Source organism: Tachypleus tridentatus, chromosome 10, assembly GCF_004210375.1.
Source record: "Tachypleus tridentatus isolate NWPU-2018 chromosome 10, ASM421037v1, whole genome shotgun sequence".
In the NCBI taxonomy this organism is placed as follows: Eukaryota; Metazoa; Arthropoda; class Merostomata; order Xiphosura; family Limulidae; genus Tachypleus; species Tachypleus tridentatus.
The window spans coordinates 134987128-135123498 of NC_134834.1; the positions used below are offsets into that span (position 1 = coordinate 134987128).

At 32.7% G+C, this 136371-nt stretch overlaps 2 protein-coding genes and 1 long non-coding RNA gene across 11 annotated transcripts; 1 reads left to right on the forward strand and 2 right to left on the reverse strand.

The window, feature by feature from the left end:
* Window positions 1-3292: 3292 nt before the first annotated feature.
* On the reverse strand, window positions 3293-32268 carry Ccs (Copper chaperone for superoxide dismutase). 4 transcript variants are annotated; one of them, XM_076463866.1, is made up of 6 exons: window positions 32065-32268; window positions 23241-23444; window positions 16844-17027; window positions 15800-15860; window positions 8670-8851; window positions 3293-4044 (listed from the first exon to the last, which is right to left on the reverse strand). In XM_076463866.1, the coding sequence occupies exons 1-6, from the start codon at window positions 32111-32113 to the stop codon at window positions 3906-3908; spliced, it is 819 nt and encodes a 272-aa protein (XP_076319981.1). In that variant the 5' UTR covers window positions 32114-32268; the 3' UTR covers window positions 3293-3905. The 4 variants fall into 4 exon arrangements, with proteins under 4 accessions (XP_076319981.1, XP_076319982.1, XP_076319983.1 ...); XM_076463867.1 differs by having other exon boundaries at window positions 32037-32259; XM_076463868.1 differs by having other exon boundaries at window positions 23241-23448; window positions 32044-32258.
* A 6823-nt stretch (window positions 32269-39091) lies between these two features.
* TfIIS (RNA polymerase II elongation factor) lies at window positions 39092-102388 on the forward strand. 6 transcript variants are annotated; one of them, XM_076463872.1, is made up of 9 exons: window positions 39092-39229; window positions 68396-68464; window positions 81071-81179; window positions 83562-83774; window positions 86696-86749; window positions 90127-90281; window positions 95185-95331; window positions 96096-96167; window positions 98064-102388. In XM_076463872.1, the coding sequence occupies exons 1-9, from the start codon at window positions 39206-39208 to the stop codon at window positions 98070-98072; spliced, it is 852 nt and encodes a 283-aa protein (XP_076319987.1). In that variant the 5' UTR covers window positions 39092-39205; the 3' UTR covers window positions 98073-102388. The 6 variants fall into 6 exon arrangements, with proteins under 6 accessions (XP_076319987.1, XP_076319988.1, XP_076319986.1 ...); XM_076463873.1 differs by lacking the exon at window positions 39092-39229 and adding an exon at window positions 58658-58681; XM_076463871.1 differs by lacking the exon at window positions 39092-39229 and adding an exon at window positions 59068-59364.
* A 6981-nt stretch (window positions 102389-109369) lies between these two features.
* Window positions 109370-114586, reverse strand: LOC143230381 (uncharacterized). Its single transcript, XR_013016421.1, has 2 exons — window positions 114326-114586; window positions 109370-112572 (listed from the first exon to the last, which is right to left on the reverse strand). It is a non-coding gene; the product is annotated as an uncharacterized LOC143230381 (long non-coding RNA).
* Window positions 114587-136371: the final 21785 nt, after the last annotated feature.

Here is a 136371-nt window from a genome sequence, read left to right on the forward strand (position 1 = left end):
CAAAAAAAAAATATGCATGTGATAAAGTCTACAGTGTATATTATAAATGCTTTTAATAAAAACTTTAGAAAGTTTAGTACAAATTAAAGAACGATACAGAAAATACTGATAAAAAGGTTTAATGGCATAATGAAAGAAGAGGCAGGTAATTGATGATGCTATGTTTTTAATTGTGAAAAAGAAGGCTGTAACAAAGCAAGTTTTGAAAACATCAAATTTGATCTTTATGAAGCAGAAGGCATTTTCTTTCCTAATTGAACTGGGATGCCTGCCTAACTGTCTATGATAAAATACATAGAAAGAAAATCCAAATATAGTATTGTACTTCTCAATTTTTCAATTTGATAGCATCTTATCTGCAAGAATAATTACTAGTTGCAGCACAGAAATAAGCTGAATATTCTGAATTTGAATTTAATGAAGACAATAATTTCTCTTTTAAGTTAAAACACATAAAAATTATGCAAATGCAAGTGATTTGAATAAATTTCATGGTGATGTTGAAAAATAATTTTCCTTGATGCTCAAAAATGTCATTTCAGACAAAGTCAAGCTAAAGTTTAAAACCACTATTCCTATTTAAGAGCTGTAATGTAACTGTGTTAGTGGCATGAATATTTAAAACTAACTTATCAACATTACTAATGGATAGTTTAGCCAATGTCTTACATTAGCTAACTCAATTTAGACATTTACTTATAAAATAATGAACCTTTGAAAACCCTGGGAAAAGTAAAAGAGATGTATTTAATTAACTCTGTCTTAAAAGCAATACATAACAGCACAGAAAGCCCTTTGTGCAGCATTGTGCTTAATTTCAAAACAAACTATACATAACTTATTGTTTAAATGCCACAACCCAGCTAAATAATGTAAAATTATTTTTCATATATAACTTCTATATTCAAGCTTATTAATTAAACTTAAGTATCAATTATTAACATCATTTAACATTCACAGATAATTTAAAGCTAATGATAACTCTGGTGAGCAAATAATGTAAACTACTTAAAACTTAAGGGTTTTGACATGTATTTTTCAAAAATGAAGAAAGCAACAGAGAAACATTCAATATTTACAAAATGTATTTATTACAAATGATGACAGTAAACAATACCAAACAAGTTGCAAAATTAATAAAAACTGCAATATTTTTCTGCATAAATATTGAAGAAAAATAACTTCTTTGGATGAACAAACTTAAAATGAGTCTTTGGTAGCCAACAGGTCAATAGTACATTCTCTGATCATACCAGACACAAAACTGAATTTTAGGTTGGTACTGTTGATGTCTGAAGCTTATTGTAAATGAGGTTATGTGGATCAATCCACTCAGATACGTTCAAATCTGCTAGGAAATTACGTTGCCACCATGCTTTTGACATAAGCAAACTGTTTCACCCATCCAGGTAAATAAAGGTTTCACTAATTTAAACCAGACAAAAGATCAGTTACTGTAATATCTTGTCTTCAGTCCTACTCTTGCTGTCTGACAACTGACTGGGAGAAAACTTCTCTCTCTTTCTTTTCTGTTGCACGGTAGGATACACAGTTTCCAGTGTTCAAATAACCTACAATTAAAGCAAAGCACCATCTGGTGGGACCTCTATGCTATTACATTGGTCCAACTACTGTATGAGGCTCTGGAAAGATTTGTTTACTCTGAAAATTAGCACCACAATACTTTGGGGTGTTTTCTGTAGTGGAGCAATGGGCAGATTACAAGGCTTTTGATATACTATCATCATGGGAACATGTTCTAGCCAAGGATGATTTTTTTCCTCTCCAGCTCCAATTAAGTACAAAATATCTTTGATAACCATGTGGTGCTACATAGACTCATGTTTTTAACCTTTGATTAATTTATTGCTAATTCCATACCATACTGTGCCTTCTTATGTGGGTAAATCAAATCATCTGCATTTGATGCTTAGTTTTCGTGGAGTCCACAATTTTCAAGTTTTGAACTTTATCCTCTGTCTATCCCATAGTTAGCTATGTTTTCTACTGGATTGGAAACTTTACAAAATGCAGTTGTGGTTGTGTCCCAGTTGAAGAGTTTCTCCTTTTTCAAGTGCTCAACAATGTCAAATACAGAAGGCATTGCCCCACCTTTCCCTGAAGTCCAGTCACTTAAGGTAATTACTTGTCTGCATCTTTTTAACAAATTATTCAGGCTTTTTTTTAGACAGTTAAATATAGTGATAGTTGATAGTCCTTTCATCTTAATAAAGTTCATATCAAAGTGTTAAAAAGAGAAAAAGAGCACAAAGAGAAATCCTTTTTCTCAGCAATAACCTAGGTCTTACTAATTTGACCTCAGATATCTCATGATACTGTTGGAACTAGCAGGAAGTTATTCTGCAAAATAGGAGGTATAAGAGAACTTGTATACAAAGTTTGTTTGTTTGTTTATGAATTTCACATAAAGCTACATGAGGGCTATCTGCACTAGCTGTCCCTAATTTAGCAGTGTAAGACTAGAGGTCATTACCACCCACCGCCAACTCTTGGGCTACTCTTTTACCAATGAATAGTAGGATTGACTGTCACATCATAATATCCCCATGGCTAAAAGGCCTATACAAAATATAAAATAAGCCTAACTTAAACAGAGAGGTGTGAGAATCAAAAACAATGTTTTACAAGAAACAACTTTTTTTTCATATTTAACAATAAAATAACTAACCAATCATGCAATTCACTTGCAAGAAATGATACCAGGTCTACCAAGAATTATACAAGTACATACAGGAGGTAGGTGTGAGATCTATTTAAAGAAATATATCAGATGTTTCTTAAACACATGATACAATAATTGTGAAGTCTATTTCAGGTATCATCTAAGAAAAGAAAATAGTTTCATTATGTCTTTACTAGTCTTTTCCAATTGATAAATGAGTACTGTAATGTTCAGAAACAAAGGATAAGGCAGAAATTCCATAAAATAAACCAAAATTACCAAACTATGATTTTAGTAACAATTTAGTTAATTCTAAAGTTAACAAGTGATCTTCCAGTGAACTCGTGTTTGTTTGTTTCAAACATTAAACTAAACACATTCACGTTCTTAACCTTTGATTAAGAATAACAGAAAATAATGTAACAAACAACTGATACAGAAATCAAACCTAATGTGCATAGGTTTTTACCAGTAGCCTGAGCCTAACTATAAATTATACTTTGCAGATACCTTTATTCTTAAAGCAACAGATAACTAAACTGATTTGTCATTTAAGTATGTGCAGTTGTTCAGATTTTGATCTTTTACACACCATGACTGGCTTTCTAGTTATCTTGAAAATATTTTTTATTTCAAATAAGGAAATGATACATTCACTACTACTGTAGTCTATAAAAATTAGGTTTTACATACTGAAATTTAGTTTCATTTCATAATATCCAGAGATACATCTCAAAGAAAGCAGACAGTAATACTTACAATTTTTTCTAGTTAAGATACTGTAGCTTTTTATATTATTTTCATTATTCTGTTACAAGCACTAAAAGAAATACAATTCACTAACTGTCTTCATAATAAAGAATTAATAACTTGACTGACAAAACAATGTATTAAATGAATACTTAAGATTTACTTAATAAAACAAAATTTGAATTGTATAGCAAAATCCTGTATATATTAATGTCATAATACTTTAGTAAAATATAATATTTCCATCAAAACTAACAAAATTGTTTCCAACTATAAGTCTGACAACTATCATCTTTGTAAATTAATATGGCAATATAGCCCATAAACTCAATATTTTCAAATGTATTATGTTATTTTTATTTTCTATTACCTACCATTTAATACCAAGATATATTATTCAAATTTTACATGGAGGTCAAAACTTTGCTTGTGATTAGTAAGACCACAGAAAAAAATAAAGTTCTTTATGTTTTTATTTTATTTTTTGATTTCTACTCTCCCCAGCCACTGGGTAATCTCTTTCATTCCAAACACTTATTCCATCACAGAGACAAATCTTTTTTGGGTTTTCAAACAGTCCAGCTGACCGTGCAATAATTCCACATGAAAGCCTGGAACAGGGGGAGAAAAAAAAGCAGTGGTAATTTATTCAATTACAGATCTATCTACTTTGTATTATAATGGACTTTCACATAACTTTAAACAATGAATGGGAATTTACAACTGCTAAGACTAAAGAGTTTATAATGGTTATTATGGCCACTGTGCCTATTACTTTGTATCTCACCCTTTTACACCCATTAATTTCTCTCTTATGACTTCCTATAATGCATTTAGACATAAAATACTTGTTTAAGTACCAAAAGATTAATAATATTTTAACACTAAGTTAATACCACTTTATATTTGTCTGATGTCACAATAGTGCTATACACTAGTGCATAGAAAAAGTAACATTGTTTAAAGTTTTTCTTGGTTCAAAATAATCTGAGGCAATTAGAGCAAAACAAAATTGTCAATTATCATTTTTGTACATTGTATCTTTTATAAATACATCTTGGTTCAAACAAAACTCAAAATTAAAGTTATGATCAACAAGCTGATGGTCTTATTACATGCCAATACACTTCATGGCAGGCATATGCAATTTTAATTTTCATGACAAATTTAACACAATTTTCTTAAACAATGTTATGCCATATTTTTGAGACTAAAAATTAAATTTATATTTAGTGTGTATTTATTCTAACTCAGGTTATCAATTTGACAGTCTTAAAACACTTTAAAAATGCAATTTCATTAAATAAAAAAAAATCTGCGTTACTAAAAAGACAAAACAGAGGAGAAAAAAAGACCATCACCTTTATATTTATAATATATTCACGTGTAGATATAAATAAAATTGTTATTAAAATGCAATAGCATTCTTAACAGTCTATAAGTGCTATTATAACAATATCAATCATTCAACTCAATTCTGCATTGCTCTAACAAAAAACTTTAGACCTATATGGCAACAACCCAACAGTTTCATAATTCGAAACATGCTGGCTTCATTCATCTCATCTCTGTTTTTGCAACTCTTACATGTAAAAATATATTAACTAAAACTTCTATGAAACTAAAGAATTAGTAATAATCTAATTATCCATTTCTACTAAATGTAATTCACATAACAATAGAATGGAACTGATACAGGTAATTTTACTATAAGCCAATGTACATACATACAAAGTACTGGAATAAGACTGAAAACAATTTTATCATCATACACAATGTATAGAATGATAGACTTATACTTACATACACATACTTTCATCATCTGGAACCATAGTTTTACTGAACAAAATAAATTAGGACTCAAGAAACTATTGGTATGTATACATACTGCAAGCACTTAAATTATAACTATGGAACTGGCATTACACTTCTCTACTTCTGTTTTTAATTAAATAATGGTTGATGCATTTGTAGGGTTAACTAGAAAGCCACATTAATAATGAGAAGTTTAAATAATGGCTCACTATCTGCTTCTATGGATATGCTGATCTGTATATAATTAGGAATCATGCACTGAATGTTATGTCTTATATCAGTAACCACTTTTAGTCATTTCACTAGTGCTACTGGCCTCAATTTTGTTTTGATGAATGATAACACTCACCCAAACAATCTGCACATAATATTGCTGCTTCTATATGAACATGAAACTACTGTGAAAATAAATTGGCTAGTATTTTCTCCAAATATCAGTCCCACAAAACACATATAATGCCATACTGATTTCATTCACCAGATAATGGACCAGCTGTAAAACAAGTTGGTGAGTAGTGGTGACACTGCATTTGCCCACCATTTAATCTTACATACACAGAGCAAATGTAAAGAATATAAGAAGAAAACAAGTTTTCAGGCTTACTACATTATGGTATGTTCTCTTTTTCTTTCTTGTATGCTACAAGTCAACCACATATATCCTACAATAATAGGTATTTCCTTTAACCCCACTTTTTTATACTAATGGTACATTGCACTAAATAATAAGTTATTTAATTGAATAATGCTTAAAAGAACATTATTCATCAACTAACTTTTAAGGGTGTAATTTACCACACTAAAATTTGGGGAGAGGAAGAATAATGAGTCCCATTAAAATTACATGCGAGTATATGATAACTTATTTAACCTCCCCAAAACTTTGGCTTGGCCCCCTACAAATTTTTGGTGCTGAGGCTACCACTGTCAGTGAGAGAAAGAGAAAACTTTTCCCAGAACTCCATCCATAACTTCATAAACAGTATGCAGGTTCAACAACTGCAGTGTGGAAGTACTCGCTAGTAAGATGGATAAACATTCCAAATACTTTTTTAACTCTCTTGTTACAGACTTATCAAATTGCCCAAGTTCATAACCCCTTAAAGTTTCCATACTACAACTTCTAATACATTCTGTGTACACTCATAAAATTTCACAAACCTTCAAGTACACATTACAAGTCTGTGGTATACAAAATTGGAACTTTTAATAAAGTATTTTTATCAAAAATTTCTTCACAAATATATGGAGTCAAAGTGTTAACTGCCCCAAGTGCAAAGTGATTTTTATCTTCAGATTAAAAATACTTTTTTCTTCATCTGAAAAATTTCAAATTTCAATTGCATAATCTCTAAAACTTCAATAATTTTTTATCAGTAGTTTTTTATCTGTTACTTTCTCTACCCAACCTCTATACAGACCTCGTAATCACTATAAAAAATATGAAATAAATCAATTTACCGTTTTTAATTTTTGAAATAATTGTATCAGAAAACCACAAATGTTTATCCTAAATAGCTTTAAAGCTTGTAACAGTATATGTTTATTTAAACTTAATTTTATTGTTTTATTACCCTTTGCCCTGTATCTAACTAATAATCCCACCACACAGATTGTAAATCAATCAAATTGGAAGTTCACGCTACTTTATTACATTACACTTAAAGCACGAGATGCTTCATAAGAATTTTTATTAATTTCAATATCTAATTTTTAATTCTAGTTTTTACAATTTAGTAAATACACATAAAAAACAAAATATAGTACCCATCTGGGTCATTTTTTTTTTGCTGTTGACTGTTGATGAAATTTAAGCCTATTTCTTTATACTGATGGTACTACTACACTAAATACTTTTTATTTAATTAAATAATGCACCTAAAAACACAGAATAATAACAAAAGCTTTTCCCTGGAATATTTAGTATTGAGGCCGCAACTGTCACTCAGAATGCTCCAGTCTATATCAATCACTGTGTAATTAATGAATGATCTAATCAACTATAAACTAATAGACTGCTTTAAATTACAAATATTTGATCACTTTACACAAGGCAAGTAGGTTTGTAACACTCATTCAATTTAACTGTTAATGTCTGGATTTACATTTCTCAATTTTTTTTATTAACACTTTTTAGGGAACAATCTATAAAGAAGTTAGGCTAGAAACATTACATAGTTTGAGGTGTTCATGCTGACAATGGAATTGGTAATATACTAAAATTTCCACATTCTTTATCCTATAAACAATTTCATGATCTTACATTTCTTCTAAATAAGTCAATCTTATTTTATACTAAGAATAATGTCATCTAAACAATAGTTATGCGATATCTATTCATGAGCAAATGATAAAAACCATCAATTTTCCATAATTCCATGACTTTGTAACAGGTGCACACCATAATAATGTAAAAACATAATTAAATAATGAAGCAATATAAGCTTTAAAAAATAAGCAAATACATATTTTGTTGCTTCAAATGCTTGCCAGAAAGGGTTTTGAACAGCACTCACAATGACATAATTTTGTTTAACCATAACTCTAACTACATTGGAGGTTGAAAGGTTTTCCTGCACTATATATTTTAAAACTAAAATAACATTCCTTGTAATGAGCTACTTCTTTGAACTAAAATATCAGTTCTTCCTTTTTTTCAATATAATGCCCAAGATTTGATCAACTATCGTGTGGTAGCAAAAACCTGTTGACTTTTGTAAAGATGGGGGGAAAACAACAACAACAAGATAACCATTACACGAATATGAGAAGAAAAAAAAGAAAGAGAGAAAGCATGCCAAAAGTTTCTATACCTTTATCTTATTATTTGTTGTAATAAATTTGGAACAAAACTCTTAAGTGCACGAAAATGATAAATAAATATGTAGGTTATATTAAGTAAGATTTTTAGTAAGTTCACCAGTAAGATTAATCCAAATGTATTATTTTTGAACAAGACAAAGCTAATGAGAGAGCCAACAAAACATTTTCGTTTATCATGTTGAGCAAACTGTATCGTGTGTAACAAAAAAATAATAAATTACTTCTAAATCTGGATAACACTGACATGTATATACTGTACATATAAATGAATCAAAATACCAGTATCACATAACAACAAACTACATGCACGTATGCAATATTAATATCCAATCAGAACAAACTACCAAAGATGAAAATAAAATTAACAGGAACTGTGTAATGAGTATAGTTAATTAATATTATGAGAATGATGTAGACTTTCTACAATCACAGTATCAAAACCTATTCTTAATATGTTAAATCAAATGTATACAAGATTTCAGTGAATAGTTTACTGTCAAAATAGTCATTCTTTGTTTTCGACATTTCTTTTTTTTGTACTTTGTACGTGAATATCAGTTTCTAAGTTAATATAATAACTAATGGGATAATTAATAACCTTTTTCCAGAGTTTCCATCAAGTTTAGAGGAATTAGTGTTTCCTTGTCCTAAATCATCTGGTTTCTCAGTAACAACTAAAGAACGACCAATTATATCCCATACTTTGATAATCCTGTCTTCTTTCCTAAACACAGCTCTCCCATGCTCATCTGCTGTCACATTTCCCAAGTCTCCATAGTGCTGTATGGAAAGAAGAAAAAAGTGACAAGTTACCTAATGCCTAAACTTATGATATCCTGCTTTAAAAAGTACATTAAAAATTCCATATGTTATGAATTTTCAAATGTATAGAGATAAAAAAGAAATCTAAAGTAAATTTCAAAAACTTAATTTTGTTACTGTACTTATCCTGTGAAGGATTATAATTTAAGAAATGAAACAAGAGCCTTGTAACTAACTTATAATATTTATAAAAGCTCTCTATTCTTTGTGAAAAATTGTATCACATATTACATCACACTTAGTAACTCTGTTTTTCTGTTACAACACCATGTTAGAAAATGATCAAAAGTAAAATCACTCATGTTCTATTTAAAATATATAGCTGACCACAAGAGTAATTAACTGCAAATTTTATGTTATTTTTTCTTGCATCTTTTTGTGATTATATGTTACTATGGGCTCTTTAACCAACAAAGTAATGGACCCACAAGCAATTCAGTCCATAAATGGTTTTGAAAATTGTGTTTATAAAAAACAAACAAACAAGGAAGTCCATAAACCCCATATAAAAAAACAACAAAATTTAACATTTTGGGCTAATAATATTTTGTAAAACTATAAAGAAAGTATTTCTTGTTGATTAGCTATTAAGTTTACTTACACAAAAATAAGAAACAGCTGAGCAACTGCACATACTTAATCCTTTCTTGAATAACAAATGAACTGTAGAGTTCTCTTGGTTCAATTATGGTGATCTTTGTCATATCAGAATGATTTGTTTTTTGTGTAATGTCTATTCATCTAAAGAGCATGAATTTTTTTAAATATTTCCCATGACATTTTGGGTAGAAATTGTCAAGTGTTAAAAAGATGTAAAACATGTCCTAAGTGATCTTATTTCCTATTATGATAACAGTGATTAATATGATCAGATTGAAGAGAAAGCTATCGGTTCCTCATTAACTCTTCTTGTAGCTAATGAGTTCTTCATGAAACACATTAAATAAAATTATGCCCTGTTGAAGTTAAACCAATATTACTTATGTTAAGGACAAAACAGTTATGATAGTTTAAAAATATGCAACCAAAAAGGATTAATACGGTCCAAGATTAATGCAGCTTACCCTACAACAGATTGTTTGGCCACATAACAAACTACAGTTTATTTTGATTTATACTAGTTTGTTTGTTTGTTATTATGCACAAAACTATACAGTGAATTATTTATGCTGTGTCCACCACATATATTGAAACCTAGTTTTTAGCATTATAATCTTAGATGAAGAATTTAACTCAAATCTACCTATTCCAGATATGGCAGTAACCATATACAATGAAAAAAATGGAATATAATCATATCAAAAACCTCTTGTTAAGTGTTTATTTTCACAACTTCATTTCAATTAACTATAAGTTTAATAAATTAAATGCATAAACAGTAAAACCTATCTAAGCCACAAATTTCATAAACCTGTACAAGTCGGAAACCTGTACAAGCTGGAAAAAAAAAACTTTGTAGCATTATATTAAAATTTATCTTATAAAAGGCCCTCTGTATTGCAGAACCTGTGTAACGCAGATGAAAAACTGTCTTTCACCTACCTCATCTATCAACATGTAGGATTAAAACCTGAGTAAGGCAGAAAAAAATGTTTTTGATTAAATATTTTCTTATTTAACTAATAATTTCTTTAAATATTTAAACATTCTTGTTTAATTAATAATTTGTTTAAATATTAATAAATTCTCAGACATATTGTTACAGTGAGTATTGGTTAAATATATTCTGTTCTTTTTTCTGCTGTCATTATTCCGGAGGTTGCTATTTGAAAGAACAATTGACTGCACTCTTGGTAGCATTTGCTGATTGAAAGCTAGAAAAACTATGGGTAATAGGTAAAAGTGAAAAATGTGCACTGTTTCAAATATTTAAGGAAGAATCAACTTCTTGTGGAATAGAAAGCAAATTATAAACTGTGGATAATGACAAGTGCTATATTTGAGGAAATTTTAAACAAATTAAACAAAAGAATGGAACAAGAAAATTGGAATATATTACACTTCCTAGGTAATGCAACTTGTTGCCCAAAAGTTCAACTTTCAAATGTTTGTTTAGTCTTTCTACCTCCATGTACAACATCAGTTCTACAGCCACTAGATAATGGAATTATACAGATCATAAAATTGAAATACAGAAAACTGATGCTTTAGCATATTACTGGAAACATGGAAGACAGTAGGAGAGCATCTGAAATGACCATGAAAATTGATGTGTTAAGATGCAATTGCATTTTTAAGTCATTCAATCAAATGCATAAAAGGTGATTGCATAATTAAGTGATTTTGAAACTGTGGATTTATTTACTTTTGATTATGGCAGAGATTGTGAAGAAGTTGTTTTTTTATGACAATTCTAGTGAAATCCAAACTATGATTGAGAAGATTGATGCAGATGATCCTGTGAACGTCAACAAGACTGTTTTAACAGAAACTGACAAAATTGATTTAAAATCTATAATAGAATCACAAGATGGTTACAGTGCGAGATATTCAAAAAATGAACAAAATGGAAAAGATAGTGAGGAAATAGAAATTCCTACTTCATCGCAAGTGTTAAGTTATATTAACACTTTCAAATTATATGCAAAAATGAAGGGAGAAGATGAATTTCATGAAAAGGCCACAGAATTGGCATTCTCTTTTAACTGCATGAGAAAGCCCATTAAAATAATGAAACAGTTGAAATTGGACACTTTCGTCAAATAAATTTGATTAAGATTTTATGTACTTATGTATATTTGATTGTTTATTTTTGTTCTTATTCTAATAAATATAGCATAAACAGTATAATAACTTTATTCACAAATGTCTTACTTCCCTTGAGTTGAGAAAGTGTAACGTTCCTCTCAAAAATTGTATATAATTAAGGAAATGCATGTTCACTGTCTAAACCAGAAAACCTGCTTAAGTGGGAAATTTTACTCAGTCCCATGCAATTCCACCTTAGGCAGATTTTACTGTATATAGTTATCTTTCAAAACTGTTCATTCTTTTCACTTCATGGATATTTGTATTTAACACCTTAACTACAACAGTTCTTGATGTCATTTATGGTGAGTGCTGATGAGAGCTTCAGTGCAATATATTGTGTTTTCAGTTTAAACAGCACCAGTTATAACAAATCTAAAACATGAAATCTTTACACACAGAGCAGTTGAATGCTAAATATTTACATGTGTGTCCTCAGGAGGTAACAAATTAAACAATGATATGAAGGAAAGTAACCTTAGTCACTGAAGTATTTTAGTCCTAAGATAACAGTTCCAGAACAGTATAATAACTTTATTCACAAACGTCTTACTTCCCTTGAGTCGAGCAAGTGTAACATTCCGCTCAAAAACTATATATATGATTAAGGAAATACACGTTCACTGCCTAAGCCAGAAATTTTACTCAGTCCCGTGCAATTCAGCCTTAGACATGTTTTACTGTATTAGTATGTCAACATTTAACTCTCTCACTATAGGCTTGGTCCTAGGAATTTACCTCATAACCACTGTGTTTGCTTTACTTTCCATATTATAACTTTCAATACGTGTATCTTCACACAGTTTAGCAGAGTTTTAAGTTAACATTACAAGCTTTTACTATGCAAAAATAAGATTTTTTACTAAAATGTTATGGAACTACACCTGTTTATCCTAAATAGCCTTTTAAACCTTTAACAACATACATCTACCTATACTTAACTTTTATTGCACTTTAAACTGTGTCTAACAACTGTTTGTGCCATTATAAAGATGTAAATCACTTGGGGAACACGAGCTATTCTAAACTATTCACATGAATACCACATGATAATTTTTAATCATGCAGTTATTTTACCTAACCTAACCTTAACCAACTTGAAGAGTTTCCTATTTTTACACTTTAGTTACTTTTATAAAAGTAAATAAAAATTATGAAAATGAAGTACTTATCTGCCCCTTCTTTTTGTTTTGCTGTTGACTGTCAATGACACTTACACCAACTTGTTTTTATACTATTGGTAATAATATACTAAATAATTTTTATTTAATTAAATAATGTACCAAAGAACATGCAAAAACAGACAATATCCTATAACTATCACAAAAATCATTACAGATTTATCCAAGCTAATCAATATGTTTGCCACAGGAATGAAGTTTGTACTAAAAGAGAAATTGACAATTCACTGTCCAGAAAACATTGTAATATAATATGTTACTCGATAGATGAAAACCTTGGCTTTCAATTGATTATAAAATAATATAACATTAAATGGAAGATAGAAAAAAGATGAAAGGATGTGACAAGAGGGATATGATTTTCTATCTAATAGGAAACCAGATTGAAAGCTGTGAAAATTATGTTCTGTCTGAACAATGGCAATATTATAATAAACAATTTGCTTTAAATTTCATACTTACTGGAAGGGTAGTAAATAAATTAGAGAAGAATGGATGTCCAGAGAAAAGAATAAAATATTTCTCAAACTCAGAGAAATTCAGTATTTTTTAAAAAATGCCTAATAAAATTAAGAAATTAAGACTATATACTATTAAAGTAAGGATTAGTAGCTACAATTTCATTCTATACTAATTGGTGTAACATAAACAAAAATTAGTTTAAATTTTTAATGTAACTCACTAAAAACCTCATGACACGCACAGTAAAGAAACCTGTGGCAATTGGATAAAAAGAAGATTCTATAAATAGTTAGATCATATAAAAGAAATGTTATAATTACATGGTTATCTGATTAACCTTGCATACAACTTAAAAACATTTGTTCTGTCACAGACAGAATATGTTCTACCTTCATATAACTAGTGTAGTTCAAATTAAGTGTGTGCAAAACATAATTTGAAGTATATATGTAATATCAAGTAACACCAAGGAGAAAGGATAAAAACATGTCCAACTTGGATATTTGTATTTGTTAAAAGTGTTCATAAATTCATAAATATTATAGTCAGCCTATTGAAAAATAATTAAGCAATATTAAACATTCACTAGTTTTTTTTTTCACATGTTTTCTACTAGTATGCATTATTGACATGCAAGAGACCGTTAACAATTTTTTATATACTGTGTTATTTTTTCCAGATAAATTATTACAAGTAAGACATCACTCTGATAGTTTGAAGTATATATAAAAACTCTTAATATCATCTTATTGTATCTGCTTTTGATGGAAAAGGAATTTTCTGTCTAATTTTAACTGTTCAACCATCATGATATATGTGTATTTGTACACAATGGGCTTTCTGCACTCTCTCCATCTCAAGGAAATAAGTTCACGATTTAAACATTGTATGTCTCTAAGCTTACTGCAGAATCACTGGGAGATAGTTATATTCATTAAATGTTGAATTTCCTGTTTATCCAGTAATCTGAGAGCCAATCATTATTTCCATGCATATAATACATACTAACTCTCTTGCTATGGGCTTGGTTGAATCAGTTAAATTCTAAATCTCAAATTAATCTTTATGGTTTCAATACTAAAAGTAACTTTCTCTTTTTTTTTTTGTATCTTCATGAAATTTCACAAGCTTTGAGTAACCACCAAGTCTTTTGTAGTCAGAACATGAGAATGAGTTTCTAAACATTCCTCTGTCAATATATGGAGCTGAAGTGTTGATTTTTAAGAGTGCAAAATGATTTTCATGTTGGGATTAAAAATATTTTTCTTTATCTGAAAAATGTAAAATGGCATTTAAGTAATTTCTAAAATGCCTCGTAGGTGAATTTCAAAGATTTTTTTTTTTGGTAAAACTTTCTTTATCTTCTGTTATTTTCTCTACTATAATTCTATACAAGGTTGGTCATTCTGACCAATTTCATAAACACAATAAAAATATAAAATAAATCTAAATTGCCATTTTTTTCTCTCTAGAATAACTTCAAATTGTAACATGAAACATTTTTTTATCCTAAATATCTTAAACCTCATAACAGTATACATATGTTTCTACTTAAAGTTTATTGCCCTTTGAACTATGTCTAACTAATAACCCCACTTCACAAGTTGTAAATCACTTGACAAACATCTAGTTAACCTTACCCTACTGAATTATGCAAGCCACAGATTACTTGTAAGCCAGCATACCTTGTAAAAGTTGTTTTCATTATCTTATCTAATCTAATGTAATAATTTCTAATTTTTAAATTTGTGGTTACATTTATAACAAAATATAAAAAATGAACATCATAGGTATGAAATATAATGCTTATATGGATTCTTTTAAATGAAACTTCACCCCCTTTTTTATACTAATGGTAGTACTGTACTAAATAATTTTTATTTAATTAAATAATATATCTAAGAACAAAGAATAAATATTTGATAACTATTATTATTTTTCTGGCTTTCTAAACATGCAATGAGAGGAAACAGCATAATAAGTCATTTGATAGATTTCTTTTGGTATATGTAATATAGTATTAAATGTCAGAGAGCTATTAGCAATTTCTGACAGCAATCATGTGTCAGATGGGGATGGCAAGAGGGGGTCTGATTTTCTATTTTATGATTCCATAACTAAATAACATTGAAGAACATAAAATTGTACTTTGCCTGAGTGATAACAATATTATAATGAGTAATTTACATTAAGTTCTGTACTTTTCGGCAGGGCAATAAATAAATTAGAGAATAGGGGATACAAAGAGAGCAAATGTCATAATTCTCATACTTGAGTGAGATTGAGGATTTTTAAAAGTACTTCCTAACAACATTAAGAACTTAAAATGCCAAGTTTATATATATACACACATACCACAATAGTGAAGTAATTTAATTATATTTTGAATATAGCTCTCTAAAAAAAAAAAAACAAAGAAAAACCATGAGATATGCATATTGACCCACCCATGGGAAAGAGTTAAACTGTACACATAAATATTTACTAATCAATAATACTAACTACCTTAACATACCCTTTCTTCTTCATCTGGCCCACCATGACTTGAGTTTGTGGGATTGTAATGTTCCCCAACACTAATTAAAATAAAAATATATATATATAATGTGTGTGTGTGTGTATATATATATATATGAGAATTTATTGCCAAAAAAGAAATAACCTTATTAACACTTCTTTAGAAAAGTTAATCTGTAAAAGGTTTTTGAGCACAACTTTGCTAGAGTCCACAATCATGCCAATCATAAAAATATGGATAATAGAAACAAATACCTTATCAAACGAATAAATTATTTCAATACAATCAAAAATATTTTATATGCAAATATTGAGGTAATATGCTTGCTTAAGTTTTATACATTCTCTGCTATGTATTTTAAGCTTATTAAACAAGTTTTAAACCTGAAACATGACATACCCTTTATACAAGTACTCTCTACTTATAAATAAACACTGCAATAAAACTATTCTTAGCAGGCAGAAAGTATATATTCATAAAGCATGTACTTTTGACATTATAAAATAATTGTGTCAATCAACTATTGCACAGTATTTAAAATAGACACATACACTCTCTCTATATTAAATATATATGTTTTTAGATAAAATGCATGATTTAAAACAATATGTTAATACTTTCACTAACATGGGCACATGCATGTCTCCATCTAGAACATTGCTATAAAAATATACATGACATATCGTACAACTTTTGTTTTATCCTTGAAAAGTGTGATATAAGCCACAAATTAATTTATAATTTGTACCATCAGTAAGAATGGGTATTCCCTTTAAACCTTTTAGAGTTTACAGATTTTAAGCTTCAGACAAATAATAAAATTTTATAATGTGTTTTTTTTTCTTACTGCATATCTAAAAATAAATCTGTCACTGCTAGAATCATGTACTGATGAATATTGTAGTAAAAAACTTAACAGACTGAAGCTTAATCAATAACAATTCATCCATTCTAATACATAGTCATGAGTACCAAAATTTATTATTTGTAAATATACACATATTTATAAATCAGGTAGAGAAATAAATTATATGTGTATACCCTTTGCATCCATCAGTTAAATCTCCAAATTCATGGATGTGAATTCCATGGTCCCCTGAAGTTAGTCCATCAATTGTTCCATCGATAATACATGTACTTTCATTAGACTGCAGGAATCTAACAACACCTAAAACTCCATTGTTTTCTTTCATCTCAGCAACTGCAGCTCCTAAGAAAGGGCTCCCTACATATAAAGTATCCTACACATATGAGAATTGTTGCTTAGGCAAACAGTACATATTCAACAGGATAAAGGATAAAGAGAATTAAATAATAAATTATTTTTTATTACAAATTGAAAAGTAAGAAAAAGAGAACAGTTAAAAATTCCATGAGCGTGGTATGTGACTTTTACAAATTAAGTGTTATGAATGAATAACCTTTTTTCTTTTAAGGTCTCTTCTCTGTATTTGAATATGGTTAACAGAAAATATATTCATGTTTTATTTTCAAATAACCAGCATTGATAACTTGTTGGATTTTGGGCATTATAAATTTTTTCAATGTTCTATTGTTTGAAGCAACATTTTTTTACTAAACTTAGGCAGTTAAGGATGAGATGAACATTTTTGTCCTTAAACATTGTAATAGATTTATTGTTATACATTTAGTTTAATATCTATGTTTCTCTCAGTTTAATGCAAGTAACATATATTGTTAAATGTGTATTGTGCAAGTCCTGCCTGTTCTCTAAATTTGTAGAAGATTTGAACATAAGAATCAACAAAATACATTTTATGAAAACACTGGCACATCTTCGAGTACTGTTTGGCCAAGTGAACTTTTGAGAATTTTGTCTAAAGTTTATAAAATGACATGCCAAGAGATAGTAACAGACTACTGTTGGTCAGCTACTGTCAGTATACTATAAGCCTCAGGAGCTATAACTGTGACAAATGCTTGTCAATTTGGAAACTATAGATATTTAACCATAAACTTCTATACATTTCAAATGTTCCACACCATTTAACTTCTGTGAATTAACTTCGGATGTCAGTCTTTCTACTAGGACATTAGATATTTTTGTAGAAGAAAAATTCTGTGTGCTTCAAGCTAGCTAGCTGTCAAGGTAACAGTACCTGTTTATCAACATAGAATTGAGTTGCTCTTTCTAAACGTCAAAACATAGATTTAGTTACAAACCAGATAGAAAACTCAGTATTGTTTGTAAGTTTATAAAACTCTTGTATATAAACCATTATTTGTAATAACTATTAGTAATAATCATTGTTATAAATTGTAGTGCTGTTTGCATGTTAAAATATATTTGTGTTAAGAAATAAAATTGTTTGTATGAATCTTGTTAGCAAATATAATAAATTTAATACATGCCAATATTCAATTAACTTCTAAATTAAAATTAAAATTTCCAGCTATTTGAAATTTTAAGATGTAATGTATGCAACATAATAAATCAAAGACTCATTTGAGATAAAGTATGATACACAACACAATAAATTTGTGGCTTGTGTCCAAGATAAAAATCAAAGACAAAATTTCTTCTAAATTGAAAATCAAATCTTAATTCAGTTTACATTTATCAGTGAATAAGATATGATTATCTCTGATAACCAAGACTTTCTTATATCACCCTCCCTTAAACGACTAGACAAAATGAAAGTGAATTGCTCGAAACTGCCAATTTAGAAACTCTTAGAATTAGAGGTTTTTATAAAAAAAAATCAATGCAAAAAATGAACTAAAAACTGTATTACTGAAATACTAGTCAGTGATAAATTCTTGTTTAAGAAAGCATTAGGGGATTACTCTACTGTTTCCACTAGCCAATCAGAGTTGAGTAAAAAAGTTAGAAATATAGTTAAAACTCAAACAAATTGTGCTTGAGCAAATTCCCACTGAAGCTGAGAAAAAGCATGCCCATATTGAAGCAGAAAAAGAAAGTAAACATCTTGAGGTATTGAGGCGAGGAAGAAATTAGACTAAACAAATGGAAATTAGATTCAACTCCAATTCGCCCACACAAAATGAAAACTTTGAACTCAATCAATATATTAAAGTACCATTATTTAATGAAAATGAAGTTGACAAATATTTCCAAAATTTTGAGAAAGATGCTCAAACCATGGAATGGCCCATCAAAAATGGGTCATTATTATAACAGTGTGTTTTAACTGATAAAGTACACAAAGCTTATGCTGCACTTGCTCTATAAAATTGAATGGATTATGACAAGATTAAAACAGCTATTCTAAAAGCATATAAGCCAGTAATCAATATTTTTAATTAATTTTTAATTCTCTAACAAAGGAGGTGTAATAGATTTACTGTTATACATTTGTTTTAATATGTACATTTCTTTCAGTTTAATGCATGTAATGTATACTGTTAAATGTGTATTGTGTAAGTCCCAACTGTCCCCTAAATTTGTAGAAGATTCTGAAGTAAAAGAATCAGCAATGTGTATTTTATGAATGCACAAGAGTGTCTCTTCAAATATTGTTTGGCCAAGTGAATTTTCAAAATTTCACCTAAAGTTTAAAAAATTGACACACCAAGAGACAGTTATAGAATGCTCTTGGTCAACTACAGTCAGTATACTAAAAGATACTAAAGCTATAATTATGACAACTGCTTATTAATCAGAAAACTACACATATTAGACCAGGAAAGTTTATAGATTTTGAACATTACAAGCCATTTAGCTTCAATGAATTAACTTTGGGCATTAGTCTTTTAATTAGTACATTAGATATTGTTGTTAGGTGAAAAACTTCCATGTGCTTCAAGCTAGATAGCTATCAAGAAGTGTACCTGTTTATCCATGTAGAATTAATTCACTCTGTGTGAATATTTAGTTTCAGACCAGGTAGAAAACTCAGTATTGCTTGGAGGTTTGTAAAAGTCTTGTATATAAACTATTATTGACAATAACCATTATTATAAATTGTATTGTTGTTTGCATGTTAAAATATGTGCGTGTTAAGAAAGAAAACTGTATACATCAATCTTGTTTGCAGATATCATAAATTTAATACATATTGACATTTAATTTACTTCTAACTTAAAATTAAAATTACCTGCTACTTGAAATTGTGTTTTCTTATAGCAAAGCCACATTGAGCTATCTGCTGAGTCCACTGAGGGGAATCGAACTCCTGATTTTAACATTGTAAATTTGTAGACTTACTGCTGTACCAGCAGGGGACATTTAAAATCGTAATACATGACATATGTAACATAATAAATTAGAGACTCGTCAAGGCTTAATTATAATACATAACATAATAAATTGGAGACTTTTCAAGATAAAGCATAATAAGTAACACCATGAAATGCCTAAATACTATGATACATAAGAGGTAGAGTATTTTAGAAATTATTTCCAACAAATATTCTATCAACCAGCAAAGATAACTAATAAAATAAGCCAGATTTGTTTAAAAAAAACAACAAATTTCAAGGACAATTTTTGGAGAAAAAAACTAATTTTTGAAAATTGTAAAATTGGTTATTTTTAGATTAAGGTTTGCTATTTTTCTTTGTATTTTATGCATTGTAAAACGGATTTTAACAATCATCCACTTTCTACACACTTCAGTCATGATGTTAACATACATACCTTTTAATCTCTAATGTTTATTCCTATTTCCTAGCAGGAAAGTTGGTACCAGTCAGAATCACTATGTATGTTTTCTATATACAAGAAGTAATTCTAATCTCTCAGTACTTAAATCCATAAAAAATATCACTTTGCTCTTTAAGGAAGCTTATAAACATGGAGTTGTGATTTGCTTGAAAATATAAGTGACAATGTTGTATTCTATTCTACAGTCTTGCAACATTTCACAGCCAACAAACAAGATCAAAGATAAGCTGTAGTAATTATCTAACTTGTCACAATAATACATACTGAACATAAACTGAGTATGAAAATATAAGAAGTAAAAACACAACAAAACCCATGGAAAGACACAGTTTGGTAGTACTATGTAGTTGTGTGCTATGATTTCTAGCATATACAACATTTCATTTTTAGTGTCTTTATTACTTATTTTGAATATCAATTTTTCCAGTGTTAAAGGGCAAAACACCCTTGTGTACTTTTTGTTTGTTTGATTATAGTTAAGCACAATGGGCTATCAGTGCTCTATCCATGACAGATATTGAAATCTAGTTTCTAGCAATGTTAGTCTGCAGACACACTGCTGAGTCACTGGAGGGCATGTATTTTTGATGCTGAGTCAGAAACTGTAAATCTAACTCAATCAATATATCTTATATATATCTTGTGAGCCATGGTGTATATCCAAGAGTTCATTTTTTTTTCCTGTCTAGAAAGCTGATCATGCAAACAAAGCTCTGCATTCACTTTAGAAATGATGGGTGAACAGTTACAGTTAACATTGGTGTCAAATTTTATTTTGCAAGCACAATATTCTACACTAAACCATTACGAATTTATTACACTATCATTCACATGCCAAAATGTGAAGTAACTTAAATAACAAAAATATAGATTTACCACATGAGCAACTTTTAGCACAGCTGAAATGTTCAACAATTTTTGCAGTGAGTGGTATAAGTAGCTCAGAGTGAAACCTGAGTTAACCAGAGTGCAACACAACCTTTTTCAAGTGCATGAAATATCAAAACATACAGCAGTTCCAAACAATTATGGAAAATGGGGTGTATATACATTTAACCTAAAAGTTTTTACAAAACTCAAGTTTAATTACTGTAAATTTGCTATTTCCTTTTGAAAAACATTTGTGTCAATGGAATAAGCTTTACAAGCCTATTAACTTAACTCAAAAATCATGACAAAGAATATATGCAAAAATTAAACCAAAATTGATATTTCTGGAATTCTCAATGCTGCAGTGCTGTTGCTTAAAACATTTGCTCAGAAAGGTGAGTTGTTGTTTGACTGCTGCCTAGTTTCTGTTTCCTCCTTGATAACATTGTTGAACATCACAAGGTGATGTGCTAACCTTAATTATTTGTATAATTATAAACACAACACTGTTATTTCAAACTAAAAACTGGAATAAGTGAGTTTTGGGGCTAAACAAAATAACTGGCATACACTATTTCTGCAGAATGTGAGATACAATAGCTTAATTATGTGAGTGATGGCAGGGCATGGCAAGCAGATGAAGTATTTGGATCATATACATACTGTTTTCACATTTTATTAATGTCTGGTAAATGCTTATGCACAGGCAACTTCCATTAAAGTTAATATTTTCATTGCATGTTAATACCCTCTATATGCACAAATTTTTGCTAACCACTAATATTTATCCTCCCACCTACCTACATGGTTTCTATGTAGTATAAATGCAATTTAGCATGCAAATATGTAATAACCTTCCATCATTAGTAGAACAACACACCCTCCTAACACAGCCAAGTTCCTCTGTGCAGTAGAATCCAATTTTCACTCCAACACTAGGGATGAAAAACACACCAGAAGTGGGGAGGACAGGTTGAAAGTGTGAAAGAAGGTAAATGCCTATCAGAAATATGTTTTCAATGTGGGAAAATATTAATTTGTGATATGATAACTTACTTTGTCTCATAAAGTAGATAGAACCCATACTGAATAGGTGGAGAGATTAATGTAAAGTTACCTAGAAGAGACCCCTTCAAAAAACACCTGAAGAATACACAAAGAGTGTACCATATGAATACAGGAGAAACACATTCTTGGGAGATCCCAACACATCTAAACCAGTTAACTCATCACCCTTGATGAATAAATGTGTCAGGAAAATGCTGGTAAAAAAAAAAAAAAAGACACATTCAAAATGCAAAAAATACCTATGATATGGAGTGGCTAGGATATATTAGACCATAAATGGGAGGTCAACTACAGTTCAAAACTAGTGGTACTGGGATGAGATCAATTTGCCCATGGTAGGAGGAAGGTCTTCTGCCATTCACCTCAGACCCAAGAACCAGAAGGGAAGAAGTATGTCCTTTGCAGCATTAAGAATGTATCATCCAATCTGCAGTAGGATGATGTTCCTATAATATGTAGCTCAAGCAATGACATCATGTAGAAATCATAGAAGCTTTATGCACAATCAACTCAAACCAAAAGTAAAAACCTTCTTTGTGAATTATTCTACAAGAGATAATAAATTCAATATTCCACACAACAATTAAGTAGAATAAAGTACTTTCAAAACAAATGAGCATACAAGTATAAATCACCATGGTCAAATGACATCATATGTCATTATTTAAAAAATTATCAATTTCTCACATTGCTAAAGAATTCAAGTCTTAATCATATAATGTGAACTCATTTTTAGTTATTCAACTTCATGCCTTTATAAAACATAATTCCTCACCTACTTTCTTCTATAAATACAAAAGTATATCATCTAACAAATATTTCCCTAAATTAATTATCAAAACTGTATCTCACCCAGTGTTGTCCCGTAGCCCTTAAAAACTGCTCGTCTTCCAGAAAGCTCTAATGCTGGAATTATTTGAGACGAAGGAAGAGTTGTCTCCACCACAACAGTTTCTTTCTCTACATCAATTTCTACTTGATATATTCCATGTAATTCTTCTAGTTTCTTCTGCACAGTTTTTCCACAACACTCACTTGATAATTGCACATAAAATTCTAACTAAAAAGTAAAAAGAAGTATTCAAATAATTTTTAACGTAACTAAGTTATATAACCCTTTGGTATGATAAAAACAAACTTTCACAAAAAACTATTTTAAATGTCTTCTAAAAATCTAATTACTTACAATTAATCAACATAGACTAAATCTTAAATATCTTAAAATACAAAACATTGTTAATAAACTAAAAATTAATTAAAAAATTATTCCACCAACCATTAGATATAACTAATATCCCAATTGATACCTATGATTTGATACATACTTTAATTTGCCATTTAATCAAAATATGAAAACTACAGAAAATGGGAGATATATATATGTTTACAATATATATTCAGATATTGTAAAATTTGTAATAAATTACAATATTTTATTAATAATGTTGATATACTGATGCAAAAATTAATAGTTAATGGCTGTAATAAAGAAATTTTACGTAAAATTATTAAACCATTCTGTAATAAATACAAAAATGTATTAAATAAATACAAAGAAAATAAAATCAGAGAAATTGCACATAAAATTACTAGAAATTATTTTTAGTTAAAAATAAGGTCATCTAAGAACTTGGCACTACTTTATGCCAATGTACACCTTGAGCCCCATATAAAAGCATGGCAGTCGCAGTAAACTATCATTTTACTGATATTGTTTTAAATAGTGCCTCTACCATATTGGGGCAGGAATGCTAACTTCAAGAGGTAAGTTTTTTCTTACTCCCAAATGGTAGTGCCTTATTTTCCTTACTTTTTATTTTATTTCATCTTTTTGTGTTTATCATTGTCTTATTTTAACTTGGGAGAGCAGTCACCTTCCCACAACTGTCTGCAGACAGCAAAGGGTTATATAAATGTGTGTCGTTGTGGGCTTGAGCACCCACATCTTCTTATGTGAGACTAGCATATCGGAGGTTAAAACTGATAGACGGTGTATCCCCACCTCAAAGTGTGTTCTACTTTTTAAGTGACCTCCAAAACCTAGGATCATTTTATAATTCCACATTGTAGCTTATACCCTAGGATCCTTTTAAAAAAAATATGCAGCATATTTTGTTTAATTTTAACATGTTTTGTTTAAGGCTTAAAAATTTATAGTTATACTTACTCAGAGGTTGGGATTTGCTGTTTTTAATGCAGCCCTTCCTCATGATCTTGTTTACTCATCTGGCTTCATTTGGATGTAATTATTTATATATAAATATACACACATTCCACATAACATTAAACTAAAATCTCAAAGTGATATATGTGGATATTTCAAATCTCTTGTTATATGTACATGTGAATACTTCTTATTAATAGAGAAAATACAGTAAACTTGTGTTTAGTTGAGAATAAAGATAATGAAGTACTCTTAAAATGCATAGATACAGTTTGGCAACAATGTGTACTTGAAGATTTCCAAAATGTTGCACTTAGTGTAAAGATCTATTTAAAAGTAAATTGATGTAATTTGTTGTTGAGCATGTTGTTTTTGATAAGTTGATTAGGATAATGAAAGTCCAGTCCATTTAGTGAAAGAAGAGTGTTTTATTACTTCAACTGCAATGTACAAATTCTACAAGTTTCATGCATTGGTAGGCCTGACTTACAAAGAAAACTAAATAGTCACTTATTTGCATATGCCTACAACTTTGGTACTTTGTTGAAAAAAACATTTACAGCTATGAACTAAATAACACAGATGCATTAATCATCAATAGCTTACTATCCAGTCAACTAAATCCTTACTAATATTCAAGAAAATTTATAACATCACAAGTTTACTTCCTCTGGTAAACAAAACAAGCATCTAAATCAAACAATTAGTAATATAGCCTAACAACTATATGATACCCAACATAAATGTTACAAACTGTTGAATATTTAATGTTGTCATACAGTATTTCTTAGTAATTTCTACATTTATGATAAACTCAAACTTATTTTTCTATAAGTTTTAGACAGGAATAACTGAATAACTGCAAGTTCAGTCCAGTGGTTTAAATGAACTCAGTTTTTGAGCTAGGTGTAAAAAAAATAAAATAATAGAATTTTTACACTTTATGTGAAATGAAAAGTTAAAAATAAAACATATTGTTTAATCTTAAAATTTATTTACGAATGCAATGATTCTGTAGGAATGAGATGTGCATGGCAAAAGTATGTAATTTCTATTTTCATAAAGCACTGTTATACAAGCTAAAAATACATGTAATCCTATTTTAAGTTAGATTAATATGCAACTTAATAATATTAACTGAAAAGTACATAACAGTAGGAAAAAAAAAAAGATATACCAGACAAGTTGTTCTATTTTGTTTTTTCTATATCTTTCTTGTTGAAACTTTATGCACAAGCACCAAATTACTATATTAATAATAAAACCAAGTAGGCAGTAGAATAGGCTTTGAGGAATGAAATGATTGTGGGAAATATAGTTTGCTTACCGAGAAATTGTTAGAAAAACAACAAGTAAATAATTATGGAATAGTACACACACACATGTGGTGAGCAGCTAAACTTCTCGCCTCTAAGCCTCATAGAAAATTATATAAAGATACATCCATTAGTAATAATATGTCATCTTTTAGATTAATGTTAACTTATTTAACTACAGATAATAAGATATATATACATAGAGAACTAAAAAAAATAGTTATTTGCAACTTTGGATTTCAGACTAAAGACAATGTTTCATCTGTGGCATAAAACAATGTAATGGCTCAAAAACTGCATGACAGTGAGCTTGTAAAATTAAAAAGACAAACTTGATTATCAAGTCATACTGCTGTTCATATTAAAATTAGAGATGAAGTTTTTACTGTCACTAAAAAAAGTGATTTACAATACTGAAGAAAAACTAGATGTAATCAAGATGATAAGAACTATATTTTGCACTTCTATAGGGGAGTAGACAATTACTTTTCTGCTCAGTTCAGTTCATGAAAAAATCTAGTGTTTTATTCATAAGGTTTCTAGAACAGTCCTGTCAGTATATAGTTCTTCTAATAATTTAAAGTTCATAGGCAAGCAGAATTACCCAGGTTATGTCTATCACCATGAGAAGAAATAAGTACCATGCAAGTTGTTACGTTTAAACCTATGTTATTGTCTGAATGGTGTTTACTTATGTGGGAAATTAATATTTGCAATGATTTTCAAATATATTTTTATTGCACTTACAGCACTGCATATACTTTTTATGTTGTTGCATAAGTAATTCACCAAATATTCAGAATCCAGAAGTATGTATATGTACCACTAAGTGTTATCATAGTCTTAAAAAACAATTAAAATGCTGTAATAATGGTTAATTCCTTATGTTAAGGTAATGACAAAACTGGATATATAATAGTAACATCTGTATTAAACATATATAACGAGAAACATCCAAGCAACATAGTTATGTTAGAGTCACTGTTGGATCTGAAACATATCATTAGTAATTCATGACATTTTCAAATAAAATGATATTATGAATGAACAAATGTAATTGCAAATATAGCAATTACAGATAAAATTCATGAAATCACAATTAACAGTAAGTGAACCACACTTTTACGCATGGTTTTATCAAATTTTCGGCAATTGTATGAGCTTCACCTGCTTTTCCATTACGGTAACGTGAAATGAAGCAACAAGAGCACCTTTGTTGTCCTGATGGACGAATGAACGAAACGCAGCTTTCCTTGCACTTTATTGCAAACACTTTCTTTTGAAATACTCGGAAGTTGAATTTTTTAATTGGCAGTGTTTGGTTTCGAGATGCTGTTTTAACTTTGCTAGATGCAAACTATTGTTACTCAACATTGTTCCACATTCAACCCACAGCCCACTAGGTCCATCTTTATTATCTGTCCATGTAAAACAATATTCAGTAAAACTTTCATCATACTTTTATTTTCTTTCTTGTTCCGATATTTCTTGCATCATCCTGCGTTGAAGTGCTTGCACACGTCGATAACGCCAATGAATTTGTATTAGGCCTAGATCTAGGAAGATTTTTACTCGTATCAGATTTATTACTGATATTAAGCCACTTATTCTTTATAAAGGTGACAACTTATATCTTTGGCACTTTTCATGGACACAAAATAGCTTCTTAATAAAAACTCGTTCAAGCACTTGAGTTTTATCATAATACAGTGGCATGCTGACCTAAGATCAGTGTTGTCAATGGCCTGGCAAGGCCAAGTGGTTAAGGCACTCAACTTGTAAGCCGAGGGTCGCGGATCCGAATTGCCCTCACATCAAACATGCCCCTTCAGCTGTGGGGACGTTAAAATGTGTTTGGTCAATCCCCTATTCGTTGGTAAAAGAGTAGCCCAAGAGTTGGCGGTGGGTAGTGATGACTAGCTACCCTTCCTCTAGTCTTACACTGCTAAATTAGGGACGGTCAGCGCAGATATCCCTCGTGTAGCTTTGCGAGAAATTCAAAACAAAGAAACCAAACAAATGTTGCCATAACGAAGTCACAACTAAAGATTTGTGGAAAAAAGGCTAGGCTGACAGAATAATGTATTTTTCAAAAGGAAAGTGGTAACCTATTATTTTTACAATTTTTTTGTTTGTTTGTTAACGTAAATTTTAAGCTAGATCTGACTATGGATGCTGTTTGGATTTTACCAGTAATTTATTAAAGTTTGTCAGTGGCTGAATTGTGCGTATATCATTCAATAGAATAGTGGATCATATATATTTAAAGTATGGATTATTACTTAGATTCTGTCAAGGTCAAATTCACTCTCTTTTATACACTAGCATAAGTGACAGGTGGAAGAACATAGACTATGAAGAGCATATTATTGAATAGTATTCAATGCCCTTGCTAGTCACACACATAAATACATGATCATTTGCCTGTATTATATGGCAGTACATTGATGTTTACATAATAAACTGTGAAGATCTCCATTTAACACTTATTTCTTGTATAAGTCTTCTTGTCTAATTTTTTGAGACTCCACCATCACACCCATAAGGTAATATGCATATGAGATCTGTGAGTCTACAGTTTTTTCCATGTTGCGACTTCTCTACTTGATTAAAACCTTAAGATACAACAATATGTCATAATTTCATATCAGTGGAAATCAATTAAATTTTTTTTACATTATCTTAGCAAATAACAAAATGCAAGTGAGACTCATAAATAGAAAAGAAAGGTAGAAATTAACCTATAATTGGAGAAAATATGCATAAAAGATATATAGAGTAAAAAACACATTTCTGGCACAATAAAAGATAAAATGTTTATCTGAAATTTCAAGAATAGTCATTTTCGTCTTTTACTAGTAGTAACATAATATACCTGAAAAGAAATTTAAACAATTTTACAAAGTTTAAAATTAAAACAAAAAGAAAGAAAGGAAAAACACTGAAAAACTAATACATACATTATGTCTAAAAAGATAAAAAAATATCATGAAGGTTTTTCATATGCCTTAAATTCTATTTTGGGCTTCATGCCAAAAGTTATAATTTTCTTATACTGAAAATGTATTTCTGGTAGGTACTTCCCTCTGCTAACAAGATTAGTTATTTTCATTAATTCCTGCCCCTTTATGGAATCATTTTATTTATACAATCTACAAACCTTCTCCCTATTGGAATCAAGTTATTTATACAATCTACAAACCTTCTCCCTATTGGAATCAAGTTATTTGAATGTGCCCCTCATGTAAATCATCATGCATCACCTCTCCAACAATAGGAGCAAAGTAAACTCATGTGACTACCTCTTTGCACCTTCACTGGACTATTACCTCAAAGTGTGGCAGAAAACAAATGCATCTACTCATCATGTGTTTCTCTATCAAAATTATATATTAATCTTATCAAACAAATTGCAGCTTATTCTAAAATTTAAAAAAGGGGCCATTATTTAGGGCAAATTCCTCAAACACAATTTTTATCCAGTAATATTATCATCAAACTAAATATTACTCACCTTTATGAACTGCACAAAAAAAAATCACACAAATTATAGATAATTCTAAAAACCTGCATTAATTGTAGTAACAATTATCACAATTGTTGATACTCAAAGAAGAAGCTGAATTATAAAAAAAGGGCCAATTTAGATTTAAAAAGAGTGACAGAATACTAGTAATTTATCCTCTAGATGCAATTACAGAATATTTGTGCAACTTATTTCTAAAAGAAGTATCAACCATGTACAGGAACTTGAAAAATAATTTGTAAATTTCTTATATTAATGTGCTTAAAAGCCTTCTGTGATTTCTTTTACAAGGTATATAAGAATCTGTTGGCTTTAATGATTTCAACAGAAATTTTATCGCAAGCACACAGAGTAGGTGCATGTAAGTTGTACATCTATTATAATGTGTTTCTATTCATTATCAAATCTATCAAAGTATATATGCTGTTTATCTATGAACCAGCTAGGTTGTGGATCATTACTAACTGCATGTGCTATGCCAAAAAATATAAAACTACAAGAAAAAGAGTAGACATGCATTTGCAGAAGAAACTGTGAATTATAACATTTACACAATCATATACATTTTTTTAGGTTAAATTACTCTAGCTGTTTTTGAAAATGCCTTAGTTAAAAGAATGTCTGGAACCATAATTATTTCAGAAGTCTGATGGTTTAATATATAAATACATCATAAATACTTTGCATTCTCAACAGTATATGAAAGTAATAAAATTGTTAAACAATGGTTTGTTTGTTGTCAAGTGCAAAGCTAAACACATTTTTGGTACAATAAAAGATAACCTTTACACTAACCACCATAGGTCTTATAACTTGGTTTTTAGCAGGTTTCACACTTACAAACATATGATGTTAAACATAACTGAAACTCAATCAATACTGACAACACTATAACAGTAGAAAGGCTCCTGACACACATTGTTTGTTACTAAGCAAAATTATACAACAGACTATCTGTGATGTACTCAATACTGGTAACAAAACGAGATTTTTAATAAGTCCTTAAACCTACCACTGAGCCACCTAGGAGCACTTCTGGTATAGTGGTAAAAGCTGTAGGTTACTCAAGCCATCAAAGCAGCATTTCTTTACTAGAAATAAAGTTTAGGGTGTATTTATACTCTTACTGATTACACATGCCTACACAATTTTAATGTCTTGAAATTTCTACATGTTCTACAGCAATTCCTGTAAGCTGAATTTAAAAATGATATACATTTTTCTCCATCACATACAGAATTTTAACAAAACATCATATGTACTTTTGTATAAGTGAATCATTTTCATTAAAATCAGGTCACATTTTGTTATGCTTAAAATATTGATAACCACTGGCTGTAGATATCACTACAGTCTTATTGTATTATTGACCATTGCAGAGCCCAGGAGAAACATAAATAATAAACAAAAATGTTCATTGTGGTAAACAAAATAATAATATGAGCTAAGTTTGAGTTTTTTTCCATCCCTATTTGTAAAAAATCCTTATGTGGCAGACATAAATGAATATTATTTTTGAGATATCATAACTAAATTATGGAAAGTCTGTTTTTAAAACCAAAACAACTTTCACGATATACTGTGTGCAGTTTCAGGACCCTTACATAAAGAGGGCATTGACTTAATGAATATAGTACAGAAGATTATAAGGATGATTCCAGGAATGGAAGGGTTTTCTTGCAGGGATAAGTTTATGTTCATCTGAAGACAAGATGGGTATGAAGTGATTTTATTAAAGTTTACAAGATTACTTGGAGAACAAATAGACCTCTGACTTCATGATATATTCTGTGAATAATACAAAGATATTACACAAGTTTATGGTTTGAGAAAGACATGCTAGACTCAACTTAATTTATTTTTTGTCAGCATTAGCAAAGACCAGCACTTGATTACAAGAAATTTTACACTTATAGCAACAGTAAATGTTAAATCATTATGATGCAACATGCTCAGTTTCTGCTGAATTTGATAAACAATAGTCAGGATATAAAAGTTTAAAGTATGAAAACTCTAAATTTTCAAGGCAGTACCTTCATGTTCAGACTGGGAAAAAAAATAAAAAATTATAATACTATTGATGCTAATAATATTAAAAGAATCTTAAAACAAAATAGAATACATATTTTGGGATTCATTGTTAAATGAATGGTTTCTGCAAATTAAAGTATAAAAAATAATATAATTTTAAGTAAAATTATCAACAGAAAATGGGACAGGTTTTTAGATACATAGTTTTGAATAGGGTTAATACTACTAGTGGAAAATGAGATAATGGCAAGATCACAGACGTAATTGCCCCTCATCATATCTTGGAAATTCAATCATAATAAATAAAAACATTATACCAAAAAAGTGAGTAAATTGCAAAGTAAGCTCACAAAGTTCGTTGGGTTAGTATTTCCATAAGAACATTATTTATTTTAGTAATGCTGGGCAAAATGAATTTATAAATTGTATTACAACATTATCTTTTCATACCCGAATTTGAATTACTATTTACAACTCTTCAAAACTATAATTGATTCTATAAGCCATTTGGTACTGATAGCTAATTCTAAACAGGAATATCCAATAACTAAGCTTACACATTCATATAATCTTAATCTAAAAACAGTAACAACATTTATTCGTATAAATACCTCTTACTAGTTTTACTCTTTGTCTTACCCTCGCTTTGGTTTCCATACTCGTTACGAGTACGTTTCAAAAGCAGCATATCATTCAATAAAAACTAATGCTCCATTGAATGACGAAATCGTCATCGCTGACCGGCATACAGTTTTTTTTCATAATGTTTACATGAGTGGGTAGTATTTGTAAGCGAAAGGAACAACTCTTAATTTCCAAAAACAACTTGAGTTATGATGGCACTGCGTCATTTTACGCGTTCATGATTTTACATGCCATAAAGTAACTTATATAATTTAGAATAAAAATAGATTTTAAAAATTGAAGTTTCAATACCATCTTCCATTATCAGAACAAGCTATCAGTTTATTAGCATACTACGCTTTCAATTTGAATAGTACACTCAAAGTGAAATATAACATCGTCAATAAAATATCATTCAATTTATTCCCAAGTCATTTAAAAGTTAAAAAAAGCCTATTCGAGAGACAAGAATTATAGTATCATAACTACTGTTTACAGTTAAGTATTTAAGAAAAATAACAGAAGTTTATATTTTGTTCGTTTTGTTTTTGAATTTGGAGTAAAGCTACACGAGAGCTATCTGCACTAGCCGTCCCTAATTTAGCAGTGTAAGACTAGAGGAAAGGCAGTTAGTCATCACCACCCACCGTCAACTCTTGGGCTACTCTTTTACCAACGAATAGTGGAATTGACCGTAACGTTATAACGCCCACAAGGCTGAAAGGGCGAGCATGTTTAGTGTGACAGAGATTCGAACTCGCGATCCACAGATTAGGAGTTGAGTGCCTTAACCACCTGGCCATGCCGGGCCTGTATTTCAAGCATTTAGTAAAAAAAAATAACCACATTCAAAAGATTTTGTTTTCAATTTAAAAGAAATAATTCAATTCCGAGTCTTAGATATGGGTGACGAAATTGACTTTTTCAGTTTCATTCAAACTGAAAGAAAAATTGAAAGAAAATAAACCAAATATCACGGTGCGTAGTGATGACTAGCTACCTTCTCTCTAAATTATGGACGCCTAGCGCAGATAGCCCTCGAGTAGCTTTGCGCAAAATTCAAAACAAACCAAACCAAAATTGAAATACAATTTATGTGAGACTTACTCGATAATGGGAGGTGTGGAAATTATTTCTTGATGCGTGATCAAATAGTAGATTATTGGATATTAGGATGTGTGCAAGACGATTAGCAAAGACAAGGTGGTCAGTTTGAAGTTACCTTGGTTATTTGTATCAAAATTGTTTTAAATATTGGGATTTCAATACTTGTTTCTCATTAGGGTGTGCAGTAGGTTCGAGTAAGGAAGAGATTATATACCACAGAAGTATTTTAAAAGAATATCAGTCAAATGTTTGAAGACAGGAAGTGGAATTTGATTACCCCCAGATAATTTGTTTGCAGGTGATCATTATTTACCTATCAGTGAAGTGCACATTGAGTGTGTTTTCAAGAATATGAGAATATATATTCCCGACATCAGCAGAAAAATAACCAACATTTGGCAAAAACTAATAACAAAATATGACATTCCAATTAATACAAAATTTATTCAAAAACCAAGCACAAAACTAAGGTCTATACTGTGTAAAAACTACACTGACAAACACCACATCAACATTATTTGTAAAATACAATGTGATAACTGCCACGACTTCTATATTGGAGAAACAAGTAGAAAAATGGAAACCAGATTCAAAAAACACAAAAAGTCACTTTCACACGTTTTCGAACACTGCAAATCAAATAAACACAACATGACCATAGAAAACACCCAAATACTAAATAAAGAAACAAACATAAACAAACGCAAAATTAAAGAAGCCTTACTTATACAACAACTTAAACCCAAAATAAACTAATATAAAGGAACGCCTTTATACCTATATTAATATAATAAAATAAATAAAATTATATATTCAAACATCTAACACCGCCCTCTACATTCCGACACTCAGTTACACAACCCCTTTCAAACATGTGGTCAGCTTCCGGTCTGTTACCTCTTTCTTTGTGAACCTGACGATGACCGAAGAAGGTCGAAACGTTGTTCGCTTCTCTACGTAAAATATTTTCTCAACCCAAACGAGCCGTTTTTGCATATATATTTCTCTACAAGTGGGTTTTCTCGACATCACTGACATTTTAATTTAAATTGGGTAACACTTTGTTATACTTAAATTGTTGACAATCACTGGCTATAGATTTCTCTGGACCAATCGCGACATGAGAGTCTTATCGATTGTTCTAGAACTCACGAGAAACACGGTTAAGAGTTCGTATGATGTGTCAATTCTGGATAGTATTTACTTGTTCATGCATTTTTACATTATTTTGCTCTTTTCGATATTATATATTTTTCACTTTGGCAAAAAGAAAGGTTATGTAAATAGACCAAACATATTTTGTTGTATTTGTGACAAATTTGATCTAAGTAAGAGTTTTTCTACACGATATGTGTAAAAAACCTAATGTGATAGAAAAGAAAAAAAATATTATTTTCGAAATCTGCATAGCTGAATTACGAAAATTTAGTTATTAAAAAACCAAAACACTTTTCTGAAGTTTAAATTCGCAGGCCTGTGTTACTTTCGCTGAATGAGCTGCTCATCATTACTTCATGGTATTAGGTATTTAAATCTTTCGTGGATTAGTCCTTCACTGAAATTACGTATTTTAGTGAGGAGAAGAAAAGTTCACAATTATATATGTAAAAACGGCTCGTTTGGGTTGAGAATTTTTTTTTTATGTAGAGGAGCGAACAACGTTTCGACCTTCTTCGGTTATCGTCAGGTACACAAAGAAAGAAAAAGATAACTGACCGATAGCTTTTTTCTTTCTTTTCTTTTTTGGAATTTCGCACAAAGCTACTCGAGGGCTATCTGTGCTAGCCGTCCCTAATTTAGCAGTGTAAGACTAGAGGGAAGGCAGCTAGTCATCACCACCCACCGCCAACTCTTGGGCTACTCTTTTACCAACGAATAGTGGGATTGACCGCACATTATACACCCCCACGGCTGGGAGGGCGAGCATGTTTAGCGCGACGCGGGCGCGGACCGATAGCTGACCACATGTTTGAAGGGGGTTGTGTAAATGAGTGTAGGAATGTAGAGGGCGTGCTTAGATGTTTGATTATATTTATTAATATAGGTATAAAGGTGTTCCTTTGTATTGGTTTATTTTGGGCTTGAATTGTTGTACAAGTAATGCTTCTTTAATTTTGCGTTTGTTTATGTTTGTTTCTTTATTTAGTATTTGGGTGTTTTCTATGGTCATGTTGTGTTTATTTGATTTGCAGTGTTCGAAAACGTGTGAAAGTGACTTTTTGTGTTTTTTGAATCTGGTTTCCATTTTTCTACTTGTTTCTCCAATATAGAAGTCGTGGCAGTTATCACATTGTATTTTACAAATAATGTTGATGTGGTGTTTGTCAGTGTAGTTTTTACACAGTATAGACCTTAGTTTTGTGCCTGGTTTTTGAATAAATTTTGTATTAACTGGAATGTCATATTTTGTTATTAGTTTTTGCCAAATGTTGGTTATTTTTCTGCTGATGTCGGAAATATATGGTATGCAGCAGTATATGGTTTCGTGATGTTTTTAATTCGTGGAATATATTTAGTTCTGTTAGTTGATTTTGCTTTTTGTCTAGGTGTGTGTGTATAATGTTTTCTACGGTTTGTGGAGGAAACTTATTGATGTTGATGAAGTATTGTTTTATTTTGTCTAATTAGTCGTTAATTTTATCTGGCGAACATAGTTTTATGGCTGTATTTATTTGGTTTCTTAGTATGTTGAGTTTTTGTTTTGTTTCATAAGCTGAGTCCCAAGGAATGTATAGTCCATTATGGGTGATTTTTCGGTGGATTTCTGTTTTAAATTGTGTATTGGTTCTTGTAATTTTGAGGTTAAGAAATGATATTTGATTGCTTTCTTCCTGTTCACATGTGAAGTTAATGTGATTGAAAAAATTAAGTATGTGTTCTGTAGATTTGAATTCCGCAACCGTGTCATCTACATATCTGTACCAGTATAGTGGTGGATGTAATGCTGTGTTAATTGCTTGTGTTTCAACTTGTGTCATAAAAATATTGGCTAGAACTGGTGATACTGGGTTGCCCATGCTTAGGCCATTTGTTTGTATATAGTTGTGGTTGTTGAACATGAAGTTTGTCTTTATCGTGGTGAATTCTATGAGGGTTGCTAACTGGTTACTGGGAATGTCTATAGTTGGGTTATGGTCTCGGATATAGAGTTATAAGGCTATCTTGCAGGCTTCAGTGGTTGGAACTTCTGTGAAGAGGGATATAACATCGAAACTGGCCATTAAGGCTTTATGATTAAGTTGATTTAGATTAGACTTGAAATTAAAAGAGTCTTTGATGAATGAGCTGGCTGATGTTACATATTTGGAGAATGCCCATGCTATGTATTTACCAAGATTGTAATTAAACGATTCATATGTGGACATTATTGGTCGTAATGGACAATCTGGTTTATGAGGTTTGGGGATGCCGTATATTTTTGGCGTGCGTGAGTCTGTCTCACGTAGGTAGGAATAAAGTGTTTTTGAAATTGCGTTGGCTTTTTCATTTTTAGTAGTTCACAATTAGTTCACCACAACTATTGTGATGATACAGATTCTTTTGTTTCTTTTAAAATTCGCGCAAAGCTACACGAAAGCTATTTGCTCTAGCCGTCCCTAATTTAGCACTAAGACTAGAGGGATGACAGCTAGTCATCACCACTCACCGCCAACTCTTGGGCTACTCTTTTACCAACGCATAGTGGAATTGACAATTACATTATAACGCCCCCACGGCTGAAAGGGCGAGCATATTTGGCGTGACGGGGATTCGAGCACGCGACCTTGGATTACGAGTCGAGTGTCTTAACCACAGGGCCATGCTGGGCCTTTCTTTTGTTAAAATATCTAAAGTATTTCAGGTTGCTAATGACGAAGAAAGGGATACATCAAATCCTGCAAAATATCATTACAGTTTAATATTACTCACATTAAAATAGGAAGACTTTCCAAGCAAGAAACATTGTTTGATTTGTTTTCTTATTACTCCTGTAATGAATTTACCATTAAACATCTGTATTAATACCTATGTTTGTTTCAGTATAATTTTTTATGTATGTGACGTATATTGTTGGATATGTATTGTGCAAGTCCTGCTTTTTCTCTGAATTTGTGGAATATTTTAGAGAGTAAGAATCAACGATATTTGTTTTACAAAAATGCTAGCGTGTTTTCTAACATTGTCGATCATTCGAAAATCGAGGCCTGGCATGACCAAGCGCGTAATGCGAGCGACTCGTAATCCGAGGGTCGCGGGTTCGCGCCCGCGTCGCGCTAAACATTCTCGCCCTCCCAGCCGTGGGGGCGTATAATGTGACGGTCAATCCCACTATTCGTTGGTAAAAGAGTAGCCCAAGAGTTGGCGGTGGGTGGTGATGACTAGCTGCCTTCCCTCTAGTCTTACACTGCTAAATTAGGGACGGCTAGCACAGATAGCCCTTGAGTAGCTTTGTGCGAAATTCAAAAAAAAAAAAATCAAAAATCTCGCCTTAAACTACATAAACCGACGCGCCAAGAGACAGAGTAGTATTTGTTTGTTAACTAAAGTTAGTGTACTATAAGCCTCGGAAGCGACAATTGTCATTAACGCTTATTAAGTGGAAACTACAGAATTTGAACAGGAACGTTATAGATTTCGAACATTACGAACCGTTTAACTTCTGTGAATTAACTTCGGACGTTTGCATTTCTGAGAGAGCATTAAATATATTCGTAGGTAGGGCCTGGCATGGCCTAGCGCGTTAAGGCGTGCGCTTCGTAATCTGAAGGTCGCGGGTTCGCGCCCGAGTCGTGCCAAACATGCTCGCCCTCCCAGCCGTGGGGGCGTTATAATGTGACGGTCAATCCCACTTTTCGTTGGTAAAAGAGTAGCCCAAGAGTTGGCGGTGGGTGGTGATGACTAGCTGCCGTCCCTCTAATCTTACACAGCTAAATTAGGGACGGCTAGCACAGATAGCCCTCGAGTAGCTTTGTGCGAAATTCCAAAACAAACAAATATTTGTAGGTAAAAAGCACGCTTGTAAACGGCGTGAAACCAACCAAGCTAGCGAGCTTTAGCGAGATGAATAACGTTTTAGTAGTGTCTTATCAAATACTATAAATGTTCTAGCATTAGCAGAATTTCAGTCAATTTTAGAAATCGATAAGTCTAAAAATATCGTATCTGATATCTAAAAAAAAAGCTATGAACCAATAAGAAATGTATTTGGTACTTTCACAAGATTTATGTACACGAAAAAATTTGGAGGCATATTTGCAAGTGATCAACAATTTGACCATGCAGAAAAACAGTCATATGTCGTCAACCTGGATCCGAGTCATAAACCCAGTAGTTAGAGGGTTTGTGTTTACTTTGATTGAAATGAAAAAGGAGAATATTTCTATATATTAAGACTACCCCCACATAATCTCAAAATAAGGAAATTCGGCAAGAAGAACTGTTGAAGGTGGACTTACAACAAAGGTGTACTGCGAGGGCTTTTGTTATTAAAGTGTAGACAATAATGTATATATTATGCTTTTTATCGTGGTTGACGAGTCGAAACAAAAACTTCTATGTAAATTTGGATCCCACAGAAATGATAATGATATAGTTTATGATTTTGTTGTGAAACGTTATCGTGTAAATAGGTCCTTAATAGTTGGTTCTTAAACATTAGTCTTAACAGTAACAGTGTTACGTGATGACGAGAAACCCACTTGATGTAAAAATGTATCTCAGGACGGCTGGTATGGGTATTAACACTTTTACTAATAAAGCAGAGAACAACGTTTCGACTTTTCTATGTTTTCTTCTGAAAATGGCCTAAGAAGGTCGAAACGTTGTTCTCTGCTTTATTCGTAAAAATGTTAATACCCGTACCAGTCATACTGAATAACACTGTTAACAATAAGCTACTGGTATTTGGTTCTGAGCATCTATTTTCTGAGGCTTTAAGTATAACTACAGTGTAGGAGTTAAGTGTTTATTAGGCGTAATGGGTGCAATGTGTAGGTTTTATTAGGGAACTTGGACTAAACAGTGATGAGGACCTGGAAAACTAAATGCAAAAAGAATAAGAAGCAGAGAAATGTGTAGCATAGGAAATAAGCATGTAAGTAATTATAAGGATAAGCTCAATTGTTTCTATTATAATGCTAGAAGTATAAGAAATAAAATATATGACTTTAGACTAGTGGTAGGAACAGAGAAGTTTGATAAAATGAGAATAACTAAAACATGATTAAACATTGATGATTTTGATATATAAAACTTATTTTATAAAGTAGAGGGTTTCTGGCCATTTATTAGGGATAGAGTATTAAAGAGAGTGGAGAAGAGTGGCTTTATATGTAAAATGTGGGTTACATCTTGTTGAAATTGAGGATTATAAAGATAATAGAATGGAGATTAAATCCCTTTGGGTCTCTATTTGTGGATATAAAGAAAAAAAAAGCCTTTTAGTTGGAATTTGTAAGAGACTACCAAATGATACAGATGAAATTAGCAAGAGTCTTTACAATGAGGTTAAGATTTCAGCTGTTAATAAAGTAATAATTATGGATGATTTTAATTTCAGGCACATGTACCAAAAACTGCTAGAGTCAAACTATGAGGAAAAATGTTTTTGGAAACTATTAGAAGCAATGGTATTTTAGATTTGTTGTTAACTTCAAGTACAGAAATGATCAAGAAGGTAAAAATTGGATAACATTTGGATGTAAATGATAACTACTCTATTAGGTTCAATTTTTTACTGCAAATAGAAATACAGAATAATGATGTTTTGGTTACAAATTTTAAAAAGAATCATATTTTGAAAGGATACAACAAGAATCATCTGTTGTGAATTGGTCAAATGAATTATGTGACAACTTTAATCAGATGTGGAAAAGTTTTAAAGAATACTTTTTCAATGTTCAATATAAAGATATTCTTCATAGAAAGGAAAGGGTAGCTACAAGTAAAAAAGAACATGCTGACTCACAAAGAGTTTAAGCGATAAAATTAAAGCAAAGCATAATAAATTTAAGAAATTTAAATTGATTGGTATGAAAAGAGATTCAGAAAAGTATAGAAGATCATAAAAGTTATTGAAACAGGAAATTAGACATCAAAAAGGATTTATGGGAGAAGATTGGCTGGAAATATAACAATTAACAGTAAGGATTTCTTAAAGTGCATTAAGGTAAACAAAATGTTAAATTGGACAAGACATTTCAAGGGTGTTAAAGAAAGGCTTGTATCTGATGATTATGAGATGACTAGGTTACTAAATTTTGCTTTTTTATATTTTTATTAATGAAGATTTAAGTAGTATCCCACATCTAATGCAGTCTTGAACAATGTAAATGAGATTGAACAAAAATATCACATTGATTTTGAACTGGTTAAGAAAAATGTGGCTGATTAAAAAATGATAAGTCTCCTGAACCAGGTAATATTTCCCTAATTGTTTTGAAGGATATTAAAGATTATATATGTCGACCATTTACTACTTTTTTTTTCAGTTTTTAAATAGTGAGCAGGAGCCAGAAGTTAACTAAGGTAACTTCTCTTTTCAAGAGAGGCAATAAAATTTTTCCCAGTAAATGTAGACTTATTAGTCTCACATCATTTGTGTGGAAAGTTTGTAAATTCTGTTAAAAGGTGCTCTGCAAAATCATTCAACAAAGTTTAAAATTCTATTGGATAGTTAACATAGTTTCACTCAAGAAAATCTTGCCTTACAAATCTTTTGACTTTCTTTAAAAAGATTACTGTTTACATGGATGAGGGTAAGAGTGTAGATTTGGTGTATCTGGATTTTTTCAGAAAGCATTTGACAAAGTGCCACACAAAAGGCTTGTGAAAAACTTATCTCTGTAGGTGTTAGGGATAAGTTAATTAATTGGACAGAAGAGTGGCTGGAGAGAAGAGAGCAGAGTGTTGTTACAAATGGAGTTCAGTCAAACTGGATTAATGTTGTTCCTGGAGTACACTTGCTCTTTATAATTTACATTAATGAGATAAAGGAAGAATCAATAAATTACTTAAATATGCTGATAATATTAAGTTCTTGGGTTTTGCTGGCTGTGAAGAAGATGCTGTTGCTTTACAAAAGGATTTTGAGCATTTACGGAGTTGAGCAAATAAATGTTCGATGGGTTTTAATTATGATAAATGCAAGATGTTCCATGCAGGTTATATTAATTTGAATTAAAAGTATAATTTCAATGGGAATAACCTTATCAATGTTATGAAAGAAAATGATCTTGGTGTAATGGTTCATCAGTAGTGTGCTATCGCTAATGGTAGAGCAAATAGGATTTTAATTTGTATCTACAGAAATATTGGATACAAGTCTAAAGAGGTCATAAAATTGTTGAACATGTCAGTGGTTAGATCAGAATTGGAATACTTGTGTTCAATTTTGGGCTCCTTACCTTAATATAGACATTGAGTTCTTGGAAAGAGTTACTAAAACATTGCTGGAATGGAGGGTTTGTTACACAAGGAGAGGCAGAAATCTCTCAAATTATTTTTTGTTGATAAAAGAAGAGATAGAGGGGATCTGATTGAGATGTTTAAGATTTTAAAGTGAGTTGAAATTGTTGATGCATACTCTTTATATATATATATATATATTTACTAGTAAGAATGATAGAAATGGGAACACTAATATAACTTTTGGCAGAGTAGCAGTCATCTTCAGATGAGAGAGTTTCAATTTTCCATGAGGGTGGTTAGCCTTTCAAATGAGTTGCCTTCAGATGTTACAGAAGCAGTAAATTCAAGTGAGTTTCGAAAAAAGCTTGATAAATATATGAATTGTAATGGGTAAAATACGTATAATATATAATACAATAAAGAATACAACTTAAGTTTATCTTGCATTCGTTGTTTTACAATATCAGTCCTTAAAACATCGTACATACAAATACATAGGTGATACGATTAGTGATAAAAATTCCTTTCAAAGACTCAGTTTCAAATCACCAACAGATAGGGGGCAACAATGATCGACATATATTTTGTGTTTCTTTTCGTTTTCTTTTAAAATTTCGTGCAAAGCTACACGAGGGCTATCTGCACTAGCCGTACCCTAATTTAGCAGTGTAAGACTAGAGGGAAGGTTGTTAGTCATCACCTCCCACCACCAACTCTTGGGCTACTCTTTTACCAACGCATAGTGGGATTGACCGTTACATTATAACTCACCCCCCGGCTGAAAGGGCGAGAATGTTTGATGTGACGGGGATTCGAGCCTGCGACCCTCAACTTACCCACTTGGGTATATTTTGCATATATTTTATAACGTTTTTCCCATTGAAACATGTTAGGATAGTCAGGTATATTTTATTCTTTTTTACTATTAAATCATTTACTTCTGTGATGTCTTTTGCTTTAACACTAATTATGCCTACCTCTAAAATTTCTTCATCTACAACATTTAAGCACGCCTTCTACATTTTTACAGTCAATTACACAATCCCCTTCAAACATGTGGTCAGCTACCAGTCAGTAACCCTTTCTTTCTTTGTGAACCTGACAATGACCGAAGAACGTCGAAACGTTGTTTACTTCTCTGTCTCTATTAGTGCTTTCTCTATTATTATTATTATTAAAAACTTGATAGTCGTTTAGGTTTCAAAGACCCTTGAGGGGGAAACCCCAAAGGCAAATCTGGGGCGCTCAGAAACTTTTGTTTCTCTTCAGCTCCACACGTGTATGAAGGTTAAAGTCATCTTGAAGAGTAAGGTAAAAGTCTGGTTTGTTTATGTTGGTTGATTTCTGGTGGTCGACTTGGGGTTAGTCGGATGTAGCTGCGAAGAAGACCAGTTGAGCCAGAGGAGAACAGGAGGAACGAGCTAAATTGTGATGGGGAAAAATTATGTCATGAGCAGAGAGAGGCAAAGAGGGCAGAGTAGGGAAACAGATTAATGTAGATGTTGCATGAATTAAAGAAATTACGCAGAATAACGGACCTCTTTTTATAGCCTTGGTAAAGAAATATCCAAAATTTTGCTGTGGGGGAAACGGGAGTACCCCAAGGAAAACCCACTTTCACGTTCAAGGCGCCAAATAATTTACCCTGAACGTGTCCTGGATAGCTGGGGAAGGCTGAAGTGGAACATTATATAATGATATGGACTAGGCACAACTAATCATAACTGGAGAAAGACTGTACTAATAGGTAGCTAGAAGCCTAAGGTTTGCCATTGCATCAAGGCCTCCCTGGACCTTTAGTCTTACTTTCTCAGAAAATTTCGGAAATACAGTTTTCGGCACAGGGGGGTGTCATATTTCTTCATAAATTGTCTGGGCACTAAAACCATACTCGTGATCCTCTGCACAGGCTTGTGATGATCTTGGTTTCGGGAATGTGGACTGTTGTCGTGAATGGAAGAATAAGACAAGTGGTTGGTCATCAATTACTGAGTTGACTGGTAGTTCTTCTATTGTCTGGGAAGATTTGTGTCTTTTGGGTACTCTAGTTTGAGTCCCTTGAGAATTGGTTGGTTGCTTGTCTATTATAGTAGTACTGTCTGTATGAGTTACTTGTATGGTTTGTGTCTGGGTTGACGTTTTAAAACATGGGATGTTTAATGGCGTTTGACTGATTTTCTTGTTATTCTTCTTCTTATTCTGTCTGTGCTCAAAGGTCATATCCTTGTTAGTCCGAGAGTGAACATTTTTTTTTGGTAACTGTTGGCGTTATGCTGGTTGGTGGCTTCATGGGAGAGTGAGGCTTCAGGTTGTGGTCTTAAAGGTTTAGAGGTTCTGGAATTGGTGGGGCAGCGATAAGGACGTTCAGCAGTAAAATGAAATATATGGTAGTAGCACCCGTTATGTAAAACATGGTCAGCACTTTGCTTTGAAGTAGTTACAATCTTGATAAACCCGGTGGGTTGATTAGACTTCTTGGAGAAAATTCTATGAACAGTATATATATCAATCTTGTACTGGCTTTCCAAGGCAAGCTTGATTTTTCTTGGTTGGATAGATGTGTCAACACCTTTCAGGAAAACAGAGAACAGGCTGGTCGGGCTTTTGGTGGGAGAGCAGCTAACTTTGATTGCAGTATTCCAGGTTTTACATTAGTAAGATATGTCTGCTTGAGTGGAAGGCTGGAGGAGAATTCCTCCTCGGCTCAGTATGCGTGTTTTGGACGGGTCGATAGACGCTCCTGGCGAGGTATGTCCGAGCAGTAAGAACTTTATGCTGACAAAGACGAGGGAGAAAGCACGTCTTACTTTCTCAGTGTCTAAGCTGGGACTGAGTAAAAAAAGTGCTTTCTCTACCCATACCAGCCGTTTTTAAATATATAAGAGAGTCGTTTACTCTCCGTCCACTAAACTGACGGTTGTAATTGAGCCAATCAGGAAGCATTGTAAGCATGAAGTATTCTTCAATATGTTTTAGGTTCATTCTGGCTTACATTCCTGATGATTACCAATGATAGTTTTTCTTGGTTATTTTAATTATTTATTGGTGTTTGCTGTATCCGGAAGTGGAGTTGTGAGTTTGTTTAGTTTAAAAAGGACATTAGGTATCGTAATTAATAAAACAGTACTTAAAAGGTTAAAAAATCAAAATACTGTACTTGAAATGAGTAAATGAAAATTTTGTGTTTCAGATCTACGAAAAGTGTGTAACGATGTGCCACATGGTCACGTAATTCGATAGCAATAAAAATGAAATACAATCACAATTACTTATATGTATTTCTATCACTTTTGCTTGTGCTTTAAATTTAAAACGTTAAAACATTGATCTGTGCTTCTTGTAACCTGTGGATAAAGTTCATTTATTTAACTTTATCCACGACCCCATTAACCGTAATGACAGCTACAGATCCCAAAAAGAAGTGTCGACAATATTCACTAGATTACTTGAAAATTGGATTTATACCTTCACTTACAAATAAAACGAAGTCTATGTGTCTCCTACGTGAAAAGGTTTTTTAGTAATGATGCTATGAAGCCTGCAAAGATGAAAGACCACCTTCAAATAATTCATCCTGATAAAGATAAAGATCATGAATTTTTTAGAAAGTTGAAAGAAAAATATAAAAAATCGGTCAAATACAATGTCATTTTATGAAAGCACCTACCTGTTCAGGTTGATAATAAACGAGGGTTAAGGACATCGTATAATATTTCTCACAATATAGCAAAGAAAGAAAAACCGTATACTATTGTAGAGGAGATCATAATACCATCAATTAAAGAAGTAATTGAAATTGTTGTGAAAAAAAGACTTTGGTCCTGTTTTAAAATGCTTGCCTTCAAGTGCAAATACAGTTCAAAGACGTGTTGATGAGATGGCTGAAGATGTGGAAAAAACTTTGGCATCGGCGCTTATGCATTGTGAGTTTTCCATCCAATTTAATGAATCAACTTTTGGTAGTTCAAACATTCTCATGGCTTATGTGAGGTATTTTAGTCAAATTCAAAAACAAATTATTGAAGAGTTTTTGTTTGCAAGGTATCTTAAAAGTGATGCAAAAGGGGTGACGAATTTTCAATGCTTGGAGGAATATTTAAACAAGCACAATATTCCACTCAGTAATATAACTGCGGTTACCACAGATGGTGCACCTTCAATGGTTTGCTGCTACAGAGGATTTGCTACCGTTCTTAAGGAAAAGATTCTCGATGTACGTACTATTCACTGTGCATTACACAGACACCACCTTGTGGCAAAAAATATTAATGACGAATTGCATGATACCCTAAAGGTGTGCATCAGATCGATAAATAAAATTAAAACATCCATTTAATTCGTGACTGTTTGTCAAGCTATGTGAAAAAAAAATGATCAATTGGTAAACCAATTGATGTTGCATATTGAAGTGAGGTGACTGTCAAGAGAATGTTTGCTTGCAAAGGCTTGTCGAATTATATGACCCAACTGTAGAGTTTCTTACAGGTGTGGATTCTTTTCTATGTGATCAGTTGAAAACGAATAAGAATCATCTTTTCAGACCTATATTCAAAATTTAATGATGTACAGGCCTGTCTGCAAGGTAAAGATGTAACAAATATTCAAACCTGAACAATCATCTTAGGCTTCCAAGTTAAAATAGGTCTTTTTAAATCTTCAGTGCTACAAAGAGAGTTTCAGTACTTTTCAAACTTGCGGCAACTGAAAAATGAAGACCAAATTATTTCTGATAATGACTTGGATATATACATAAATCACCTTGAAAAATTGAATGAAGACTTTAAAGTGCGCTTTGAGGACTTGGAGAAAATGCCCATACCTGACTGAATAGTTACACCATTTGATTCAGAAATAGAAAAAGAAATTATTGAATCTAATTTACAAGATGAACTCATTGAGGTTTCCATGGATCTCGAAGCTAAATCACTGTTCAAAAAATACGACCCTCAGCAACTTCTAGAATAATGTAAATATTGTCAATAAGTATCCAAAACTTTTCCCAGCAGTGAACCCTTATTTACTTGCATTCCGAAGTTCCTATATGGTCGAAGCTGATTTTAGCCATGTAAATTCAGTCCTAACAACGCAGAGTAACAAACTGAACACACAGTTATGGCAGAAAGTGTTCGTACCCCTGCGTCCCGTCTAGGTTTTTGTTCATAACTTAAAAAGTATCAGATTAGGCTAATAGACGTAAAATATATCATAAATATCATATTAACACACATCTACATAAATTTTTATGTAAATTAAACGACAAATAAACCGTTTATAAACAAATAACTAAAAATAGTAGGAGCAGAAAGTGTTCGTACAGTTCAGAACGTGTGAAAAAACTGATATTACCGTAAAACTTTTCTTTAGTTTGGCGAATAAACTGCATTATACCATTCCAGAACTAAACACCGGGTTCATAATTATTGGAATTTAGCTAGTAAAAAATTTACTTCAGGCAATTTAGCGCCGTCTCCGTCATTATCTGCTTGGTTATCATGGCGAACAGGAAACAACTGTCCAGTTATTTAAAAAAATCAAATTATTGTAAAATACAAGTCTCGTGTGTCTCTTTCCGGTATTGCTACACAATTTAATGTGCCGAAATCTGCTGTTCAAAGCATAATTGCTAAGTTTAAGCTTACAGGATCAACTGTTAACCTCCATCGTTCCGGACGCCCCACCAAAATTCCAGAGAGAATCAAGAGGAAGGTTCTCAGAGCAGTTAGTAGGAACCATCTACATAATGTTTTTATGTAAATTGAACGACAATTAAACTGTTTATAAACAAATAACCAAATATAGAAGGAGCAGAAAGTGTTCGTGCGTCTACTTTAATGGTCAGTTGTGTAGCCTTTCAGGTTAATTACTTTGCGGAATCTCTCCTCACAGCCCTCCATGATCGTTTGACAGTACTCGACTGGTATTTTCTTTCATTCTTCTTTACAGAAGGCCTCCAACTCTTGAAAGTTTTTTCGGATGACGCTGATGAACCTTGGTCTTCAACTCATTCCAAACGTTTTCAATTGGGTTGAGATCGGGTGACTGCGATGGCCACTCCAGAACGTTTATATGGTCCCTCTGCAACCAGGATTACACATATTTCGATGTGTGTTTAGGGTCATTGTCATGCTGGAAGATCCAACGACGCCCAAGCCGCAAGTTCCGAGCATCATTATTGATATAAATGCCTAATATATGAATGCACTCTTCTTTTTTCATGATTTCGTTGACGCGGTGAAGGCTGCCTACACCAGAAGAGCTGAAGGAACCCCATAGCATGATCGAGCCACCTCCGTGTTTAACTGTAGGGACGGTGTTCTTTGGAATATTTCGTTTCCCCTTCTTACGGAAAATATTGTGGCCGAAAAGCTCGATTTTAGTCTCGTCTGACAATAGAATACTCTTCCAGAAGGTAAAGGGTTTATCTACATGCTTGTGTGCATACCTCAATCGTGCTTCTAAATGAACAGGCTTTAAATATGGAGTTCTACGAAGACGGCATGCTTTGAACCCAGAAGAACGTAACATGTTCGTAACTATAGAGGTGCTTACTTCAACTCTAGTTTCCCTTACCAGTTTTTTGTATGTCATTATGTGTTAAACGAGGGTTCTTACTAACTTCTCTGAGAACCTTCCTCTTGATTCTCTCTGGAATTTTGGTGGGGCGTCCAGAACGAGGGAGATTAGCAGTTGATGCTGTAAGCTTAAACTTGGCAATTATGCTTTGAACAGTAGATTTTGGCACATTAAGTTGTGTAGCAATACTGGAAAGAGACACACGAGACTTGTATTTTACAATAATTTGTTGTTTTTTTAAATCACTGGACAGTTGTTTCCTGTTCGCCATGATGACCAAGCAGATAATGACGGAGGCGTGCGAGTCGTAATCTGAGAGTCGCGGGTTTGCATCCCCATCGAGCCAAACATGCTCACCCTTTCAGTCGTGGGAGCGTTATAATGTGACGATCAATCCCATTATTCGTTGGTAAAAGAGTAGCCCAAGAGTTGGCGGTGGGTGGTGATGACTAGCTGCCTTCCCTTTAGTCTTACACTGCTAAATTAGGGACAGCTAGCACAGATAGCCCTCGAGTAGCTTTGTGCGAAATTCCAAAACAAACGAACAAATAATGACGGAGACGACGCTAAATTGCCGGAAGTAAATTTTTTGCTGGATAGATTCCAATAATTATGAACCCAGTGTTTAGTCCTGGAATGGTATAATGTGGTTTATTCGCCAAACTAAAGAATTTTTTTTACGGGAATATCAGTTTTTTCACACGTTCTGAACTGTACGAACACTTTCTGCTCCTACTATTTTTGGTTATTTGTTTATAAACAGTTTATTTGTCGTTTAATTTACATAAAAATATATGTAGATGTGTGTTAATATCATATTTATAATATATTTTACGTCTGTTAGCGTAATCGTGACATTTTTAAGTTATGAGCAAAAAACTACTCAAGACGCAGGGGTACGAACACTTTTTGTCGTAACTGTGCATGAATGGTGAAATCCATGTAGTGATTTTTCATTGTTAATGCGTTTCATATACCGAACTAAATTTCATCCAATAATATTTAACTTGCTTTGTTCAACAATGTTAGTGAAGTTTGATACGAATACGAAATAGCTTGAAAAAAATATCATGCATATACAGAACAAAATGCTTGAAGATTTAAATCGCGTTAGCTAATTAAAATCCTTCTTACATCAAATTATCTTATTATTGTTACTGATTCGACAGTTACGAATGGTAAAACTCCTGTTTTTTCCTAATACTCTATCATTTTCTATAGATCAGGATTTATCAAACTGAGAAGTTAATGTTTCTGGCAAATAATTCGTAACGATTATATTGAGTGTTGTTCAACTATTTTTGGCAAAAATATGATTAAGAACGCATTGCGGCATTTTTCCTGTTTTTTCACTACCTAACTAATCCTTAAAGGATAATCCAAGAGTTGGTGGTAGATATTATTTAATAACTAATCAGTTACTAACATCCATCTAGTTATCAGTTCAAAATCTGGAACGGCCATGCGCAGGTACCCCGTATGTGGCTTCGAATGAAAAATATGCTAAAACATAAATTAATCAACAAGAGGCTATCCGCGCTAGGACCATCATAGCTATTATACAAATTTTATTTTCAGAATCTCCCTTTTTTAAGGACAAAGGGTAAAACTAATAAAGTGAAATTTAAAAATGTTAAGATAAAATCGTTTCAGTTATGATGCAAAACATTTAATCTACCTATGATTTCAAAGCAATTAATTATTAACTATTTAGGTAAATTTTACTTTCCCCTAAAAGTAAATAAAAAATGCTGATTAGTACAAGATTAAACAGTGTCAAAACTAGCTTTGACTTGATATCTAGTAAGGTATCTGCTAGATCGAATAATTAATTTCAAAATACAATATCAGCAACTTCTACACTAGATAAATTTTGGCTTTTAATAATTATGTTATTTATTCTTGTTAAATATTCTTGTACTTTGGTACAATATATTAGTATTAGACATATTGTATCTTTTAATGCATTTTATTGATGAGCTCTGGAGTGAGTGCAATGTTATTATTTTGTATACACATTCTTCTAATTGTTGAAAGTTTCCAAGGGATTAGGTATATAATATAGCACTGTTATATGAGATAGTGATAGGTTTAACATTTATATATAATGGCAGGTACGTTAATTGAAATATGATTCGCCAGCTGATACGTAAGCTAATTCACTCGTAATTTATAATCAACAAAAAGTTGAATAAACCGTCATCATACGTAAAACCGTCGCTTACATTCACATGAATACAATTTTAATTTTATAATATTTTTACTGAAAAGTTTTATTGTGGATTATTTTTAATACTAAGTAATGTTTTGTTAAAAGTTTAAAGAGAACAAGTAAAAGTTACTCTCACTTTTATGGTGGATGTAACATGTGGAAACATTACAGGAGTTCACCTACTAGAAGTGACGATGATTCCAGAATCATGGCTATTAGCAAGAGAAAATGTTCGTTTGTTCTAAAGAAAATGACTATATTAAAGACAATAACTGGAGAAAATCCAGGTAATACTCCCCTCCCACACGCATAAACCCAATACTTCAAATCCCTACTCGTCAGTTTTCAGTGATCTCATAATTTGATTTTATGTATACCCATAATATAAAGAAAAAAAATCTAGTTTACCAATTAGTACTTGCTGTTTCTTATATTATGAACCAACCTGTTTCTTTTACTGGGCAGATTTATTGTAGGCTTAAGATGCACAGTGTTTTTAATAAAGAGTTATGAATAAACTGTAAACACTTCGAAAAGATTCAGATATTTTGATTTTAGCGGCCTAGAATACACCAGAAATGAGTGAAAGTATGCGATAGAAACAGAATTCAGGAAACTGAAAGTTGTATCTTAGTTGTCACAAGTTTAGAGACACACACTATAAGCACAAATGTAGTATAGCTATAACACTAAATAAATAACAACGAACAAACGTCTAATTCGTTGTTAAAACGTACTCGTACGTTGGAGTCTTTGCAGTCTACACGAACTTTCTGTGCAGCGTACCTGTTTGACGTACGTCTACTAACACGCTCATTGATATTATTAGGTATGTGTATTTACACGCTTAATTAAAACACTAAACTAAATGTCACGTGATTAATCTTGTTTTTAGTTGAGCATAAAATTCTATCAATATTTACAAATGTAGTTTCACGACAATAATATCGAGAGAAAAATTTTAACAATGTTCGTGGAAGTTTACTTTTCGTTATTCTTTTCCACAATGCTGGATTCATTGAAAACACTTGCTTTTCTTTTTCATTTATAAGCGCTCTTGACGTCTACACTCGTCACGCTAATTTATAAAGTAGTACATCTACACGTCATCTTCTGATGAGACTTCATTGTACATCTTGTGGAGGTTCATGAGGATATGTTTTTGTTCCTAATTTTTTCTAAAGCTGTTCTCGAAAGCTGTCTCTGCTACCCGTCCTTGATTTAGCTGTTACAGACCAGGGTAAACACAAATAGTTAACATTACCTGCTGGAATACGACGTTTTGAAGAAAGCAGTGTAACTCGTTATTTGAAGTACAATAGTAAATTATGTAGTATTTCTAAATTCGAAATAAAGTTTATTTCTTATTCATGGAATCTTTGGAAATAACAAACTTTTCTCATGGAAATAAACTTTTTCCTTTACAGATTCATGCCTTTCGTTTAAAGATTTATTTTCACCTCTGGTCCGATCTAATAAAAATTCTTTAGCTTACTGAACACAATATTAGCCTACAATGCCGAAAGCTCTTCGCTTCCCTGTGTGTTCAGGAAACTGCAGTATCAAGTTCTGGATCTGGACGTTTCTTTATGCATCTAGTGGAACGACAGATGCTGTCAATTCAAATTTTTCAAGAAAAGAAATCCAATCAGGACTGAAACAAAAAAAGTTGTTCTTTTGCTTTGTTGTTTTTTGAATTTTACTCAAAGCTATTCATCCCTAATTTAGCAGTGTAAGACTAGAGGAAAGGCAGCTAGTCATTACCACCCTCCGCCAACTCTTGGGCTACTCTTTTACTAACGAATAGTAGTATTGACCGTCACATTATAACGCCCCCACGGCTGAAAGGGCGAGCATGTTTGATGCGACGTGGATTCGAACCGGCGACCCTCAGATTACGAGTCGAAGATTACACACGCTGCCGTTTTGGCATTCATAAAGATGGTTTTTGTTGTGTATCACTGGGTCCAGTCCCTTATTTTTGTAGCTCAGGCCTTGTTAGTTTGAATGGAAGTCAGTATTACTTCACAGTTTATCTTGTTAATCTTTCTATTTTTATGTAACAGACCAACTTAATTTACTCTTTCGGGAAATCATTTTATCTAAAAACACCGCAGAAGAAGACGCATTGCTTCCAGAATTAATCATCAACCAAATGCTGGTTACTACAAAGCACATTACACGTTATGCAGTTTTATCAAAAATTAGACCTCATATTCCTGCTGCCACCACTACTTTGAACGACTTTGTGCCTTACACTATAATCAACATTTCATCATTTTAATCAGCTAAAAGATATAAAGAAGAAAGGATATTCTGTCCAATAGAAACATGCACTAAGGAATGATGCCATAAAAATTATATATACGACCTTCTTTGTCAATAACACAATATACTCCATACCTAAGAATAATTTACCAGGACTTTAACACTTTATATCACTAGAGATGCACTCTAAAATCTTCAAAGATGATCCACAGTAATCCCAATGCGACAACAATAAGGGTATTAAATTGATAGAAGCACGAAGCTGCTACAGAAAATGGAAGACTTCTAGAGTCTTAAGCCTACTTCTAGGAGCTTCCACATACATCATAAGTCTACTTCCAGTACACATCTATATTAACAGTTAGGTAAGTTTCTCAAAGCTGGCTTTCTTGGCTTTACTGATTTAGTTGTTACATGGGTAGAGAAATATATTGAAATTTATTTTCCCCATTTTTGGCTGGATTTGACAGATAGAGGATGTGAGATGAAAACACTTTGAGAGTAATATCAAACCTTGGAAATTGTAACTGAACTCTAAGCAAAACTAGTACTTTCAGAACTGCCTTAGTTTCCATTCAATGAAAATTTGCATTCTTGGTTAAAAACCAACGACAAAAACATCAGAAAAATCCAAATATAAACTTTAATAAACATTTTATCATTTTCATCAGCTAAGAGATATGAAAATGAAAGAATATCCTGTCAAATCGAAACATGGACTAAGGATTGACGCCATAAAAATTATATATACATGTGTGACTTTCTTTATCAGTAGCACGATATGCGCCACTGTTTAGTTCACGGGTCTAATTGTTGTGTTCATACGCTTTAAAGAATAAGGTAATAAAATGTTTCCTTTCATTAAAAACGTGTACGGTCTAGACCAGGGGCTCCCAAACTTTTTAGATCTGTGGAGCTTCACATCAGAAAGAAAAACATTCCGGAGCCTTAATAAACAAAATACACTAAAAATAGAACAATCGGTCATTAGCACAGATAAAGTTTACTTCAAGCTTTTAGAATATAAATTTATTAAAAATATCAATATTTAAAGAAACTTTTTTTACTTCTACTTATTCAACAATTCCTGCTTGCAAAATTTATATGAGTAAAAATACAGTGTACTTATGTATTTATTAGTGGCTAGGATGGGCTTGCTTTTATTCATAAAGTAGTTCAATATTTGGAGTTATTTGCAGAGTCAACAAAGTGATTTTGAATTCATAGTAATTTTTCTACAGGAGGAGGAAAGTACTCCCCAAAAGTTGTACATACGAGGGCTGTTCAAAAAATACGTGGACTGTTTGAATTGCGCGGCTCCAGTTGGTTTCAGGGGAATCCGCTTGGTGTCGCTGGGTTTGCACAGATCAGCTGATTACGACGCCATTTCCCGATTGCAAATATCTTCATTTGTGTATTAGCTACGCGGTTTTAAGTGAAGTGCGATTTTTTCGTTTGGCGGATTTCATAATGAATGACCGAAGGAGCAACGACTTGCTGTGAAATTTTGTGTTAAACTTGGAAAATCTGCGACTGAAACTTTTGCTATGCTTAACACGGCTTACGATGATGTTGCTATGAATCGTACGGCATGTTTCAAGTGGCATGAACGTTTTAAGGATGGTCGACAGTCCATTGAAGATGATGAGCGTCCTGGACGTCTTTCCACGTCAATTGACGACCCACACGTCGACAAAATCAACACCCTGGTGCGGGCAAATCGACGTCTGACTGTCAGGGAGCTTGTTGAATAGTGTGGGATATCAGTTGGACCTTGTTACGAGATTTTGACCGAAAAATTGAAGATGCACCGCGTTACTGCGAAATTCAGCCCTCAGAACTCGTGAGTTTTTGGCCAAACACTCGATCACTGTTCTTCCCCCCTACTCACCTGACCTTGCTCCTTGCGATTTTGTCTTGTTCCCCAAACTCAAAAGACCCTTGAAAGGAAGAAGATTTGAAACGATTCTCGAGATTAAGGCAAATGCGACGAAGGAGCTGGAGGGCATTACAAAAGAAGCGTACCAGGACTGTTTCAACAAGTGGAAACACCGTTGGGATAAGTGTGTGCGTTGGGGAGGAGAGAACTTTGAAGGGGTCCCAGACCTGTAACTTCTAAATAAAGTACATTTTGTTTTATGACGTCAGTCCGCGTATTTTTTGAACAAACCTCGTAAATCAGATGTATGCTGCAAGACTAAAACTTTTGCATCTTCACTTAAGCAAATGTTATTCATAAGTAAAAAAAACACACTCGATTTTCGAAGCAATCAAGTTCTTCCATAAGTATGCATTCATCCCAAAGTTTTAGCTTTCGTTGAAGCGCTTCCACTTTACTCTGAACTTTGAAATACGTTACGCTGGTACCGTGCATTGCAGTATTCACTTCATTGAGATAAGGTAAGCCACTTTCTGTTTCCAGCATTTGTCCTTTAATTTGTATGCAAGCTCAAAATGGTATTCAGATACAAAAAAATCTAACTCCTCACGCAGTTCGTAAAACCGAGCAAGCACTTTTTCCCGAGAAAGCCATCGGTCTTTAGTATGAAGCAGAAAATTTTTATGCAAACCTACCATATCTTCACAGAGTAAACTGAAGATCCTCGCATTGAGTGGTCTTCTCAATACCACTTTTAAGTCTTCTGGCATTCGTTTCATTGCAAGTACGTGACGATGAAGACAGCAGTGGATACTCTCAATTTCCGTTTTTTCTTTTTTATGCGTGCCACTGCGCCTGAAAATTTTTTAATCATAGTTTCAGCCCCATCAATGCGAATATGTGAGCAAAGCTGCTATTGGCTCTCTTGTTCTTTCATAAATAAATCGATCAGCTTAAATATTTCTTCACCTGTTGTTTGAATAGGCAAAGGTTTGAAAATTAGCATGTCTTCTTCAAAAACTAACTTCGTGAATATAGCGAACAAACACAAACAACATCTCATAACCTGCACCATCTGTAGATTCATCCATATGAAACGAAAAAAGTTGGACTCGTCTTATTTACTCCATTAAGCAATTTCCTGACATATCCTTAATTCTTCAAAAAACCGAGTTCTCAGAAAGGAGAACAGAATTTATCTTTTAAAGTAATTTCTCATCAGTCGTGAACTCTACCAAATGTTTTGCGCATGGTTTTATCAAATTTTCGGCAATTGTATGAGCTTCACCTGCTTTTCCATTACGGTAACGTGAAATGAAGCAACAAGAGCACCTTTGTTGTCCTGATGAACGAATGAACGAAACGCAGCTTTCCTTGCACTTAATTGCAAACACTTTCTTTTGAAATACTCGGAAGTTGAATTTTTTAATTGGGAGTGTTTGGTTTCGAGATGCTGTTTTAACTTTGCTAGATGCAAACTATTGTTACTCAACATTGTTACACATTCAACCCACAGCCCACTAGGTCCATCTTTATTATCTATCCATGTAAAACAATATTCAGTAAAACTTTCATCATACTTTTATTTTCTTTCTTGTTTCGATATTTCTTGCATCATCCTGCGTTGAAGTGCTTGCACACGTCGATAACGCCAATGAATTCGTATTAGGCCTAGATCTAGGAAGATTTTTACTCGTATCAGATTTATTACTGATATTAAGCCACTTATTCTTTATAAAGGTGACAACTTATATCTTTGGCACTTTTCATGGACACAAAATAGCTTCTTAATAAAAACTCGTTCAAGCACTTGAGTTTTATCATAATACAGTGGCATGCTGACCTAAGATCAGTGTTGCCAATGGCCTGGCAAGGCCAAGTGGTTAAGGCACTCGACTTGTAAGCCGAGGGTCGCGGGTCAATCCCCTATTCGTTGGTAAAAGAGTAGCCCAAGAGTTGGCGGTTGGTAGTGATGACTAGCTACCCTTCTTCTAGTCTTACACTGCTAAATTAGGGACGGTCAGCGCAGATATCCCTCGTGTAGCTTTGCGAGAAATTCAAAACAAAGAAACCAAACAAATGTTGCCATAACGAAGTCACAACTAAAGATTTGTGGAAAAAAGGCTAGGCTGACAGAATAATGTATTTTTCAAAAGGAAAGTGGTAACCTATTATTTTTACAATTTTTTTGTTTGTTTGTTAACGTAAATTTTAAGCTAGATCTGACGTGCGTCTAAATCTCGAACGAAATGAGAGAAAATGAAACAAGACGTCATGTGGGCGTAGGACGTCATAGAGCTGATTGGAAACAAGTGTGTCTGATTAAACTACAACGAATTTAATCTAATCTAACAATTACCAACTATAATTGTTATTAATATAATTATACTTCATGTAAATATACTTTGAAATTGAAACAATTGATACTGCATCTAATTGCATCACAATGTTTCAAATTTGGACAAGTTTCAGCTAGACGTCATGTTTCATTTCGTTCGAGATTTATCCGTTAATCCATTTCTGGCTTTTAAAAGACAGCTGGCCTCGCATACCCAGGGTTGACCGATGTTTCATACGAAAATTACTAGGCTATATGGCATCTTCAATGAAGCATGCGGTCTTGATATGATGCCATATCTACTAGCAACTATTGGTGTCACTGTCGAAGTTAATTGAGATTGTATTAAAACTTTCATCGCGAGAATTTATCCTAAGGTAAATAAAATCGTCTGGCGTTAGGCAGCATAAAATACTAAAAGGCCCAATACGCGATAAACGTGTTATATTAAAGATATATTTTACTTTTTTCTAGAACGTATTCTGATTCAATTTTATAGTTTTCGGAAAAATATTAACATTCTAAGATTTCCTCGCGGAGCGACAGATAACTATGGCGGAGCTCTAGGGCTTTGCGGAACATAGTTTGAAAAATCATGGTCGGGACCAAGTGATTCCTAATATCAACTTTGCTAAATAAATATTTTGAGCTATCTTGTTATTTTGTTTTATAGTCTCTAATTAGTTTTAAGCTTATATTTTAATATCAAATAACTGCTTTTTGGGAATAGAATAAATCTTGTTTTGGAAATGTTCTAAAATACAGTTAAAAATAAATTACGTTAAAATAATGTGGTTGTTTAAATTTTATTTCAGTTTTTTTCTTATAACACGCTACAGAAAAGCTTAAATAATATATATATATATTACAGATTTGTTATTTTTTCTACCAAAGGTAAAACTGAAAATATTTGTAAGGCAGAGGTTTGGCCGAGTCCCCTATTTTGTGATGTATAACATTTACGCTTATGTTATTTAACAATTTATACGTAATCTACATTAATCTGGTGACCCCCACCCTAAGTTGCACAGCAGCATTCTGTGAATTTGGAATGCTACAGACCGGGTTTCAGTATCAATGGCGGACAGAATACAAATAGGCTATGGTGTAGTTTTCTAGTTAACTTCAAACAAATCATCCAGTGAATAGTTACAATTTTTTATTTGAAATTGTCACATTGTAATAGCTTCTGATGGCGGGTTTCGTAAGCCGAATTCTTTAGAGTAAATTTCAAACAATGTTTTAAAATAATGTATTGAAACAAGGCAAACATATATGTAAATATTTGTTGACTTTTCATTCGAAGTATGTGGGCTCTATGTGAATAGTCATGCCATTGTTTAAGCGATATTTCATGCAAAATTCCTTTCAGATTAAATCTCATAGCACTTTATTTTTCTACAAATTTTCTGGGGGATATATCCCGAGACCCCATACTATTAGTATACTTTGTACGCTGATTGCGCTTCGTTCAATATGTAGTAGTTTTTGTTTTGATCTCAGAAATTAAAACTCCCCTTCAAACATTATGATACGGGCCTCTAAAAGACACCTTTCCTTACTTTTTTATTTAAAAAACGCACTTATACACTGTAATTAAAATGAAGCAACACTATTCCGTGTATGCAGTTATTCAGCAAGTAAGTTAAGTAGTCACTAACGTAAATTTTGAATTTGTTGTTAAGCATAAAAGTGCTCAATGGGCTATCCACATTGTGCCGAAACTGAATGTTTAAGAGTTATAAATCCTTCCAACTTTCTGCTGTGTCACTGGGAGACCCACTGACGTAAGAATTACGATGACAAAATATACAGTGTGAAAAATATTTATTTTTCTTCAGAACTAAAGGACTGTCAAATGAAGGAGGTATTATTTCAAGTAATTTAAAATTATGATATTAACAGAAGCTTATTACAAATTTAAAAAAAATATGGAAACCATTTTTGACTTTATTGAAATTACAATATTGGAGCACAACTCCTTTGCATGTTTTATGAACAAATTTCAGTTTATAGATTATCCAAATTTGATGTCGTAGATATAAAAACTGCTGTTGTTTAGAATGTAATTTTTCGTTCTTCATTCTTAATTAATAAAGTGAAACTGTTAAGTGGATAATATATAGTATTAATATATGATTTATAAATCTTGGTAATATATCTTGTTTAATTATTAATACTGTAGCGGGAAAAGTAAAATCACCCAATAAGGTTCTCTCGTGTCATAACTTTCGCGGTTTTAGAAACTACAATAGCAACTAGGGGGCAAATGTGCACATAAAGATTAATATTAGGTAGCAACTGTATTTTTTATAATACAGTTCGCTGGAACGGAGATGTGTAGAATGTGTTTTGAGTGTATTATTGTGACATCCATTTAGAAAGTTCTTGCTTAATAGTTGTTGGATCGTTTGTTAGATTTGAAAAGAAATATAGAATATATATACATATAACGGATTTTACTATATGTAGAAAATAACAATGGGTTGTGAGGACGAAGTTTTAAAAATTGCAAAAAAACTTGACAAAATGGTGGCTAGTGGTGCTCAGGTACGTTGATACATAATTGTTATTTTTTTCAATATGTTTTGTTTCTAATGGACTTGTTTTATTCTTGCGAAGCGTAGCGTACGTTTTTTTTTTTTTTTTAGAGCATACTCTTTTATTCTGTATTGAACTTCACAGTCTTCTGGATACCTTTGTAGAAGATAGCTAACCCTAGACAAATCAAACTAGTTTAGAAAGTTGAATAACAATGTGAATAAAATAGATACTGCGCGACTGCTTCTCTTAGTGACGCTGCTAAATCTTATAATTCAAATTTACATATCATTTTCACTACTCAATGATGTCGAGAAAACCCACTTGTAAAGATATGCAAAAACGACTCGTTTGGGTTGAGAAAATATTTTACGTAGAAGAGCGAACCTGACGATGACCGAAGAAGGTCGAAACGTTGTTCGCTCTTCTACGTAAAATATTTTCTCAACCCAAACGAGTCGTTTTTGGATATATACTTCACTACTTTTAATAAATTGTTGGTGAGAGCAAAGAATATGTTTTATATATGAGGTATACAGCGCCAAAAGTAAAATCTTTCCACAGTACAACTATTACCAGGACTTATCAAGCAGCTGATACAACAGACATTGTACTACTAGTATTCTAGGGAATGTATACCATAAGTTACATGACCAACAAATGTTATGGTGTGAACGTAAGTGAAGTGAGGTGTATTTATAAATTATCGTTTCACTTAAGTCATTTACAAATAAAAATAAGATAAGGGTAAATATGCAGTGCTAGTTATTAATTTCAAATGTAGGTATCTAATATTTTCTTTTACCAGAATTAATTTTACAATATCAAGAAGAACTGGTGAACCAGCAAGTTAGTTCTCGCACTCCTGGAGCTGGTCAAGTAGTCACAATGTAAATGAGGGAAAACTGTATTAGTAATTTACAACTTGTGAGTGAAAGCAAAGACAAATATGTAGTATTATATTGACCACATTATATCTGCCATACCCAGAGGATAAAGATCAAATGTGTAAGCCTTGTGTTTGGTAGCTTGGTGTAGAGAGTGGTAGGTGCTTGAAGGTTTGAGGGTACCAAATGTTACCCATATTTGTAAAAGGGGTTGGTAAGAGTTGATTTGGAAACTGTACATGAGTTAGTCTTGCTTCTTTGCAGTTGGGAAAGATACCCTTCATGTTGTAGTTCTACTGTATATAATCATCTGGACATTGCTGACAAACATGTTTATAACTAATAGAAGGACTAAATTCTCTACAGAGCTTTCATAATTCCTTTTAATACCCACTCATAAATCCATAGTCAGTAGGGTTCTTTCATTGTGCATGAGGGTTTTTCTTTTCTCAGCAATGCAAAGAGGTTTTTAAACTATCTTTAGCTTATTTAGAAAGTCTGATAACTTACAGTTCTTTTTGATATTATTTTTTTAGTAAAGGATTTGTTTTTGTGTGTGTTATAAAAAATAAAATGCATGTTTAAAAGTTACATGAATTATGTTTCAAACAAACAACTTAGTTATAAAAAAAAAAGTTAAAACTGATGATACTGTGACTTTAAAGAGCAAAAAACCTTAACATAGAAGTGTTACATTTTTTGTTTTTATGTATATTTTTATTTTATTTATTCTAGTCTTTTACAAAAGTAAATAAGATGTCAGCAAGGCAAGTTTTGTATGTCACTTTACTTGATTCAGGTTGTATTCTGTTTGTGAAACACAAATGTTACATGATAAATTTCAAAGTCTGCAATGCCTTTTTTTGTTTGTGAGTTGGAATGTTATTTTTTAAAACTATATAATCTTTTTCTTCAGAGGTTAAAAGATCCTTTTACTGCTGTAATTACTTAGAGAACAATAAAGTAGAGTTGCAGAATGTTTGAAAAGGTTCAGCAAACAACTTAAAACTTTTCCAAAACTTGGAGGACCAGATGATACACTTTAATTAATGCTTGGATTTTGTTGAGTTCTTGGTGGTTGTGCAATCATGTACCACTCAAGAGCTAAGCTGTCATTTGTAAATTTGCTAAAAACTAGAAATTTATACAATTTTTTAAAAATAAAAATATAACAAATTCATTAAAATTGTGATTTGTGTAATGCATTGACACAGACATTGTATTCATTCATACTGCTATTAATTTTTATCTTTCATTCAAATTATAATCATGTTTTGTTAACACTGCTGTGGGCTTATATTATTCTTTTAGAACAAAAAACGTGTATTATTTTCTGTATGCCATACACATACTATAGCATAGATAGGATGTGTTTAGCCTAGTGGCATGAACTAAATTTTGTTTACTTTCAGTATGTTTATGATCCAAATAAAATGTATAATAACTACATTATTATACTACTAAATTTGACTTACCAGAGTTGAAACAAATAGTTGCTTTTGCTTCTTTAACATTTACTGTTATTATTTGTAGTATTTGACACTAAAGGCAGTGAAAGTATCATATGCCTTTTGTATAATGTTTGACATATTTGTTTACCTTATGTCAAAAACAGTTACTTCATCAATAATAATATTTAGCATTAGCTTCATTGTAAAAAATTACCTTGGTTCAGAATTATACACGTCACCAAAAAATTCCATTCATTACACACCCAATACAATGTATGCATCAGTAATAATGCAGTCAAATTAGTTATGACACATTGGGCCTTAATTGATATATTTTACCCTTCTGCGGTAAGTAGATCAAAGAGTGCATGTCAAAACCTTTCATAAATGTACATTCAAAATTTAATCGAACTACAGTGAAACCCCTCTAAGTTGCCACCCCTCAGATTCGGTCAACCCTTGAAAGCAGTCATTCAATCACAGTCCCTTTTTTGTTTACATAATCCCTAAGAAAGTACAGTGGAACCCCTCTAATCAGGCCAGTTTGTCTCGGTTCCGAAGGTGGCTGCTTTAGAGGGGTTCCACTGTACTTTATTATCATTATATACAAATAAAATTGGCATCAAAATATAGTTAATAAACCAAATTTTAATGTATATACAAGCTTTAAGTTCTTAATTTGATAAAGAAACATTTTAAAAAAATTCTCATTCGTTAATATAAGAATTTCAATATTTGCACTTTGTCTTCCCCCTTTTCTAGTTTATTTACTGCTCCTTTGAGAAATACAAATTTTAACATTATTATAGTATTTATATTTTTTAAATAGAGCATAACTTTTTACAGCCTTCAATCTTTTTTTTTTTTTTTACAGAGCCATAAAATTTAGAGAATTGGATGTTTTTTGTCATGCCCACCTGTTACATCCTCCCTTTTACAGGTTGTCAATAGTTCTCTCTTCTCTGAAAAATAGACAACTTAATTATTTTAAAGGCAAAACTCTTTTGATGTGTACAAAAATGAAATTAACTTTTTCCTTCATAAGTTATACTAAGTAAATTTTAGACAATGACAAAATATCAATTCTAAAATATTTTTGGGTTGAAATTGTCGAAATATAATTTGATAAAATTGAGCTTAAAATGTATGTTTTAAAATTACATCAAGTGGCAAAATTGAGGTCCAGTCTGATTTTTGATAACATGTTTATTTCTTACCTTTTCTACAAGCTGCTTTTACTTCTATGCTGTTGTAATTTGTAGGGCTATCTTTACAAATGACATTCAACTGGAAATACCTCACTGATTATGCTAAGACTAACTTGTAAATTTTCATGGCTAATGAATAGAATATCTGAATATGTAACAATTAATACTGATTCTCAAATACTTTATTAGCTTTTTACAAAATTGACTGATTCACTGTTAGCATTTAATTGACTGTCCCACTAACATTTGTACCTGATGCCTCGTTTCTAGATAATTATCTATGTTACTTGTTTTGTGATATTGTCTAGAACATTTTAAGTACTGAAGTTAAAACATTTAAAATACAACTTATAGCACTGCCCTCATTCTAACAATGTTAATAGAAAAACATAACACTACACTGAAGTGTCCATTCACAAAGGTTGTCATTATTTCTCTGACAGTGTCTTGTGTGTTTGACTTTCTGCCCCTTGTTATTACTGATTGTCCTGTCACTCTAGGGTGTTCTTTGTAGATTAGTGATTGAAGGAATACAATAGCAGCTCAGTCCTTGATGATCTTGTGGAAGTGGTCTTGACAAGAAATGTGGCCTTCTCCTCAGGTTTAATTTCCACATTGACTTATTTTCCTTTGACATTACTCAGTCAGCCATTCTTTTACCATTATTTTTCCAAGGGTAATTCTATTGAATGACCTTTGGCTTGGACTGCCTGTTTTTCTGAATCCTTTAATCTACATCTTTGGTTCTTTCTAGTATAACATGTAGTCCCTTCCAGTACTTAACATTGGAGTTCACCTTTCCGTACTATGGGAGTTACTCAGCCATACTGTATCACCCTGATCAAATCTGGTCTTATTTGCAGTAACATCATAGAAACATCATTTCTGTAACAAGCTGGTTTAAACCTTTCACAATTAGGCTCATGTATTTATATATGTAAAAATAGCTGGTATGGGTAGAGAAAGCTCTATGTAGAGGAACGAACAACTCTTCAACCATCTTGGGTGATCTTCAGGTTCACAAAGAAAGAAAGAGGTAACTGACTGATAGCTGACCACATGTTTGAAGGCTTGTGTATTAAATATTTATTCATTAAGTATCCAAGAGCTCTTCAATTCTTCAGGATATGATGGGAAGTTTGGTTTCACTTTGCCACTGTCACTAGATATAGATTTATTGCTATTAAATCTAGGTGTGCATACTTCATTCTTACTATTATAATAGCTACCAGTTATATTATCATTGGAATTTCAACCTCTAATGTATTAATTGCTATATAGTGCAATGACACTTAACCTATTTGAGACATTTTTAGATAAAGTAAGAGGGCATGTAATCATGTTTATACTTGTATTCAAAGTGGTATTTAACTCCTATTTTTATGAATGCATGGTAATAAGTTTGACATCAAAGTGTAGACTATAATTCAAATTTTAGTATTATACATTAGTTTCTTTATTTAGCTTTTTTTTTTCAGTTTAAACTTTGATTTTTGCATGCCACATGAAGTATCATCTTCTGAGGTTTGTCAGATTACATTTTATTATGCCCACAATACAATGTTTATGGTTTATTATGAAGTAGAAACTCAAATTTCTGATACTGGCAAGTTATAAAATAAGACCCCCCCATCTTTTCTAATTGCTGAAATATCATAATCTTTAGTGAATTCATCATATTATTTACCTAATAGTTTGTACTTTTTTGGTATTTCAAATGCATATGTAGTTTGTAGAACTTTTTTTTTTCAACTTTTACATGTAAATTTGAATGAGGCTTATAACATTAGTTAGCAACTACAACTAATGAGTGCAAAACACCTACTTGTCACGTCCTGTCTTTCATAGTTTGTTAATAATTCACTCATGTTTAATTATATATTACCTATAACCAGGAAATTTTTGAGAGGTTAAGGGAATTTGTCTATTTTTTGCTCCCATTGGTGTGGATTCCTGTTTACCTCTTTTGGGATCTAAACATCCACCCATGTATTTTCTGTGTGTGGTGGCCCTTGAAGGGGAGGAGAGGATCCTGGTAATTGAGGAGTCCAACCCTAACGCACCACTTTGGCCTTGAATTCCTGTAGACAAGCAGCATTGGAGTGGCCCCCTCTAGAGTTACTTTGGCTAGGATCAATCAAGTACCAATGTTGGATGTTTTCACTTGGTGTTGTGGACATTGTGTCTGATGCTGATGTTTGGGTATAGTGCTCACGAAACTCCAGTGTTACTGCAGTGTTCTTATTTGGCATTGTAGTGCATCTTCTAGTAGGATTGCATGGTGGGTGGGGTCAGTGGGCACTGAAATATTTAGTCTTTATTATGGATTCCCCAAATAAAAATAGTGAAAAAATAGACCATAGATAAATGACCGCTTCTTGAGGATCCTGAATAGCAATCTTCAACTTCTTCAACACCTGTACCTCATTTTCTAATGTACATTCATTATCAGACAAATCTTGAGGGAAAATGTCTCCCTTTTTTATTAAGAAGGAACTAGAGGGGCTTGCTGCCTCTCCAAAATTGGTCAGAAACCTATGTTTTGGCAATATCTTGGTGGAAACATTCACTTCAAAACCTAGTGAACTCCTCTTGCCATTGGGGTTATACCCATTGAGGCTACTCTCCATGCTCCTTTGAATTCATTGTGAGGAGTTATTGTTGAGAGAGATTTGAAGAACATTCCAAAGTCAGAGATCCTTACTGGTTTTTCTATCCAAGGAGTTTCTGCAGTGACTCGTATCTCTATTTGCAAAGATGGAATTATGATACCGACCAATGTCCTACTTTTGACATTCACATCATCATGTCAACCTACCACCATCAAGGCAGGTTATTTTAAATTGTAAAGTACAGCCATGTATTCCAATCCTTCTCAGATGTTTCCATTGTAAGCAGTTTGGTAACTCAAAAAATCATGTTGTAGTTCCTTCACGTGTGCTCATTGTGGTGGCTCTCATCCATTTTACTTTTATTCATGCCCTAGGTGTGTAGAAGAAAGAGGCATAATATGAAAATGGTTCACAGCATATTTTACCCTAAGGCTTAAAAGTCACTGTCCACCACTCCATCTCAGACATATAATGCTGCTGCACTCCATTCCATTGCTATAGTGGAAATGTAGACAAATCTCTCCATGTTTCCGAAATAATATTTTTCAAACCACAAGAAGTCTTTTGCACTCCATGGTTAAGCAAGTTGATAAGTCAACATCCATCTCTGTCCTTTCCATTCTTTCCAGCAGATCCCGGAAGCTACTTTCTTTGCTTCTGGGTTCAGGCATTTCCTTGGATCCCTCTTCTCTGGCCCTGAGATGCAGAATGATTATTCATTCATGCCTTCAGTTGCTGGAATCTTCTAATGATGGAGACCTGCTCAGGGCAGGATCCATGGAAGTCAATAGACCTCCTTCTAATAAAGAGAAGAGACATGGTCAAAAACAGAAGGGCTCTCTGCCCAATTCTACTTCACATAAATAAAAATGACCACATTAATAGGGAACTGTCAAGTTTTCTGTTCTAATTTAGATGATGTCAACCTGCCGATACAGTCACCCTTTGGCAGTTTTCTTTGTACAGAAATGATAGGTTGTGTGATTTAGGGGTGGCACTGCTGGTCAGTCAGCATGTTCCTACCCTGTCTTTGCCACTCAACACATCCTTGGTGGCTGTAACCATCCGTGTTACATCGAACTGTCTATGTTTATTCTCTCTACCTGTCTCCTGGAGAGACCTATGATCAGTCAGATCTTGATGCTCTTGTTTAACAGTTACTCTTTCCCTTTTTAATTCTGGGGGACTTTAATGGACATAATCTTATCTGGGGAAGTGCTGATATTGATGGGACAGATTGCTTCATAGACCATATGCTCTTGGAACACAACCTTTTTCTCTAAAATACTGCAGTTTATACTTACTTTCATGTACCTGGTCAATCTTTTACTGCTATTATCTCATGGTCTGCTTTTTTTCACTATTCTCCCACTTTTCATGGAGGGTTGATAATAACCCCCAGGGCAGTGATAATTTTCCTATCATTTTGAGAGAGACTGCATCATTTTAGACATGTTTTGTCCCAAGGTTTACCCCTGATGCTGGACAGTATCATTGGCAATGGTGACATTGTCCATCTTACAAATGTTTTGAGTTTTTTAAGGGCCATTGGTTTTTTAATGCTATTAAGTTTTTTAATTAAAAAAATAGACTGTTTTGTTTTAACATGATTTCTTTTTACAAATTTAAATAATTTTACTCTAATTTTTTTACTGGTTGTTTGGTGCAGATAGCCTAGTTGCTTTGTGCCATAAAAATGTCAAACAACCAATCAACCAACTCTGAGAAAGTTTCAGCAACCATAAGTCTTCTATTAATGTTGGAAAATATTTCCTTGTTTTTACTGTAATGTAAAATGAATATTCTGAAGATTGGAGTCAATTTACATGGGTAGTGTGAGCAAGGTCAAGTGTATATTATTCCAGGGTGCTAGTCATGCCTTGAATAACATGAGGGTTTAAGTCATCTGAGATTCCTAAATTGGGAGATTATATCCACCAACCCTAGATCTACACATTTTACAACATTCAAGAATACAGTTATGTAATTATAATTAATAAACAGTAAATTTACATTCTATTTAACATTTAATTAGGCAGCGAGTTGGCAGTGGGTGCTCACGATCAGTTGCATTTTCTCTTAGTCAGCAGTTTAAAATTGGTAACATTGGCAGATAACATTTTGTCTTTCCAATAACAAAGACAAGACATACATGTTTAGTGTCAGTGGGTGTTGAACCCAAGTAAAAAGGTTTTAGCACCCAAAATACCTGAGTGCTGCATGTATACAGACATGCTCATTTTAACTCCATATAAAATTTGTGAGTATAAAACAACACTAATGCGTTAGTTTAAAGTACACTAAAGGTATAATTGATTATTCAATTAAGTTTCCCAGCTTTAGTAAGAGGAAGTTGTCATTTTATGTAAATATCCATGATTAGGCCTCATTTAAAGTATTTTGTTTAGTATAAGGCTTATCACCTTAATTGAGTAGTTGGAAAGGGTTTTAGAGTTAAAAAAAAGTGGTTCCTGGAATGGAAAACTATCATATGAGGACAGGGTAAAATTAATAATATTATTTTCCTCTGAGAAATGGTGGATTAGAGGAGCAGAATAGAAGAAATTTGCAGATTTTATCTTGGAATAAAGTAGTCAGTTTTTGGACTTGGCAGGTGCAACAGAATTGGGATAATTCAAGAAAAAGCGTGATAAGTAATTAAAATTGTGGAAGTCTTGTATAGTGGGGAAACTATCATTTTCATTCTATTCTTAATATTGTTTTTTACAAAGCAGCTAGTTCAAGATCTTATAAACAACATTCTTTAAATGATCACCTTACACTCAAAGTAAGTTAAGTTATTGTTTTAATGTAGTACACTACTAGTTTTTATATGATAGATCTTATTTGTAAATATATGCACAATATTTATTTTCTTTCAGGGACAAGATCAAGCTTTAGATCTTTTGAAAACTTTGCAGGAGCTCCCAATCACATTAGAAGTCCTTCAGGTAGAGTATAGAGAATTCTCAATATTCCACAGTTTTATTCTCTGATAGATTGTTTAGGCAGAGCATTCATGATGAAACTTGGTAGAATGGATGGCAACTGCCTGTTGTGGAGACACAAGTGTAGAGGACAACGTTTTGAAAGTCTTCCGCCTTTCGTCCTCAAGTAAATTTAATTCTGACAATTAGTAGGTACTTTTGTCTTTTATCTTTTACCAAAAGTTATGGAATGTATACTGATTATTCGGGCTGTTGGATGGCCTGTGCTGTAGGGTTTTGTTTGTATAACCAGTGGAGTAAGACTTTCAGCTGCTTCAGATGTTACTGCCTGCTGAGAGAATGAGAAATGCATTCATCCTTGATAAGTAAAATTAGCCATTATATGAGCAACAGTCATTAGATGCTCATCACCTGCAATGAACAAAAATTTATAGCAGCCATTTTTGGCCTTTATCCTAGAGATGTAATAACTAAGTGAATTTATATATATAAAACTCTAGAAATGTATATACAAAATGAATACCTAGACAGGTTTGTTTTTATAACATAAACACAGTTTATGAATAGTTATTTATATGAATGATTTTTGGTCATTGACTTTAGTAAAAAAGACTAAAATGATTTGAACAGACAACTTAGGTTTACATAAGACATGTTCCAGTATTCTCAGTCTGTTCAATATCTCTAAATCTGCATAATTCTTCCACAAGCATAACTAAAAAAATAAATTGTGTTGTTTTCAGTGGAGACATTCCTGTCTTTATATCAACAACAAATGATATTCTAGTTTAAAAATGCAAAACATCTTCACCTATGTATGATAGTTTTAAAAACTGAAGAATTTAAAACTTCATACAACTATGGTTTGATAGTGCTTCTTTGTTCAGATAATTACAAATTCTGTATAATAACAATAAAGACAAATTGTACTGTTTAACAAATATATTGGAAAATAAACTTTTTATAAAAAATTTGTTAGTTCTTAAGGTATTGTATACAGAATAGTATAATATTGATGAGGTGTTTGATTTTAAAAAGAAACTGTATAGACAGCTACTAATGACTAGAGGGACTTGATGGCTCTCAAAAGTCAGTAAAGAAGCTTTGATCTGGTGACATATTGGTGGAAACATCCATATCTTAACACAGTGAACTCCTCTTGCAGTCAAGGGGAATTGGGGATATACCTATTGAGGTCACACCTCATGCTACTTTGAATTCATCATGAGGAGTTATTGTTGATAGGGATTTGAAGAACATCCAAAGTCAGAGATTTTCGCTGGTTTCTCCACTCAAGGAGTTTATGCAGTGAGGAGTATCTCCACTCACAAAGATGGAATTACCATGCTGACCAATATCCTCCTCCTGACATTTACATCATGTCTACCTGCCACCATCAAGGCAGGTTCTCTTAATTGCAGGGTATGGCCTACATTCCAAACTCTCTCCGATGTTTCTAGTGTCAGCGGTTAGGTCATTTAAAGATGTCATGTCATGGTTCCTTGAGGTGTGCTCATTGCAGTGGCAAGGACCATGATGCCTGTGAGTGTGAAACGGACCTTCATTGCATCAATTGCAATGGATCCCACCCATCCTACTTTCGTTCTTGCCCTAAATGGTTGGAAGAAAAAGAGGTGCAACATTTGAAAACAATTCATAATGTTACTTATTCCGAGGCTCACAAGTTGCTGTCCACTGCTTCATATTGGATGTATGATGCTGCACTTTGTTCCACAACTACAGTGGGAGTGCAGACAGATCTTGGTGCCTCCAAAAGGATCATTCTCAAAACAAATGAAAAGTCTTTTGACCTCCATGGTTGAAAAAAATTGGTAAATCAACTTCAATACCTACCTCTATTCCTTGCATACATTCCAACAAATCCCAAGGTCCACTTCCTTTGGTTCTGGGTACAAGCATTTCCTCGGATACATCTTCATCTCCCACCCCAAGATGCAAAAACCTTGATACAATGGAACTGTTGAGGTTTATGTTCTAATCTGGATGACATCAAAACACTGATTGTTTCCTTCCATCTTGTATATCTTTTCTTACAGGAAACATTTCTGTAGCCTGCTGATACAGTCACCTTTTGGTGGTTTTCTTTGCACAGAAATGACAGGCTGTGTGATGGACGAGTACATGGAGGGGTGGCACTGTTGTTATCAGCATTTGCCCACCCTATCTTTGCCACTTGACACAACTTTGGAGGCTGTAGCCGTCCGTGTTTCCTTGGGTCATACCATCACTGTTCTTTCTCTCTACCTGTCACCTGGAGAGACATATGATTAATTAGTCCTTGATGCTTTCACTGAACAGTTGCCATCTCCTTTTTTAATCCTGGGGGACTTTATTGGACATCATCCCCTGTGGGGAACTGCTGATATTGATAGAGGGGTTGCTCTGTAGAGCATATGCCCTCTGATCACAACCTTTTTCTTTTTAATAGCAGTTCTTCTACTTATTTTCATGCACCTAATCAGTCCTTTATTTTATTGCTATTGATTTTTTAATTTGCTCCCCTTCACTATTCTTTCATTTTTCATGGAGGGTTGACAGTAATCCATGAGGCAATGATCATTTTCTTATAATTTTGAGAGAGACTGCCTGTGATTGATGCCACCCTACCTGCATGCCTTGGTGGAAGCTGGATCAAGCAAACTGGCCCTCTTTCACTGCTCTCGCAGAACTTGATCCTGCCATCAATAGACGACTGTGTGGCAGCAGTAACTGACTGTATTATACAAGCAGCTGCTCAATGTATTCCTAAAATGTTGACATGTTTTCCACTATATCCTTGTCCATGGTAGAATCCTACCTGCTACGTGGCATCGAAATCTCAAAAATGGGCCTGGGATACTCAGTGGGTAAGACGTTGAAGCCAGAAGGAATCTTGGATTGAGTTCACAACCAGTGTATTTTCTACCACCAGTTCAAAACTCACATGGAACAAGATTTGAAAGGTCAGAGGGCAATATAATTCTGTCTCTGTGACTATAATCATCCCTTTACACTGGCCCTTCATTGGTCTGGCAGTACATCGGTTGGACCTGATGATATACACTATGAAATGCTGCACCATCTATTTTCTGATTCTTTTGCTATTCTTCTGATTGTTTTTAACTGGATCTGGCAGGAGAATGTTTTACCTTATACCTGGTGCCAAGTTATTGTCCTACCTTTCTCTAAGCCTGGGAAGGATCCCAAGATTTCTTCAAACTACTGTCCAATTGTTTTGACGAGTTGACTTTGTAAGACCTCGGAGAGGATGGTTAATGCTCATTTTGTTTGGTTCCTCAAATCCTCTCGCTCGCCCAGTATGGATTCCAATGACAACACTCCACTATAGACTACCTGATTCGACTTGAAATGTCAATCAGAGAAGCCTTTCTCAAATAACAACATCTTGTACCAATATTCTTTGACATTGAAAAGGCTTATGATACAACATGGAGGTATGGCATTTTGCAAGACCTTCATATATATGGGTTATGTGGCCATTTGCCAATTTGTATTAATTTTTAATGGATTTCAAGTTCATGTGGGTTAGACACTTTCCTGTTTTTTTTCTACAGGAACTTGGAGTCCATCAGGGCTGTGTTTTGAGTGTCACGCTTTTCAGTATAAAGATTAATGCCATTGTTGAAAAACTCCCTCTCACTGTTGCTAACGGGCTCTGTGTCAATGACTTTCACATCTCACGCCAGTCGTCAAACTTGAGGTATATTGAGTGACAGCTACAGACTGCCCTCAATCATTTACTGAAGTGGAACACAACAAATGGCTTAAACTTCTCTCTATAAAACCGTTTGCATGCACTTTTGCCACCAACAGGGTATTCACCCTAATCCTGAACTCCATATCGGTGAAGTTGTGCTGCCAGTGGTCCCTGAGACAAAGTTCTTGGGGCTTATCTTTGACCGTAAGCTGACCTTTATATTGCACATCAAGCAGCTACAGGTCAAATCTACAAGAGCACTGAACATCCTCCGTGTCCTCTCTTCCACCACTTGTGTAGCAGATCGATGTTCTGTGCTAAAGATATATTGTGCTCTTATTTGATTGAAACTCAACTATGGAGCACTGGTCTATGGCTCTGCCAGACTTTCAGCCTTAAAGATGTTGGACCCCATTCATCATCAAGGACTTCAGCTCTACACTGGGGCTTCCTGTATTCCTCAGTTCAGAGCTTATACGTAGAGTCTCATGAACCTTCTTTTCACTTCCGCTGTTTGCAACTGTCTTCACTGTATGCTTTGAAACTTCATTCTTCACCAAAACATCCCACCTGGGGTTGTGTTTTCCTTCCTCAGTGCACTATATCTTTTCAGAACAGATGATCTGCCATTGCTCCTTTTGGCCTTTGTATCCTGGCACAGTTGGATGAATTGTGTCTGTTCTTGGATAACATTGCTGTATCCACTGGTCAGCCCATCCATGGCTTCTTACAGTCTCTAAATGTGACCTATTTTTAAGTCATCTGAGAGAAGCAGACACTCCCAATTGGAAATACTGCCTGCTATTTGCTTAACATCTTTTGAACCATTCTTCCATTTTTTTTTATACAGATGGTTCAAAATCATGTGACTGTGTGGGCTCTGCCATTGGTTTGTTGTGGTTCGGCACAGAATTCTATATACAATTTCTGTGTTCACTGCTGAACTGTATGCTATTTCTCTTGCCCTGGATCACATAGAAGCTAAGCAGTACTTAAACTGTACTATTTATACTGACTTGCTTAGTCCTCTACTGGCTCTGGAATCGCTTCACGTTAGTTCACACCTTGTTCTCGCTAATATTCAAAACTGGCTTGCCCATATCTTTTAAATATCTACTTCTATCCAGTTTTTTTGGATACTGGGCCATGTTGGTATTCACAGGAACGAGCTCACCGACACCGCAGCTAAATCTATCTGCTCTGGCACTATCACTGCTGTGCCTGTTCTGTATGTGGACTGTGGTCCTGTATTCTAGGCTCGGCTCAGTGCCAGCTGGCAGTCAACTTGGAGTGACCAACGTGAAAACAAGCTTTTCCAAATAAAACCCTATATTGGACTTTGGTCATCTTGCTTCTGTAAAGATCGGAAAGAGGAAGTTGTTCTAACTAGGCTAAGCATTGGTCAGTTTTTTTAACTCTTCATTTTCTTTTATGTGGAGCTGATACAGCAGTGTGTAGTCTGTGTAACACTCTGGTCACAATAAACCACATTTTACTTTCCTGCTGTCGTTACGACTCTCAATGATGGCACCATTTTAAGCATGTTCTGTTCCAAGGTTTGTCCATAACATTAGATAATGTTATTGGTGATAGTGACACTATCCACCTTGGTAATGTTTTTAGTATTTTAAAGGCCATTTATCTTTTTAATACCATTTAAGTTGTTTAATTTATACACTAGACCTTTTTAACGTGATTCCCTTTTAAGAATCAAAGTACATCTAGTTCAGTTTGATATTAGAAAATGGCCGTAATGTTAAATAACTCAACCAGGATTGGATAGGCCAACTTCAGGTGACTAATGCTGCTGTTTGAACTACCTGCTAGTCATCCTGGTGAGTTATTATTAAAATTTTGCTGCAAGCCTTTTAAAATTTTTATTACTTTACTTTTTGAATATGGCCATAACATCAAATATTTTGGAACCAGGACTGGAAAGACCAACTTCAGGTGACTGAAGGTGGTTTTTGTACTTGCTTGTTATTCTTCCTGGAGAGTTATGATAACTACGATTATGATACAGAAAGTCCTTTACAACTTGTATTACTGTAGATTTTCTCTTAACATTGTAGACTATATGTAAACATTGGTTTTGTGCTATTTGTTTTTTTAAAATTTAATTTGTTTTACCTTAATTTCCTTTTATGAATTTTACTAAATTTACTTTAATTTTAACTGCTTACTGGATGTTTGCAGATAGCCTAGCTGCTTTGTGCCATAAAACACTAAATCAACCAACCAACCAATCCACCTATCTCCAATTGCTGGCTTGGTGTATGCTGGTGCTTTCAGTCTTGTTGCAAAATGATTATTTCTTCCTGACAGGATTTCCCCATAGAATGATCCCTCCATCTACAGTTTTTTTTTTTTAGTTATGCCCCAACTGAACACTTTCACTACCCACCTGAATAACAGACTCCCTTTGTTCTTGTCCTCAGTTTCACATCCTTCAGCTGTTGCATTTGATGCCTTCTGTCAGGATTGGGTTGATCTTTATATTTGTGTATATCCTCCATCCTTCTTACCAGAGTTGCATCCATTACCCAAACCACTCAGTGTCATGTCCTTGTTGCTTTGTTTTTGCTTGCTCAACCTTGGTTCTCTTGACTCTTGGCCTCTCCAGTTTTCACCACTTTTACTTCTTTCTCTCTTTTGTCAGTCTCAATTGCCCAAGGTTCATTGGGCTCTCCAGTGTTATGTGGCATGTACAGCTTCCTTTTCTATTTCACTTTTTCTCTCTTATCTATTGCAGTCCTTCCTTCTCTCTCTTCTCCATACTAATTGAATTTGTCAATTTATTTGCTTGGCTTATTCAGTCCTCTCTTGTAATGCTTGTCACCTTTTCCATGTTTCTTATTAGATACACCATTGTACCATGTGAACAGTTCATAACATTTTCATTTATCATTATATTCATCATCTGGCTGTGTCCTTTTCCACTGAATTTTGTGTGCTTCCTGGATTTGGTTGTTTAGTAGATTTACATTTGTGCCAGCTAAGATGTTTGGAGTGGAAATCTTCATTCTCTTCTGGTTCCTGAAGCTTCTGTGGGCTCTCCTACTACTCTGGCTTAGTTTTTTCCCTTTCATACGTTTCTAATTTTGGACTAGAGTAGATCAAACAATTACTATTAGATGTGCCCTAGCCACTACATTACACTACTGACCAGTCTGGCAATTTGGTCACACCTTCATTCTTCACAAGCAGTGAGTATACCTCCTTTAGATGTGGTGCAGTCTTCCATATGAGTGTTTTCTCTCTAAAGAGGAGTCAGATTCCTTAGGGTATCTTCAAATGCATTCTGAAGGGTGCTCTTTTAGGTATTTTTGCCCTGGCCCATCCACCAGACCAGAGTGGGATTCTAAGTATTATATGAGAGAAAGTAAAAAAAAAAAAAAATTGTATTGGAACTTAACATTTTCCTATCCTGAAAATGTATTTCCAATATATATTTACTTCTGCTCACATTTTCCACCCTTTCTCCCCACTTCCAGTGCTTTTTTTGTGCTTAATCTTGAAGTGAAGATTGGTTCTACTGTATAAAGGGAGTCAGTTGTTCTTTGATGGTGTGTCACACTTCCTACTGTGGACCTTGTACTATTCTGAATGATAGCTGATGTTGGACTGGGTGATGGGTTATGTGAACATAATTAAGTATTTATCAGGAATATATTTTCAGTGTGGGATAATGTTTAAATTAATACAGATAACTATACTGAGAGCTTGTGATGAAAGTGTTTCAATTCAATCACACTATATCTGGTATATCCAGTGTCAACAATACCATCTGAGATGTTGAAGGTAGTAGTTCCAGTTGAAACACTGATATCAAATTGCATGAACAATTGTTATAGTGTGGATGTTGTTGATACTGATTATTTTATAACAAAATAATACTGTAGCTAAGACTAGTTGAATTCAATAATATATTAATCACAAAGCTCATCAATAAATTATATTCAATTAATTGATAAATCTCATGAGACTTGGATTATTGAAGTAATTGGAAATGGTTATGATTGAAAACTATAATTTTCTTTGGTTGATTATTTTTGGGATTTGCAACTAACCAATTAAATTTAAGTCTTAAATCAATTCAAAATAACAATGATAAATCATTGTAAAAGTATTTTGATTACCTGAATGTCTGGTGATCATACTCATTAATAATCTCTATGAATGAACAATGATGGGATAGCCTGTAATCATGGATGGCTCATTAGTAGAGGGTAGCCTTGTAAGCTTGGCTTCTAATCATATTACAGTTCAAAATCATTTTGAAGTGCTGTGTTTTAATTATTACAGTTTATATTAGACTATTCATTTTAAAAACTCATTTTGAACATTATTTAATACTAGGATACCTTAAGCAGTGCCTTTTATCCTGGGATGTTTGTCGATAATTTTTCTAATCAAGGTAAAAAGTGCAAATTCTTAACAGTGGGTGTTCAAGGACATTTGGATTAAATGTATTATACATAAAATCAAAATTTATGCAAAAATGATATTTTTTATACTTTATTCTATGCAAATTAGCCATATTTAAGAAATTTTAACATTTAATTGCCAATTGCAACTCCAAACTGATATGTCTCCACATGCTATATCATGAGTGTCACATGCATGATATAGCTGCTAGCTTCTTGCAGCACTTTGTATATTTAATTTCCTTGATAATCATCAGCTACTAACTAGTTTTTTTTTTTATATTCATTATCCATGATTGTAAAGTAGTAGTATTTGTATGAACCTTTCCAAATATTATTTTGTTAACCTGGTTTAAATATGTTCAAACGTACCAAAAAAAGAAATCTTAATGAATGTGTTTAAATTGTGTTGCCACTCAAATGGTTTCAGCCAGAGATGAGCTTTTGACATTTGTGATGCTCCATGGGTGGCTCAAGACATCCTTGGTGAATCTATCGCTAAGAAACTCAGATTTTATAATACCATACTGGGGTAGACTTCCAAAAGATAATTTGCAGATTCTTTATAGATATGACTGTATTTTATGGACTCTTCAACTTTGCATTTTCTGTATTACTCAGTTAAGTAGCTTGACCTTGCATTGGGTTGAAACTTTAACACAACTCTGCTATAACTTCCTCAAATACTGTTACTTCTCATTCAGATATTCTGTGGCATTGAACACCAAATTGTCCAATCTCAGGGAAATATTTGCTTTATCCCTATTGGCATGGTTATCTTACTGCATGTGACACAGTTCTGGTATCTTGGATTCAAAATGTTGTAAATAAACAAAAAGTAGTTTAATCAGTTAGTATTGCATAAAATCTTAGCTAATATTCCATATTTTAATAGTGTATCAATCTTAAGTTGTGAATTGTATAAGACGGTATTTTTTTGAAAAATCCTGAATTCTTTTCACATGAGGCATGTGACACATTTTCTCTGGGTATCTTTATTTTATCCACTACCCCCTCCAAAATTTACAGAATTAAACATAAATTGCTAACTATAAAATCATCATTGTTTAGACAAACCATAATTTTTATAGCCTTAAATTTTCTTTGTTTACAGAATTTTCAAATAGAAACTTGTATATTACCTATAACCAATACAAAGTCAAGGTTTTTATTTATCAATAGCTCTTGTCCCATAGTTAAGAAACCAGAAAAATTTTGAGTTAGGGGAAAATTGTCTACTTTTGTATGTTGTTAATTTTTTTGTGCATTATTTAATTATAAAAAAAATAGTGCATTATTACCATTAATATAAAAAAAGTGTTAAAGTGTTATTAACAATCAATAGCAAAAAAAAAGCTAGAGTAAGTACTTTATTTCCTTTTTATCATTTTTATTCTTTACTTATTATAAACATAATTAATTAAAATATAATAATAGGGATCTTTTTAGGTTAACATAAATACAGTAAAACCTGTCTAAGTCAAACTGCATGGGGTGGAAACCTGTACAAGCTGGAAATATCAAAATTTTGCAGCATTATCTTAAAATTTCTCTTACAAAAGGCCCTTTGTATTGTGGAATCTGTGTAACGCAGACACAAAACTCTTTCAACCACCTCATCTATCTACAAGTAGGACTAGAACATGAGTAAGTAAGGTGGAAAAAATGCTTTTGATTAAATATTAATTTCTTATTTAATTGCTAATATGTTTAAATATTAATAAATTCTTGGACATTTTGTAACAGTAAGTATTGGTTAAATGTATTCTGTTCTTTTTTCTGCTGTCTTTATTCTGAAGATCACTTTTTCAAAGAACAATTGACTGCACTTTTGGTAGCATTTGCTGATGGGTAAACTAGAGAAACTATGGGTAATAGGTAAAAATGAAAAATCTGTGCTGTTTCAAAAATTTAAGGAAGAATCACCTTCCTGTGGAATGGAAAGCAAGTTATGAAGCGTGGATAAGTGCTATGTTCGAGGAATTTTTGAACAAATTAAACAAAAGAATGGAATAAGAAAATAGGAATATTCTACTTTTCCTAGATAATGCAACTTGTCACCGTAAAGTTCAACTTTAAAATGTTTATTTAGTCTTTTTACCTACATGTACAACATCGGTTCTACAGTGTATAAAATTGAAATACAGAAAATTGATGCTTCAGTATGTCATTAAAAACATGGCCAACTGTAAGGGAGCATCTGAAATGACCATGAAAATTTACGTGTTAGATGCAATTGTATTTTAAAGTCACTCAATAAAATGCATAAAAGATGAATGCATAATGAAATGCTTTCGAAACTGTGGATTTATTCTTGATGATAACGGAAATTGTGGAGAAGTTGTTTGTTGTGACGATTCTAGTGAAATCCAAACTGATTGAGAAGATTAATGCAGATGATTTTGTGAATGTCGACAAGAATGCTTTAACAGAAACTGATGAAATTGATTTAAAATCTATAATAGAATTGCAAGATGGTAAGTGCGAGAGATTCAGAAGATGGACAAAATTGAAAAGATAGTGAGATACTTCATTGCAAGTATTAAGTTATATTAACACTATCAAATTGTATGCAAAAATGAAGAGGGAAATTGAAAAGGCCTTAGAATGGTCATTTTCTTTTAACCGCATGAGAAAACCCATCAAAAAAAAATTAAACTGTTGAAATTGCACACTTTTAAATTTATCAATCTTTCCCTAATATGAGAACTGTGACTTTTGTTATTTCTTTTATCTTCTTGACTTTTTTTACCACCTTTACTCATTATAATGCTTTCATCATTCAACCAAAGTATAATTTCCTTAGCTACTGATCTTATTTGTTTGCAGAGCAACAATATAGAAATTTGTATCCCTCTTGCCATGCCCAATTGTCCCTTCCTCTCTTTCAGAACTTGCAGATAATTCTCTCTGACTTTTAAGACTATATTATTTATAACCAGTAGAAAACCAAAGTTTTTCTCTATCAAATGATGTATTATATTACATTTTTGTCTGTACAGAGAATTGTCTATTTTCAAAATTTATTTCTAAGAGAAACATATCAATGAGCTAAGCTGAATTTTTAATGGCTTTTGTTGCTGTTAGAAAGCCAGAAAAATTTATAGTTATGGCACGTTTTATTTTTGTATGTGATTATTTTGCTTTCTTTGGTACATTATTTAATTAAATAGAAATTATTAAATGCATTAATAAAACTAGTATTAAAAAAAAAAGATTAAGTTACATCTACAGTTGAGAGCAAAAGGTTAAGACCCATTTAAGCAATTTATTTCCTGTTTATCATGTGTATTCTTTATTATTATTATTATAAGAGTAACTAAAGTGTAAAAATTAAAACTCTTTAGTGTAATTGAAGTAAAATGAGTAATATTAATGATTTTGTATGAGATGCTAACAAGTAGTTTGTGCACAATGTAATCTGATACTGCATGTTTACTATTTGATTTACAATTTATAGGGTGAGAATGCTACACAGCTCAAAGGGCAATAAAATGAAATTCAGTATAATATATGTATATTGTTACAAGCTTTAAGCTACTTAGGATAAACAGTTGTGCTTTGCTGTTACAAATGTGCTGTGATTTCAGAAAGAAAATTGGGGAAACCCGTAACTTCTTAATTCTTTATAGTGGTAACGAGGTCAGTCAATCTCTTGTAGTGCTAGAGTAAAGAAAATACAAGGATATGAATTTTCCAAGGGAAGAAAATTTGATATTTATTTAGGAAGTTTTAGGGTTATACAAATTATATTTAAATTTTTTTCAGCTGAAGAAAAGTATTTTTAACCTTATTATGAAAATTACTTTGCACTTATACAGGGAAACAGCATGCAGTGTAAATTGTAAATTCAGTTTTTCATTGAACATTAACATGTTTTTTTTTCCACCAGCAGAAGGTAAACATGTAGTGTACATTGTATATGAAGTATTTCATTGACACATAAATGTATTATTTAGTGAAAAGAAACTATATTAGATATGAATCTTATCTCAATGAAGCATATTACCTTGCTTGACGTGACAGAACTGACATCAGATCATAGGTCACTAATAGTTTTGCATGATTTGTATTGAGAAATGATTATTGCAATTGATTGTCAATACATATCAACATTGAAATTTTTAGAAGTTTTTAAGTATGGTCTTTACTTTTTCATTCACTTTGTTTTCCTTATTAGAGAACATACTGGGAAGATAAACTGCTTTGTTTAAGATGTTGCATTTAACTAACAGATGTCACCTGATGCTGTATTTCAGAATCTCCAGAAACATCTAAAAAGTAATTGTTTTTAGATAACTTTGTATTTTTTCACTTGTAGAAACTACTAGGTGTATTACTGTGATGTTTATTATTTATTAGTACTTATAACAGGAGCTCCCTTCAGCTCTTCTGCATCTATATAATATTTTATATTGTCATAAAACATCTCAAGTGATTATTAAATATTTTGTTTAACTGTAGAAAACCAGGATAGGTATGACTGTTAACTCCTTAAGAAAGTCAAGCAGTGATGAAGAGGTTATAAGCTTGTCTAAGTCTCTGATTAAAAGCTGGAAGAAACTTTTGTCTGGTAAGATATACAGTAATAATAAGCCTTTTTTTTTTTTCTTGAGTGAGAGTAGTGTTTTTGAACAAAATTTTCTTGTCACTGTGCTTATATTTAATGCTTTATATATATTAGCCAGCTGGTACTTTTGTGAATTCTAAATGTATATAATACATGTAACATCATTCTGCACTACTATATGTGAATGCAGGAACTTCCTAATGAATATTCATAAGCCCCATTTCTTGATTTATTAATGTTGATTTTTCTTGTTGTTATATTACCAGAGAGTAGATGTTTTATGTATGAAAATAATTGATATTTTAACTTTTAACATGACATACGTAAGAATCAAAATTATTAATAGTAAATGAGACATAATGGTTGTAACATTTTGGTTGTTAACTGATCTGAAATATAAAATGGTCAGTTTTGGGATTATATGTTTGTAGTGTTTAAAATGGTGAATGATGATTTCATGCAGAGTTGCATTATTTGTTTAATGGGTTCAACACAGCAATGTTTGTCATTAGAGCAGGGAAATTTGAGGTACCCACATTTACTAATAGATTTAACCTTTTTCTGCATATGTTACAAGCTTGTACTAAATTACATCCAAAATTGAATTAAGCTATTTTATTATCACTGTATACGAATAAACTTGACGTCAAAACATATTTAATAAATCAAATTTTATGATCATGTACAGTTTTAAGCTCTTTATTTAAAAGGAAGTATTTAAAGTCTTCAGTATTCACTAGTATGACAGCTGTGATGTTTGCTCTGAAGATTTTTCCTCTACTTTAATTTATTTACCACCCCCATCCCCCCAAGAATAAAAATTTAGTGTAAGATAATCATTCAAATTTTGATATTGCACAAGTAAAGCAATTTTTATAGCCTTCAATCCTAGTTGCTTATGAAGCCAATTAGCCATAAAGAAAAAAATCAGACACACTTGTCGTATTTTCTTTCACAGATTGCCAGGAACTTTCTATAATATATTATAAGTATTATTTATGACCAGTTGAAAGTCAAAGTTTTAATCTATGAAATGGCGCATTATGTTGTATTGTTTTCTGTTCAGAAAATTATTTTACCTCAAATGTTTTCTTATGTGAATCATGTCAACAAGCTTAGCTGAATTTATAAAGGGTATTACTGCATAATTAGAAAGCCAGTAAGTTATGAAAGTTATTGGACATTGTTTACTTTGAGCATTTCATTGTTCTGTGCTCTTAGGTGTGTTATTTAATTAAATAAATTTGGTGTGGTAGTAGATTTACTGTTTACATAAATTGAAAAAAAAAGTAGTCTTACCAAAAAAAAAAAAAGACTTGAGTAAATATTGTATTTCTTGGTTTATACGTGTGTTATCTATTGATTGTTATAATAAAAGTAACTACTATGTAAGCATTAAAAACTTACAGTATAATGAAAAAAAAATACTTCATGAAATATACTCTTGAGCTGCACATTTTTTGACTGGCTTACAACTTGTGTAGCATGATTATTAGTTAAACATGCTTCAAAGAGTAATAAAACAATAAGATATAAACATAAGTATACTGTTATGAGCTTTAAGCTATTTTAGATAGATGACTGTGGTTATATGTAATTATTCTAGAAAAAAAAAAAAAAAGAGGATTTTTTTATGGTGGTTATAAGGTTGGTTGACTTTGCCAGGTGGGTGTAAAGTTAGGTTAGAGAAAATACCCTAAAACTTTTATCAGTATAATTTTATATTTTTTATCTGTTTAGGGGGTTTTGGAGATTATGGAAATTAAATTCTAGAATTTGAAGGGAAAAAGTATTTTAATTGTAACATTTAAAAATCACTTTGCACTTAGAACAGTCAACACTCTGACCCCAAATATTCAAACAAATTTTTGTATATAAGACTTGGAATCTTTGCTGAAAGCTTGCCAGATTTCATGAAGATATGTTAAGAAAGCTTGGTTATTTTATAGTTTGTTACAGTTGTATTGTCCCTGATATGGAACAGGGACAATAGCACCTTTTTATCATAGTTACAGGGTTAATCAAAATTATACTTCAGTTGATTAATCAAAATTAGTGTTTCCAATTATTTCAACAGTTGATTAGTAAAAATTATGACTAAATTGACTGTTATGAGACTATTTGAAAATAGGGTTTTTGATTATTAGTTTACATTTATTCCAAATATCTAGGTAATCAAAATATTGCCATCAGATGTGTTTTTCCCATCTTTATGGCAAAGTTAGTAAGATCATCTGCTATTTCACTATTTGTTTTTTTTTTCTAGAAAACATGGTTTGAGGAGCATTGTACTAATTAATGGGGGCCACTGATTGATTATTTAGCAAGTACCTCTGATCACCAAGCTCTACTTGTGGTTGGTTCTTAAAGCATGTTTGTTTTCAGGAAAAGGCGATGGTAATGGGGATGGATGTGGTAAAGAGAAGAGTGATTTGAATAGTAGTTCAGCTGGTCAGTCATCTAATCAACAGACAACACCATCACCAACTCCAGCTTCACTAAAGAATTCTCCAAAACAAGTTACTTTCCCATCTGATACAACAAATGCAGTCCGTCTTAAGTGTCGTGAACTGCTATCAGGAGCTTTAAAATGTGATGGTAAGCATTTTCATTAGGGCAGTCCAGACAATAGTGTTTGTAAATATATTGCTTATACTTTCATGAGGCCATATTTAATGAAGTGTGTGTGTGTGTGTGTTTTGATAGTCTAGATATAGTTACTTTGGAGTTTGCAGAATAATTATTTTCTAATATCTTCACCCATACCTTTTTCTTGGAGTATTTTATCATTGAACAGATAAGTTGCTTGATTTAAGATGTTTCATTTAATATTACCAAACTTTGTCTGAAATATTTTATTTTGGAATATCCAGTAATATTAAAATTCATTAATTGGATTTACTGGTAATTTCACAATTTTGTAGAGCATGCTAGAGCGCTTAATTATAGATCTTTAGTGATAACACATGTTATTTATTGCTACACATGACAAGTACCTAGCTCAGTTCTTGTGTATCTGTGAAAACTACCTGTTTCTTGAGCTTAAACTTGGGGTATCGTATAACTTAACATGGTTTCTGTTTGCTTATACGTGCATATATTATTTCTACCAAGATGAATTTTCCTAAGATCACAGGATAAAGGCCATGTCATCCCATTTGTGGATTTACATTAAAAAACATTATTGAACTACTATTTCATGAATGTCACTTTGTATAGGCCAGTTTTGTATTATTGGATATGGTAGCATAAGTGTACATGATCTGCATCATTAAACTTCTGTAATGTTAATCACACACTGCTGAAAGGTCAATAAAATAAAAATAATAAATTTATAAATAAGTATGCTATTTTGAGATTTAAACTATTTACACTAAATATTTGCAGTTTCATGTTATAATTTGAAGTAATTCTATAACACAAACAAGTGTACTTTTATATATTTTTTTATCGTGGTTACAATGCTGATTGAACTGACCAAACCTATCGATACAATTGTGAAAATAACAGATAAAATATGAAGATTTTCTTTGAAAAAATGTTTGATAACTACCTGGAGGGTATTGGGAGGTTATTAAGATTTTGCATGTGTAATGTGAACATTTTCTAATGCATAAAAGTATATTTAATCATAAAATCAAAATTACTTCATGTTAACACTTGAAAATAAAAAAAAAATGCACAAAGAAATAATTAAATAAAAAATATTAAAACTTACAGAATCTGATAATTTGTGTATGAACATCTTGTAATGGTTTATGATGATCTGCAAAATTTCATGAAGATGTGTATATTTTAACCCTTTTCCTATGGGTCAAGGGTCAAATGCCATGCCATCATGTTTCTTGACTTGCATTCAAAATTTTACTTAACTATTATTTTATAAATTTTGTTAGTAAGTTTGGATTCAAATTGTAGATTTTAATTCAAATTTTAATATTACGAGTTATTTTTTAAATTTAGAAGTAAGTATTAAAAGAACACTTCTAAATGTAGATTTTAATGATTCACATGGTATGTTGAATGCAGTACTGTTTAAAATTGAACCTTTTGTGATATAAAAATACTAAGTCTGTAGTTTAGTACAAATTAGGAACTGAACTTACTACTATTGTCAAGTTAGAATATAAAATAAGAATTTTGTATCTTTTTATTTTGCTGAGATACGGCTTATATACTGAATCAAACGCTGTGGTCTCATTAAACTTGTCATTTTTTTTTGAAACAGTCCCTTGTATACTCTTACCATAGTATATTATATGTGAATAACCAATCAACTGCTTAGAATGTCCCTAGAGCATGTTTTTCAGCCATCTTATTCTTTAAAAAGGCTACCATTCTCTTTGAAACTGAGATTTCAAGAGTTAGGTTGTTTTCAGTCTGCTTGAAGTTTCATATGTTTTTAAATCTAAGTACATTTTAGTCACTAAACTTAATAAGCTGTAGTGGAATTATATGGTATCAATGTAGTTATTTATCTTTTTTTTTTTGATATTCAACTCTACATATATATATAAAACTTAAAAAAATGTTTGATATCCTCCGCATGCGAAATGTTAAGCCTTTTAACATGTGTAATGTTAGGTAGGTATGACTGGAAAGTCAGTATAATAAAAAAAAACAAGTATACATTTTCATATATAGCATTATGAGACTTAGTCTATTTGGACTAAACATTTGTATTTTCATGTTTTAATATAATGTGTAGTCATTCTAACATGAAAAAGCATAATTTATTTTTATTTCTTTTTGATGATTACAAGGTTGATCAAGAAATAGACCCCACACAGTATGCAAATAAGATCTTGGGGACGAAGAATAGTTTTTAACCAAAACATGTAATCACTTTGCACTCAGGCTAGTAATGAAACACTGTTTTCACAAACAGATTTTTAATAAAAATATTTTATTAAAAAATCTGATTTTTTTTACATACAAAATACTTGTAATCTTTACTTAAATTCTACCAAATTTTGTGAAGATGCACATTATATCAAAAGTTAGTGTAAATATTTAATGTGTGCAAATGTGTATAGATGAACTCCTGTATACCATACCAAGCCTGTAGCGAAAGGGTTAACTGCTTTATGGTTACTTTGGGGAATACAGGCTGGGTAGAATCCACCTATCCCTAGTGGAAAGGTTTAAAAAAATGCTGGGGTATTTTGTAACTTTCAAGTCTTTCAGCTCATTCATAAATTATCTTTAGTCTTTTATTAAAATATTTCCTCAGTTGTGAAGCAAATCATTCACTGCATAGTTTTTCAAACATTTATAATTTTGTAGAGTTTTATTGGTATTGTTCTAGAAATAATGTTTCTATTAATGTAAGATAGAATTTATTTGGCTTCTATAAATGTGATGTTTTTCCTAGAAGTAGTTAAATTGATTTTGGTTAAAAAATGTAATTGTTCACAAGTGGTAGAACTATCATTTGTAGAACATAATACAAAATGAGACATAATGTTTTAAAGGAAAGGTATTGAAAAAAATGTATAATTTGTTACTGTTATTTACAGAAGTTTCAGATAATATTGAAGATCCAGAAGAACTTGCTGCAAAAATTGAACATTATATCCTTAATCATGGTGCTGGCATTTACAAGTTTATTTTTCTAATACTGATTTGTCTAATTTCACAATAAAGGTACTGACAGATACATGTGAAAAAGATTATGTAGAAATTGTCATAACTATATTGGATAACTCTTAGCCTTAGGTGATAGTTAATGAAGACTGACTTACAGATAATTAAAAAAAAAGGTAACATGATGAAAATAGATAAAAATTGCTTGAAACTTTATCTATTTTATAATATTCCAACAAGTTGTTAGTTTAAAAACTTTTAACAATACTGAAATTCATTTGTAAAATTGTATATCTACTATTGAAAAGTTTTTAAAACCTTGTTATTGTAAACTTCAATTTATACTTCATGAGATTAATACTCCTCAAATTATTGGTAGTGTTTATCTGGTCTTCAAAATAAGTAAATTACCATTTGTTTAGAAATTAACAACAAACAAAAAAACATTAATTAAAGAACAGTAGGGATAATTTAGAGAATAATGACCAGAAAGAGTTGGGATCAGAATCCTTTTCTTGCATAAAAAGGATTCTGGTAATAGTTCTTATTACAATGATATTAAAAGTTTACAATATGATTCCAAAAGATTGGTGTTTTCTATTTTGTCAGTGTAATACAGACATGTGAAAAAGTTAGGACACCCTATGAAAGCCTGCATATTTTTGTAACATTTTTGGATATATAGATAGTTAATCTCAATTTTAACAATACTAAGAGATTATAGGAATATAACTAAACAATTAAAACTGAAGAAAAGACTTTTCAAGATCTTCTGTTCATGTAATTCTGCAAAAATGCATATTCTGAGGAAAACGTTAGGACACCCTACCCCCTAATAGCTAGTGTTTACCCCCTTTGGCTGAAAACTACAGTGAAATGCTTCTTGTAGCCATCTACCAGTCTCTGACATCGGTCTGAAGAAAGTTTGCCCCACTCGGCAATGCAGAATTATTTCAGCTGTCAGATGTTTGAGGGGTTTCTTGTATGTACAACCCGTTTTAAGTCATCCCATCGCATCTTAATGGGATTAAGAGCTGGGCTTTGACTCGGCCATTCCAGGACTCTCAATTTTTTAGTTTTCAGCCAGTCCTTGGTGGATTTACTGGTATATTTTGGGTCATTGGCATGTTGCAGGGTCCAGTTCCACTTCAGCTTTAATTTTCGTACAGATGGCCTCACATGATCCTCAAGCACCCTCTGATACACAGTAGAATTCATGGTGGATTCTATGATTGTAAGCTGTCCAGGTCCTGCTGCAGCAAAGCATCCTCAAACCATGACACTTCCACCTCCATGCTTCACAGTTGGTATGAGGTTATTTTCCTGGAATGCTGTATTTGGTTTATGCCAAACATGTTCTCTGTTTTGGTGTCCAAATAATTCAATTTAGAACTCATCTGTCTAAAGAACATCATTCAAAAAGTCCTGGTCTTTGTCTACATTCTCTCTGGCAATCTTCAGTCTGACCTTGATGTTTCTCTTAGAGAGGAAAGGTTTCTTCCTTGCACACCTCCCATGCAATTTAAACTTGTGCAGTCTCTTTCTGATTGTAGAGGCATGCACTTTTACATCAACAGTAGCCAGAGCCTTCTGTATGTCCCGTGATAACGTGTTAGGGTTTTTGGAGACCTCTTTTAGCATCTTGCGGTCTGCTCTTGGGGTGAACTTGCTTGGACGACCAGACCTGGGCATGTTGGCAGTTGTTTTGAAAGCCCTCCACTTGTTGACTATTTTCTGGACAGTGAAATGGCTGATTTCAAAATCTTTCGGGATCTTTTTAAATCCCTTACTAGACTCATAAGCTGCTACAGTTTTCTTTCTGAAGGCCTCAGACAGCTCTTTTATTCTCACCATGGTGCTCACTCTCACTTCAACAGTTAGGAGTACACCAAACTAAATGTCTGAGGTTTAAATAGGGCAAGACTCATTCAAAATGATGAGTAACGATTTTCTAATCATGTGCACCTGGGGTGTTACACCTGTGTGTGAGTTGAGCCATTTTAAGTGGGAATAAATGTGGGGGTGTCCAAACTTTTTCCTCAGTTAAAATATGCATTTTTGTAGGATTACATGAACAGAAGATTTTAGTCTTTTCTTCAGTTTTAATTGATTAGTTATATTCCTATAATCTCTTAGTATTGTTAAAATTGAGATTAAGTATCTATGCATCCAAAAATGTTACAAAAATATGCAGGCTTTCATAGGGTGTCCCAACTTTTTCACATGACTGTATGCTGATGTAGTATTTTCAGGTAGAAATTAATTTTCTGGAAAGTATAAGATGTTTAGATCTGTTAGTAATAGAAGATTTGTTCAGGAAGTAAAGAGAATAATTTGTATTTATAACTTAACTATATTTTCTTTGTGTGCACAAACGAATTAGGATTGGAGAAATATAACAAAACAAACATATCTTTAATTATGGAAAACCAAAATGAATCGGTGTACATAATTGCATAGACAAAAAAGACACTTTTCTGGATTTTAATAGACTCTACTTCTTTCTTGCTAGGTAGACTTCCATTGAAGTTTTAAAATATCTTAATGTAGGTTTTTACAACTTGATTTTCAGGTATAAATTGAACCAAGAAAGTACAAACAAATTTGGGTTTGTTTATCGGATCAATAGTATCATCCTGTATAGCACTGAGACAGTATCAACTCAGTCCCGAAAAGAAAAAAAAAAAGCTAAAAATTGCCTGTTCTTTCAACCTGAATGCTATATGTTACTGCAATATCCTCTTGGGTAGAATAAGTATCATGTACTGTAGGGAACAAATAAACAAATTGGGGATTTTAACAACTTTGTTGACAACTAAAACTAAAAGTTTCATACAAATAAATTTGGCAGAAAACAAGTCTGCAAGTAGCACAGGTAATTCTGTATCTAACATTTTCTAAAACAGATATACTTTTCTGACCTGCTAACATTTCAATTAATTTGATAAATTACATGACTAAGCACTTAATTAAGAACAAATGAATTAAATTCTAAGTACATTGTTTACTGGCTTTGCATTAAGTTCACTGTCTTTAAGATTTTTTTTTTTTTTATCATTGCTGTTATTGGCTGATTGTGGTGACATTGTAAAATTTAGGTTTATTGTCTTGTGCTTTATGAACTTTGAAGAGTTAACTTGCATATTTTGCTACACTGATAGTGATGCAGAGTTAATGCTGAATGTATTCATATATAAATAGTTTTAATACATACATATAGAAAAAAGTATAATTTAATTTTAATAATTCATTCTTTAAACTATTTCAAATTTTTACACTTAGTGTTTACCTGTTTGAACTACTTTTATAAACTAGTAAGTAAAGTTGATCTACAAAGAATATCTGTAATCTTTAACTTTTGTACTTATTCATGAAGAATTTAAAGACACAAATTTTAAGTATAAAACCAGAGTTCGTAGCAGAGTAGCTAACCTGAAAGATTCCAAAAATCCCAACCTGAGGCTAAATGTACTGCGAGGTTTAATCACCCCTGAAAGACTAGCTGTGATGACAGCTGAGGTAAGACTGAATTGTTTTTGTGGTTCATCTTGATAGATAAAACAACGTTAAATTTCTACTTCATTTTATCAATTGAGGGTAAGCTTAATGACTTCTTTAGTTCACTTTTATGACTGTAATAAAAATGGGAATAATTTTTTCTATTTATTTTTGCATCTGAGAATGGAATGAAGTTAACTTTTAACTTCTTCTCAGTTGAGGTTAGGTTAAGTGATTTTTCTGGTTAACTTTTACTGAGATAAAGACTTGATTAATTGTTTACTTCATCTTTACAGCTTCTATAAGACTGAAAACATTTTTTTTTTCATGTTTGTAATTGAAGTTGGGCTAGATTAGTCTTTTGGTTTATATTTACACTCAAAATAAAACTGAATTTAATTTTCAGTTTTTCTTCTGTAGTTAAAATGTAATAGTTTACATTCATCTTGTTATGAAGAAAAACTAAGTTAATAACTTTACTTCCATTTTACAACTAAGATTCAGTTAGGTCATGCTAGAAAATTTACTTGGTTTTCCTTTCTCCCAACCTGTTGGAAAATATTGAGTAGCTTATGATTTTACTTCTGTTTTGTATGAATGAAGTAATCAGAACTATTACCCATAACAAGAAGTTCATAAAAGATTAAAGTATCATGCTATGTGTTATTACATCACACACTATTTGGCTTTGTCAATTCCCTTTTTTAATTTTAATTTTTTTGATTCTGTAGACCTTAAAGAATGAATGTTGAAAGTGAGAGAATGAAGGTATTGGTGTAAATGTAGGTCTGATTAACTTTTAACTGTTACTTTTTAGCAGTTCACTGAAGGATGATGCATCTATTTGATATTTAAAAAATTCCAGATTTTCAACAGAATTTTTCTACATCAATTCTTTCTATATAAGTGGGTGGTTGTGACATGTTTTTGTGATGTAAGTTTTAAGGTTTATTTATAGATTACATTGCATACTTTGATATTGCCACTTCTCACTGTTGACTTTTCACAGTTACAACAAGCAATTTTATGAATATTTTTAGTTGTAGCATAGTGGCTATTAGAATGGCTGAGTTCTTTTGAAGTACAGACTTTTAGCTCATAGCCCTGTCATTTCTTGACCAATTTGATATTTAATTACAGTTTTGTACCCAAGAAGTCAAACACTTCCAATTGATGGATTTGACAATGAATAACTTCTCATATTAATTTGCTCTAATCATGCCTAAACAAGTTTTAGTTTGAGGGTTGTGAGGTTAATGTTAAAGATTTTTATTTCATCATACTGAGCTGCAATCTTATCAGACTTGTGACATTTTCTGAAACACTGGCATGCAACAGCTTGGAAAGGTGTCAAAACTTGGAAAATGGGTCCCCCATAATTTGACAGAAGCCAACCTTAGAGCAAGAATGACATTGCACTTTTCTGCACTCTAGTGAATATAACCCACCTTTTTCAGACAGGTTAGTAACTGGAGATGAAAAATGGATATTTTATAGAAATGTTAACTCTGCAGACAATGGCTCAGTGCAGCTAAACTGGCTAAAGCACAGCCCAAAATGGACCCCACCCGAGGAAAGTCTTATGCATTTGGTGGGATATTGTTGGTGTGATCCACTTTGAGTTGTTGCCACTCAATGTGACGATTACATCAGACTTCCATTGTCAACAGTTAGTGTTTGAATGTTGCACTGAAAGGAAATAGGCCCACTTTGATCAGTCATAAAGGTGTTATGTTATATAGTATAACATACTATATATGTATGGGACTGATAATGCACAGTCCCATACAGCAAGGATCACATCTGCAAAGATTGAAGAGCTAGACTGCAAAAAAACTTCCACATCCTCCTTATTCTCCAGACCTTACCCCATCTGATTATCACCTATTCCGAGGTTTGCAGAACTGTCTTGATGGAAAAAGAGCTTGGAACACAAAGATGTCAAAACTACTCTCTCTACATTCTTTTCCTCCAAACCCCAAGAATTTTATAGAAGTGGCATTCAGAAGCTTGTGAATCATTGGCAGGAAGTAATTAATAATAATGGAACATACATTATTGATTAAATAACATTAAAAGCATTTGAAATCCTTTCTCTTTTCCTGAACCTAAAGTCGGACGCTACTTAAGGGTTGATCTGATAGTTTATAATAATAATAATAATAATAATAATAATAATGCAAATAAATATCTTGGATATAGAATATAGTTTACAATAATAGAAACATATAATAGTAAATAAATTAATAAAAGGTATAGTTTAACATGCATGAGATGTTTAATTTTACACATTATAATGTATAATTTACATAGAATATAATTCATATTAACAAAACTAATAAAAAGCCTTACATTTTTAGATGTATCAGAAGGTTAGAAATGATTTTCCTGAAGCAGCAATAGCCCACTCACAGTATTTGCACATTGCATTAATGTGACCAGATCTAGCAGTAGAAAGTATGAAGTGTTCATGTACCATTGAGGGTAGTTTAGTAGCGATTTCAAATTCTCTCAAGTAACTTGACTGGATTAATTACCATGTAATACAATAACTTTTAAGGTGGTTGGAGAGTAATGACCTGATTTAATCCTTTCATCAAGGGTATTCTTTACTTTGTATATCACAATGTTTTTAGTAAGTTACATTCAAATTTTAATTAAACTGCTGTTTGTTCTTGTTATACCTATTAATATAGCTTAAAATTGTCACTAATAATTCATATTTTAATATTATAGGAGTTTTAAGTTCTTAATGTTATAAGGCAATACTTAAAACAATTCTTAAATTTTCTGTTGTGTGATAAATTTGAAGTTTATTATCTGTCTTCCCTTTTCTCTAATTTTCTTGCTATCCATCTTTGAAATACGAAATTTATTGTAAATTGTTCATACTGATGCCATCACTTAAGCAAAACACTAATTTTCATATCCTTCAATTGTGTATGGTTACTTAACAATCGAATAGAAAATCAGATCCCTCTTGTCACACCAACCTATCATATCTTCTGTTTTGGGATTTGGCAGTAGTTCTCTCTGTCATTCAATACTATCTTCTCTATAACCAATAGAAAGTCAAGGTTTTCATCTGTCAAATGATGTATTATTTCTGTATTGAAAGATAAATTGATGTACTGCAGATGAAATAATGACAGTCTAGAAATGTATTGAGTACAAAAGTTGGCATTTACTCTTACAGTATTAAGTATTCACTAAATGATTCAGTGAATACAAATACTATACTATTGAATGTGAATACTTTAATTTTGTACATCAAAGTATTTGAATACAAGTACAAATACTCCTAGGGCTGTATTCAAATACATTAAAATATAAGCAACCCATGTCTGCTGCCAGCAAAACATCATGAAAATTTTGGTAGAATTTTAAAACACTGTAATATACATTTAGTTACTGCTGTTGGAGTAGGATGTTTGATGTTGAGATATTGAATATTCTAGTAGTACTTTCAGTATGCCTCTGCATACAGCTTGAACATGTGTATTGGAACATTACTAACAAAGAAGCAACTACAAACCTTCTTATCTTTAAAACTGAAGAAAAAAAATATTGAGTGTTACATTAGGATAAATTGTATATTTTTTCCAGGGTTTTGGTTTTGGAGTGTTGTATTCCCTAAACAGGGTAACATTTAAGTAAATGCAGTTTTTGTTTTATTAGGTGCAAGTTGTAAGCAGAAATGAAAATTGGTCATCTACTAAAGTTATTCAAATCCTGTTTAAATAAAATGGATGGGGTGGCTACTGGGGATGAAGTCTAAATGCTAGTATTAGTAAGCTTACTGGGATTACCTGGGCTGCTTTGTTTCACTAAACCAAAATAGATATGTGAGGCTCCTTTTATCTATCTTGTGTATGAACAATGAGCTAATAGTGAAATGTCTTTTGAAGTCTTATTTGGATGAATAAGAAATATACAAACTCCTTAAAGTTAGTGGCAGATGATCAGAAAGAATGAACTTCAAAATAAGTTGTATAAGTTATACCATCCACCTTAATGAGGTTGCTATGTTATTCCACACAAGTAAGCAAACAGCACAAGATATCTTTTATAATTTAATTTTCTCTTTGTTTTAAATGTATTTGTAGATATTAATATTGGTATTTTTGCAAGTAGTGTTTCTCTCAAACCTTTATTCACAGGATTGTACATTCACTTTGATAGCTATATTTAGGCCTTATAAGAAACTTTGAATTAAAATTCTACTGCGTAAAGCGTGTCATGTCTGTAGTGAAAGAACTGTTGAACCAAGAAATTAAAAAAAGATAATTTGTTAAAATTAATTCAGTTAACTATATACATGTAGAAATAACTACATGGCTTTGAAATCTAGTTCACTTCTTACAACTTGAACATAATAATGTAAGGAAAAATGTTAACATATATTTAGAGAATATTTAACTCCAAGTTATGAAAAGTCTTAACACAGTTGATATAATTTATTTTAATGGAACTGTGTATTTAAATCTTAAAGGAAAATTCAAGGTGTATTTTATTTTAAAGGTAACTTTTCTGGTGGTGTATTGACAAGTATGATCCAAGCAGTAAGCAAATGGATGTAATAAATACTTTGCGAAGATTACCCCCAAAGAATTGGAGAGCATTTCATTGTTAAGAGTCCCATTCTAATAACAGCAGTATAGCTAATATATAGTGAACAACACTGGTCTTAATACACTTCATGTATAAATTAACAGTTATAGTCTTGGAACAATTTGCTATAACACTGAGATAACCAATAGTAAAGAGTAAAGAACAAATCTTTTCTCTGAAATGAATATTGTAATTGACTGTAGTAATCTTGTACTTCATCTTGACAGTTGGTGTAAGAGAGAATTAATCTTTAACTTGTCCATTCTGCCATGGACATGTAGTCTCTAAAACTATAATCTGCTTTGTTAACCAGGAAATGGCCAGTGAAGAGATGAAAAATCTTCGACAGAAGCTAACTAAGGAGGCTATCAATGATCATCAGATGGTATTGACAGGTGGAACTAAAACGGACCTTCTAAAATGTGGCAAGTGTAAGAAATCCAACTGTACATACAACCAGGTAAGAGCCAATCAATAATCATTGTATTAAAATATAATGTGTCAATAAATGAAGTTCTACAAATATTAAAAGTAGTTGCTGGTGAGTTTAACATATTAAGGTAACTGTTAAATATAACATAATTATCCAAGTATCTGTAGGTTTACATAAAATCAAAGAATCAATCTAGAGTATGCTAGAAGTGTTATAAGCATTCCATAAGAATAGTACTTAATTGTAATATGTTTTTTGCAAACACAATCTATTTAAATTTGTGCACATTTTTCTTAAGTGTTTAATGACTGTAGAAATATAACTGTACTCAGTCTAAGAGGAAAGTTTCTATTAATGTCACTATAAGAGTATCCTTTTTAGAAAGTAATTTATCCTCTATATTAAAAGAATTTTGAAATGTGTTTATAATATTTTAATGATTATTTAATATGCTATATGAGAAAAGTCTATTTCAATGAAAAATTTCAATAGGAAGTTTTGTAACTTGTTTTAAGATAATTTTAGGAACTAGTGATCTTAGATAAACTTCTAACCTAACTCTACATCTAAGTGTTTCCTAACTTTGTTGTACTCTCGCTATGCTCCAAAGTTTCAATGTTTCTTAAAATTATGTACATATACATTAACACTTTCATCTACCATTTAATTTGATATCTGGAATTGTGATACAACCAACACACACACACACACACCAGTACAAAGATGTGTGAATGTGACATTCCTGTCAAGTAGGTGTTAGTGGTAGATGTGCAGTCTACTGTGTTTTGCAGGTTCAGACAAGGAGTGCTGATGAACCAATGACAACTTTTGTTTATTGTAATGAATGTGGCCACAGGTGGAAGGTAAGGTAATCCTTTCTTAAGTACAATGTCAGTATAAATGACCTAAGTATTTGAACTTATTTAGGTTAACTGTTAGAAGACAGTATGGATTTTCTGACTGATAAGACATTTAAAAGCATGTGTTAAAGGTATACAACTATTGGTTATATAAAGTACTTGTTGAAATGTTGTTACAGTATGAATTTTCTTGAATCTTTTCTTTCTTCACTGAACTGTGATTATTAGTGTTAATTTTGTAAATAATATTCTGCTTCAGTTAACTTCATATTTGATATCATAATTAATGAATTTGTTTTCATTAATGTGTAGAACAATTAGAAATAACAAAATTGTAAAATTTTTTAAATAATACATTATTTTTAAGTTACTGAAGTTCTACTAGCATTCAATGACTGCCTTGTATTTATTGTAAGCCACAATGTGATGGCCAATATAATGCCACCTCCAACCCTGCATTAGTATTAGGTTGAGGAATAATTCGTGAGCGTTTTTAAATAATTTCATTCAAGCATTACATGCAAGACTATACAATACTTCAATGCATGAACACATTACACCCAAAACATTTATTATGATACTTTATTTCATGTAATACCCAGGTATATAGTATGCATTGTTTTAAACGAAATTGCAAGAAATTAAATGCGAAAAGCAGATGGTGTCGAAAATGCTCGATTTTGTCCACTTGACATTCCATTTAATGAGCTGAAAATGAAAGCAAAAATTAAAGACATATGAAAATCAAATGCACCATCTATTAGAGCAAAAAATTATCTATCAAATGACATGAAATATTTTGCGAAAGCATTTCATTTATGGATATATATTTTTTTAACTTGAAAAAACGCTCACGAATTATTCCTCAACCCAATACAAACAACTTGTTAATGTTAACCTAGCTAAAACTATTTTTAAAATCTAAATTTGATTTTTCTTGGCCAATGTATGATTTATAATACAATTAAAAAACAAAACAATAATATAGATATTATTGTGTGTTATCCACCTAACAACTCTTGTAAATATCATTTTGTATATATACTGTAGTAAACCTAATGACTTCAAGCACTTATCTGCTATGTTATCCTTTTATGATTTCAAAACATACTTCACAGTGTTTACCTTTGTTCAGAAGCAAAATATAATACTTGCATTCACAATGTGTTCAAGTTCTAAAATTCATGAGTTATTTAAAACAAAATTATCTCTCAAGACTGTTACTTCAATAAAATAAACAAACACAGTGTGAACTCACTAATTTATTAATTTTATAAATAATAAGTACTATTACTAGCTCGACAAAAGCTGCGTTTAGCTTTAGAGTGTATTGAAACGGAAATTTACACCTAAACTGATGAAACAAGAGGGATAAAAAAAACTGGCATAAAAATTGCGAGAGAGAGAGAGAAAATAATCCCATGTTTCAGATGATGTATTTGTGATCTGGTAGCTTCACAAACTTAAATTATAAAGAACAAAACAATGCAGATAGTTCAGTTTCAGTTTTTCCATCACTTATTTTAAAAAATCACTATTTTTTAACTATTTGAACTAAGATGAATGTAAAATTCAGGTTTATAGATTTGTCTTGGTTTTGTTCAATGGAAAGCACAAGAGAAAAAGTTTCCACCATCTCAATAGTAGTTGCAATGAGGGGGATGAAGAATTAGGGCTAAGAATTTCATTTTTTATCTTTTCTAATAAAACTTGGACCAAAATGTTCTCACATTTAAATTTTATTTTTAGGTAATGTGAGGGGATAGTTCACATACATTTTTTAAATATTTTGTTTTATTTTTACTCCTGTAATAATCTGACACACCAGATAGGAAATGGTATATGTACATATATATGTATATTTTATTTTGAGATCTGTATTTTTACTTTTTTTTTCAGTTTTGTTAAGAAGAACTTGTTCAATATCATCACACTGGAACTTCCCAGAAGTAATGAGACATTATTCAGTTCTTATCATTAATTTCCCCACCCCACCCTTTATTTCTTTTTCTAGCTTTCAGAGTTTAGGCTCTGAATTTGGCAGTTCATGACACTTCAACCTGGAAATAAAAGCTATTCTTCTTTACTCTGGCTCAAAAATGTAAATTTTCTTTCTTGAGCTGTTTTTGTCTGAGAGTAGAGACTTGTTGAAATTGTAATAACTAATTTACAGCTGACAGGTTTGGTCTTATGCATTGTAGCTTTAAAGTAACTTTTATCCAAGTTACCCATATTTGATTGAAACCTGGTATACTGTAATGTTTCAGCTCTATAATTATTCCTAAGCCATAAAATGTAAACAGATTATATCTGAAATTTTTCTCTTCCAAGGTACAGTTGTCTTTTTAATTAATATGATGAATAAAAATCATTATGTTAAGCCTTAAAGCATATTCTTGTTCTTTATGAAATAGAATTGTTATACCAAGACAGTTTTTACTGTTCTGTGGTGATTTATTTGTCAAAAAACTATTCATTTAAATTGTTACAACATTACAGCTGTTAAGTGCTTAAAGCATTCAAAATGAAACATGTCTGTTAAAATTCCTTGGGCAATATTATTCCCCTGTGTTTCATTTATGAAAAATATTATACATTTTTGGTGCATGGAAAATTAGCTAAACACTAAAATATGAAGACCAACATTTATAACTTTGTTACATGTACAGCTGGGCAATTAGTGGAGGATTTGCTAATGGATCAGATGTCATACTCATTAATTAGTATATGAAACTAAACTTTTTGTTTTCAACCTTTTTTAAAATAGACCTTTTAAATATGATAGGAATCTTAAGTACAAAAATTTAAGGTTTTTCAATCTTCTACTGCTGTACGTGGAAATGTATCAGATGTATACAAAGCAGTACGAAACATGTATCTAGCTGAACCTATCTTTAGAACCTTTTCTGGGTTACTTTGTACAGATTTTCAAAAAAACTATTAAACTTGCAGTATTTTTGTTAATGAAAACAAAAGTTTCTTCTTGACATTATTTATACATATGAAAAATATAAAATGTAAATGACTTGTGATATTAATGTTAAGTGAAGATTTATATAAGTATTCTTGGTACTTAGAGGTTGAGCTTTCAGTGTTATTTGGACACAACTATATCTTGGTGATAAAGACAGTAGCACATCATGTGCATCCCATTACTGTATTAAGGAATATCTTTAACAGCATGTGCCACTTCATTTATTAGAGATAGTGAAGAATAATAGTAGAATTAAACATTAACTTTTATGGTTCATTTCTTACAGTTATACAGTTTTGTTGCCAGGTTAACCTGGTGAGATGCAACCATAAATATTATACTTTGTGTATCCAACAATAAATAAGTTTTTAAGTTTTACATAACAGGGTATTTCTTTTAATTATTTAAGATTATTGTTGGTATAAAATTAGTTTTTTTGTATACAACAACATTCCAGTACAAAGTGAGCAAAAATGTATTCTCAAGATGGTTGGTATGAGTATTAAAACTTTAATTAAAATGGTTTTAATACCCATACCAGCCATCTTGAGAATACATTTTTACTTCAAGTGGGTTTCTCCAAAAAAAATAGTTGAATCAATCCTCTGTCCTTATTACATGTTTATTTTTCATTTCAAATTATAGAAGCTATGTTGTAATTGCATTTTATTTATGCATAATTAATTGCAGAATATGATTTTCCAATATTACTCTACATAATATAGAGTACAATGTTGAAGAAAATTTATATATACTGTTTGTTTTGTTAACAAAATAAAATGACTCGTACTTTCAAATTTTAATGCTATATTAATTTATTAGTTCTGTTGTTATTTATTAAAAATTGATTAGTTAAGTTTACCTCAGTAATTTATCATGATTCAAGTGCATCAAGTTCAATTTCCTTTGCCACCAAACATGCTTACCTTTTGCTCTTTTAATTGTGTGGCCATTATATTTGGTTCTTTATTTTTGAGTTATAGCAACAGTACTAAGACTATGCAATTATTCTTAATTTTGACCTGCCACCCAGCAGGAAGGTAAAATTTTAGCAATACTTCTTGATGATTAGAAACCCACTTGAAATAAAAAATGTATCTCAGAACAGCTGGTATGGGTATCGGTAAAAATTTTAATATTCATACCAGCCATTCTGAGATACATATTACCAACACACTCTGCCAATTCTGGAGCTACTCTGTACCATAAGTTGTGGCATAGTGTGGCCAAATGATTAGATTGGTTGCCTCAAGGAGTCAGGAGAAAATATCTGGTGCATCCAAATATGTTTCTATATTTAGATGTATGGCTATTAAAATGTCAATCTATCTCATTATTAACTGGTAAAAGAGTAGCCCAAGAGTTGGTAGTGGGTGTTGCTAACTGGTTTCTTCTTTCTGGTCAGAAGTTCAAAGTTGAGAATGGTAGCAGATAGTCTTAGAATCTTTGCCATATCTCTGAAAAATATAATATCCCCATGACTGAAAGTGTGATAATATATGGTGGCAATAAGAATTTAACTTATGACACTTGAATCACAAGGCAACCATCTTAATAATTGGACCATGCTGGTTTGAAGCTGAATAAATTTGAATTATTAATAAATAATGATAATTCTTAATTGCAGTACTCTGATAACTAGAATAGCTGGAACAGTTGGAAATGTTAATAATCAGAAACACAATTTTTAATTATCCCATTATTTTCCTGACAGTAATTAATATAAATGTAATTCTTACAGGACACTAATAAATGCTCATTATAACTTCAGTAGTTTCATAAAATTGTAGGTTAGGTATATAGTATTAAAAAAAAGCCGTATAATTTATTTGGAAAAACAAAGGTTTTACGCACATACATTTTACAAAGAGCCGTGAATAATACTCTGAAAATACATCAATTTTACACCCAAAGAACGTAGGAATAACCTCAGAATAAATGTGTTCATTTTAAGACATAAGAAAAGTATGTTTAAACAAATCACACACACACACACACACACACACACATATATGCCAGGACACACAGGAAAAATGATATAAATATACATTAACTTGACACCTTTAGGTCATAAGGTTCATAAAAGAACAATAATTAAGGCCTATACAAGTATGCTTCACATACTTAAATCATACTGAGACACTTCAATGATAATCTGAACTGAAAAGTTTCTCATTAATTAAGGTTTAGTATGATATACATAGTATAATATTTAACAACCCATATGCCTAATGGAGCATATAATAACTTGGGTTATTATATCAAGTTGTAACTGTTATATAATTTGTCATACTAACAAAAACAGAGCTTTGTTTGTGACAAGAAAAGATTGTGGTGATAATATTAATGATGGTAAACCTAACAAATGACATATAACTATGATGTTATCTGTACCTTTTAAGTGAAAATAAATAGAAATTCTATTAATGAACCTACCATCAAGTTTTGGAGATAATGGTAGCAATTCATTTTTTGTATAATTAAAATACTTATTCTCCCATTACTAAATGATGTCAGGCAAAATTAAATATCCCAAATGTACTATTAAGGTTTGAAGTTTTTGAGCAAATTGAGGTGTGATAATTGTCAAACTTTTTATTAACACTTTTTTTTATCAAGCACAATAAAGCAGTTTTTTCTGTTTAGTGACAATTCCAGTGAAAATTGGATAACTTGTAAACCTCTGCTTGGTGAATCATAAATGTAGGTCAGCTATAATTAAAAGTTATGCGAGTATACATATCTTTTTCTACTTTATTTATTAGAATTTTGCAATGTAAAATTAGTTATAGTTTGAGTGAGAGATAGAAATAACCAAATATCTTAATTTTTCTAAAGTTGAAAGTAGGATTTATATTTTTATGATATTTTTCACAATTCATTTTTGAGCATTAAAATAATTAACATTATTTGCACATCTTAAGCAAATCGAAGCTAATTGCAAATCAATAAATCAACTCTCAACTCACTCCAACCATATTTGTGATGTACTCATTTGTCACATATAAGGGTGTCTTGTAAAGAATTTATAAATAAAGTTTGAGACTGAGAATTGCAGGAACAGATGTAAAACAAGTAAAAAAACAGGTTTGGAAAATTCAGGACTTTTTTTTGTAAGTTTATGATTATGTTTGTAACTTATAGTTCAGAACATAATTGTCACTGGTCATGTTATGTATAAGAACTCTGCGATAAGATGAGGTTAGAAAAAGGACATGAGCAGGAGAATAAAGTGTGGATGCAAAACAAATTCAGTTAACTTCTTTGATTGTTTTCATCTGGACAAAGCAAGAAAACATTGTTCTGTGTTTTTTGTCTATATACATTTACATGTACCCACATCACTGCAAGAGCAACAACAATTTGTAACAAGCCAGTTTTTGTTAAAAGTAGAGATGTATGTATGAGATCACTTAGATTACTTAACCATTTGGGAGTTGTACAAAGGCATTGTAGGTTCCAGAAATATTTTTTACAGGATATTTGAATGTACATTGAAGTAAATCTCAGCTGTTACAAAAATAAATGAGTAAGCATTTTATAAAATTCTAATAAGGAAACTTTTTTGGTTATTGTAGTTTCCTTAATGTTATTTTCAACCTGCAATTACTGAATAAACAGGAAGGTCAGAGACTTGAAGGTTCAGCTCTGGCCAGTCCTAATTTAGAACCATTAACCAGGGAAGGGAAAAAATTGTTGGCAACACCCACAGCATACACTGCTATATAAATAAATATTGGAATTAGCTAGCATAGTTATAATTACCCTATAGTTCAAACTGGATTTTTCAGCAGTAAATCGTGTCTTAAGCTTCAGACTTTTCAATCTGCATCACTCACAATTATCACTATACCATGCTGATATGTTAAAAATGTGGCAATACTAATTATTAGGCTTGTCTAAAGTTGGGTAATCACATTCACTGCTTAGAGCATTTAAGATTTAATCAGTGTATGTTGCTAGATAAAAGCTATGGCACTCTCAATTTTATGTTCTTCTAAAATAAGTGCCAGATGATTAGGCATGCATTATAATTATGTATGCACATCTTGGGGATATGTAGAAGTGAAGTAAATGCAGTTAGTTAATATTTCAAAGAACAATAGTGTTTAAAGAAATTTCGATTGATAATAAAACATACCAGAACTTGCATAAAGTCACTTGGGCATTTCCATGAAGTGGAGAGCAACTTATTGGTAAGTAGGTGGCCATACACAATAAGCTGTTCCAAAGTGACTTCACGTATTGCACACTGTCATTAGAAGGATGTGACGTTGCTCTCAGACAACCACTACTGCTGGCTAGTGTTGTAACATAGATAGAACCTGGATCAAGTAGGAAACTAATCAGCTCAAGACGGCAAAATGGTTCCTACAACCATGACCCAACTTGGGTGAAGCAATGCCAACACTTCTGTTGATTGCTGAAGTCCATTGTTGCTACCTTCTCTCTTCTTAAGGATCTTCCATTTAAAAGTTTAGTACTAGCTTAATATAACTTACAAAAGTTTCACCACAGGGGTGCTCCTTTCACAGCCAATATTTTTATATTATGACTGTACTTTATACTGAAACATTCTTAAAATATTTAGAAAACTATGTATATAAAACATGTCAATCTGCATGATTTAAAATATTCTCATCACAACCAAACATTAATTAAATAAAGTTTGCATCCACTACTAATAATTTCATGAACTCGTTAATATTTCAATTCCATCTAATTAAAATACTTTACATTATTTACCATAAAACATACCAAGTAAAGGTATTTTCTCTGACATGTGGGAATATGTCACTCTTATCCTTCCATCAAAATTCATTATCTAACAAGTATTTCAATGTCAAAGTTGAAATAATGTCTTACAAGTATTAATGAAAATAATGTGTCCTCTATCTTCAAATATTACCTTCCACTTCAATTATCACAATCAATTTCATATCAAGGGTCTTAACATACAGATCAAATCATTTGTTTCCAGTTATATATTACTTAATCATTTGTGTTATAAAACACTCGTGTATGACTTTTGTTCCTACATATTTGCAAGATCACTTGCAACTATATATACATACATTGCTATATATGTATACCACCATTACACATTGTCAAATACTTTAGTAATTTATAAGAAACTACTTCCAGCTCCCGTGCAAATTATCTTCGTGAACTTTCGATTTGACTTCTGACAGATATCATCTGTAGTGAAGCTCTACTCAACAGCCTGGAAAATAATTGATTATTGATCGTAATCATATTAGATAAACAATCTTAACTTCTCGGTAGTCAATCAATACCAACAACATTGATTAAGAGGTCAACAGCAATGGCTCAGCTGTTATAACTTTTTTTTTTTTTTTTTTGCAACTGCAGCATTAACTGAGCTGGCTTACCATGAATAATCAGATAAGTACATTATTTCCTTCTCATATGGTGAACTTATGTAATATCAGATGTCATCTTTGTCTTCATTGATTTCAACTTCTGACTCCAGTGCACTAAATGTATGTATGAAAATCATTGGTGCATGCTTTGTGTCTGCTCTAACTTGTACATCAATTGAAAAAAATGCAAGAGTACAACGTTTGGATCTGCTTAGTTGGATCCAGATTGCTTTTATAGTGATAGCATGGACTAAAGCCAGATTCAATCTCTACAATGGTACATTTGTTCTTTCACCTTATGTTTGTCAGTCTTTCCTAGATGTTGAGAAGCAAACTTATGTGTACCATTTTAATTCATACATCACTCACTCAACATATTTTCTTGGATATTGTGAGATGTCAGTTCTACAAGGAAGACCATACATAGATCAACAGGGAACAGGATTTCTTATTCATATATAAGCATGCTTGGTAAATAACCTGTATACTTCTGTTCTCTTTCTCTGTATATAATCAAGACATATAGTAAATGTTCATCTATATCAGTTTAGCTGGTATTAATAAGCTTGGTAAGTGTGCTTTTGATGATTTGTATTGCCTGTTTTGTTAAACTATTTGGCCGAGGGCACAAGTTAAAGTGCACATTTTCACCACATCTAACATTTACAAAAGCTAGAGAACAATTGGATGGTGGAATTAGCATCCATAAACCATTTTAATCTCTTATTGTGATTCAAACTGTACTATTCAATGGTCTACCAATACAACTACAAACTATGGCGAGGTATTAACCAGTGAATAAATCTCAACCCATTCTACGAAATAATAATTGACTGTCAATATTTCCCAATGACTTTGTTCAGTCTTAAAGTGTTGACTAGCAATTTTAGGGCCTGGCATGGCCTAGCGCGTTAAGGCGTGTGCTTCGTAATCTGAGGGTCGTGGGTTCACGCCAAATATGCTCGCCCTCCCAGCCGTGGGGGCGTTATAATGTGACGGTCAATCCCACTATTCGTTGGTAAAAGAGTAGCCCAAGAGTTGGCGGTGGGTGGTGATGACTAGCTGCCTTCCCTCTAGTCTTACACTGCTAAATTAGGGATGGCTAGCACAGATAGCCCTCGAGTTGCTTTGTGCGAAATATCAAAACAAAACAAACAGACTAGCAATTTTAATACAGAGCTATCTACTGTAGAGAAGATCTAGTGTTCTCTGCTGAAGTTTAATCTCTCTCGATCAGCTCATTTCACTGTGTAGCAATGAAGATCTTGGCTAGAATGTTGCAAGTAACTAACTTTACAATTTCCATACGTTTTGTGCATCCATGTTAAATTCCCTTGTTTTTGTTGGTTGAAATTTGCCTTGCTACATGGGCTAAGACATTCAACAAAAAGATTATCTCCCCCTGCAGTGAGAAAGTCCATCCATGAGTTTGTGTTGTAGACCTGGTTGATGCATTATAACAGATATATTCTTGCTACACTATGCTGTTATCATTTTTTAAAAGTTCATTGGTAATTTCAGTGAAATGTGGTCCACCCATATGGTGAACCTCCTGCCATACAAGTAGTATTGATATTGCTTTACAAAGACTAGAAGTGGCAACAGTTTCTCCATCACACAGTATATTCATTCAGGATTCTTCACTTAAGCAGGATTTAGGAATAAGATATTTTGTTCATAAGTGCATCTAATTTTTGGTGAGAACAAACAATGGTGCTTGTGTTTATGATAACTTGGCTACAAATTACTGATAATATAATAAATATCCAAGAAAACCCAGGATTTCTCACCAAATCAGAGGTTGAGATCAGTCTTTCACAACTGCTATCTCAGCAGATCCTGGAGATATTCCATCTCTACCTGCAAAACGACTGAAAAAATTTACTTCTGTATGCATAAGCTCACATTTTCCTAGTTTTAGTTCCAATCCGTTTCTTTTTATTTATTGGAATACCATTCTTATCCACAAATTTGAACATGGAATCAAATACTGAGACACTGTTTGTACAGATCTGACATGTCTCCAATTTTATGCCCTTCAGTGTAAGACCTATTAGCCTCTCAAATATATATGTATTGCACTGGCTTAATGACATTGTGTGAAGCTCATACAAGTCATTTCGTATGCTAAAAACATTGTTAGATTACAAGATCCAGTTTGAACCAATGGGAACCTATCAAATCATAGCAGAAAAAATAAGGTATAAAGGCAAGTTACCGAATTCACCTAACTACAACCAACATAGAATCTTGTTGTACAATCCTTCTTTGTGACAGTCATTACTGAAGATTATATTATGCCATCCATTATCATGTTGTATCTTAATATGGGTTATATCTCCAGTACTCCTGGAAAGCCAGAACACTATTTGATTGGGTATATGTTACCTGTATCTGTGAGACAGGTACCAAGTTTAACAAAGCTTCAAAAAATTGTTTGGAGTAAGTTGATTTCCATGCTTCCTAAAATCAGTGGCCAGTGACAACTAGTACTCAGTTGGCTTTCCAGAGCTATAGAAGAACATTTACCTTTTGCTGTTGGTTCTTCTGAATCTGATTAACATTCAAATACAATAGCCTTACCAACCCTACTGCTCAGTATAGTATGGGTATTGTTAGGTTTGATTTGAATTTCGCTCAAAGCTACACGAGGGCTATCTGTGTTAGCCGTCCCTAATTTAGCAGTGTAAGACTAGAGGAAAGTCAGCTAGTCATCACCATCCACCACCAACTCTTGGGCTACTCTTTTACCAACTAATAGTGGGATTGACAATCACATTATAATGCCCCCATGTCTGAAAGGGTGAGAATGTTTGGTGTGACAGGGATTCGAACCTGCGACCCTCGGATTATGAGTCGAGTGCCTTAACCACCCGGCCATGGTTGGGTCTTTTGCGCTTACTGAGCTATTGGTCAAAACCAATAGCTTTATTTACCTTGCTGCTTGACAAATTATGGACATTTCAGTTGAAAGTAACATACATATCACACCTGAAGTGTGAACTTTGTTTTGTTTTTTTAAAAAAGATGACGACTTGGCAGAAGCATTATTAGCATAGGTTTCAGCATTAAAATGCGGAGGACCAAAATATCCTTCTCATTTACTGGACACCAGTGTGGTTGACTGGTTATTCCTCAATATGACTTGTGTATGATGAAGGTATCTGGATACCTGCCTCACATTTTGTTGCACCTAAAACTTACAATTCCTGGTTGAGATACTGCTGATGTTGAGGGTATGATATGGTATTCAAGAATCATCTGAGATTTCTTAACAATCCCAGTTCCATTAACAGGATAGTTGTTTAAAGAGATTCTCAACTGCTCTATGGTTTATTGTCTTCATTAGTTTGCGCCCAATGTTTGTGATTGCAGAGATATCGAAGTCATGGACTTTTAAAGCATTGGTGAATGTTTGATACCCAAAAGAGAGAACAACTCCTTAGCCTAAAACTCCCTAATACAAATGACTTTTAGCAACCAGCTCTAGCTCTTGTTTGAAAGTAAATTTATTTCTTAAAATAGTAAATTAGGCAGATCTGCAACATAAAGAGAGGTTTTGCAAAATGAATTGAGAATAAATGCTGAGTTCTGCTTAAACTGAGTTTGAATTATGAATGAAATGTAATACACATAGAAAAAAAAAAACAATCTTTGAAATTACAAAGCACAAATCAACAACACGTGTGTTTCATCTTGTATGTTAGGGACAATTAACTTTATTGGAATTGTGAATTGACCAGGCTGACTATACTCCTTCAAAAATTATTTCCAAACTGACCAAGTCGTAGAAGATGGTTTACAAGACTGACTAAATATTATTACTTAGTTAAATTAGTAATGTTAGACATACCCAGTGAAACTGCCACTATCCATATAACTAATATTTTCTATTCAAACATCACGGAAATTCTATCCTCCAAACATCACTCGAACTATTATCTGAGGACACTAGTCAAATTACTGTGGAACTTCTCATTTTACAAAATGCAGCTTCACAGCTAAGTCACTCATGCTTTACCTCCAGTAGAAGGGCAAAGAAAAAGTAGCTACAATAAAATCAACTTAATGGCTTTCTTGAAGTCTTATGTGAAACTGCAAATATTTAGAATAAACAAAATATTTTGAAAAAAACATACGTAAGAAGGTAGGAAGGCATCACATGCCTACTTTCCATACCTTGGAATTCTTACTCTTGTTTTGATTATTTTTATTGAAATATTCAATTGATTTTGGTATATATTGTTGTCACTTGTATTTTTAATGATTTCATTTAGATGTCTATTAGAGTATGCATGAAAGTTAAGAACAGAGAAGCCTAGAAACAAGGGAAGGATATAAACACGAGAAATCAGTGAACAAGAAAATAGTAGAATATACGAGTAAGTTTAATGACTAAAGAAGTTATCCCGTGTTAAAAATGAGTTATCATTTCTACTCTGCTGTTATATGACTAACATGTTTATTTTCAAAATGAGACCAAAAACTCGAGCGATTTCGAATAGTTGACTATTCTTCTGGAGAATAAAGGGTTATGTTTAATAAATGTGAAATATATAGGTTCAGATGTTGATATCACGTAAACCAGATGTTTAATGTGAGTTGGCTTTGAGAACTAGCCAATCATAACCTAGAGTTGTTTGTGTCAGGTTTAGTTTTGTATCAAAGGTGTGTGTAAAAGTTCATAATAATTCTTAACTAATTTCCATAAAGATAAAATCAAATTAAACAACAGAAATACAATTAATATTAAGTAACTGCGAAAGACTGTGGGAAATGGAGAAAATAATGTAGTTCAGAACGGCTGGTATGGGTATGGACACTTACATCAAGAATATGTCACTATATAGTTAGTATAAATTTATTATAATATGAGAACAATAATAATTTATACATTGTTAGATGCACGTTACTGCAGACTCGAGAGATAGAACATTATAGGTAACAAATATTCTAATATCAAACAGTTGTGTATATTAACCCTAAAGAAGCACTAAGTGCAAAACGTTGGTTAAATTTTAAAATAATTTTGTGTGTGTGTGTGTATATATATACACACACAGGGCCAGATTAAGGGCAACTGATGCCCTAAGCACAGCCAAACAATAGTGCCCCCTGACAAGACATTAAGACTCAATTAAGTGCTAAAAGTTAAATAAAAGTTTGAAAATTGATAACCCTTCAGTTTTCTTCCAGGTCAGACCCCACAACTATATTAAATAAAATTTTTATTTTATTTATTGAACAGATGGGGCATGGATCAAAATCAAGCAATGACTGAGGCCTTTTATTAAAATGAAGGAAATCAGTTCTTTGATTAATGATAATTTAAAAAAAAAATGTTTTACTGTATATTTTTTTTCACTCTGAGTTAACAATTCTCACTTTAATGTTAACAAAAATGAAAAATTTACTCAAAACTCTTTTATTAAAAAAAATTCTCACTTTGAACTTAAAACCCTGTAAGCAAATTATTTACTTATACCTTATTATTGATTTAAATTTTAAAAAGTTTTCTTCTAGATTTGTTAATTCCAAAGTCTTTGATCAAGTCCTCAAAACTAATTTAGCATAACAAATCTGCTTTTATACTTAGCAGAGACAAGGTATCCAGCCTGTCTTGTCGCATAGTTGTTCTGTTGGGATTTTTAATATGCTTCAGTTGAGAAAATGAATGCTCAGCTGTGCAATTTTTGACTATTAATGTTAAAAATATATGCAATGTAATGTCTATGTTTGGAAATGGACACTCAATTTTGTCTTCTAAAATTACTTTATCAAGTTCAGCCTGACTGAATCTGGTTTTTACAGTTTGTGTTGCACTGAACTTGTGGCGCACATGAGTGAAACTGCTGATGCTCGGCAGAGATATCAGTGTTCAAGTCCTCTGGGTAAGCATCTGTTAGCTTTTTGAAACACTGAGAGCACCTTTCAGTTTCAACAGATGAAGTGACATCATTTGACACATCACTTAGGAAAGAAAATCTGTTTGCTATTTCTTTGTACACTTCTTCTCATCTGGGTTTCTAGTTTCTAGATATGAAATTTATCTCTGGCATTCAGATCTACTTCTTGTGAGTTTCCATCATTGAGTACCTTTCTGATATTTTGTGAGTTTGAGCTGCTGCATTGTAATCAACATCTGGTAATAATTCCTTTGCAACTGCTTCAAAATTTTCCAAGTCATTCCTTAAAGTGCGTAGTTGATAAGCTAATGACGTGTACACATCTGCACGTGTTTTAAGTTCACATCCTCATTTTGCAGAACTTGACTTCCTTTATGAAACTTTTGCAAAATCTCATCCCACACGATTAACATAAAAACAAATTATAGCTATTGCATCTTATTTGTAACATTGTTTCTCTTATAGTGTCTCCCTTTTGTGACCAGTCTTCAACTAGACATTCTAGAACTTCCAAAATCTTAAAGAAAGACTTTAAAATTGCTGTTATTGCCATACCATTTCCCTCTCATCTGGTATCAGATAGGGATTTTGACATGCTTTAAGAATTTTCCACCAGCTGGTTGAAAATTATTAATTGCCACTTGACTGCAAAAACAGCACTCCGGCCTTCCAGATTTAGTGAATGGGGTGCACAGGGCACTTATATGGCAAACTTTTCTTCTTCCAAAATCTTCTGCTGCATCCCTTTATAATGCCCAGACATGTTAGCAGCATTGTCGTAAGACAGACCCCTACATTTTGAAAAATTAAGTTTGCAAACTTCACGTAAGTACATCAGTACCTGGTTTGCCATTTCCTCACTAGTATGACTTTTCAGTTCCAGAAGAGTTAAAAAGCGTTCAAAGGCTGCCCTGCCCATCTTTTAAGTATCGAAGTACAACACTTAACTGATCTATAAGTGATAGATCTGGTGTCAAATGACAAGCTAAAATAACCAGAAGAATTTACTTCATCAACAATGAACATGTGGACCTTCTGAGCCATTGATTCAATGAGTTCTTCACAGGTGGTTTAGGACAAGTAAGAAGGATTTCCTTTTTCAGAATTTCCATATTTCGAAATGTTCCCTGCTAAAAATGGATCAAACTAACTTATGAGCTCAAGCAGCCCTAAAAAATTCCCATTTTGCAGTGAACCAAATTTTTCAGCTGTTATATGCTCCAAAACATGCTCCCAGAAATTGCATTCTTCTTTAATTTGTTTTTCCAAATCTTGTTGCAAGCCTAAACCTTGTCTGTGAGTTAAGCATGTTAGGATAGAGTCTTGGTGAGTAGTGATTCTTTCATGATGATCAATTACAATAGTATTTTGCCAGTCACTGAACCATTCTCTTTCAACAAAACGTGAGGAAAATTTAGAGGGAAAAAGTTTACAAGCAAAGCAATAAGCTGATCTTGTTGATGGTGAATACAATAGCTGCTCTCTTGTATTGCTCACCATTGGTTTTTACCCCAAAGAAAATTTTTGGGGAACAGTATCTTGTTGGCTTGCCACTATTGAATGTCTGGCAAAATATGCCAAATGGCCCATTATGGTGTTGACAGTCAGTGGATCCACAAGCAGTCCAATAAACCTCATCATCAGCAGAGAAACTGAGCCACAACCTTTTGCTTTAGTTTCTTAATCTTTTGTAGACTGAAGCATTTTACCATAATCCAATAGATTTTCATTTTCAGCAATTATTTCAACTTCACACTGTCTTGTAGAGCAACTGGCATAAACATTAACACTAGAGATATCAGGAGAATTTACAAGCAAAGTGAGATCAGTTGTGAGACATGTGCCAGTTGAACCAGCCTATGACACCTCAATGTCATCATGATGTTCTGACCTTGAAGTGGACAAAGAGGTACTTGTAGATGTGGAACTTGGCTCAACTTCAATTTTTTTTAGTCAGGTGCAGTACAAGTGACCTCTGATGGTGGTGATTGGTTTTGATTGGTAAAATCATGTTGTGTAAGTTGAGAGAAAAAATTAGTCAGTTTTCCAGTCTTGGCCACTAAATCCAAAGCATTTTGTTGGTTTCTTTTTTGCCAGTTTTCTCTTTTGTGGATCACTTAATTGAACACACTTCATCTTGCAGTCTGAAAAATACAGAAACAAAATGGAAAAAAAAACAAACACCAAAGAATATGGATCATATATAGTTATAATTATTAGAAAAGCACCGAACTTAATAAAGAAAAATGTTGGTGAGGCAGTCAAACATACTAAACTCTATGTCTACATTTAGACAAAGATTGTTGGAAAGTTGTACTGGGTCAATCAACATATAAACATGCATTCATAAATACCTTTATTGATTTGCTGCATTCTGATTAGTTGAAAACCATTCGAATCAATTCGAAACTGGTTTCAATCCATTTTAGGAGAATTAATTTTCAGTCATTGCAAAATTTTCATTAAGGTTATTGCTAATGGTAGCTGTATACAAGAAGCAATGTCAGGGGTAATATTCAAATCCACTGTGAGCCAAAAAGTATTCTAAAACAATTTGTGATCAACACCACATACTCAGTGATGACGAGAAACCCACTTGTTGAGAAATATATATGCAAAAACGGCTCGTTTGGGCTGAGAAAACACTTTACATAGAAGAGCGAACAACGTTTCGACCTTCTTCGGTCATCGTCAGGTTCACAAAGAAAGAGGTAACTGACCGGAAGCTGACCACATGTTTGAAAGGGGGTTGTGTAACTGTGTGTCGAATTGTAGAGGGCGGTATTAGATGTTTGAATATATAATTTTATTTATTATATTAATATAGGTATAAAGGCGTTCCTTTATATTGGTTTATTTTGGGTTTAAGTTGTTGTATAAGTAAGGCTTCTTTAATTTTACGTTTGTTTCTTTATTTAGTATTTGAGTGTTTTCTATGGTTATGTTGTGTTTATTTGACTTGCAGTGTTCGAAAACGTGTGAAGGTGACTTTTTATGTTCTTTGAATCTGGTTTCCATTTTCTACTTGTTTCTCAATATAGAAGTCGTGGCAGTTATCACATTGTATTTTATAAATAATGTTGGTGTGGTGTTTGTCAGTGTAGTTTTTACATAGTATAGACCTCAGTTTTGTGCCGGGTTTTTGAATAAATTTGGTATTAATTGGAATGTCATATTTTGTTACTAATTTTTGCCAAATATACCTTTATACCTATATTAATATAATAAATAAAATTATATATTCAAACATCTAATACCGCCCTCTACAATTCGACACACAGTTACACAACCCCCTTTCAAACATGTGGTCAGCTTCCGGTCAGTTACCTCTTTCTTTGTGAACCTGACGATGACCGAAGAAGGTCGAAACGTTGTTCGCTCTTCTATGTAAAGTGTTTTCTCAGCCCAAACGAGCCGTTTTTGCATATATAACACCACATACTGTTGTAGCCTATATACACAGTGATCATTTTGTACTAGTACACATTCATAACATATAATCAATTGTAAACTGTACTGTATATTGAACTACAAAATACTGGGTTAGGCCTACGCTACAGTACCTTAATTCTAATCAAATATCTCAAAAATGAGTTGTAACCTCAACTTTAAGCTCAGTTTTGACCTCGAGACTTTAGCTCAGCCAACAAAATAGGCATATGTCTGAAACTTTTATCTGGATGCGAAAGCAAATTTAAAACGACAGCCTTAAATTGAAAATAGTCCATTTCATTATTCTAAGCTACGGGAGCGTTTCCAGTGTACTTGCACTAAACTAGTTACAGTATTTAGGCCTAACGTTATTGTCACTCGGTTCTCAGATAACATAACGTTGAGCCTTATGCTAATACATTGCAACTGAGGCCACTAGCGTTAAGTCTAGTACTCAGTACTAACCTTGCTCACATGCACTTTTTCAGACAATCCTAAATTGATTTGTTGGTTCATCACAGTATCTTTGTATAACCACGGTGCCACAGTACTGTACTACTAGTAGTAGTATAGTGTATACATAATAACGCTAAAAATCATGTCGAAATCATAGCCGTCCCTAATTTATCAGTGCAAAATTAAAGGGAAGGCAACTAGTCATCAGCATCCAACGCCATCTCTTCGCCAAAAACGCAAACTAACGTGGCAGGGGTTTAGTTTAGAGAGAGAGAAATCAGAAGAGTTCTCTCTCCAACTGGGGTGTTCAGGAACGTTGTAGTTCCTCTTCGTCCCCTTACATGAGAAATTTTTAAAATATCCGTGGAATTTTTACTTTGTTTTTTTAATATTTCAAAAATGGAGTGGGGTATTTGTGAGTGAGAGGAGGAAGGACGGGAGAACTGGACGAGAGCAGCGAAAGTGAAGTGAGCCAGACCTTGGCTCGAGGACGGAGTATACTAACGGCTGGCGAATTGATTTTTAAAATTTACTATGATTGATTAGATACCCTGTGACTGGGTAAACGGCCCTTTTCGGAATGAGGCTGGGACCTGCAGGTCCGATGCCAGAGATTTTGCTGTGGGGGGAAACGGGAGTACCCCGAGAAAACCCACTTTCACGGCCTGGGCGCCGAATAATCTACCCAGACCGTGCCCGGAAGTAGCTGGGAAGAAAAAACACAAAAAAAAACAACTGATGAACTATGTTGGTGGTATACGTGGAAACTGTTAGCTGCAGTCTTGTAGATCAGGTAGTAACTTCGTCATGAACTTGTTTCCACACTTGAAGCCCATTGGTGCAAGTGAAAAACGTGGTCTCGGTGGTGAAACTACTGGCTGTTCTTCGGTGAGTTGTTATTCGCTGGTCTGTGATGCTTTGTTTCTTCTCGAGATTTTGGTTTAAGTTTTCTGCGTGGAGGTAGATTGTTTTTCAGTTTGTACTGTCGCGTCGATGGTTATCTTGGTAATGGTTTGAGTCTGGCTGGTTGTTGAATTCTGTGGAACTGGGATTGAAGTCTGGCATGAACTGCCCTTTTTCTTTCTTGAACTACTGGAACTTGGCGTGTTGCTAACAATGGGAGTTGTCGTCTTCTGAGTCGAGTTGTCTGAATCTGTCTTCATGTTTCTTCTAATGAGGTCTGGACTCGGCGGTATTTTGGTAGTTTCATGTTGGAAGATTTCCGTTGTTTGTTTGCGATATCTAGGTGCTTTGTTTGAACCATTATTGAGTGGTCGTTGATGTGGGCGTTCGGCTCTAAAATGAAATATATGATAATAACAGCCGTCACGTAAAATACAGTCAGCACTGTACTTCGACGTTGTCACTATCTTCATGAAGTGTGTGGGATGATTACTGTTCTTGGAATAAATTCGATGAACTGCATATATCTTGGCTTGTATTTGGGGTTCTATGGTTTGTCTAATTTCTTCTGGTTGAATTGATGGGTCGACGCCCCTGAGGAATACAGAATAAAGATTGACTGGACTTTTAGTGGGGGAACAACTTACTTTAAATTCAGTGTTCCATGGCTGGCACAGATAAATTTGGTCTGCAGTAGTAGCTGGTTGGATGATGATTCCGCCCCGGCGTAAAATACGGGTCCTGGACGGTTCGATAGTTGCCCCAGGCTTGGCTCGGGCAATCAACATGGCGACTTGGTACGGCGTGAGGTTCGGCGGTAGGTCGTCGACGATTACCGGCGGCACTAACGGCCTGACTGGCAAGGATGAACGTTTCGTTCTGAATAGCATATTGGCGGAGATATTGGCACGTCTGACTAGCTCAGGTCTCCAAACAAAAAAAACTCGTATCTTCGCCTATTCTTTTACTGATGAATAATGGCCATTTTAACGTCCCCACGGGTGAAAGAGTGAACATTACGGGTTCAAATTACGGGTTGAGCACATGAACAAATTGATCGGAAACCACTGGTTTAATAATGTAGATTTATTCCAACAGGTTAAAAACATTTAATTTTTCAATCGAATAAGCTTCTTTTGTCTTTCTGCGAACTTTAGTTTTGAAATATATTTTAATGTCGTTGTGAGTTGCGTCACTAATAGAACATCTGGATTATTTAAAGTGTTTGGCAACAGGGAGATTTTTTGTTGTTGCTGTTAATAGAAATTTTATGGTTGTTGAAACGCTATCCAAGAGTCGTTTGGGACTGTCCTACGTACTGGTGATTGTATCTGTTACATTGTATGGACTAAATACTGTTTTGGGGTTGTGCAAGTAATTTCTTTAGAAATTGTACTTTGTATTTGATCGATTGTTTTGCTGGTTAGAAAACGATCTTTGTTTGCAAGGACGACAAAGTTTCTTTGATGAAATGTAATTCATTTTTATATAGAAAAAGAAATCCTGAAGGCTTAACCTTCTCTGGTATATTTTAGTACACGCTGTTCCAAGACATTGTTGATGAGGAAATAACCGTATTCCGAAATGTTATACACATGCAAATAACTTAGTTTTTGTTTCGGGTGCAGTTTTGTCTTCATTGGAAGCCTTGGAACTACACAAACATTTGTATTTTAGATGCTGTTTGTTGTTGAGACAATTCTTTTAAATTTAGTTAGTAACGATTGAAATGAATCTTCTATGTAGGAGTTCAGGTGTAAAGAGATCATTCTTGTTAGAAAATATATTAATAAACAATTTATAAGCATGGAAAGAGATTTAGATGTTTTCACGCGTCTTCTTCAGTCCAACTTTCGTTTGTGAGAGACTCACGGACACTAAATTTATATAAAGAAGTTCTAAGTAATTTCAGTGACCTTCAAAAGTGTTTAAATTTCGCAGTCTCTGTATAGATTATTTTCTATAATTTTTCAGAAGTAGTTTTTAGGCTTAGGTATTATTTTTAGCTGAAAATATCCAAAGTAATCAAAGATGTTGACTGGGACTATGATGCCGACTGAGATTGATCTACGTTACTGAGTGGTGATGTTATATAAGCATTCCAATTTAGCATGTTTAACAAACTGATTGTTTAGATTTATAAATGTTATTTGCAATTCAAAGAAAAACAAATATAAATATAAAAATTTGCCTAGACACTTTGTTTTATCGATATTAAAACTTCCTGTGCAAACATACAATCAGCAGATAGCCCGACATGGCTTTGCTATAAGAATAAAACACACACCCAAACATATAGAAAAACATCGCCTAAAGACTCGTCTTGTTCTTTTATTTCAGTGTATTTGACTCCACACAACAACAACATCTGTCTGCTAGGATTCGTATTGTAGAAAAACCTTTGCTGTAAGTTGCGAATAACGATTTACTTTCGTTTTTATTCTTAATATTTATTTATGTGAAAAGGTGAGGGAATTTTTTTCGTATAAATAAGTGTTTATATCTGTTTAAAGAGAAAACTCTTAATCAACTAGAAATACGTTTAAAATTATCAAAACTTAAAATCTTTTACTGAAACAATGCAAATTGTTTTTGTTAGTTTATTTCTTTAAACAGATTTTCTACAAGAGGACGATGAAAAACTAGCTATGAATTTGAATTTCCTTTACACAGAGACACAAAGTAACTTGTAATAAAGAGACAACAACATTTCTTTTGATAATATAAAGTAAGTAATACATATAATTAGAATTTGGTGACTTTATTTAAACGGAAATATTGCATTAGGGCTACTAATAAGATGGTTCTAGATTCGAGCAACAGTATGTTTCTGAACACGTTCCATGCTTTTAAGTGTAGAGTATTTTAACTACCTTAATCAGTCTCATTGTTCGGTTAGGAAAAGTTGAAAAAAGAGCGGTAACAGCACCTGTTGTTATTTGTTTAACAGTTGCTAATAAAGGACGACTCTGTCTAATATTAGGAATAATTTGAACTGGATTTTTATACCCTCAGCTTGTGTTTAAGAAACATTACTTGGGATGCTTTAACATAAAAGCTGTTACTATTTTTATTATTCTCTCAACCATATCAAATTTCTAGAGTTGTGAAGACACTACCTTGAACACAATCACACCTGTTCTTTATTCACTTATTATAACATTTAGGCCTCCCCGTGCTATAATATGCTTTTTAATTACTTTTTTAGCATTCTTTTTATTTCGTTCTCAACAATTTACTGCGTCATTTTTCAGAATAAGTTCACAGTTACGACAGAAAGTTTTCGTACCCCTGCGTCGTGAGTAGTTTTTTTCTCATAACTTAAAAAGTATCACGATTAGGATAATGAAAGTATGATATATTATAAATATTGTACTAAAACACATCTACATAATGTTTTTATGTAAATTGAACGAGAAATAAACTGTTTATAAACAAATAACCAAACATAGAAGGGGCAGAAAGTGTTCGTGCATCTACTTTAATGATCAGTTGTGTAGCTTTTCAGGTGAATTACTTGGCACAATCTCTCCTCATAGCCCTCCATGATCGTTTGACAGTACTCGACTGGTATTTTCTTCCATTATTTTTTACAAATTTTAGATGACGCTGATGAACCCTGGTCTTCAACTCATGCCAAACATTTTCAATTGGGTTGAGATCGGGTGACTGCGATGGCCACTCCAGCACGCTTATATGGTTCCTCTGCAACCAGGATTACACATATTTCGATGTGTGCTTAGGGTCATTGTCGTGCTGGAAGATCCAACGACGTCCAAGCCGCAAGTTCCGAGCATCATTCTTTATATAAGTGCCTAATATATCAACGTACTCTTCTTTTTTCATGATTCCGTTGACGTAGTGAAGGCTGCCTACACCAAAAGAGCTGAAGGAACCCCACAGCATGATCGAGCCACTACCGTGTTTAACTGTAGGGACGATGTTCTTTGGAAGATTTCGTTCCCCCTTCTTACAAAAAATATTGCGAACACCATTGTGGCCGAAAAGCTCGATTTTAGTCTTGTCTGACCAAAGAATACTCTTCCAACAGGTAAAGGGTTTATCTACATGCTTTCTTGCATACCTCAATCGTGCTTCTAAATGAACAGGCTTTAAATATGGAATTCTACGAGAACGGCATGCTTTGAACCCAGAAGAGCGTAATATGTTTGTAACTGTAGAGGTGCTTACTTCAACCCTACCTTCCCTTACTAGTTTTTGTATGTCATTACGTGTTAACTGAGGGTTCCTACTAACTTCTCTGAGAACCTTCCTCTTGGTTCTCTCTGGAATTTTGGTGGGGCGTCCGGACCGAGGGAGGTTAGCAGTTGATCTTGTAAGCTTAAACTTGGCAATTATGCTTTGAACAGTAGATTTCAGCACATTAAGTTGTATAGCAATACCGGAAAGAGACACACGAGACTTGTATTTTACAATAATTCGATTTTTTAAATAACTGGATGATGACCAAGCAGATAATGACGGAGACGGCGCTAAATTGCCGGAAGTAAATTTTTTGCTGGCTAAATTCCAATAATTATGAACCGAGTTCGCCAAACTAGAGAAAATTTTTACGGGAATATCAGTTTTTTTACACGTTCTGAACTGTACGAACACTTTCTGCTCCTCCTATTTTTGGTTATTTGTTTATAAACAGTTTATTTATCGTTTATTTTACATAAAAATACATGTAGATGTGTGTTAATATAACATTTATAATATATTACACTTCTATTAGCCTAATCATGATACTTTTTAAGTTATGACCAAAAAACCACTCGGAACACAGATGTACGAACACTTTCTGTCGTAACTGTGCATATATTTTATGTCGAAAATATAAACAACTACCCAAAATGTGTTTAGTTTATTTTGAATTTCGCGTAAAGCTACGCGAGAGCTATCTACGCTAGCTGTCCGTAATTTAGCAATGTAAAACAAGAGGGAAGGCAGCTAGTCATCGCCATCCTCCGCCAACTTTTGAGCTACTCTTTTACCAACGAATAGTGAGATTGACCATCACATTATAACGCCCTCACAGCTGAAAGAACGAGAATGTTTGGTGTGATGGGGATTCGAACCCACGATCCTCAGATTACGAATCGAGTGCCTTAACCACGTAAGTAAAGATATTATGGGAAATATCATTTGTCAAAAACATTTTACATATTGAGAAGTGTTTTTATAAGAAACAAACCTAACACATAGACATTGGATATATATATGGGCAATACATAGTTCATATACAAAAACATCTAATCATGAAATAGAATCACTATCCTCTTTCCTTACATATAATAATTGTATAATAGTTTACTCTGTGCTTTATTGTTAATTGTAACTTTGTTACATGATTTAATTCACTTCTTATTATCAACATTTTGGTATTCAAGATGCTGTTAGATATGTACATTGCAATTTTTTTATTTTTTTTTTGAGATCCATGCCCACCTGGCTACTTCAAAAGAGACGATCAAAAGGAATGTGTCCAGTGTCCACATTACAGCAACTACTTTGGATCATATAACTGGAAGTCCTGTCCAAAAGGTCAGCATACAAATCCTGGAGCTTGCTCACTGGATGCATGTAGACGTAAGTTTTAACAGACACTTATAAATACACCATGAAAGTCTTTATATGAAAATTATTTTGATATTTTATTGTTGCAAGTGCTTAACTTTTAAATAACTTTACAACTTCTTTTCAGGGTCATTAACAACTCATGTTATTTATGTGATTCGATAATGTTCACTTCTTATATATCGAGTGAATAAACTTACACAATAAGTTTAATATGAAGTTCAGGTATTTGACATGTGGCCTATTTCTTTTACTTTGTTATATTTTTATTCTTTTGGATCCCTGATTAGATTTGATGTTTTTTTTAAAAGGTTTGACTAGTTTTAGTTTATATGTTCTTTATCACTTACGTTTAATTTTATATTTTCTCTTTGATTTGTTACTTTTATTGTTACTTTTTTATCATCGTTTCTTGCTCATTTTTTCCAACTTTTCTGTCTGTTGTTTAAAAGTACGTTTGGCATTCGTAAAGATTTGAATGATACGTTCTCAAAATACAAAGGATTTAAAGTGTAGTGGCTGTAGTTAAGTATTATCAAACTGGTGCAATTTGAAATGTCTTTATTATAAAATACTTATTTTTCTAAACAAGTAATTCTATCAACACTTTATATTTTTCATTAAGAATAAAAGTGTTAAACAATTATATTATTGTTTTCATTTCATCTCCCACGATAGTAATGTTATTTTCATTTCCATTGGTATTTGTCACTGTAGGAATACCACTTGTGGTACTTTTATTATGGTAAGCATGAAGTTTCTACTGGTACAATTTATTTATTGTTAGGTGCAAAGGCATCCAATAGGATCGAACTTCTAATTGTAATGTTATTAGCCTTCAAGTTTACAGCTAATTGGTTAAACAGTCTAACAGTTTAGAAATACTTCAATCTATTTAATGTTTATTTTCATGATTTTAAACTAATTTCTCATTGTGAACGTTTGTAATGGTATTTGCAATTCTTATAATGATTAAATGTTTCTAACTTGTAACCGGCTTACGTCCCAGGAATTTTTAACTGGTACTTACAGTTGGCAAAATAATTTAGATTTAAATACTAATTGTCGGTGTTAGTTAGGTTTACTTAATAGCCAGTCGACTCGTTTAGAATAGAATTGGTGTTTTCATTTTTATTTCTTCCTCTCTTACCCTAATCTAGAATCTAATTTAAAATTGTTCTCCGATAATGAAAATTTCTGTTGTTGATTTAACAGAAGAAGAATCCTATCAATTAAACGTGCCAGTCATCCAGTGTATTAATATACTACTATAATATTGTAATAACGTTAAAGTTTGACAGATTACATTACAATTGTTGCTACTTGCCACTTAACTCATGTTATTTCTAATATAAATATATATATATATACTGATGTCTGTAACTACGGACATATTTACCAAAGTTACTTTTTCCTTTTAGTATTATGATTTGGAAAGAACCCAGACCTAATATATTTCAAGGTAAAATGAAAGAAATAAACGTGAATTATATAAAATATCTACAGACTAGATACTCTAATGTAAAAATCCATGGAACATCCAGAAGGAACTCCAAAAGACGAGAGAATATAAAATGATGATGTGAGTGTTAACAAACCATTTAGTTCAAGGTGCTCTTAAGTAATATTTATGCTTCAAAATTAGGAAATTAATACAGAAATGGAGTTTTACTTTCGTTTGTTTCTGTGAAACATAAAGCTACACAACTGGCTATCTGTGCTGTTCCCACCAGTGGTACGAAACTCAATTTCAACGTTATAAGCCTTCAAATTTAACACCAGAGAGAAAAATTTAGTTTGAAAGTAAAAATTATTACTTTCTGAAAAATGAGTTTTGTATTATTTCAGATTTACCAAATGATGTTGTTTGTTTTCCAATATTCTTGCAACTCTGTATAACAGATTGTCTAGAGTGGGTTGGTGGTTAGTGCACTACAGTCGCTAAATCGAATCCTGCCACTGAAAATGACTGTTGTTACCGCCTGCCTTGTTCCTATTATACTGTGATGATCATTCTTACTATGCATAAGTCGAACGTAGTAGGCCATAACTAGTTCGGCCCGGCATAACCAGGTTGCTAGGGCGCTCGGCTCGTAATTTGAGGGTCGCTGGTTCGAATCTCCGTCTTACACGCTCCCCCTTTCAGCTGTGGGGGCGTTATAAAGTGATATCAATCCCACTATTCGTTCGTAAAAGAGTAGCTTAAGAGCTGGCTGTGGTTATTGTTGACTAGCTGCCTTCCCTCTAGTCTTACACTGCCAACTTTGGAACGGCTAGCACAGGCAACTCTCGTGTAGCTTTGGGCAAAATAGTAAAACAAAGAAACCCATGTCTGGTTCTGCATATTCAAAATTAGAGACGAGTAGCGAATATAACTCTAGCTTTGAACGAAAACAAGAGGATTAAAAGAGATATCTGTGCTGTTCATTCTTAATTTTCAATTGGTAGACTAAAAATAAATTAGCTAGTGAACACTACCCTTTACAAATGTTTGAGCTACTATAATCGAATTCCGTGATTTCACCGTCAATCTTATTACGAACTCACAGCCTGAAAAATCAAGAGCGTAAATTCACAGTAACACAATTCGAACTGCGAACCTATTTTAATTGCTAAGCCACGCTGGACATATAATTGGATAAACATAAAAACATTCTATATATGCACCTAATTAAACAGAAAATCTACTGACACATAAAATATAGATCAACTACAAAATGAATCCCGGAAAAACTTAATTAATCATTATTGTACTTATACTTGAAATAAATGTTTATACATGTTGAATTTATATTACACTTGAAATATATGTTTATGTATATTAAATGTATATTGTGATTTGATTGTACAGTCTTCAATTCATTCTTCTGAAATAAATTCAAATTTACTTTAAGTTTGATTCTCTCACATTAAGGATTTAGTTCATTAACGTACTTAACTATTATATTTAAAATAATTCTATTATATTTCAATAATAAAAAAATAAACAAATCTGTTTTACAGTCTGAGATGTATGAACTTTAACTAAGTTGCAAGTTCTGATGGATCAGGTGAGTAACGGATTTTCTCTTAGGTTGTCACGTACACAAGGTGATGTTAGCTGTAAACATATATTAAACGTGTATTTAAATCTCATTATCGTTGAAAATAATTTACATTAATATTATTTGTTCATCATTTATATTCATCGAAGTGTCCTTAAATTATAAAAATGACAAACCATTATAGATTTATATCAAGGACAGATTAATATTTACATTAGATATTGCTAGGCGAAAGTTTTAAAAACTACACAAGTGATACTTAAAACTGAGATGAATTTCATGTATTCCTAACATCAATATTAATATATTTTGGCGACTCAATCATCAAAGTTTATCCTCCTGTATAAAGATATCGATTATTTGATGTAACCAAATTTATTCTAGGTAAATATAATACAAATATATCTAATTATCACAATGGAATATTTCACCTTTATTTCTTTTATTAATTCCAATTACCAGAATTTTGACTTGAAAGGTCATTCTTTAGAAATAGTTTCACTGAGAACCTGTAACAAAACATACAAATACCGTTTTGCAACTAAACATAAATAATCTAAAATAAAAACATTTTTTTGAAAAATATAAACATGTGTAAAATAGTTAATTACGAATTAAAAAAAGCATAATTAGTCAATAAATTTTCCTTTATAAATTAAGATGTTATTATATTTATAATTTATTTTTATTATAATAGAAATAGAATTCATTTGTCCTGTACTTTCATTCTATTACTATTTTTTTTCTCTATAAATCTTAGTAACTGTTTTTAGTATTTTAAAATTCTTAATGACTTTACACAACTAATTTCTTCTGCACTCTTACTACAACCTGTTTACAATGTCGCCAAAAATTTAATCGAGTGATTAATTATTTGAAGTTGAGCACAAAGTTACACAAGTGGTTATCTCTACTCTGCCCACCAGAGGTATTGAAACCAGGTTTCTAGCGTAGTAAGTCCACAGACATGCCGCTGTAACACTGGGGGAGCGAAAACTTATAAAATATTTTTAAGAGTAATATTTTATGTTTAACATTATATAACTCAAAAGAGAAAACATGAAAATGTGGTTCTTTAAAGTTACCTTCATTAAAACGTTTACTGCCATAAAATATACAAGTTACAAACTATGTAACATGGAATTAATGTAAATTTATCCTTTATCTTAAATTATCCGCTTAACCGGTATATATACATACATACATGTAACCACAATTAAAGAAATTAATAAAAAAAACGAAATAAAAGCTAGATATTTCAATATTTTTTATCATATCCATATGAGAATCTTTTTTTTTTATGTTTTGGATATGTATCTCAGTGGCACAACGGCAAATACGAGGAATTGCAACGTCAGAAACCTGGTTTTGATACCAGTAATAACTAAAACCCAGATAGTCCATTGTGTAGCTTTGGCTTCAATTTAAACAAATAAACAAAGTTTTAGTTAAATATACATATTTTCTGTTTCACTAGAATAACACGAAACCAAAGCCTGTAACCAGACTAAAATTGTGAAACATGTCTTTACCTGTTCCAACGTAAAAGATAAAATATATATTTAAACGTTTCAGTGAGAATCTTTCTGAAACATTTGTATTATCTGTAGACCAGAGGAAAAACCTTCACCTCTCCCGTTCTCAAACTTACCCAAATTGCAGATATGAAATACACTCTTTTCCTATAGAAGATGTACGTATCAATAACATTCTTGTCCTTCTAATGATTATCCTAGGTTAAACACCAAACTTTGGAACATGAATACAATGTTGAGTTCTTACATAACTCATAACATTTATAAACATTGTTGTACAGTGTCTAACAAGTGTATCTCAGATAAAACAAAAATATTATGAGAAGTCTCTTACAAAGAAATACGTTTAACCTTCGTCTCCGTTTCATTATTCATTATATTTGTTTACTCCTTCGTATGTCCAATGTTTTACAGATATCATTGCCTCTAATACCTTAAGGTTAAGTGAACAATGACTACTTTCATTCATAACATTTTAATTATGTTTGTTGTAAATAGTCTGCTATGGCCGAATTGTCATTATTTTTACTTCTTCTACATATTTAATGTAAACGATATTTTAGATCACGTTCTGTGTCTCTATTACAGTTTCTTCCATGTCAACATTCAAATTTATAAATTTTAACTTTCTCTGTTAACTGTATGTTGACTTTAGTATAATCTAATATTTGTTTATTTTAAACATATTAACTAATAATTAAACCTCAAACGTAAGATACAGATAAACGTTTCTTTTAATGCTTGAGTAAAGAACCACATTAGGTTAACATAATTCGACCACATCATAGTTCCGCAAACTGTCACCACAATGCGCGTTCTTAGACCGAAGTGATGTCATAGTTCTAGAATAAAATTATATCGATTATCACTATCCCGCCATCTGCTTGTTATTTAAAACTGAGACTTGAAATAGCTGTTTTATTGTTAATCGTATTGTCTGTGTATTTGTACATGTGAAATTATAAGAATTAATACTGCAAAACAATGAATTTATGAAAAATTGTATTATGATTGTATTCTACAAACTATTTTGTTGGATTTTATTGGTGAATAAACATAATTACTCCTTCAAAATTCTAGGCAGAATAGCTATAAAAGAATCAATCCAGAAAGAGAGATAATTTCTGTTATAATGCTTCACTGAATCTAAAGATTATTCAGTCTCTACGGTCGGCTTGATTGAACAATGTAACTTTCTTTCGGTAACTGGTTCAGGTGTCGCTAGAATACACTCATATTCCGTTACATCCTTTCCATGGCCCGGCATGGCCAAGCATGTTAAGGCGTGCGACTCGTAATCTGAGGGTCGCGGGTTCGCATCCACGTCGCGCTAAACATGCTCGCCCTTTCAGCCGTGGGGGCGTTATTACGTTACGGTCAATCCCACTATTCATTGGTAAAAGAGTAGCCCAAGAGTTAGCGGTGGGTGGTGATGACTAGCTGCCTTCCCTCTAGTCTTACACTACTAAATTAGGGACGGCTAGCACAGATAGCCCTCGAGTAGCTTTGTGCGAAATTCAAAAACAAACAAACAAACATTCTTTCCTGTTTGGCACAATTATGTGCCAAATTTTATGTAATTCTTTTTTCTAACTTTAATTTTTGTTCTTTTTGATATTAAAAGGAACAGGATAAAATCCAACTACTTTATTGAGTTGGCCAATCTACCTGAAGGAAGCGAATGAAAGATTTCTCACATCATTAGAATTTTTATAGATCTATTTTTTTTCTTTCAGAGATTTGAATATTTAAGTTTCATTCACGTAAAACGCATGCGCGTTGTGGTCAAAGGGATAGGATTTTGACTGGATGATATTTTGCACAACACCTTACATGGTTAGCAGTACTTTAAATACAAACAACTGTTGAAAACAAAATAAACAAACAAAAATCAACAAATACTGAACACGTTATAAGAAAGAGATTTTTCTCTGTATGTACATTTCTTCATTATCCAGAAATTAGGTTGTTTAGAACATTGAATAGAGAAACTTTTTACTCATCTTGTAGCCCAAGTTAAAAATTTAGGTTACCATTTTTCACCAAAAATATTTTTTGTACGACCTAATTTTAATATTGTTTTTTAAGTCTTTGTAATGCACCTCTAACTTTGTGTAACAGAATATACAAAACAAAGATAACAGACTTAAGTAGTTAGTTCAGCTCGTGAATAACATGCCGTGAGATGGTTCTACACGAGTGTGGGACTCGGATGGAAAGAGGATGTCGCCAAATTCGACCACATCATAGTTCCGCAAACTGTCACCACAATGCGCGTTCTTAGACCGAAGTGATGTCATAGTTCTAGAATAGTCATCAGAGGGCGCCACGTTTCTACACCTCCATAACTTGTGACAACAACTTCACAGCTCCACAAATTCGTGATGAGGAGAAATCCACTTGAAGTGAAAATGTATGTCAAGACGGCAGGTATGGGTATTAAAACTTTTATTAAAATAAAGTATTGAACAATGTTTCGACCTTCTTCATCATCTTCAGGTTAACAAAGAGAGTTTGCAACTGACTGTTGCTGAGCGCATATTTTACGGACGAGAGTGTAAACGGGTACGGGATTATAGGGGCGTTGCAATTAGATGTTTGGTTATTAATTAATATAGGTATAAAAGTGTTCCTTTGTGTTGGTTTAATTTTTATTTGAGTTCTTGTATAAGTAGGGCTTCTTTGATTCTGCGTTTGTTTATATTTGTTTCCCTACTTAGTATCTGGGTGTTTTCTGTGGTTATGTTGTGTTTATTTGATTTACAGTGTTCACAGACGTGTGAAGGTGTTTTATTTTTTGTTCTTTGAACCTGGTCTCCATTTCTCTGGTTGTTTCTACAATATAGAAGTCGTGGCAGTTATTACATTGTATATTATAAATAATATTGGCGTTGTGTTTATCAGTGTAGTTTTTACATAGTATTGACCTTAGTTTTGTACCTGATTTTTGCACCCGGCAACGGTCAGTTGCACACTCTTTTTATTAACCCTAAGATGACCTAAGAAGGTCGAAACGTTATTCTCTACTTTACTTTAATAAAAATTTTAACACCCATACCAGCCATCTTGAGATACAGAGTTCCTTAAAGTCGGGCCAGCACAAACTGAATAAATATCAATATAATTAATACATATAGTTTAAATCGTAACTTACTAGTCTATTATATTTCCTTACCATTAATTAAGCCATCCTGAAAGACGATGATGTCGTGGAATAATTAAAACTTACTCTTTGAATTTTTAATTATAAAATATGTTATAAATGATTTACGGTAGCATGATTATAACAAAATAAGTAACCTGGATAAATTTCTTTACAACAATTTATCAATTTTATCACGGTAAAAATTTTACAATATGAACTACTCAAAATGACACCATAATATTTTGGGACAGCATCTAAGGTATTGGTTCATCATGGCTATTCCATCCTCCAAACTAAATTAAATTATTTTGAAAAATTATAGCCAGTCATTATCATTCATATACTTATCAATCTTTTTTCTTAAACTCACTTAAATTTACCACCTCTATAACATCTGAAGGTATCCCATTCTAAAGAACAACTATCTCTTGTAAAATTGAAACCTTCTTAGCTGAAGATGACTCCAACCCTTCCAAAAGTTATATTTAAGTCTCCTAGTCCTGCTATTCTCACTGTTGAATATTAAAAAAATATGATGCATCAACAGTATCCATTCCATTTAAAATATTAAACACCTCAACAGATCCCCCTAAAACTTTTTTTTTATTAAAAGAAAGCAATTTAAGAAATTTTAGCCATTCTTAGTATGACAACACCTCCATCCCAGCCACCATCTTAGTAACCCTTCTCAAAAGTTCAATGCCTTTATTAGGGTAATAAGCCCAAAACTGAACATAATATTCTAAATCTGACCTAACCAGTGACATGTTCAATGAAATTATAACCTCTTTAGACTTGTATTCAATATTTTTACAGATACAAGTTAAAATCCTATTTGTGCCCAAACAATAGCTGCAGCACACTACTTAGATGGTTTTTAAGAGACCAATCAACCATTAAATAAAGTTCTTTTTCTTTAATGAAATTTTGAATGTTATTATCATTCAAATTATTTAAATCCACATAAAATATCTTACATTTATCATAATTAAAACCCATATGTCATTTATTTATACAACTCACTAAATGATCTAAATACTTTTGTAAACCAGCAGCATCCTTTTCACAGCTAATAGCAGTTGATAACTTGGTATAATCATGGCCAAGCGTGTTAAGGCGTGCGACTCGTAATCTGAGGGTTATCGTCGCGCCAAACATGCTCGCCCTTTCAGCTGTGGGGCTGAAACTATTCATTGGTAAAAGAGTAGTCCAAGAGTTTGCGGTGGGTGGTGATGACTAGCTGCCTTCCCTCTAGTCTTACACTGCTTAATTAGGGACGGCTAGCACAGATAGCCCTCGAGTAGCTTTGTGCGAAATTCAAAACAAATAAACAAACATGAAATTTAAGTAGTTTATTGACATTTTTTCATATCATTACTGTAAATTAAAAAAGAGCAATGGTTGTAAGACTGAGCCCTGAGGCATCCAACTTACAACATTAATTCAGTTTGACTGAACTCCATTTGTAACAACCCTTTGCTCTTCTCCATCAAGCCACTTTTCTATCCAAGTAGTTAACTTATCCCCCATACACATATAGAGATAAGTTTCTTTACAAGGTTTTTATGTGGTGCTTTGTCAAATGGTTTCTAAAAATTACAAATACACTAAATTTACACCCTTACTCTCATGTAGAAAAAGGAGTAATGTTTTCAAACAATCTCAAAAGATTTGTAAGGCAAGATTTTTGGTGAAACTAACCAATAAAATCTTAAACTTTGTTAAATGACTTTGCAAAGCACATTTTAATAGAATTTACAAATCTTTTCCAATAACTTATGTGAGACTAAGGGTCTAGATCTACTGGGACAATTTTTATTACGTGTTTTGAGAAGATAATTTACCTCAGCTAGCTTTCAATCCTCTAGTTTCTGCATGCTATTTAATAATTGGAAAAAATAATAGTAAGTGGCTCACATATCCAACCTTTAAGTTCCTTCAAAAACATTGGGGAGATATTACCTTTCTCAGGAGATTTATCATATTTTTAATCTTCCAAATTACTGCATTAATTTTTTTCAATGTCATTTATATTTATCAGCTGTTGTAGAATACTGCTTAAATTTTAGTATATAAAAATCGAAGAAAAACCAAGTTTAGTAGCCTAGCCATCGCATAATGATCAGCTACTAGGCTTTCTTTATCATCCGCAGAAGGCCCTACCCCATTCTAACATTTTGTTTACTCTTAATGTACTTAAAGAAATCATCGTGTAAATTTTTTCAGTTGCAGCCAATCTTTTCATGTACCCTCTTTTTTGATGTTCTAATTTCCTATTTCACTGACTTTATGATATTCTATAAGTCTCCTACGGCCTGGCATGGCCGAGCGCGTAAGGCGTGCGACTCGTAATCCGAGGGTCGCGGGTTCGCGCCCGCGTCGCGCTAAACATGCTCGCCCTCCCAGCCGTGGGGGTGTATAATGTGACGGTCAATCCCACTATTCGTTGGTAAAAGAGTAGCCCAAGAGTTGGCGGTGGGTGGTGATGACTAGCTGCCTTCCCTCTAGTCTTACACTGCTAAATTAGGGACGGCTAGCACAGATAGCCCTCGAGTAGCTTTGTGCTAAATTCCAAAACCAAAAACAAACAAATATAAGTCTCCTGTAATAGCAGTCAAATTATGTATCTTAAATTTATGATACTTTTCCTTAATCTTCTACTCCACTGGTATAGCAGTAAGTCTTCGTATTTACAACGCTAAAATGAGGGATTCAACTCCTCTCGGTGAACACAACAAACAGTCTGATGCGGCTTTTCTATTATAAAAATACACAAATACAAACACTTTTTAATTTTACCTCTTATACTCTATGTGAGTCAAACCGGTTTTGTACTTGTACTTACCCTTTTAATTTTATAAAGAATATGTTCACCCCAAACACTAAACAGTTTTTAAAGAAAAATATTTCACATCTAATTAAATTCATCAGTATATTGTTTCGTTATTTTGCAATATGCGCGAGCACGTATCTAACATAGAAGTATGTTCCTTTTCTTCGTTTTATGAATCCAGATTCAAAGAACATAAAGTCACCTTCACACGTTTTCGAACACTGCAAGTCTACCATCCTCGAAAAGGATTGCTCACAAAGATACCTTGTAACAAACGGTATGAGTATCTCAAGGGCTTTCTCAGCAATAAGAGGTTACACTACGATTTGGTGACACCAAAACGTTGAGAGCGTTGTTGTTCTGAAAAGTTGCTGCTGAACCTGGCTCTGCTGAAGTTCAATGATTTCGTCGAGGTATTCATCATTGACATTTGCTGTCGCAACACTAAATGTGAACGGCTGTCTCATCCATGATGGATATGACTCTCTGATGGGGAAGTATCCGTTGAGAGACTTTGCGAGCTCATCTAAGTGCATGGCAATTGCTTGCTTCAGTTTCCCGGGTACAGAAATGTCTCCGATTTCAGACACATCTTCGATCTTACTTACACAGTCATCCAGCAGGGGAAAGTTTGCGAAAGTTATTCAGGTTTTCTTCCGTTTCGATGATGTTGACTCCACCGCCCTGCATCTGTTGATTGAGATGATTGAGAGCAGTGAAGATATCGGCCATGTACGCGAAATTGGAATGAACTTAGATTTTCCTAACCAATCTGCATGACATTGTTGGTGCTCTCACAAAAACATGGCTAATTCCACACGCATGACAAAAACACGATTCAGCACCTTTCCCCAGGATAACCACCAAACGTTAGAATGGTATAGAAGTAGCTCGAATTCAGAGCCTATTTAATTACACAGCTTTTTGAAGATGCGGTGTTTCAGGGCACTATTTCGCACAAAGTTCACACATTCCACTACAATTTTTAACACTTCTGCCAGTTTTGAAGGCAAAGTTTTTGTTGCCAACGCATGCCTGTGCAGAACACAGTGCGTTACAATGATGTGCGGTGGGTGCATTGGCTTTCACCAGCGCATCAAAACCAGAGTTTCGTCCCAGCATGACTGGAGCTCCGTCCGAACAAACTGTAGAAACCATATTCCACGAAAGATCGTTGTTTCTGAAGAAGTCATCCACAAGTTTCTTCACGTCGGCTGCTTTAGTTGTTGTTATAAGAGGCTTACAAAATAAAATATCTTCTTTTATCTCGTCGTTCTTGACATAGCGCACGGATACAACAAGTTGGCTTAGATTGGAAACGTTGTGGTCTCGTCGAGTTGAAGGCTGAATTTTGCTGGGCGTGAAATCAGATTTGCAACTACTTGATCCAAGATGTCATCGCTCATGTCATCTGTTCTGCTGCTGATGGTGTCATTTGAAAGAGGAATTTGGGATAACTTATTTTCAGCAGCTTTTCCCAGCATGATATTCGCCATCTTCAATGCAGCTGGTTTTATGTGTGCTTCACAATGGTGTGTGGTAGGCCCTGCCTTGCGATCAAGTACGCAACTTCGTACGATGCTGTGAGGATCAGTTTGTCAATGGGTACAAAGCCGAGAACAGGCAAAGTAGCCTTTTCATTGAACTTAGCTCTCTTTATCTTGAATTCAGCATGTGTTGTGTTCTTGTATTTCCCATCTCCATGCAGCTTTAAGGGAGTGTCCTCTTAGTTTTGCCGGTGCTAGACTAGAATTGCTCAACTTGGCATTGCAAATCATGCATTGAGGACGCTGACTCCCATCATGTTCCGTTATACACGTGAATCCATATTGTACGTATTCGTCCGACCACTTTCTGTTTTTGCTCGACATAGTTAGTATGAAGGGATTGAAAGATCAGGAAAAAATCACAAATGACGCACGATTACTACAGTCACAATAGACTGCTAAGCGCACGAAGTTCCCTGCAGCACAGATATTAAGGCCAAATGAAGTTGACATGATCAGCCACAGCCAATGATGGCCCAGTGGAGCATGACGTTACGAATAATACGAGTTGGATGAAAGAAACAGACACACATACAGTGTGTGTGTCTTGACCTCCGCCGAACCCCTGGGGTTCGATTGAATCCAGGTTAAGAACCACTGAGCTAGGTTATGTTGGCAAAAGTGTGACATGAAACTTGTTAGCCTCTGAAAGATAGACTGAATAGTATTTATTGTTTAAAGTGGGAAAATAAGCTATGAACTACGTTAACATACACAATTAACATGGTAGTTTGAACAGTTTCTATAGATGAAATTAACTTTAAGCCATGGTAATATAAACAAACAATTCTAAATATGGCAGTTTTGACGCTCTGAATGGCGACACAGCATGGCCAAGTGGTTAGGGCGCTCGACTCGTAATCTCACACCAAACATGCTTGCGCTTTCAAGCGTTGGAGCTTTATATTGTGACGGTCAATCCCACTATCCGTTAGTAAAAGAGCAGATTTAGAGTTACCGGTGAGTGGTGAAGACTAGCTGCCTTCCCTCTAGTCTTACAATGTTAAATTAGGGACGGCTAGCGCAGATAGCCCTTGTGTAGCTTTGCGCAAAATTCAAAAACAGACACTCTAAAGTAACGAAATTAACTCTAAATCACGTTAATATACACACATTATTCTGAATACTAGTTGAAACTGATTTTAGCAGGATCAATGAATTATAAATTATCAAAAACAATTAAAATTACGATAGTGTGTTTTATGCAGAAAAAATAGTACACTATGAACCACGTTAATATACATAAAGATTACGGTATTACAATTTACAGTGTCTAAAGACTTAAGGGTATACTTGACTTGGTATGTACATGTTACTGTACCCTACAATGTAGATCTATTTTCTACTTCTGTTGGATTATCTACTAGCTTGAGTTTCCGTTCCATGGACGGAAGTTATGTAAATTCATGATTAATGAAAAGTTATCTTAGAATGTGAAAAGTTACTTCCCTTACATGTAATTGTAAAAAATGCCCATTAAAAAACTGCAAATCAGAAAATGTAAAATCGCAAACTTGCACTATCTCCGCATGAACCCAACAAACCTTCATACCAAATTTGGTGAAGATCCACCAAAAGAAAGCGAAGTAGTAATAAAAAACTTCGATAAAAAACCCGAAAAACGCAAAAAGTGAAAATCTATATGAATCTCCTCTTGGATCTAGTGAATCTGAAGATGGCTGACAAACTGAGATCCTTCATCCAATTTCTCATAATTTAAACTAGGTGTTTGGGAGATCCAAAAGCGTTCCTTTACCAAAGTTCTTCGGAATTGGTTTAGTCATCTCAATAAATTGTGATACCATGAACAACAGTGACTCAGCCGTAAGTTTGTGGGCTTATAACGCTAAAAATCAGGCTTCGATATCTGTTGTGTACCTAGCACAGATAGCCCATCGTGTAGTTTCGATCTTAACGAAAAATAAAACAATCAAATACACACACACACACACACATAACTTTAAAAAAAATTATCGCCTTCAATGTACTGTATGTTGGTACTACTCATTTTACCAACTCTGTTTACTATTTCAGGAATAGATTCATTAAGCCAATGCTTTTTACGGATTTTAATCCAATTAGAATCCAGATTCACATCATCCAGGTAACCATTCCCAGTTTTTGGCAGCGTATGTACTTTTAACATCTAGACTAGTTTCGTGCTGCTCTTCGTGGATAAACTGTCCTTTATGAACACACTCTTCTCTATAATACGCCACGTGCATCGATTTAGGATCATCCAATTTTACAGTGTTTACAGCGTCTGGCTTTTACATCATCATCCATGTGAAATATGGGGTTATCCTTTCCGACAGGTGAATTTGAAACTGAAGATGTTCTGAAGGTTTCGTGACTATTTGGGCATTATCCACGTAACCGGTCAACTTACTGGTCGGAGGATGGTCATTTATGATTTTGGTGGTTGGAAGACATTCGCGGTTCCGTTTTCTATGGAGGAAAAATATTAATACACATGACAGTTAAATCCTGAATGACTCTAAATGATAGGCAATATGGTCGCTATTAACTTCTATACATTCTCCACAAATACAAACCAAAATATTGAAAAAGTTAAAATAATATAATTATAATAAGAAATTTCAAACAGGCTAAAAGACTCAATTCATCAGCAGAAAGATTTGTCTCAAAAGAAAGAAATGACGTCGTTATATTTGAAAATATCTAGGAAAACCACCTTGTGGAACATTTTGAGCTTTTGATTGGTTATTCACATGTTATATATAAAAGTAAGTGTATATAACGGAGTGTTTCCGAAAATTGAAATAGGAGAGCAAGAAGCCACTGTGTATGATTCGGTACAGTAGTGATATCTCAGCATATAAAAAAGACAGAAGTTTTTATTTTATATTCTAGCTTGTAAATATCGGTAATTTGAGTTCCTCATTCATACAAAACTATAGATTTTGTATTCTGATATCACTTAACGTCTTAATTGAAAAGTAAATATCTAAAAAACACCTAAACATCGATTTTTGTAATGTCATGTGGTATGTGAAATGCAGCATTTCAACAACACAGTCTTTATGTGACTGAATGCTTGTCACAGGTCAAAGACTGTGTCAAGGGGTTTGTTGACTCGCATTCAAAATTTTATCATTCTATTATTTTATGGATTATGTCATTAAGTTTGGTATCGTGATGTAAATTATGATATTTGGTATTATATTAAAATAATTGTGTGATAAAATGTTGAATGCGAGTCAACAAACCCCTTGACATAGCATTTGACCTGTGATTCATCATAATAAGGTTAACCCTGAACGATTGTCAATTTGCTCTTAATTAACTCCAATGCATTCTTCAAAAATATAAACCAAAATATTGGAGAGAAAAGGTTTATAATAATTAATGACCATAATTAATCACATTAATGTTTGAAAACAATGTATTTTTCTTCAATATAAACTATGGTTTATGTACTTTTACTGTCTTGGTTTGGTGTTAAGG

Bases quoted from the DNA above. Each gene is read 5' to 3' on its own strand.
- Ccs (XM_076463866.1), bottom strand. From the start codon at position 32,113: ATGCTGCTTTTGAAACGTACTCGTAACGAGTATGGAAACCAAAGCGAG. The intron at 15,861-16,843 runs GTATACACATAT...TATTTTAATTAG, and splicing joins TTAACTGATGGATGCAAAGG to TGTTGGGGAACATTACAATC. The intron at 4,045-8,669 runs GTTATTAATTAT...CCCCTGTTCCAG, and splicing joins GATGGAAACTCTGGAAAAAG to GCTTTCATGTGGAATTATTG.
- TfIIS (XM_076463871.1), top strand. From the start codon at position 59,296: ATGGGTTGTGAGGACGAAGTTTTAAAAATTGCAAAAAAACTTGACAAA. The intron at 86,750-90,126 runs ATATCCTTAATC...TAACTTTTGTAC, and splicing joins TGCTGCAAAAATTGAACATT to TTATTCATGAAGAATTTAAA. The intron at 90,282-95,184 runs GTAAGACTGAAT...TTTGTTAACCAG, and splicing joins TAGCTGTGATGACAGCTGAG to GAAATGGCCAGTGAAGAGAT.